The sequence below is a fragment of the Hippocampus guttulatus genome, chromosome 5, assembly GCF_054856545.1.
Source record: "Hippocampus guttulatus isolate MCC_2025c chromosome 5, RoL_Hgut_1.0, whole genome shotgun sequence".
Classification (NCBI taxonomy): domain Eukaryota; kingdom Metazoa; phylum Chordata; class Actinopteri; order Syngnathiformes; family Syngnathidae; genus Hippocampus; species Hippocampus guttulatus.
Genome location: NC_141265.1, coordinates 7,630,144 through 7,746,120, shown reverse-complemented (window position 1 = coordinate 7,746,120; position 115,977 = coordinate 7,630,144). Strand labels below are relative to the sequence as shown.

The 115,977-nt window shown below is 41.8% G+C and overlaps 6 protein-coding genes across 13 annotated transcripts; 4 read left to right on the top strand and 2 right to left on the bottom strand.

Moving 5' to 3' along the window:
* Nucleotides 1-1,443: 1,443 nt before the first annotated feature.
* On the bottom strand, nt 1,444-21,235 carry antxr1a (ANTXR cell adhesion molecule 1a). The gene is made up of 18 exons (XM_086111973.1): nt 20,810-21,235; nt 18,852-18,923; nt 18,703-18,774; nt 17,068-17,149; nt 16,913-16,946; nt 16,530-16,609; nt 16,054-16,122; nt 15,086-15,166; nt 14,392-14,452; nt 14,179-14,277; nt 12,376-12,445; nt 12,214-12,292; nt 11,252-11,347; nt 10,525-10,566; nt 9,466-9,561; nt 9,227-9,394; nt 8,408-8,488; nt 1,444-2,640 (listed from the first exon to the last, which is right to left on the bottom strand). Exons 1-18 carry the CDS (start codon nt 20,962-20,964, stop codon nt 2,230-2,232), a joined length of 1,848 nt encoding a protein of 615 aa, XP_085968099.1. The 5' UTR covers nt 20,965-21,235; the 3' UTR covers nt 1,444-2,229.
* A 1,935-nt stretch (nt 21,236-23,170) lies between these two features.
* LOC147204875 (MOB kinase activator 1A) lies at nt 23,171-28,667 on the top strand. Of its 2 annotated transcripts, none has more exons than XM_086111948.1 (6): nt 23,171-23,336; nt 24,384-24,547; nt 25,155-25,248; nt 26,024-26,157; nt 26,672-26,835; nt 27,093-28,667. In XM_086111948.1, exons 1-6 carry the CDS (start codon nt 23,323-23,325, stop codon nt 27,168-27,170), a joined length of 648 nt encoding a protein of 215 aa, XP_085968074.1. In that variant the 5' UTR covers nt 23,171-23,322; the 3' UTR covers nt 27,171-28,667. The 2 variants fall into 2 exon arrangements, with proteins under 2 accessions (XP_085968074.1, XP_085968073.1); XM_086111947.1 differs by having other exon boundaries at nt 24,381-24,547.
* Nucleotides 28,668-30,115: 1,448 nt separating this feature from the next.
* Nucleotides 30,116-38,214, top strand: trafd1 (TRAF-type zinc finger domain containing 1). Of its 2 annotated transcripts, none has more exons than XM_086112157.1 (12): nt 30,116-30,535; nt 30,798-30,835; nt 30,916-31,051; nt 31,200-31,253; nt 33,329-33,761; nt 34,454-34,720; nt 34,802-34,866; nt 36,014-36,265; nt 36,426-36,558; nt 36,852-37,068; nt 37,173-37,230; nt 37,467-38,214. In XM_086112157.1, the coding sequence occupies exons 2-12, from the start codon at nt 30,801-30,803 to the stop codon at nt 37,503-37,505; spliced, it is 1,689 nt and encodes a 562-aa protein (XP_085968283.1). In that variant the 5' UTR covers nt 30,116-30,535; nt 30,798-30,800; the 3' UTR covers nt 37,506-38,214. The 2 variants fall into 2 exon arrangements, with proteins under 2 accessions (XP_085968283.1, XP_085968282.1); XM_086112156.1 differs by having other exon boundaries at nt 30,788-30,835.
* Nucleotides 38,215-40,047: 1,833 nt separating this feature from the next.
* Nucleotides 40,048-89,858, top strand: smtnb (smoothelin b). Of its 5 annotated transcripts, XM_086110990.1 has the most exons (21): nt 40,049-40,393; nt 55,792-55,949; nt 57,183-57,261; nt 57,837-57,915; nt 58,723-58,802; nt 66,719-66,815; nt 70,446-71,134; nt 72,122-72,164; nt 73,137-73,712; nt 75,109-75,185; nt 82,530-82,700; nt 82,953-83,028; nt 83,172-83,204; nt 83,761-83,940; nt 84,056-84,118; nt 84,232-84,304; nt 85,091-85,267; nt 85,346-85,472; nt 85,637-85,788; nt 87,532-87,710; nt 89,024-89,084. In XM_086110990.1, exons 1-20 carry the CDS (start codon nt 40,334-40,336, stop codon nt 87,677-87,679), a joined length of 3,138 nt encoding a protein of 1,045 aa, XP_085967116.1. In that variant the 5' UTR covers nt 40,049-40,333; the 3' UTR covers nt 87,680-87,710; nt 89,024-89,084. The 5 variants fall into 5 exon arrangements, with proteins under 5 accessions (XP_085967115.1, XP_085967117.1, XP_085967116.1 ...); XM_086110989.1 differs by lacking the exon at nt 87,532-87,710 and having other exon boundaries at nt 40,048-40,393; nt 89,024-89,858; XM_086110992.1 differs by lacking the exon at nt 83,172-83,204 and having other exon boundaries at nt 40,050-40,393.
* A 713-nt stretch (nt 89,859-90,571) lies between these two features.
* On the bottom strand, nt 90,572-93,550 carry selenom (selenoprotein M). The gene is made up of 5 exons (XM_086112435.1): nt 93,341-93,550; nt 91,814-91,849; nt 91,700-91,734; nt 91,273-91,351; nt 90,572-91,106 (listed from the first exon to the last, which is right to left on the bottom strand). The coding sequence occupies exons 1-5, from the start codon at nt 93,431-93,433 to the stop codon at nt 90,903-90,905; spliced, it is 447 nt and encodes a 148-aa protein (XP_085968561.1). The 5' UTR covers nt 93,434-93,550; the 3' UTR covers nt 90,572-90,902.
* Nucleotides 93,551-94,851: 1,301 nt separating this feature from the next.
* Nucleotides 94,852-113,546, top strand: inpp5jb (inositol polyphosphate-5-phosphatase Jb). Of its 2 annotated transcripts, none has more exons than XM_086111489.1 (13): nt 94,852-94,915; nt 101,797-102,302; nt 103,328-103,435; nt 103,626-103,734; nt 106,885-107,001; nt 108,253-108,428; nt 108,598-108,709; nt 109,618-109,727; nt 110,102-110,300; nt 110,607-110,744; nt 110,821-110,904; nt 110,986-111,090; nt 111,182-113,546. In XM_086111489.1, exons 1-13 carry the CDS (start codon nt 94,862-94,864, stop codon nt 111,500-111,502), a joined length of 2,139 nt encoding a protein of 712 aa, XP_085967615.1. In that variant the 5' UTR covers nt 94,852-94,861; the 3' UTR covers nt 111,503-113,546. The 2 variants fall into 2 exon arrangements, with proteins under 2 accessions (XP_085967615.1, XP_085967616.1); XM_086111490.1 differs by lacking the exon at nt 94,852-94,915 and adding an exon at nt 95,221-95,841.
* Nucleotides 113,547-115,977: the final 2,431 nt, after the last annotated feature.

Genomic DNA, 115,977 nt, shown 5'->3' with positions numbered 1-115,977 from the left:
TCAGACGTGTTAGCTCAACTCTGGCCCAAAACCTACATGTTGTTCATCTTCCTTACAGGTAGCAAAAATAGACTACTCCACACCCAAAAAATAAATAAATAAAATGCTGGGTACTTTTCCTAATCCACTCACTGGGTATCTGTGGATTATGAGCAATTGAAACTTGGATTTGGGTGGGCTAATGTGTTTTAAATGTGTATTAAAAGTTATATTCTTTTTAACACACAAAAAAAGTAACAACGACAAAATATAGTTAGATTAGAAAAATTGGTTTTGGTTTAAAACATGTGAGTGCATTGAATTAAGGGGTTAACCACAGCTATACTGATAACGTGGTGTAACACATTTCTTGGCAGCTTTAACTCATCAGTTACTACCCCTCTTTGGATCAAAATCTTGACCCGACAGGTTGGGTCAAATAAATAACCCACCACTGACATGGTACTTTTTGGACCAGCTTCTGACCCAGTGGTTTAAAGAGGGCACAGCATTGTACTTAAATGTAAGCACCGATTCAACTTCTTCACTTAAGTCAAAATAAAAGACAAAAAAAGAAATGGAATGAAATATTTGGACTCGGTGACCTCCTGCCACAAACATGTCTGCAGCCATTCATTGCAGCCGCTCGTGGAGTCACCCACAAAGCCTCATGTGACTTTCTTCATGTGAGAGGTGGCCTTAGCTCTTCATCGCACTCCCCCCAAACCCCCAAAACCCCGCCAGGAGTCATTAGCACCATTTCGCCTTTCCTAAAGCCCGTCCATATTTCCAGAAGATTAGTCGGACTCTGCTATTTTCCGTGATGGCTCACGCACATGTGTGCATAATGCAGCGTGTGAACATCTGGAGCTGCTTAGCCATAATAGAAGTTTGATTTTTTTTTCCTCCCCCACTTCACAGTCTCCACTGCGTGGGCTGCCCTGCCGAGTGACAGTGTGTGAACCTGGTGATCCGAGTCACCGTGTCACTGTGCACGCAACTAGCTCAGTAATCAATAGTGGGGTTTGTCACAGCCATTAATAGTTCACTAGAATGGAAGCCATATGAGAGTATAAACATAGAGGGTTAAAAAAAAGATTGGGATCAAGAATGGACATTGCAAAAATTACGAGAAAAGAAAAAAAAATCCAGAAATGCAAAGTTAATTTAAAGTATGAAAAGGTTTACTGTACTTTGCTTTTGAAAGAAACACCCGTCCATCATGTAATTTTTCATTCTTACATTTAGACATTTAGATTGACAACCGACTGTAACATTCTGGCACCATCATGGTAAAATAAAAAAAAAATAAAAAATCTGAAATGTAGTCTCCGAAAGGGACCATTAGGCTCAAAGTTTGAGAACCCCCTGATCTATAGCAGGTCAGCTGTTTACATCAGAACATCATTGGTGAACATTATGTGATTTATCAATGCTGGAGTTCATCTATTAGCACAATAGGAGTGATTGTTTTAACACTTTTATTAAAACAACAGCTTCATACAAACAAGTTACCGGTACGAGTAGTATAAAACAAGTTCTCCAATCGCAGACATGCTCTGGTCGGAGCGCGATCGGTGCGTAAACGACCATTCGGAATCTGGTTTATCAAGGAATAAGAACTGTACAAAGATTATGACATACAATTGTTCAACTGACTCTAATATTTGCAGCGGTGTCATAATGTGAGTGTGAATGATTTTTCGTGCCCAGCGATTGGCTCCCCTTAGAAAAATACTTTTCTTTTTCTTCCAATGAAACGAGCCAAACAGTCCAGCATCCGAGTCAGTCTAATGCCCACCTAAGACCGCCACTCCGCCAAAGTCTACTGGCATAGATTCCAACTCACCCTTGACCCCAAGAAGTACAAACGCTATTGAAAATGGATAGATGAAACTGCTCAGGTTTCATAGATATCAAAACGCAAGGCTGTGTCGGATTCTCCATGATGCAGTTGGAGTCATTTTATCGTTATAGGATCGTGCTCCCATGTGCGAGTCTATCATCTCTCAGCTGGACAGGGAGTGGACACTTAAATCTCTCTGCGGGAGAATGAATATGATTCAATGTCAGCGATTCAAGCATCCGTTGGGCTAGTTGTGTCCAAAAGTCAGTGTAGACAAATAGCGGAAAGCAGCTCCACGTTGTCCTCTGCACAAGGCAGGTGGGCCACAGCCTGCTGGGCTTTGCTCTCCTGCAGACACAATCAAACATGGTCACGAATTCTTGCTGGGATTCTCACTTTCCCAGCTACAGGCCGGGGCGTGGCGGTGGGCGGGCCGGCGGCGGGGCTCGTCCTGGGGCGGGGCCTTGAGGTAGCGGGGGCAAGGTGCCGGAGGGCGAGAGGGGCGGCGGCGGGGTGAGCGGCAGCTCGGGCGCGGCGAGCGTGTGCAAGGAGGTGGGAGGGAGGGCCCGTTTGGGAGGCGGGGTGTAATAAGGAGGAGTGGATGGAGGGGAGGGGGATGCGTCGGAGGGCGTCGAAGGCAGTAAGGGCAGGGTAGTGGAGAACAGGGGCGATGACGCTGGGCCACAGGGGGTTGGCGGGAGAGTGCCCTGTGGTGCAGGTGGGCTCCTGCTGGGAGGGGTGTAGATGGGCGGCGGGTTATAGTGGGGGTAGTGAGGAGTGGCCGACTTCATACGAATTAAGTTCATGCATCGGCCCTGAAATGACAAAGCGGACCAGATGTTACTTTTTACGGTGCAGCTCAGTGACTTTTAGTGTCTATTCAACAGGCCTATAAAAGCAGAAATGTTCAATTATTTTTTTATATATTTGAGTAAATGAGTTGAATATGTACTTCTATTTGACTACTGACTACTTGAAGCATTCATTTTCACAGCATATTATTAATGTTTGTGAAGATCTAAAAGGAAGGCACTGTCATTGTTTTGGAGTGCGTCAGTGCAAGAGTTTGCGCACGTGTCCAAAGCTCAGCTTGGAGCAGGCCCAATGATTCTCATATCGCTGGAAAATGCAGGACTGTAAGTCCAATTCAAACACGATTGACTGCTTCGCTTTCTAAATGCTCACGAGAAACCACCCTGCAAGAAAGGCCAACGAGGTCATGTACATTTGTTTTTTGTTTAACCATTTGATCGAAAAATGCAAATACTATAATTGCGATTAATCACAGAAAATTGATTCTTTTTTTTTTTTTTACAAAATAATAATTGCTTGACAACACTAGTAAAACTTTTTATCTTTTACTGTAAATCAACTCAGCATATCAATCCTTCCCTCCATTTAAGTGAACGCTTATAATGCTCGAGCACATCATGTAAATATAATATTTACAATCAGTAATTCGGATGCTATGAGAAAGTAACAGTGATTTTAGCTTGGCCTCATCCGTTCATGATATCATCAAAAGTCATTGTGTCACGGTTGATTTGTTTGGGACCAACAGGTGGCTCTGTTGGGCTCCTCCTACAGCGGCACACCTGCTGGTCATCATGTAATTAGTCAGTTTCCTGTCAAAAGGACTCCCGGCCCGACCACTTAGTATCGGGTCATTGTTTCTGTTGTTCCTTTCTGTTTTTGCTGTCACTGCTTTTGTTAGTGTTTGTGCCTTCCTGCTATGGATTATTTATTTATTTTAGTATTGCTTTCTCTTTGTTTTTGCGTCTGCCATGGGTTTTGGTTTGTTACTTTGGATCCTTGTTTTTTTCAGGAGTTTGTTCTGAATTTAGTTTTCTCAGTGTTTTAATACAGTTTGTCAAGTTCCCCCTGTTCCTTCCTCCCCGCGGCCTGCCTTTTGGGGGTCCTCCACCACACCGTTCGTGACACATTGGAAGTCAAAAGGTAGGACAAATTGTCCTCGTCCTCGTTTGTAATGCATTTTTACGTGTGCACTTTTTATTTTAACCCTTTCAGAGACAGTGGATGGCTTATTATGTTATCAGGTTACAGGGTGCATGAAAAGGTTAATCATACTGTGAAGTCTTGTCTGGGTGAAATCACACCCGATGGCCTTAGTGAAGATGTACTGTACGTATAAGGAGTTTGCTTTTGTTTTTTGTTTTTTTGTTTTTTTTTCCTTACATGTTGGGTGTTAAGTCGAGGTTTTCCTCTTCAGGGCAACATATATCTTGTGTGTGTTGCATTTAATGGTGTGTTGACGAGAAGCAGAAATCTGCTTTCAATTACAGTACCTTGGTTTATTTGTCTCCTTCAGTGTGTACAATTTCCTGCCAACACTTCTTGATTTAGCCAGGTTTCATTTAATAGGAAGAACCGTTTCCAATGATATTTCCACTAAATTACCATTCCGCACATTGATGAGACAGTGACAATCATATCTCGATTCAAATGCAATGTGTATGCAGGGTTCAAAAGTTGAAAAGTGCATCAAGTTTAAAGGCGAACCGAGCCAGTATTCTAACTCCAGTTTTTCCGTCCATGTGAATGCTTAAGCCTTGGTGGAGGTCTGTGTTCTCTGGGTACTCGTGTTGTTTACACAACAACTGCAAATCTGTCTTTAAGTGTGCTAACAAACTAAAAAAATGTGGCCCGCGAAGTTGGAAACAAATGGGCACGCAATTACTTCTCTCCACGAGAAGAGACAAAGTATGAAATGTACACGACTCGATACAAAAAACACACAGTTGATCTTTTCAGGCCCGGTAGGAGACGTCGTGTTACAGGAACCTGACATTGCGTTTGTCATGGATGGATCTTGTTAGTCCCACCGCGGCATTCATTTCGGGCAAGTTATAAAAGCGAGGATCCTAATTGCAACCAGAGCAGCCTGTTTACTGCAAGTCCTCAAGGAGGCTTTATTCTTTTTATTATTATTTTTTCAGTGCCCCCAAAGAACGCTTTACAGGAGAGACTCACTCAAGCTCATGAAGTTGGCCATTGGTTTCATTCAATCAACAAAAGTTCCTGAGGTTGTACAATTTGGTATTCCACAAATATTTCAAACAGAAATGAGTAATTTCAAACACTTCATACATGTCATATGAGACAGTAGCATACTTAGTAAGACCTTATTTTAGAAAGCATCAACGGATTGTTTTGTTTTTCTGGCGGGGACAGACCCGTGCAAATGGTTGTAAAGGATTCGAAAAAGGGCGTTTTGTGCCATTGTGGGCGTGAACACCGCCACTTTGATTCACAGCTAGTCGAAGAGAGTATCCTCATTGCCATGAATTGTACTGCATGAGAGGCACACTGATAGCCCATGACATGGCAGAAAAATACACCGATTTGCTTGTCATGCCGCAGGTTGAGTGCAGAGATCATCTAATAGTTAGATGTGATTCCAGAAGGCGGCAAAGGTTAGTCTACTCTCAGCCACCAAACTCTGGCGCATGTCAAAAGAAGCACCCTCGGTACACTGGAATGCCCAGCGTAGCGCAGAAAGTTGAACCAAATCCACAATCTAGCGCATTGAGGCTTGCGTTAGCATGAAAAACAGACTCTGCCAGTTTTCACGGTTGATCGGAACTGCGCTATTTATGGATATGGATATGGACCCCAAAGAGTTGTTTGCCATATACTATTTAACATACATTTAAAGTTTATACTATTAACATAGGCAGTGAAGCAATTTTGGGGGTGGAGTCTTTTCTTACAAATGTTCACTCGTTACGGCAAGCCTTGGTCTCTAAATCCTGCAAAGAGTAACAACTTACTCCAAATTTATAGAAGTCATCAAATCCAAGGGCTTGTGTGGGTATTTTTTTAATATCTATACTTGGAAAAAATGACATAAATACAATTAAAGTGGAACTTTGCTGGGGAAAAAAAACTTGACACCTCTAAGTTAATGTTCAACACCTGTTTGCCTTTCTTTTTTTTCTTGATGACCTCACTCAGTCAGTGGATTTGAGGACTGTGTGTATGTGAGAGAGAGAGTGATCTTTGTAACACACTGTACTGCCCCATATGTCTTACAGGAACTAAAATTTTCAAGCTCTCTGAATAAAGTGTTCAAAATCAAATTATGACAGGGTTGCCCAATATAGTAGTCAACAATCCTCCACATAAGCACTTGGACAAAATGTTACCAACAGATCTTCGACTCATAACAGATTAATCAAATGATTTTATGATAAGTGGAATGTTGGAGTCGGTTGCATAATTTGGCCTCTTTTAGGGAATTGCCATCGTACGTTGACTTTGCTCAACAACATCTGCACACATGGATGTGATCATTTCAAGGATGTTGTTTTCGTGTAATATTTTCAAGTAGGCAGAGATGAGCACTTTAGCCTATTTTGCCAGTCAGTCCTCCGTCTGCGACATGGGTACCTTTGTCATCGTCCCTCCATCCTTATTCATATAATAATCATCGTCCATTGAAAGCGCTTCCGTCCCAGTCCATTCCCACCCTTGTTAGTGAAATGGGTGTCTGTAGGCACTTTGTTCTCTGACCTTACAATAGGTGGTAGCGTTCCTATAAAAATTCTATTCAGATGCAATCGCCTGTTAAGAAAATCCATTGTTTGGCTACACTCTAGCCTTATTTTGCCTCCCGACACCACATACTTAACCCAGTTAGGGACGATTAAATTAATTTGTCCTTTAAAAAAGAAAATTCTCGGCGTCCGTCCAAGACTGACGGATGGACCGTTCCGTCCTGTGGACGGAATGCCTATCTCTGCAAATTGGTTTTGCACTTAGTTTGGCCATGTCTCTGCATGCGTTTTCAGAAAATTGTTTGACATACTCCTACTTGGATATAAGCGTATACCCATGCTGCCCGTAACTACAATGAACAACAAAGAAAAAAATGTACCCCTCAAAGTTGGCCGTGCCATTCCCTCTGCTATCCTTGTGTGTTAAATGAGAAACACTTGTGACGAAGCAATGACTCACATTGTTCCATACTCCCGGTCAGACTTGAGTATAAACACAGCTGTGTGCCACCTGACACAGTTTTGTGAAAATAAACAAGCGGCTGGTATACATCGCGTTCGTATGTGTATGTAAAGACCTTTGTACAGGTATAGCACAGCCTGGGTTGTACAGCTGACTGAATGTCACACAAGAGTTGGATCTCAAATGTGAAAATTATTGCTCTGAATATCACGATTACATTACCTTACTAGCTTATCCAATGCAAGTACTATTTTGATTGCCATTAGCAAGATCTTGCAAAAAAACAACACACAACTGATTTCTATCAACTCTATGAGGAGGTGGCGAATGTGCAAATCCCGGTAAAAATTTTGAGAAAGCATTTTTACTTTTTTTTTTTAAATGTAAGTCTCGAAGGAGTTTACATCCATCTCAAGTCTGGCTGCAGCACCGATTGATGCAGTGAAAAGATTTCTGGTCAAGTCATCACTGGAGAATGCCAAATATTGCTTCTCAATGAACTGTTGTGCGAGGTGGATAACCTTGCATGTTACTGTTAACCATAAACATGCATCTTGGCAAGTGGAATCTGCACAAATTTTTGAAAGAATACAAAAAAAAACAATGCGAGAGTAAAAATGGTGTGGTAGTCGGCAAACACAAATGCTAGTATGGCGAACCGTACATTAATTTCACTTTTCTGGGGGACACAATCTCACCTCAACAGAGGTTGTTAAATGTGATTTCATAATTTAATGTTGCTCATGTTGTTGTATTGTGCCAATCACATCCCTCGACACTGCATGTTGACTGCCAACAGTCGAGTGAACCGTTATCGCCTTGATTACGCAGCTCGCCATCGGGAAATCACATTTGCCTTTTTCCTGCGATGACTTCAACAGACATCTCTTCCCTGCATGAATTCGCACTGCAGCCAGCCAGACGCCAGACGAAGGTTAACTCCCAATTTACAGTCACTTCACCCGTGGGGCTCTCTTTATGCAACGGTTCTCAAATTGGGGTCAGTGGTTCCTTGGGGTCCAGAAAAGTGTTTGCAATGTAGTAAATGATCACATTGTTTATCTTGCTAAAATAATGGCCTATGTCATATATAAAAAAATATGACATTATTTCAGCAAGATATACAGTATATATATCACTTACACATCTCCGCATGCTGGCCACCTGTGCTTATATTGCCGACGTCCTCAGTTGAACAGCTGATACAAAATTAGCATTATTAATTATTGTTAAATATAATATATTCAGTATTTGGGCCTGTTTTTAGGGTTTTCTAGAAAGAAAAAAAATATGCATATTAACTTTGTCCAAATAAACAGGCCAAGATTTCAGACTAAGTCATTTTGTGAGTAAACTGAAACAAGTTAAGTATGCGTAATTTTGGCAACATTTTGGTTTGGCGGTGTGCCGTAAGATTTTTCTCAAGCAAAATGGGTGACATGGCTCAATAATATTTGGGGAAACACTGCGATCTACAGCGCTCGCAGCTTCAGCACTTTCTCTGCAATTAGCGGTACAAAAGGGGTCTCCTTATTGAGCAAATTTCATGCAATCTCACACACACACTGATTGACATTATCTGTCACTTTGTGGTAATCTTACCTTATCACCTGGATGAGGTCTCATAACAGACACGCGGTTGTAGGCTTTCCTTAAAAGGGCCCACAATGCATCCAGCTTGTTCTATAGAAACAAAGCCGTTAAAATGCTCATCTTAATGACACAGATGTTGTAGTGCAATATCCTGGTTTCTGCCCTTCTTCCCGATATACAGTAGAATATATCAAGGCCTCGTCTTCATCCATCTATGAATCTTCTCTTCATAGTTTCAAACAAAGCAGCTATGCTGATGATAAAGGGAGGGCAATACAGCTGAGGTTGTCCCCCCCCCCCCCTTCACAAAAATGCTAGTCGCGCAGCCCCGTTCCCTGGAGGTCAGTCCAACAGGAGCCTGGTTTCTATTAACAATCTCCTTTCAATGGGAATGAAGTGTCACTCCTCTAAGCCAGCGCTGGAAGAGCAGCGTCAAATCAGCCGTGTTACTTCAAAATATTTCGTGTCACATTCATAAACAGATCTCAGCAATGTTTCTACTTACATGGCCCGCAGCTGATTAACATTGATCCTTTGTAATAGATGTGCATTATCAACGCACCAACATGCAAACGGTTGCTTTCAAGGGCCTTTATAAGTGGGAACTGGCAAATATGAGTCCATCTGGCTCTGATCACAACTGGCCTTTGGTCTGGCAGCAATTTATCATATTCAGATCTTTTGTCACATTTCATTAGATCAGATTGCATATGTTTATGTATAATGCAGAAACAGACATTTATCTGCCTGGCCTGAAATGTACAAGAACTTCTGAATCCGGTTGAAGTTTCTCCATCTCAGCAATTATCAGAGCATTCATTCATGTACCTGTATGGGAGAGTACCACTTGTGCGGTCCAAGCGGTTTCTGCATGCCATTGTTGAGAACACGCGTGGGGGACTGCACAAACTCCTGCTCAGGCATCTTCACTTTGGCATTTTTGGCCTTCTCCAGCTTTGCTCCTTCTTCTGTGGAGCCTTTCTCACCCCAGCGAACCTAACAAAGACCACTTTGCTATAGGTGGATTTCAAGTCCGAAGGTGGAGTCATTCGACACTCTATTCTCACCTCCATCCTTTTGATTCCCCCGACTCCCCGTCCTCCATAGTAGGAAGCATCTACAGTGGGCCATTTCTTCTTTGGCGTATCATCGTCTTCATCATCCTGTTGGGTTGTGACAACGAAGCTCAATGGTGCGGGGATTTGAATAAACCACTTCACTGGCTCCATGTACTGAAATGATGCCTATCAAAATGGCTTTGTTGCTATGGTTACAGTTGGATGATTTGTAGAAATCCAATGCATCAAACTAAGTGTTGAGTAAAATATTTGGATGACCTTTTTGGATAAACTGGACATAAAAGGGTCAAAATATTACAATCGACACCTCTGCAAACAATAACCACAATATTTCTACTTCTCCAACATGTCAATAAAAATGATGCCAGATTAATTTTTTAAGGGCAGAATCTTGGAAACAGACATTCTATTGTTCAGGTGTACCCAATGTTGTGGCTAGCGACCAGAACACAACCTGCAAATATCCTCTTACATCGTACCCACGCATAGTTTTTTTTTTTAAGAATTTCTTCTGTCATTCTCCACTCTTACTTCCATCCTTGGGTTTTCTCTGTCTGTCTGTCTGTCAGTAGTGGTTGACACATCCAAGGAAATAACACAGAAGCCCAAAAGGCAAAATTGTCATGACGTTTCATCCTTGTAATATATTGTCCATCTGACTAATAATCTTTCATCTTGTCAAGTCGACAAAGTCCTGACAAGCACGCAAAGGCGATCAGTTTCAGGAATCAACAGTATAATTACTGTAAACAAACGCAATGGGATACTAGTGAATTATTGGCCGGCTATACTTCCAAACAGAATGCGGGGAAGATTGACTTGAGGCTATAAATTAAAAACAGCCACAAAACTGGGATGGGTAAAGATGGAAAATATCAAAAGTCTGAATTTCATTGTTAATATTGGAGGGCGTCAACTCGCAACACATTTGAGAGATTGTTCAAGACTCAGAGAGAATGAGAGCGCTTGGTCATTGAGGTTTAAGATGTCAGAATAAACTAAACACTGGCAGGGAATCGTTCGAGTCTAAAAGAGTGGCGCTCCTACCGAACTCTCCTCCGCAATAGGTGGCGGCGGCTCATGGATGATCTGAGAAGGAATAAACACGGAGAGAGAGAAGATCAGTCCACATCAGATAAAGTCACGAAAGCATGTCGAAAACACGGTTGTCTCCGCCCATGGCTGAGGAAATGCTTCGTCCACTTAGATGAGCAATGCGCTGACCTAGAAATCTGCCGTCCACATTTTTTGGGGGCAAAATTGAGCTCCCAAAAATGCGACATTTATTTAACTATTTATTTGTGGAGCAATATCCTCTCTGTGTAATATAGTCATCCTTTTCCTCGTAGTTTCAGATGTGCATTGTTTGAGATTGCCGCAAGGCTGAAGCGTTACCAGCATATGTGATCACATATTGCACGTACAGTTTAGTCTGTCTGGCACAGGCCGCACGCGCCTCTCGTGTGTGGTTCTGTGTCATTTTTACCATCTACAGATGAGCTGTCAGGTTGATTCTAAACTAAATAAAGACAGCAAATTAAATGCGTGACCCTGATTTTTCTTATTTGTGATTTTCCTCCATCCTTCTCCAAATCCTGGCGCAAGAATGACTCTCCATGGTAACCCGGCATCATTTTCCCAAACAGACACGCATGGACTTGAAATGCCATGAAATACACGAGAACAGAGAGCGTAAAGGTAGCCGTGTTGTAAAAAGATTTCAGTATGAAAGGGGATGACTTATATTTTAATTTATATGAGAAAGTGGACTCACCACAGTGCAGCAGAGGGGCCAGAACCACCATAGGAGAGCCAAGATGAGCAGCAGCATCAGGATGAGCAGAGTAATGGCCAAAATGGTCCCATCAGACTGTGACATATAAACGGGAGCATCACTCTATGTAGAATTATACTGTACAAAGATGGTGCCCTTTTATTTCTTGCTCCTTTGGTCGATCAAGTTGTTTTGTTTCTAATTTACCACCATGTCATTTATTTGTCACGAGAGACGGAAATAAACAATGTGAAGCACTGAATGGCATTCTTACTTGCTTTTCAGAATCAGAATCATCTTTATTGGCCAAGTATGTAGAACGCACAAGGAATTTGTCTCCGGTAGTACAGGATACACTAGTATCATCATAAACAAGGATATGACAAATAAGGATCCATTACCACAAGCTTAAAGGCAAGATTCTTTGGTAGTGGCAAAGTTTGTGAGCCTGCACAACCACGCATGTGGTTGATTGAGGTGCAGTTGCTCCTCACTTTGGGTCAAATCGAAGGAGACGAAGCAGCAATACACACAGTTCATCTATGATTGTGTCTGTGGGGCATATGTTCACCCAGTCGGAGGCGCTGAGGTAAATTGGAGCTCGCAGTTAGTTATTTGGCGTCGGATTGTCACGTTTGTAGTGAGCCATGGTTTCAATATTTGCGGAGCAATTCCAAATATTGACAACATATAAATATTACATATTATGCAGTTTATATTGACTCATGTCATTAGAGAACTGGGTATTACATCTCTTTGAGCTTCAAATATACAATATGTACGGAATGCAATAAACAGCGCTAACTTAATTTACAATTGTATGTCAGTTAAGAATAGGAGCGAAAAATGTGGAAAGTTACAATTAATAAAAGTTATGATGGCAGTTTTGACACTGGAATGAATGTGTGTGTGTTTAGTTTTACAATGTTAGAGGACTCCTTTTTGAGTCACATTGTACTCACACAGCTCACAGTTGTAATGGTGACGGAACTGGAGATGAAACTGAGCCCTTCGTTCATACTGACGTAAAGATTTGCTGCCCTGGAAAAGAAATGAGAAAATGAGTGAACCGTCATACTGGCGGCACCGTGGAAAAACAAACGGGGGTGCGACGGTGAACTGACATTCCCTCATCCTGGAGCACAGGTGCCTGGCAGAGAAGATATGTATCCTCCACTATCAAAGGTTTGACCACTAGAGACAAAGATGGAAACGTTTCAATACAAATGCATGAGCCAAACATTCCAGTCGTCTCGTATCCACTCCTGTAAAAGACTGCTGAAAGGTCAAAAAAACTGTTTTTCTGAAATCGATTTGTTGTTCACAACAAGTTGAATGATTATTGGGCAAGAGGAGAGGGAACTCCAGGAACATGTTCACGGAAACATAGTGACTTTCGCAAGAAGTCGCTTCAGAAATTTCTAAGAAGCGCGTTCCCTTAAAATCAAAACAAGTGTTTTCAGTACCAAGGGAACAAAGTCTCTTGTAGAAAACACCTCAGCAAAACAGCTAGGTTTTGTTTTTGAGGCAAATCTAGGTCTTGTCCATTTCCAGCTGGCTTTTTGGAAAGCAGCTCCAACAAGCACCATGACCAGGCCACTGTGTTTATTCTGGCTGGGGGAGAGCATACCCCAGAAGTGAGGAAATCAACACGAGACACACATGGGCCGTGGCTGATCCACTCTTGAAACTCCATGCAGGATGGAGGGATAAGCAAATGATGTGGCCAGAAACAAGCTCAACAGGAACTGTGCCAGATCATATATGATCTCGCTCCACTTTGTCATCCATTAAAGAGAGAGATAAATTGGACTCGGGGGGGCTTCTTGAGAGGTCACTGATGGTGTAGTGGTACGCTCGCCTGACTTGTGTGCGGGCAGCGACGGATCGGTTCTCACTCGGTGACGGTGTGCATGTGGGTGTTAATGGCTGTTTGTCTCTTGATGTGCCCTGCGACTGACTGGCGAACATTTCAGACTGTAGTCTGTCTTCCGCTCGAATTCATCTGGGATAGGCGGGATAGGCTCCGGCGAGCCCCCCGGCACTCTGTTCAGGATAAGCGGTGTTGAAAATGGATGGATGGAAGGATGGCTTCTCAAAAACAACTCCACAAATCCAGTGAACAGCACATTCACATCTAAGGTCAAGTGAGATGCTTCAAGTAACCTAATCTGGGGATAATCCACGCAAGGATAGGAAGAACATACAAACGCCACAAAGTAAGGCAATAGCCTGCGTTCAAACCACAGAATTGACTGATAAATGAAAATATTTTGCTCTGTAATATCTCTCCATGCAATATTTATCGATATCGTGCAACCAGTCATCATGTCGACATGACATAAACTAGCTTTCGAAAACAGCGGACCTCTATCAGTTTGCCTGACAGAGCATAAGTGTTTGATCTTTCTTTGTAAATTAAACCAACGCTTCCCGCTGAGCAGTGGTGTGCACAGTGGGAAGCGATTTCCACAACCATTAAAGTACTCCAGCCACAAAGACTGTGGAGAAATTGTTTGTTAGCCTAAAGGCAATTTAAACATTTTGTTTCATGTGTGGCACTGGTTGCCGTTTTCACATAAAATAGCAGAAGCGGTAAACTTGGCACCTGCCTTTGATCACACAGGATCCCAGCTGCGCACAGTACATTTAATTTAAACTTCACCTAGATATGATAATGAGATCCAAGATAAGAGTCAAACATTCTCCCTTTACAAAGATATTAATGCTCAATCATGATTGACACTATCGGAGAGGTGTTGGTGGTGTGTAACAATAAAGGATATTTGTATTGACACAGTTAGCTACATCTTAACTATAGTGAGAGGTATTTGTAATATTCTCATATAAAAACAATGTCAGCATAAACTACACCCGGAAAAAATAAACGTATTGGTCATTTGGATTTTAAGATCTGTTTCACTCACTTTTAGTAACGGTGTCATTAATGCGAAAGCTGCACAGGACCTTATCAACATTGCGAGCATGAAGGAATCCATTTCCTCTCACTACAACCTGGAATGACTCTGGCGGAGGAGAAATGAAAACACAAAATGTCACCTCAACATTTGGTAATGACCCCAAAATCTTCAGTGCCAAGTTTATGATTCTCAGCATGCAGGGAAACGTTGCTTCCTCACCTCCTGCACAGATACTGGAAGGTTCAGCTGCCAGAATCTCAATGCAAGACTTTTTCAGGATCTGAGGAAATGAGGGAGCGTGGGGGGAAACATCAATATGGAAGCCTTATAACAGGAATAACTTGGCATTCTCCTCAATATTTTTACAGCATCAGTGTTTCCTTATGCTAATCTCTTGCTTCCCGTCCCACAGCATCCACTTGTGGCATTGCTGTGCTTCTTGACATGATATTGCTACTTCAACTGTTTTGAACTGTTCCTGGCATCTACAACAACATACTTGCTTCCTTGAAATTCAAATGCGCTGCAGATGAGAAGGCTAACCTATCGAGAGGCAACCCTGTTGTCACGACACACTGCTTTTTATTTCCTGACAATGGTGAGGTCACAAGAGATCCAGTAATCTATTTGATCCTGTTCGGCCAAACGTGGTCCTCACTGATCAAGAACAGCAAAGTCACAGTCACAGCAACATTTTTTTTTCTGGGATTGTGTCCCAGGCAGAGTTTCATGGATGCAAGCGTTTAAAGGAAGCTTACGGTCCTTTAAGTCTGGTATGCATTCTAACGAGTCTAACTAGAAGATCATAGAGTGCAGGAGGTATTATATTTCAAGGTGATTTCCTGTGGGCCGACAATGCCATGTCGCTTATTTCCATACCGGTGTTGCTTGTGTGGACCAGAGTGATACTTACAGAATCAATGACCCCTTGCAAAGCCTCAAATCCATCATTGACCGGGAATACATGGTCCTTACTGTCAGCAATCTTCGCCAGCTGAAGGTGAGCAATTAAAAACACCAGTGAGCCAGATGTTGACATGTTGACAAATTTACCCACATTCATGCTGTATTGCTGTCTTTCCACCGTGCATATTATACTAAATACAAAACAGCATTCAATTATGAAAACAATACCCTTTTTACTTTCATCATGATCCTTGAAATGTTATTTTAGGGTGATTTGCTTGCTGACTTTTTGTTCCTGTCTGTCCAGATAACCAAATCTAGGGGACTCCAATTCCGGTCCCTGAGGGCCTCCATCCTGCATGTATGAGATGTTTCCCTCACTTCAACACAACTAATTCAAATGTTCAGGACCATTATTAGGATTCCGTAGAGATTGCTTGAGCTGACCATTTGAATCAGGTGTGTTGAAGTAGGCAGACGTATGAAAGACACAGGACAGTGGCCGTCGAGGACCGGAGTTGGTGACTCCTGCGTGTGGCATACTTTATGCTGGCACATGATGATTTTTTTTTTAATTTAATTTATTTTTTTAGTTGGACGCAGGTTCTGTGGCCGCTGAAAATGTGTGATATAATCAGAAGGAACATTGCTGTTGAAAAAGACAGCACGAGAGTATGCTGTTTTGCTGTACAGTGTGTTTTTTGCCCCTGAAATTTTTTCATTTAAAAAAATGTCCGTGATTTTTAAAAATTCTGTGATGTTAATATTTGCATATAACGATAGTCTATTTATTGCCATTGTCAAGTAAAATATTTGGCAGCTTGACCATTAAAATATTGCATTACAAAAATCTGTAACCCCTTTATTACACTACACTATGAGAGAGTCGTGACTTAGGTTTCATTCCACGACAAATAAATGTGGAATGTTTTTCATGTTTGAGACATATGGACTAAAGGGAATGCAAACAGGCACCTGAGTCTCATTGAAGTCCTTCACCCCAACGCAGTAAACGGTGGCCCCCAGGCTCCGGGAGCGATTGGCCTGTCAGGTTGGCAAAGATTGAGAACACAAATAAAACAAAATTCCATGCAGCACATGGATTCAGTTACATCTTAGCATTGTACAAAACACAACTACACCGCTTTGAAATTTGTCATCCAGCGACATGTTTTACAAGACATGCAACAAGCAGGACTATTTTGAAAAATAAATCATTGCTTTTTGATGAAGGACTATTATTACCCTGGCTAGCTACATGTGTTTGAACACACACAACAAAGTCCAACACAGCTCACCTGCACTGGGCTCTTACAGAAGCTTTGACTTAGAGCAGTAAACAGCAGGATTTTCAAAGCGCTGATGTGGCGCCATTTAATGGGGGTTAGTGGTGCAAACAGAAATGTTTCACCTGCTTGCAATTAGTGTAGAAGCCTATTTGTCTCTCTGACCTCTCTCTCGGCATAGTAGAAGAGATCCTCGTGCAGCTCTCCATCTGTCAGAGCTATAATCACACTGGCGGTGCGATAACCTGCGGATGTAAATCATATGGTCAAATCCTTTGAGAATAAATGTATTATCTGTGCTTATCGAGAAAAATGTGTCAGATTTCAAGCGTAAACCCCATTTATGAGCATGGAGAAACAGCTAATGGAGATAAAGCAAAGCTCTTTCACTTACACTTAGAACATTTTAACATTTTTTTAATGATTCCTCACATTAAAAAGGCTTAAAAGCTTCAGAGACCCCCTGACTCTTCAGTCTTTAATATGAGGATGGTTTTACTGGTAAGACTTTGACATGAAAAAGGAAGGTACAATCTTGTACGACAAACCTTCTATGTTTCCATAGTATATCTGCTCACTGGCCTGTGGAGCAAAAACAAGGACAATGAGCTGTCAAACAACCACACCCTGCAGAAAGGCAACATCTGTTTAGTGGGTTCTGTGTGTGCTGTTCATGTTGTGAGAGAGAAATGCCGCAGCTCACCCTCAGGATGCCCTCGTGCATGAAGGTGTCCCCTCCTGGATGAACTCCCTGGAGCTCCTCCAGACCTTTGCGGATACGCTCTCTGAGGTGGCATACGCAAAACAAGCCCATCTCATATAATGCAATGTATTTACAGTATTTATTAAAATTAGGAGTGGTTGACAAAATCCAGGGTTCAGTTCGTATCTCGGCTTTGTTGACTGTTCGGAAACTCAATTGTGTCTTGTATAGTTAGGTTAAAAGATAAAGTATATGTTCACAGCAGTATTATTAATAATTATTATTGTATTATTATTATCCCCGCGACCCGACCCCAGATAAGCGGTGGAAAATGGATGGATGGATGGATATTATTATTATTTCAATTATTATTATTTTGTTCTTCTAACTATGCCAGCGGCGTATTAAATAAACGCTCTTTAAGTGACTGAGCTGAACTCATGCACACCTGTAACTTCATATCTTCACTCATGGGCATGACAGAATTCTTAGCTTTTTTAGCTCTAAATACCACCACAGTGGCTTTGAAATTAAACAACAAAGGTGAGCTTTCACTGCAGACTTTAAGTTTTAACTTGAAGGCATTTATATCCAAATCAGGTAGAGCAGTTATTACAAGTCGTGTATAGTAAGGCCCCGGGGGCCAGCTAGCTGCATGCTAGCATTGCATATCCTTGGGTTAAGCCACCTTTCTGTGATAATCAAAACACCTAAGTCCCAAACGTAGTGTTTTCCAGCTATTTGTCATTTCAAATCTTTGGTTTTATGTACCAGAGCTTGATTATGTATCATTATGAATCCAACTGGAGAAGTCTATGAGGCGCCCCAATGCAATATGACTGGCTGCGGTGTCGCTGGAAGGATATGACCCACATATTGTCCACTGCTTGTGTACTCTTTAGCGTGAATCATGACATGCCACCATGCATGCCGTCATCTTGGCTTAGCACTCTGAGGGAAATGCAGACGAACCAGTCTGAAATTGCCAAACGGAACAGTTTGACCAGTTTAAAAAAAAACGTTCAGTCCCTAATCAAGATTATTTTATACTTTTCTTTTGATATTTGTATGTTTAATGTGTTTCTTTGTTGCCTCTCTTCACCTACCGGTAAAAGTATATTGTGATGTAGTATTGCGTAGTCATTGCATGTTTATTTAATTAGAGTGATATTTGCCAAACTATCACAATTGTTAAAGGAAGTTACGTCATTGCTCTCGCCTCAACCGCATAGAGTGATCCAGATGGATGAAGTAGTACAGGAGTATTACAATATTTTAGTGCATCATCTTAGGGGAACAAATTAGATGCAGACCAGGCATGTGCACGGATATTTTGGAGGTCAAGTGCTCAAGCCCCAAAAAAGAGCACCCAACACCAGAATTATTCTTACAATTGAGATAAAACAGTCTTATTGATTACCTTATTTATTTATGTCTGTTAACATAATCAACACAGTCAATAATACAACTTTTAGCAAAGGAGGTGAAACGAAACCACAGCGGATATAAAGTCTACACACCCCTGTTCAAATGGCAGGGGTTTATAGTATAGTATAGCATAGCGGAGTACTTGTATAGTATAGTACAGTTTAGCATTAAAAAAAAAAAATCCCAAAATAGGTCAAATGTACCCACCTGTCCTCTGTCAGGCTCATTAAAATCTTCCCTTCAGTCGAGAACACGATAAATGACATCCGTAATTGTGGACTAAAGAATAGTAGAATGAAATTGTGTTAGATCAGTTTCTTGAAAGGTTCTGAATTCCAAAACACTGATTAGTTTACCTTATGAATTTATGAGCTAAATGCTCAACAAAATGGTAGATTTCAGTCCAGTGGTCCATCACACTCCCAGATCTACCAAAAACATCACATGGTTAGTTACATCAAAGAAAAGAGAGCTGATTTTTTAATTGAGTGGTGTTGAGTGTTTCCACAGAAGCAAATCAGCAACAGTTTGGAGGCGCTTTCCCCTGAGGGAGAACGCTCTTTTAGCTCTGCTCAAGTTACCGCTAACATTCTTCTAATACACCCACAATTAATTATTCCAATCTGCGAAATGACCGCACATTAAGTCACAGTGTATACCACTCTGTGATCACAACAAGTTCAGTGTTGATGCTAATCCATTTTGTTCTCTTTTGTACCGCCTCATAGTGAAGCTGAGCTGTTGGTATTCATTGCTTTCCTTCATGTTTTTATTGTGTTGAAGCGCAACTGCCACAAAGACCTCTACATCCTGTGCAATTTTTTTAACACGGCACCATTACAGAGCGAAAGGAAGTCATTCACCTTTCAGGATACTAACAAATATCTTTTATTGCATGATATGAAATAAAGACAAACGTGTGCTTGTACCTCCGAATCACTTTTGATGTCCTTGTTTAAACTCTGCTTTTATAAACTCAGATTCCCCACCCCCCTCCTCCTCCTCCTCCATACCAAACACCTATTTTTCCATTGTTGCTATGACATAAATTCCAGTGCGAAAAAGCAAGACAGCAGGCTGAAACATTAAAACATCTGGAGCCAATGAAAGATAGCCTGGGAAGACAGCAAGAGATGATGAGGCTAATACTGGGTGGGGGCAGGTAGAGGGCATGGTTGCTACAGGTTCACTATATCCAAAATAAAATACAATGCAAAAACAACAAAAGGAGGCAGCGATATCATGCCTTCTGTTCACACATGGAATGGCATGTAGATGTGCATCAACTTTGACACATGCACGATTCCCACACGGAGAATCTACATTTACTCGGACAATGCATCGGCATGACTGGCGATGAGTACACACACTCAAGTTACACATCCAACCTTCCACGCATTAATACGCCGAAGTACTGTGCTTGATGGCCTAAGTACTAAAAGGATTAATACATGGAAATGTATGAAAGTGGAGAGTCTACTACTTTAACTTTGAAGACAGACTGATGTTCTTGCCACAGATGTCCCAGATGTGGCAACTCAGTTTTCCGGCAAAGATCTCTTCAACGTGTCTCAATGAAGGCTGCCAGTCTAATTTCTGGATTACCGATTCACCAAAACTATTTCGATTAGTACCAGGTGGTACACTGTCCATTATGAAGCACCTCTCACTTTGGCTTTGTATCACTGTAAACCACAATATAGTGAGTGTTTTTCAAATGAATCCTCCTCTGACAGCGTCTGTCACATCTGAGTACTATTATCATTCTAAAGGTAGAATTTTTGGCACTACTGAATCACATTAGAGTGTGCAGGTCTACCTAATGAACTGTCCAATATGAGTTTAGTGCATGTGAAACCCTCCCTAAACCATTGCCTTATATTTGAGTGTATGCGCAATATTGCCCATTTATTATTTATTTTGGGTTAAAAGTCCCCCATCTGGTCTGTGTTATGTTGATGAGAACAAACACAAGGTGTTACAAGAGTAATGGTTAACAAATGTGGATTTACAGTGTGCTATGCTAAAATGTAGTTTAGACCCTGTGATACCATTGCAATACCAATCCATCTACACTGCTGACATGGCAGCAGTGTGCATACTGATCACATTTCAACTGAATCATCACAACAAGCACAAAAAGGATCAAGAATGTCTCACTAATATGCTTCAAATTCAATGGCTCTGCATATTGGACTGTATGTTTGTATTTGTCAACTGTTTGCAGGATGAATTCATGCGTTGCACAAAAAAAAAAAACTTTTTGTCACAAATCGATTCTCTCCTCACTATTGTACAACAGAGTTCAACTCACTTGTCCAAGACAAAATAGAGGTCAAAGCCTCCATAGCATGAGGACGAGCCCGCCAGCCTTCTGTCGTGGTCGGATCCGGTGTGAACAAAAGGAACAACCAGAATGGCAGCAAACAAAACTGGAATCCACGATCTTCTACTCCAACATGTAGACATTATTCCATCTGAAAATCCCACACAGGTAAGGTGAAAAATAAGAGCACCTTTTTCAAAGTGTCAATAAAGATGGAGCCAAGACAGTTGCCCTTGATGACCCCTGTGTCAGTCCTTCACAGTCATCGGCGGGATCCAAAATAAATAATCATCCAAAGCAGAAGTGTAATTCAAGTGGTGAAGTTGAGGAGAGGGAGAAGTGAGCGCTCTCTCATAAGAGTGGGGCCAACAAAGATGATGCAAAGGCCTTCTAGAATCGCAACCTCCCACTTGAGCTTTTTTGTTCACCAAATGACCTTGCCAAATAGCGACCCTCTAACTTGTTAACTCTCACCATTAACATGTTTTGTACCCCCGCGCTGCCTTAAAGTGAAGAAAGCAGGACAATGGGCGCTCTACCACCAATTAGTAGATTCTGCCCCCTAGAGGTGGTACATGATAGAAAGTGATGTGACGTTAGGCCATACTGATGCAGGTCTGTTATTTTACTCATTGTATGTTGCAGTATTTGATTGTTGACTAGTGGTAAGAGTAAGCATTTATGTATGCCGTAGATGGTTTTTTTTACATACTTTATACATACTTCATATTTGCATCACCATTCCAACTCCTCTAAAAGAAGGGCTCTTTCAGTTTTCAAAATCCAAAGACTACTCTTTTCTCAGATACAGGACAACCTACTAAGTCAACCCCTTTAAAAACTCATATAAATGAGAGTTCAACAACAAAAAATAAATAATTAAACTTGATCATGCAACAAATATTATAGGACTCTCAAGCATGTTAATGCTTTGTGGGTTGGATTCAAGAAAAGAGTGGGCTGAATGCGGGCCTTACTTTGCTAGCTCCTCCCGTATAGGATGCATTTTCATAGCTTATGCATTGGCAATGAGTAAACATCGGGTCTATCTATTCAGGGTGTCAACAACCAAAAATCTAAATCAACGATCAAAATTAATCAAAATCTAATTAAATATTGTCCTCAAAATGACTAAGTGCATTGCTTTGACCAGCGAGAGGCCTTCAATAAAACTGACATAAAGGGATGCCTTATAAATGTATGCCATTTGCAGCAGTAAAAAACAAATCCAAAGAAAAAAAAACCAAGAAAAAACAAAAAACACGTGCATGGTCAATGCTGTAATTAACTCATTCACTCCCAAATACGTTTTTAAACGTCTTTTCAGTCTCTGTCTAGAATTGGCTGGTACTGAATGAGTTAATATGCCCTACTGCCTTACTTTACCCGCATGGAGGTCAGAGTGCTGTTTTAGTCTGGGGTCTCAGCGGCTTCATTTAGAGTGCAGACTCCATTCTCATTATGGACATAACGCCCACAAGGCCCCCTGCACCCACCAGGGATTCCAAAAGGTTGAGACAAAGCAGATCCTCTCTCGTGCAGTTAAGCTGATCTTCCACTTCTTGCTTGTTAAAAATACTCGGCATGGTGTTTGTTTTTAATGTCACCTGTGTGATATTTCTCCTGTCCGCTCTAAATCACTCCCTGTTGCGGAAATGTTTACTATACGCGCCCACACACATGCTTGTTTTTATGCAGTTATGCACACAAGGGCTCCACAAAACTTGCGTAAGTACACTCTTTGTAAAAATTGTGGAATAACATGCCCGTGTGCATGTGGTTTGGTGTTTCTGGTTGACCCTTTGCAAATTTGTGCCATGTATTATGGCACTGTTTTTCTTTTTGTTCTTTTTATTGTCCAATGTTTGTCCATTGTTCAGCAGTGAATTTGCACGTTACGTCTCGTTGGACCCAACAAGGATGTGTGTTGATAATGTTGCCATAAAACTGAAAATTATCAATACATTTGTGTGTTGCAGCTCCTATGCATATTTTCAAGCTGAACATGTAAAATTCATTGTAAGTAGGGCAGTCAAGAAAACATTCCGAAATGAAAAAAATTGATTGTTGGGAATAAATGAACACAGTTCCATGGAACAAGTATTCCAATTTAGGTTGCAAATGTAGGCCAGTGATTCTGCTTATATTCAAGCCAGCAGAGCCTTGCTGGCTCACCACTGGTGATTATTTTGGTGATGTTCTGGCTTTGGTGCTTAATATTCGTTATGTTGATATTTACTGAAGGAGGAGAAAAGCTGTCTTAGGTCAGGCGGAAAACACATTTCATCAGACGTCAGTGCTTCCAAGTGTACGCAATAGGGGGCGACAGTGTGGCCCTCTTGTCGCCAGAGGAAGAACCTCAGTGAGTGCAGTTGATGATAGCTGTTAGCGTACAGCACGTACAAGACGTTTGAGTGGTCCCTTGTCAAAGTAACAATCGCCATCGACTAACCGAGAGCGAGGGGGTTTAATCGAGGCACGCCGACGACGCCTTTGCCAAGATGAGCTTTCTATTGTAAGTACATTTGACAAACATTCTTACTCGTGATCTCGTTTTGTCATGGTCGCTTGCGGTTAACGTTAGCTAAAGTTCCAGCAGAGGAAGTAACTAAAAGCAAGAAGACTCCGTTGCGAAAAATTGCTTACCGCCGTTGCGATGATGGCTTGACCAGAGTTACTTTGTAGTAAAAGGGTATTTTCATTCAACGAAATACATGGAATGTGAATATTTGAACTATTTAATCAACTCTCATTTAATTCGAACTTACATGCTAGCTAGAACGCAAATGCTAGCACCGAGTTGGGGAGTTCCTTTCGTCTGACGTGTAGATATTGTGAACATTTATTACAGTGTATATCCTCTTGTGTTAATTGCTGTTTGTGTAATTCTAATTTTATACAGCGATCCCTACTCAGTTGCTTCAGGGAGCCATTTCGGCAATACGCTACTTTTATCACTGGCTGTGGCGACACGTCTCATGCACAATTCACTTGTACATTTACGTGTCATACATGAAGACTAAACGGAGTCTTTTCACGATCTGAGCTGTATCATAACTTCTGCCTTTACAAAAAAATGATCGTGCTCAGTTTTGATGGACACGGTCACAACAGGCTTCTGAACATCTAACAATGTCTACTGATGTGGTTTTAGTTTATTAGAGGTGTACAACTACAACAAGATAAGATAACCTTTATTTGTCCCACACTGGGGAAATTTGCAGTCTTCGGCAGCAAAATTGGGGGTGGGGGGGGGGGTGAAAAAATGTAATGTATCAATTGAATGTAAGGTCCAATATCAAAAATAACTTGTGATCAGCTCCTTTATGGGATCGCAATAAACAGTGAGTCATCCAGTGAACGTTTACAGCATTAATAGGATGGGTATCCATCATCTCTTTACAATGTAACACATGTATTGGAAAGGCCAATGAATAGACGAATCATTGGACGGTATTGTGAAATGGGGAGTTGATATTGCAATTGTTTGCCTCATCTGTATGATACAAGATTTCATAGCATCGGACAGCTGTTCAGCTCTGCCTGTGTTTCCCTCCAGTAGTAGTCGCTCATCCAAGACCTTCAAGCCCAAGAAAAACATCCCAGAGGGCTCCCATCAGTATGAACTGTTGAAACATGCTGAGGCTACCCTGGGCAGTGGGAACCTGAGGCAGGCGGTCATGCTGCCAGAGGGAGAAGATCTCAATGAGTGGATTGCCGTCAACAGTAAGTGCAGAAATAAGAAAACGCGCATTGAATATCAGACATTGTTTTAACTGATCCAATGAACTCCTGCGTAATACCTTTCCAAAAATAAACTGGTGAATATTCACGGTATTTAGACCATGGGAAAACCATTTTAGGCTTTAAACACATTTACATTGATTAAAACAACATTTACAGTGAAATTCATAAAGTATTCCTGAGCACATCCTCTCAATCTCGCTTGCCCATTACTTCAGATGAGAGACAAAGTGCTGTTTTATTGGTGACTCTAAGTTGGAATTTACTGTGAAACACACACATACAACAGAAGAGAATTCAACATTGTATAGTTAAACACCAAAACGTTAAAACAAACCAATGCCAGTTGGCCACCACCCAAAAAGGCCTAATGTTGGACAGTGTATACAAACCCATACAAATCACCGCTTAAAATTTTATGATGTAGTGGGGGTGTGAATGCTGACCCGCCATACATAGGGGCAACGCTGCATTTCGCATCCCTGTTTTTAGTTCTATAAATTAAGAAATAATTCACATTGCATACAAGGTTATTTTTTAAACTTATTGTAACAACATAAGACACGGACTGCATTTTTCTCTATTTCAGCGGTGGATTTCTTCAACCAGATCAACATGTTGTACGGCACCATTACAGAGTTCTGTACTGAGGCTAGCTGTTCGGTCATGTCTGCTGGGCCCAGGTAAGGCAGTAAAGCACACTGATTCATAGAAATAAATGTACGTCAGTTTGCCACACATAAATTAAGTATTTTGACAGATGAAGGGCTCCTCTGGGGAAAAAGAAAATTCAAAATTTGATTTAATAACATTATATGACATTATTGTCTCTTAAACAGGTCATGAACATTTAGGTTGAAAAAATACTCCTATGGTACTTAGGGGTATGTTGTAGTTGTTTAATTGGCATTAGGTTTATGAGAGGTTCCTTGGAAAAATCCTATGAGGGATCCCTTGACCCAGTACGTTCAAGAACATGTAAATGTTGCTTTTACAAACAAATGCCTGCACCGAATTTCTCAGTTGTTGTCTTGGGATTTGAAATGGTAAATGGTTGTAATAGTCAATTAAGTGATAGCATGAAAATCGCTTGAATAAAGTGGTCTTAAATGTGGCTTACACTCCCTTCAGACGCTTGCCGTTTGTTGCTCAAATCTCAATCTGGCATTTCCTCTTTCCTCTCTTGCCATGACGGTCAGCGTTTAAGAGGAAGGGACCAGGGCTCGCTTCCTGCTCGCTTCCTGCTCACAGAGCAGCTATCAGAAATATACACATGCAGAAGAGATACTGCTCCATTTCCCGTTCTTGTGCATATTTTTAGTTTATCTCCCGCCAAGCAAAGTTGGCATGAACTAAGTTGATATGTCGAGCTTTTAAGCTGTTCTGATCTTCTGCCGCACCTCAGCTATATCACTGTTACCTTGTTTGCTCAGTTTAACTTGGTCACTTTTTTTGCAGATACGAGTACCACTGGGCTGACGGCACCAATATTAAAAAGCCTATCAAATGCTCTGCGCCCAAGTACATAGATTATCTGATGACTTGGGTCCAAGACCAGCTCGATGACGAGACTCTTTTTCCCTCCAAGATTGGTAAGATTTGATTTTAACCAGGAAGGTGTTTCATTTTCAGATAAATGACAGCCTGATGATTTTTAGATGATCTTCACCCTCATCTGAACTACCAATGGAGAACTCATCGAATTGATCAGTGTTCTGTGTTAACAGCTAAGCCAAAGTCAGGAACTAAACATGTTTTTTCCCCCCATGTTTTAATAAATAAAACAAAGGTACGGTTGTGCTGTATTTAGATGGAAGAATGAATCAGTTGACTGGTGTGCAGCCTGAGGACAGTTTCTTAGCACAAATGACTAATCTTGTGACTTCAATTATATGGAATAATCTGATGACGTAATGTGTTTAAAACACTCCTAAGACTCATCAGCCCAGTGAAGATGGCACCAGCTGATTGACGAAAGTCAGTCAAACTGCACGGAAAACAAGGAACAAAAAAAAAAAAATTGCAACAACAAAAACAATTAGACATCATCGGGTTTTAGAGATGTCATTACATTGCATACGGAGTTAAGTCTATTTTCCATCACAGGGGTTCCGTTTCCCAAGAACTTCATGTCTGTGGCCAAAACCATCCTGAAGCGCCTTTTCAGAGTTTATGCACACATCTACCATCAGCATTTCGACTCAGTGATGCAGCTGCAGGAGGAGGCTCACCTCAACACCTCCTTCAAGCACTTCATATTCTTTGTCCAGGTGAGTTACTGTACCACTTGCAATTTGTCATCTTCGACATACTGAGATGGGGCAGCAAAAGTGTTCTTCTGCAGCTATCTCCTTGTCGCTCAACCATTTACTGGGAGTGAAAACCAAAATGTGAAAGCTGTTGGCAGACAGCTGAAATGTATGGCACAGCAAACCAGTGAAGTTTTAAAATGGAGTGGATGTGATTTTACTCCGTTTGCTTTCCAAAAACACAGCTCAAAATGGTTTATTTATGTTCTTCCCTGCAGGAATTCAACCTTATCGACCGGCGAGAGCTTGCTCCCCTGCAGGATTTGATCGAGAAGCTTGGTTCCAAGGACAGATAGACATTGTATCACACTCCTCCCCTTACTTTTATGCTTTTGCACACTTTCTTTTTCATCCCTCTTCTTGGCCTCTGCTACCTCCGTGACTTCAGGTCTCAACTCAGTGTGTGCCTTCTTGTCATTCCTTTCAGCCGAGCATTTGGATTGTACCATTTCTTGTGATCCGTTTGCTGTCTTTCACTACTGCCTGAACCTCCACGCATAACCTACTCCCTTTATTTTGTCCTTTTGGCTTTGAGTTAGCATTGTGTATTAAATGTATTCTTTGCAGGACTGGGTAATAAGAAAAAAAACATGTTTTGTTTACTTTTTAACTGGACCAAGAACATTTGGAAGTGGAATTGAGTTGTTTCCTCTTTTAAAAGCTGGTTAATGCTGTTTTTTTCATATTCATTGTTGAACTGTTTTCACTGAACAAATATCCAGTTCTTACATTTAAGTCAGGTCCTCCTATATCATTTGAGTAAAGCAAAACATTTTTAGAAGTTAGTAGGTGAACCAAACAACACAACATGTTTTCAGTCCCAAATCAAGACGTTTGATGTAGTGGAAGGCAATACAATGCATTGACAGGTGATTGTGAGAAGCCTTTTTCACATATATGACTGCATTTCTTGTCCGTTTTCCAGGTTTTTTCATGAATATAGATAGAAGATACAGTATAGGGCCTCCAGTAAACGGTGTATAGTGAAAATACAATTTATAGAAAGACTTGGAATGTAGATTTGTAGTTAAAATCGATATTTTTGTGAGGTTATTTGTATGGTGCCGATCGTTTGTGGAACTGTGGATAGTTGTGTGTTTCCTCAGTGTTGGTACTTATTTCCCTAGAGGTTAACATTTGTTGCCTCTGCGCCAAGAGGGCAAAAATAATGTAAATATAACAGCCATGATCCTGTCTTGAACTCAGGCTACAGCAGCTGGGCTGTGTGTACTGCCATCTTTTTACTAACCAATTGCAGCTGGGATTCTAATGGATGTTTTGGATTTGGCAACATTGACTGCAAATGGACCTTAATTCCTGACATAAGGGGTGTTCACACGGCAACGTTTACTCCGGTGTAGCACCTTTTGAACATCAGGAACCAGCAGCTGCCATCTGCTGTAGTAATGTTTCAGTAATTACAAGTAGACATTCCTTCTCTTTCTTTTTTAATTTACTTCCTCCAAAAAATCCCTTCTTGTTTATTTTAATATTACAGCAAGCATGTCAAATCGAGTCCTGTGTGTATTCCAGCCACATTTCATATTTTTATACATGTAGGATCAGAAAGAACAAGGGCTTGTGAATCACCCGAGGATTCTACGAAATCCCTTGGTGGTCACTTTGACTGGTAGGGGATGCACAAATGTACAAGTATGTAATGTGTCCAAACATTTGCTGTAAATAGATCAGCGTTTTTATCTGATAAAGCTGTGCCTTTACATTGTTGAAATGTCTTGATATGACTGTATTGGCAGATTTAAAGCTCAATAAAAACAATAACATCAGGACAATGCTTTGATTTTATTTTATGGATACTTCAAGAGCAGGATCGTGACTTGATCACCCAGACACCTTTGTGTTTCCATTATTTTTCCAATTTTATTTAGTCCCAACAAACATGGTTATTATTGCTTGTTCTTGTAATATAAAAAAAAATCACTTAAATGTGTGCTCATTCACTGATTTCAAGTCGTCCTGTTGCTCATTTAATAAATAAATACAAACGATAAATTAAGTTTTCGACCAATCAAATTCCGAGGACCACCCATTGACCCTAAATGAGTCTAAATAGGTTTGCATTTGCTCAATTATACGCCAATATAAAATGAATTTAAGTAAGAAGGACTATATGTCCAGCCATTTCACTTTCTTGACAGATTCAAAAATATGAACTATCATTGCGGTAGGGTCCTACAGTCTCATCATTTTATTCTACGTGAACTGCCTATGAGTCAACACTGTGGGCAAAGCAATTAGTGATGGGAATTCCGGCTCCTTTTAGAGAGCCGGCTCTTTTGGCTCGGCTCCCTAAAAAGAGCCGGCTCTTCCGGCTCCCAAATGGCTCCTCGGTTTTTTTGTTGCTTAAATAGATTTACTATCAAAAATAACGTTATATTATGTGTAAAATGAATTACTAATGCGGCCCGGTAGTCCAGTGGTTAGCACGTCGGCTTCACAGTGCAGAGGTACCGGGTTCGATTCCAGCTCCGGCCTCCCTGTGTGGAGTTTGCATGTTCTCCCCGGGCCTGCGTGGGTTTTCTCCGGGTGCTCCGGTTTCCTCCCCCATTCCAAAAAAAACGTGCATGTCAGGCTGATTGGACGCTCAAAATTGTCCCTAGGTGTGAGTGTGGGCGTGGATGGTTGTTCGTCTCTGTGTGCCCTGCGATTGGCTGGCAACTGATTCAGGGTGTCCCCCGCCTACTGCCCGGAGATGGCTGGGATAGGCTCCAGCACCCACCGCGACCCTAGTGAGGATCAAGCGGTTCGGAAAATGGATGGATGGGTGGATGAATTACTAATGCAAAAAATAGACAGTATATCAAATATTTATTATTTATATGGCTTTATTTATATTCTTCTGAACATACTCAACATGGAGTACAACATGGAGTGCTACAAAAATAAAAACAAAGTACAAAGACCCATCTCAAAACAAGGTCAACAAAAAGTTCCAATCTCTGAATGTGTATATTTATAAGCATTTAACTATTTACTGTAAAACAACATAAGTAAGATTTGAATACCACACAACAAATTATAAATTAAAATTTGTAAAACCGGATCTTGACCAATCACGTGCGGCTTTAACCGAAGGGGGGGGGGGGGGGGAACAGGAGAAAAAAAAAGTCAGCTCCTATTCGGACCGGCTCCCAATGAGGACCCGGCTCCCATCGTTCACTTCAAAGAGCCGGCTCTAAGAGCCGGCTCGTTCGCGAACGACACATCACTAAAAGCAATCGCATTTACATAGCAGAGAAGAAATTGGATGATCGTGCTCGAGATACGATTAGCCTGCGTCTGAGAATTTCTCATTTGTTCTGTGCTCTTATTTCGAAGGCAATTACCATCATGATTGCCTTCAGTAGGATTGTCATGTCACTTCTTAGACCTGTTCCGGCTGATAGAAATCTGATGATGCGATAGCTTTTTGGGTCCGTTAGCCAGGCGAGTTGGCTAGCAGCAAGTTAAAGCTAGCACTAGCTCAGGCAAAGCTACACTGGGACGGTTGCTAAGCTACATAGCCGGGCTGCAGGCGTCACTTGCAACGCCATTTATATTTTATGTGTGGTTAAAACACTCCCGCCGGCATAAGGTGAAGATGCTTATTGTTCCTCGTTACTGAAGACCGCCACTGTGTCTGCTAACGTTAGCTAGTCGGGTAAGCAAAAGTGAAAGCCACTGTTATTTTCTTATGTAAATGCTGTACATGACTGTCGTCTCTTAATCATTGTTATTATTATGGTTATTCGCTGGGTAAAACAAAACGGTGTACGCAGCAAATTAGGATCTCCATACTTATCAGTTTAATTACAGACCGTCTTTTTTATTACATTCTTTTGCTTTAAAACTGATGTGGTTTAATTCCCCTTCAAGTAAAGGCCTTGTGTAAAACAGTTGTATTTAAATCCAGGCTTGGTAAGACGATGGCAGACGAAAATACTCAGTTCTGCGGCAACTGGTAAGTACCTGCCAAATTAATCAAGGATTCACATTTTGTGGTGAGTAATATTTAATTGTTAATTTTACTTGTATTTTGAGCAAACATGACATTCCGGAAGCAAATTTCACTACCCATGAGATCCACTGCCGAAGAAACATTGCACTTTGTGATGTCTGCCAGGAGCCGGTGCCACGCTCAGATCTGCAGGAGCATAAGCAGCAGGAACACAGCCAGGTAATACATTTTAAGAAGCCTCCATATGTAGGCAACATTGCATATGATGATTCAGTGCTGCAGTCTTTTTTTCCTCAAGTCGAAACACAAATAATAGCACTAATCTGAATAATCGTCCATTCTAATTTTCCATCTCCTTTCATTACAGATTACATGCAAGTGTGGACTCAAGATAAATAAGAATCAAATTGAAGTTCACCAGGTATTTATGAATTCTTTGTTGTTGTTAGGGACTCATGAGAGAAATTTTAAGGCTTGTATAAAAAAAATCCCTTCGACCAAAGATTGGATGGAGCTCATGGACATCAAGAAAATTTGAGCTTTTTTTCCTCTAGCTATGCTTTTCACAATTTTCACTGCAGCTACCTTCATTTTGGCCATTTGCCTTCAGGTTTTGAAAAGCTTGTGCTGTTGAGGCATCAGGTTACTGATGTAACGCTAGAAGAATATTCAATTTATTTGGCTTCAACAAGTATTGATTTGCTTTCACAGTATGTTTAGGGTCATTATTCGTTTGCGATACCAGTTTTAGTGTTTTATTATATTTACTGTCTTTGTATTGTATAATTTATTGTTTTCATTGTTTTTACATTTCAGATTTTTACTTTATGTACAGCACGTTGCTGCTATGGTTTTGTGCTCTAAAAATAAAGTTGAGTTGAGGTCTATCACAAATGCCAATATGAACAGAGTAGGATCCTATACACCTCACAATCTACGTTGGGAACCCTTTATATTGACATTAATGAAGGTCCCTTTAGATTTTCATCCACCTCCAGATTTTTCTTTCTTGACTTGATGCTATACGAAAGTTTTTTTTCTTCACGAGGAAAAAGAAAAGTCAGACTGTGGGGTTACTGTCTAAAGCACGCATCTACCATTTTCTACTACAATTACTACTTGGGGTCACTTGGAACCTTGCCCAGCTGACTTTATGAGATGCAGATTCAGGGTACACCCTGGAATGATCGCCTGTTATGCACAGAGCAAATATAGACAAACAACTCTTTATACTCACACTCGCATTCACACCTATGGACAATTTAAGCAATTGTCTAAAGCAATTGTTGTCAGACTTTTTACACCAAGTACCGCCCACAAATATACTGAGCACTCCAAATATCATCATAATACCAACATTAAATACAGTGGAGTAGGTCTAAGCATACATGAAAACCATATTTTAAGTGAACATTAAAACTACGCCGAAATATTGGAAAATTGTGCTTAAAAGTTGCAGCTGACCTATGCTTGGTCAGCGATTAAAGTGAGGCTGAGCACCACTAGTGGTACGAGTGCCACACTTTGAGAATAATTGATCCAGAGCAGGTGTCACCCACATGGTGCCCGTAGGCAACAGGTAGCCCTCAAGGACCATTTGAGTAGTTCCCGCGTCCAAGTTTCTAGCAATGCTGTATAAGTGATCATTTGAAAATCTGAACCTTGGCAGAGATGTATAAAAATATAGTGTTGGCTATTCATATTTCTGTTTCCAAATTATTTTAAGAAATGATTACCATGATCAGTGTCTTATCATAAATGAATATCATTAATTATGAATAATAACAGAAGGCAATTGGAGCAAGTTTGTTATTTCCTAAGTGCGTGTTATGAAACTGGTCATTTGCCTTCAGATTCACATGAATCAGTACCCAAGAATCAGTACCCAAGAATTAGCTCTTAGTTTGAAAATGGTTGGTGACCACTGATCTAGAGTCTTAATTTAGCCCAAACATGGATATTTTGGGAACAAAGAGCACAGTGAGAACACAGAAACCTCCGGGCCAAGAGTTAAGAATCAGAACCTTCTACTATGAGCCAGACATGCTTTCTGCACAAAAGCACATTCACACTATAAAGACAATGAAATTGAATAGTCTTCAAATGACCTGATCTCAAACCACTTGGACATTTCACTGACTGACGACAAAAGGTGAATGCCTGGCAAAGTTTTTGCATTCAGTGATGCAAAACCATTTTTTTGAAGTAGTGAAAAGAATAGTTAGAGACTAACAGTATCTCATATTACCCCTAAAAATGTAGGTAGTCCAAATAAATGGCTGTAATTCCTAAATGGTAAACGCCTTGCTTTTGTGAAACCTCTTGGAGCTGAAAATTCACACTTGAAACTCCTCTTGGTGGTTTAATTTCAAACACAGTGTGTATGTGTAAAGATAAAATTACGAGAGCCCTCATAATTATCTTAATAATCCAAATACAAGCGACCCTAATTGTAAATTGAGTAATCATGCATTTTCACAACCTTTCCTCCTGCAGAACTCTGACTGCACTCAGAGGCTGGTGGCATGCCAGTACTGTGAATTGGAGATTGCCTACAGTCAAGCCAGAGAGCATGAAGATTACTGTGGAGCTCGCACTGAGCCCTGCCCACACTGCAAGTGCAATATCATGTTGAGGGAAAAAGCCCTGCATCCAATGCTATGTGGTAGTCCCACACTGCTCCAAGAGAGGAACAACAGCTACTCCAGTCGCAGTCCGGCAGACCTGCAGCCTCCGGGGTCCTGGTTTGACGGCCACTCCATCCGAAACACCCTAAGAACCGAAGAGCGAGGACCCAAGGAAAATAACCTCAGTGCAGCAAAACGTCAGGTCTTTCCCCGCGCTTTTGAGTCCACTTTTTATAACGCTTCAAGACAAGGCAGCGCAGACTGGAAGAATATCGCCCCAAGGAATATGACATCCAGCCGATGTGAGTTGATGATTCAGCTAAAACTTTTGTTTGTTTGTTTTTTGGGGATACATACTTTTATTCATGTGAAATTGGAACAAATGAATCTAACGTAAAGGTGTCCAAATAAAGTTTAAATTGCAGTGAAACACTCATTTATCACAGACCCCTAACCTCATCATGTGAAAATCGGCGATATTAATAATTATAGATACTGTTTTTTTTTGGGGGGGGGGTAGTTTTACCTCCTCACACAAATGTAATGTTTTCATAATACTGTATTTTTCAGACCATTGGTTGCACCGTATTGTTAGGCGTAATATCAATAAATGGGTCTAGTTAAAAATATTTTCATACATGAGGCAATCCAGGTTATAAGGTGCTTAATTTTTGTGAACTATTATACTGTATGTTAAATAGTTTGTTGTTATTGTAACGTAAATATTTATTTGACAGATTTAGCACTATTATGCTAGGATTAGGACTGAACACATCTTGTTATAGGCTAAATGTTAAAGCTGAACCCATATTTCATTTAAAAAAAAAAAAGTTCCATCCTTTCCATTGTTTCATCAGGCAAAATTAAGAACGTTCTTTCAATCTTTGCAATTCTGTTGTGGTGCCAAATATAACAAAGGAGAGCGATACAAATAATGCTCTTCTGTTGCACATTGTTTGGATGAACTGTTGTTTTTTTGTTTTGTTTTTTATAGTAGCTGAACAGAGCGACATCCTGAGTCGCAGCAGTGCATGGCCAATTCAAGATGAGGATTCATCAGGCCTCGACTACATGCTCGCCCTCAGCTTGCAAACAGACGGAGAGTCCATGACTGGTGGTGGAGAGGCCAGTCTGTGGAGTGACATCTGGGACCACACAAAGACGTCCAACAGCTCCGTCGGCTGTCAACTTCCTACATCCAACAACAATTACCCAAACTTCCCCTCTCGCACAAGTGCCCTTCTCGACCGTGATCAAACAGGTACTTAAAAAACATCCGTGTCCTTTTCATTCTAACAGCAGGTGGTCTGCAGTTGACAGGAATGTAAATGATTTCTTACAGACATCATGCTTCCCTGTGAGTTTTGTGAAGAGCTGTTTCCTGAAGAGGACCTCATTTTGCATCAGGTTTGGTGTCATTTTATTAACACGACCCACAATCCTCGCACAGGTCAAAAAGCTAACTAATATATAACAATGGTACGGTGGGGTTGTATTGAAGTTTCACCGTACTGGACAAATCAGGAGAGAATTGTCGACTTCCCTTCGATCGCACAGGTTCTTTGGTATTATCTATTGTTTGTGTATCATTCAATGTAATGTAACTAATAGCGTTATCTTGTCAGATATCATGTAGGAGCCTTCTCTTTATCTTTACACCTTTGTTTATCGGCAGACTTTGCGTGTGTGATGTCATGATGTCTGCTGTTTCCCTCTTTAAAGGGGAAGTAAAAAAATGTAAAGAATATGTGCTATATTCCCCATTAATCGAAACACAGCATTCTTATTAATACTGCATTTGCGGAATATGAATTACTGGTAAGTGGCAAAATCCAGCCGTTTTTATCCAAAATGGGAAGGCCATTTTGCCACTTGCTGTTAAAAAAAAAAGAAAAGAAAAAAAAGACATCACAGTTGCTCAGGTAGCAACCAACTACAGCTCAAGTGTTTTCTGAGTTTTGATCATATGATGTTCCCAAATTGAGCGGTGATCATTACCTGAGCCTTGAGCAATTGTGACTCCCATTTTCAGTCGACAGCAAGAGACAAAATGGCCACACTTTGAGATAGGTAAAAACGGCTGCATTATGCTGCTTGATTCATATTCCACAATCACATTATCGATCGGAATGATGTGCTCAAAACTAGTGGAGGCACACAAGAACCTATTATACAGACAATTTTCGACCTGACTTCCCTTTTTAACATGGTACACACATACCAATTTTTAACATGTGAGAAACCCTACATATGACAATGCAGGTCGCTTCCTAATTGGCTGATGTTCAGTTTCACGTCACAGCCATGGAGTCCATGGCTCACACGCAAAATGATTTGAGATTGTAAATATTGAACATATTTAACAGTTTTGACTGACCCATTTCGGAATATATCGGGGAGGGAAAATCACTCTGAACACACCCCATAGCATAATCCTTCAGGATAATCTTTTAGTGACGTCGGCCTATGATTTTATCACAAAAGAGGAAAAATGCTCCAAAAAGTCCCAATCGTGTATGTGTATACCCCACTTTACTTGTCGGTTGTCTTTCAGACTGGCTGCAGCCCCGCATCCGCTTTTGCGTCCTTCAGCAAGCAGCCACCGTCCCCCCCTAAAGAGGCCAGGAATCCAGCAGGAATGATGCGCAGCCTCCCTAACACGCTAGCCTCCAACATCCCCACCTTCCCAGGCTCCGTCTCGCCAGTTTCTTACAGTCCACCAGCCAGTCCACTAGAGGGCGACGTTGTGATTCCATGTGAATTTTGTGGCGTTGCACTGGAGGAGGCTGTTGTCTTTCATCATCAGGTATGACACTCCTCAGGGTGGTTAGACAACTCGTGACAAATGCCAGTGTCCTATTTTTACATCAGCTTCAGGTCTTCTGCAGATTGTAAAGATAATCTTGGAACGTGTTTTCGATTAACAACAATAGTGTAACGTTGTTTCTGTGTCTTTTCCCATGCAGGACAAATGCGATATGCGTCCTCAGACTGCCTTTCCACTGAACAATATAACAAAAGCATCTTTCAAAAAAAATCCTGCAAAGGACGCGTTTGGACGAACCTCTCCAGATTTTCACAGGAGAATAAAGCACCAAGGTAGTGTGTACTGATGTTTTCCACAGTATTCAAATGGGTGGATCATAAGGGAAGGATTAAATTGCATACCATTAAAAAAAAAAAAAAAAAACATTTCATCTAATTCTGCCACTATGATAGTGTTACGATAAATGTCAAAAGTATCGTACAATTCCAAGCTCTGGAAACCAGATGGATAAATAGATAGATATGTAGAAAGAGAGAGAGAGGTTTGTTTCACATATAGATGATTTCTTGGTCGGTTGGGTGGTTGATTAAATTGAATGTTTGAGAGATGTTTGTTTCGCATACAGGTGATTTCTTGGACGAAGATCTTGGATTGGTTGGAGACGCACCGCCAGGACAAAACCAAAGGGAGTGGCAGAGAGGCTACATTGGGCGGCCAAGTCAGCGAAAAACATCCAACTGTGAGGTTTCGGCACAGACGAGAGCTCAGCATGGCAGAGAATTGGAAGGGGAGCTGTCGTCTTTCTCGGACTCTGACAAGCCAGGTTCTGATTATCTAAAGGGGTACGTCCACAAGAAACATAATCATCATTATTGTGAGTGAGCTGAACTTTTTGTGCTGAAACACAATAAGAAGTGATGTCATTATTTGCATGTGTCTCCATCAGACTACATTTAGCAGAGAACAAAGAGGGGCGAGGAACCAGAAGGAATGTGTTTACAAAGGTACCATTAAAATTTAAGCTCCATCAATTCCCTTTGTTTGTTTGAGAGTGCCATGCGAACAAGCTAATGCGAAACATACAACCAGACATTTCACATTGGAAGCTGCCTGTTAAATGAGGGGGGTAGGGGTAAATTGTGTTAAAAATCGTTTGAAGGGTGAATTTTCCCCTTTAGAGCCCAGGCAATTTTATTTGGCACTCATTTTTGTTTTTTATTGACCTTTCTCCTATTCATAGCTCCCTAAGAAGCAGAATGAAGATCAGCAGGAGGAATGAGAGCTGCAACTTGTGGCGAGAAAGATGTTTATTCGCTTTCTGCTTTTTATTTCTGTCCATGTTTAAAAATCTTAAATATATCTGATAAGTGCCTGTGTCATCAGCAACACAACTCTACATTTAACTGTCAAAGGTGATTTGATTTTGCGATGAATATTATACATTTGTCTCGGCTGATCGTAACATTGTTTTGTTGTAAGCATTTTTTAAATTCACCGTCCCTAATTTGAATATTTCTTCTTGTAACCTTAATATACTCTTCAATTAGTGTGTTTTTCTACTGTTGAATATTCTTTAGTACTTTAGCTAATAGTTGATGGATTTCATTGTATCCTTAGAAGTGTCACGTTGCGGTTACTTTTTCAGCTGTCTTCTGTTTCGTCTTTATTTACGTATGCGTCATTTTCAGCCAAACAATGATTTAAAAATAAGGTTTTATATCAAAGAAATGCAATTACAGGATACAATGTGCCACAAATGTCTGAAGATCTGCAGCAAATCATTTTTTAATAGAAAAGATTAATTCTGATTAAAATGTATGAGTGTTATTCATACCAGAGAGGACCAAGTGAATGGTGAAATCTCCTGGTTTGGTGTTTCTTCATGCATGTTGATGATCATTATCTGTACTGTACTGCAACCATGTCAATGCTCTCAACTCTGTGACTCTCTTTGGGTGTTTTGTAATGTCAATAAATGTTCGCGGCTACGGTTTGTATTCTCTTTTTACTATGCAGCATCTTCACTATAACCATTGGTGTAATGTGATTTTAATGAATAAAGAACTATGATTTATCAGCATCAGCAAGATAAGCAGAAATCACCAACAAATAATGGAAATCTGGTGTGTGTTGATCCCCAATTCGTTGCACACAAACTCACTTGCATAAAGGAAGAAACCATGATCTGTGGCTGTGATTTGCCTCAATCAATTGTGGGGAAGAAACACCTGTGGCATGGGGGAAGAATTCTAATTGGTGCAAAAATGCAATTCACTGAAAAAGCTCCAGATTTTAGTGATTCACTTAAAATACAAGCGACCCTAACTATAAATTGAGTCATCGTGTATTTTCACAACCTTAAGCAACCACATAACTTTGCCTCAAGGTCCGCTGCCTTAATGTTCACACATAATGGGGAAATGCCTCAGACGGGCTAATGAAAAAGAATCTATATGGCGGTGTTAATTAAATGCTTCAAGGATTGGATATTTGAAGGCTGTAAATTTCCCCAGTGTGGGACAAATAAAGGATATCTTATCTTGAAAAAAGGGTGCAGCCAGCAACATATGTAGACAGACAATATAACAATGCACATAGGTATACATCCTCTGTAAAAAAGAAAAAAAAGATGACTCCTGATTAGAGTACTAAATGATGTGTGGTGTTATCCACAACTATTGTTTGTCTGAATTAATTTATTATACTGCCCCTTGATGCCCAGACTATTTAATTATTTACAATAAAACACGTTGCAAAAGTATTTTTTTCAGGGTAAATTTGAGCAGATTAATGGACCTTCCATTCATTTCTATGGGGAAAAATGATTTTAACCATTTTGATTTAGGAGCATGGTAACTGAACCAATGAAATTTGTTTGTCAAGGCACCACTGTACTTTTCATTTTCCTGCATAAATGACAATGTTGTAAAAAACAAACAGACAAACAAACAAAAACATTTACAATTTTACAATTACAACATAATACATAATATGGCCAAAAGTACACAAATATACAGTATGGACTACAAACAAAAGTAAAATAATTTATTTATTTTGCTTGCTTTATAGAATGTTGGTACTTGAGTAGGGTTGAAAATTTTTCTTTTTAAGGGCTTATGATTTAAAGAGTGATAATCCAGTAAAACAATGACTTTTTAGTTTATCTGTCTTTCGCTTAAAAAAAACATATCCCCTCTAATGGTGGTCTTATAGTAGTTTAAGCAGAGGCTAAATGGGATTTAGGGCGCTAATCATCTCGCATGCCCAACTCAGAGTTGTCATTTATGCAATGTCCTACTATTACCTCTTATGTTTTGAAGAAATGTCACTATTTAGGCAGAGTCGTACAAGAGATTACTAGTTGTTCTCCTGGTGTGCCCTGGACGTTCTAAGAGTGCAGAAATGTTACACAGTAGTGGAAGGCAGAAGGCAGTAAGTAGTGGAAATAAATACATTTTTTGTCACCTGTAAGGTATAGTCGTTCCACTACTCACTAGTGCCCATTAGTTACCCTTTGTCATTCTACTAGTGCACAGAAATATAGTGGAAGGCATGCACGAAATTCCTTAGTTGTTCTGGTGCTTGGTGTCAATCAATGGGAACAAATAGCGTACTATATGGATAATTCAGCCCACAAGTATGACATCAAATAAATGCTCAACACGGTAACCAATTGGAGCTTTCCTTTGTTTTTTTACGATTATACTGCACGCTAAGTGGCATAATTTAAATACGCGCCGGGAGCAGCAGCAGGCACCGGAGAGGGGCGGGGCCTACACCGTCCTCTCTGATTGTGCAGTTCAAAAAGCGGCCAACGTTTCCCGGTGAGTAAACTTGTGGCGGTTTCCTACTTTGACTCAGGACGCTGACCTGCAAAATGCTCGTTGAAAACCTTCACGGTTAAAAAAAAAACAATATATATATATATATAGTTAAAAACTAAAACTGCCCTCGCGTTAAAAAAAAGCGAGGAAGAAAAGAGATAAAAGACACTTGATCTAAGTCTGCGAGGGAAGTTGAGCAGGTGGAACGTCGACGTCGGGAGTCAATAAGTCTCACTGAAGCCCGAGAGTGTCGCTTGTTACCAGAGTGTGATAACAAGACAACATGTCCAAAATGACCCAGGAAAGTTACGCTGCCCTGGACGAGTCCTCCCTCCGTGCTTTGGTGAGTACAGTACACACGAGAGTACAGTATTCCCTCGCTGCCAATGAACGTTGATGCCCATGTTTATCGCAGCTTCAGCTTTCGAACCTCGCCGCCACCTCAGTTGGAGACGTTGTGTTGTGAGCCAACCTTGTATCGCGGCACCTGTTTTCGATCAGAAAAATGTCACATCGAACAAAAAAAAGTCACAAAAAATGGATATACAAATTAATTGCAATATTGTGGAGGAGCATTGAATTAGTCTGTCTGTCACCATACGTCGCTAGAATGGATAGAGGAACAAAGATGCTTTATTTGTAGTAAATAAATAATCTGACCAATTAAATACAATAAGAATTCCTTGTGGCAGACTCGATGAGCTCTTCAAGCTAGACAGTGTGCCACAGTCTTTGGGAATTAGTGATCTAAGTGTCACAAATTCCACTAAACTTAACATCATGGGTTGTTTTATTGTATTTGTTTTCATGTCGTCAAATATAAACTTTACTGTGAGCAATTTATTGGAAGTGAGCCAATGGAGCAATGTGAGTTTACTGTTTGCCAATAGTCAGACAAAATCATTCCAGTCACTCACCAATGTCAACCAAGAATGAACAAAATAGATTTTTGATTGTTATTATATGAATATTGTTACAGCCTTATTTATAATACTTCTCCCCAACAGTTTTAACTGTCTTTTATAGCTGTAATTTGGATACAGCCTAAAGAGGAGATTAAACTTTGTAAAATACACATCCATTCATTTTCATGTTTGTGTTTCCTAATTAGTGCTGTGGATCAATTGGAGAATATCTGCTGATTTTGGCCTTGACCAAGTCTACAACCTGGACTTGTAGCCAGTCAGTTGCATGCCACGTATAGACAACTAATGAACAATTTAGAGTCAGAAGTTTATCTCAGATACATGTTTTTGGGAGCTGTTGTACGTGTAGAAAACCCACACAAGAACATGCAAACTCCACACAGAGAGACTGTACCAAAGATTCAACCCCAAACCTCAGAACAGTCAGGCAGACGTGCCAACCGGCAGGCACCATGCTGCATTTGTACACTGTGTTCATGTATTTGGTCTAGAACAGTAGGAGTCATATCGATTAGTCATGTGAAATCTTGGCATGCCTACATTCTTCAGTTTGCGCGTTGTGTGCAATGGTTGAGTAATCATATTCTGATTAATCGACATAAGTACAATAAGTTCTCAGCTGTTGTGTGACTCCACGCTGTTGCTGCTCAGACGCGATGTCACTAGTCAGTATGTATGAAGTGTCTTTGGGTGTTGCCATGTCCTGCTTAATTGACATTAGTCATATTTTCAAGCAGAAGAGGGTGCAACATGAGACTGTTTTGTCTTTTTTCCAAATGACACCTGGAGGACGTGCCAGATATTTACGACGCAGCTTGACTCATTTGCCTCCAATACACTTTGTCGTTGAGTAACATTTGCAAATTAAGCGTCTTGGAACCAATCCGCTTCCTCGAACTTTTTTCTTTTTTAACACTGTACTGATAACATCCACCAACCACATTTTGGCATACCTCCACAATAGAATTCGATCCATGACACAATCTTAAATTTAAGTTCTATCTTTACAAAGATTACAATGCTCACCTTTGACTGGCACTGGGCAGAGGTATACAGTACACCCAACAATGCAGTTGAATGCCCGAGGTTGAAACACAATATGTTCCAGGATGATTGCCGACCTGTGATCTGTTTAGATTTTGCCTTAGGACCTAATGGATATGTCACAATGATCTGCTCCAGGGTCAAACTGTCACTCTAATAAATTCTTTATTAACTATTGAGGCATGCTTTTGTAAAATATAACATTTGTGACTGTCGTACGTACACCTGTGAAAATAATTTAACTGCTCTTAAAAATCCTTTTTTTTTTTTTTTTTTTGTATGTTACCGCTCCTCCTACTGGGGGGGATGCCCGAAAATCACTTCCGTCTGCACTTTCTACATGTTAGTGCATCAGTTTCAAATTTACCGTCTTCGTTGGTCCTCAGGCGAAAGCGAGAGTCCCTCAATGACCGACCTGCCCTCAGTTCTGACGGACAGGTGTAAATACACACCTTTGATAGAAACGGTAAACACAAAAATGTCAAATTTTATGCTGAGTCAAAGGGGCTGAACAATGCTGTTTAAAACAATTGCATTTTTGTATTGAAAATTTTATTTTCGGATATTGTTTACATACAGAAGTGGTTCTTATGGCAAGTTTTATGCTAAGATAAAGCATGAGTAAACTTGAAAGGTGGTTTATCTATTTTAGTTAAAGCTGTGAGATGCGTCAAAATGAATCGATTAGATGAGAGTCCCAATTGTATGTGACTTTAGGACTTTTGAATTTTGTGGGTACGCTTTGTGTTTGAGATGGCGTTGGTTTTTAGTAGAGTGCAAAACTCGACTTTATTTCTAAAATTGTTCTGCTTCATGCGCGCTACTGACCTGCTACCCTCTCATGTTGCAAAAATTAGGAAACAAAATTGGATTTAGAAAAAATACACTGCTACAACCACATGAGTGTGTTTTTGAATTAATATCGCTCTGAACTGAGCATTATCTTTTTACAGGCGGACAGTCAAGGGACAGCTGCGTGTGTGTGTGTGTTCACCTCTAAAAAGACTTTGCTCTCACAAGCCTGCTTTCCCAAGAATGACTTAAAAAGCAAAAACACCTCCCGTTTTGATTTGTCTGTTTAGGTCTCACTAAGTAAGACGAGAAAAGACTTGTTTACTCTGGAACAAAGAAAAAAAAAGTTCTCTTGACCTTCCTGACTATCGTGTTACTTTTCCCAACTGTAATCATCTTGCCGAGTTGCTCATAAATCAGTGAATGGACAATCTTTACCATATTTTTCCCCCTTTTTAGCGTAATAGCTGTATTTAAAGTCCTGGGTGCTTTGATCAGTTTATTTATGAGTTTATTTAAAAAGGCAAATGGCAGAGCTGAGGGAGTAATGAGGATTAAGTTTGATTTTCTCACCAGAGAATTTAGCATGGAGGGTCGGGTTTATAGTCCCTGATGATGCAGTGGTTTAATTGCGTGACTTCTCTGCAGGAATTATGGGTTCAGTTCCCACTCAGTGACTCTATGAATGCGACTGGAAATGGCCATCTGTTTGTGTATGTGCTCTGCGAATGACTGGCGGCCAGCCCATGGTGTCGTCTGGTTTTCACCTGAAGTCAGCGGGGATAAGCGGTGCAGCAAATGAATGGGGACTGAATGCTGGATTTAGTCCAGAGAGAGCTCTGCATTCATCAGAGGAATCAAATTTTTCTGAATCCTCCCTGATACCATTGTTGAAGTCTGTAAGAGTGGCACATAAGTCCAGAGTGAGAGCAAAACAATGAAATCGGGTAGATGCTGGAATCCTTGACGTTTGTCAACGTGTGATGCTGAGCTAAGCACGGACATATTTCCTTAGAGAGCGAAGTCTTTCGTCGTGTTCCGCTTTGTCAAATGTGACCGGCAAGATCCCACATTCTCATTGAACATGTTTGTGGCGACAGAGGAGTCCGTATTTTCCACTCACGGGTCTCGGTGGGACTGTTGGTCAGTTTCAACACGGCTCATGCTACAGTCACATGACATTGCCATAGTAGAAACGTACAAACAGTGTGATCAAAGCGGTCTTTGTTAATGAGGACCTGCAAAAAATTAGCAAGACACCAAGTGAAGCATTTTTCAATTTCACTCTCATCCTGGTTTGGATGCATTTTGGGACTCTCAATTAAGTTCTCGGTGGAGGAGCTATTAATGAGAACACGCTTCCGTCCTGTGTTGTACTTGATGAACTAAGCGGTCACAAGGTCATATGGCGGCCTCTCTAAAGCCGCTAATCCCATCGCCACTCATCTATTCAGAGAACTGGCTGCCTTTTATTTGCGCATCTAATCCCCTCCATGGCAACCAACATTTTTCTTCTCGCTCGGCCACAATTATTTGAATATCCACCAAAAAAAATAACCTGTTGGTATCCCAGTCTGTGCGGCAATTGCACAGCATGTGTGTGGTCATCCATCTGGATGGCAGAATTACAGCTGGAGCGCAACCTAAATCACCTGCTTAAAGGACTGTGTACTCACCCACTTGAGCAGTTTTAAGTGGTTTTTTTCCCCCTCCACTCTGGAAATAAAAATTGATGCCCCTGCTAGTAGCTTCAAATGTAAAATAAATAACTGCACGAATAGAGACACAGTGGCGGGCTGTCAAGCGCATTCCAAAGCAACAGGGGGCACTCTAATATTAAATTAATCGCCTCAATATTTGGGATTTGACATCAAGCGTATCCTTATAAAGCGACATTAGGCTTGAGCGCTCACCCAAGGAGAGGAAGACGGTAATCCGCATAAAAAGCAAAATACTGTGGCGATTTTGTTGATATATGGTGACTCTTGTGACAAATCAATGCCGAAGCTGAAAATTGATTGCTTTGGAAACCCGTTTCCAGAAAAAGGACTCATAAAAATGTTTATTTTTTATTTTTTATTTTTTTAAATATAATAAAATGGCAGCATGGGAATAATATCCATCCAGACACAGGAAAAGTTGACAGGCAAGAAACATCTAATGTAATCTATGTTAACAGAGTAATAACAGATCAAACTCTGAGAATTGCCAGAATGACTGTTGTGGGAGTTCTACTATTAACAAATGGCGCCCTTGTGGAGTTGACGGCTGTATTATTACATCAGTCGGAAAAATATGCAGGGAACACACTTTGCTGCTTTCTGTAACCATAAATATATCCTTGCAAATGTCAACAACCCACTGCCTCCGCTGTTCATCAAAGCGGAGTTACCCCATGAACAACCTGTGCATCAGGGCAGTCACACAGCAGTGAGAGCTCGATTTACTGTCCTCTCGCCTCTTCTTTGATGTCTTGACGAATACGCGCAACCACACACATCAAAACAACCCGAAAAAATATCCCAGAACAGTGACTATTAATGGAAATTTCTTTTATTAAAACCACTTCAAATCAAAGGTGCCCGTCTTTACCCTAAAGGGCAAGGCCTGATAAGATTTTACCAGAAATACATCAAACTACTCTGTACATATATTCCCTGTTGTTATTATTATTATTTATTATTATTATTTTAATTATTTTTTTAAATTCCACTGGCACAGGCGGCTCGGGAGTTAGCGTGTCGACCTCATAGTGCAGAGGTCGTGGGTTCGATCCCGCCTCTGGCCTTCCTCTGTGGAATTTGCATGTTCTCCCCGTGCCTGTTCGGGTTTTCTCCGGGTACTCTGGTTTCCTCCCACATTCCAAAAACATGCATGGCAGGCTGATTGAACACTCAAAATCGTCCCCAGGGGTGAGTGCGAACGTCGATGGTTGTTCGTCTCTGTGTGCCCTGCGATTGGCTAGCAACCGGTTCAGGGTGTCCACCGCCTACTGCCCGAAGACTGCTGGGATAGGCTCCAGCACCCCCCGCGACCATTGTGAGGATAAAGCGGTTCAGAAAATGGAGATGACACATGATATGTATATATACTTTCGTGCTGGGAAGTTTTGGGGGGGCCTTTTAACAGTTCTCCAAAGAGTCAGTGACCTAAAATTTGGAACCCATATTTGTATGTTGACAAAATACCTAAACATAAAGAAAAAAAATAATAATAAAATGGTTTGTGTTCTGTACCTTGGAGAACGGAGACAATCAATATGTACGCACTTTTTTAAAAGTATGCATTAAGTCAAACCTGTAGGACGAGCAGGTGTTTACAGTGTGTGGAATCCGTCAGTGGCTCCGTTCGCCCTCTCATTACCTCTTCAAACCTGCCTTACGACACCAAAGGAATGAGGAATGATTTTCCTCTTCCTGCTTGTTATTAATGCAGTCAATTTTTGGAAGAAACATGGCCGCCATAGGGGGTCTTTCTGTTCATGGCGCCTGCCCAGTTGATCTCCCACGCTGGATTGTCTGGCACATTGATTTGTAATTATTCCTACCAGCCGTGTGAGCGTCCCTTCTCCCTGGTGATCTGGAAGCATCCGTGTGTTTAAGATGTCGCAGCTTTGCGCTGTGATCATGATATACAGGACCCCTCCAGCATTTATTTTATGACCCTCTGGACTTTTGTGCTTTTCAGCGGTTGCAGTGAGAGTGGAAGAATAAGTTTGCTTGTCAGCTCTCTGTAGTCTCCACCCCCTGCCCCCAAGAGACGTATTGAAAACTCTCAGCTTCATCAGCAGGGAGCAATAAATCAACCAAATTGTGAAGTTTTATGTTACATGCCATGTCAACATGGAAACAACAATAACAAACTTTATCTTTGCTTCGATAAATGTGTTTATTTATACTCTCTGATATTTTTAACCTTCTGTGTTGTGCTTCCGTACCAAAATCGTCCGACAGATTTTTAGAAACATGCCAAGGCAACAGATGTCAAACATGTTACATTAAACCATCAGAGCAGTTTAGTGAATATGACGCCTGAAGAAAGTCATTTGTAAAAAAAAAATTAAAAAAATTAATTATTATTTTTTTAAATTACAGAAGGAGCACTTCCTGCTCAAGGAAAAGGAGAATCACACATTTGGTCCGATGGTGGAGGCGGGTTACTCCTGAATATTGTATCACAGAGATGTCAGACTCAAGGCCCGGGACCCAGATCCGGCCTGGCACCTCATTTGTTGTGGCCCGCGAAAGCAAATCATTCGCGTCAACTTGCATGATCCTTGCTAATATATAAAATCATCTGTAATGGGAACAAGTTATCTTCACTTCTGCAGTGACAGTCCAAAACAAAAATGGTTGACATTTCTTATCCAAATACACAGCACTGAGATAAGAAGTCAGTTTTTTGCAGTGGGATTAAACAGGAAACCTCTTTTTGTGAATACAACTATAAATGGTCACATTTAGATGCCGTCCTGTAAGCCTCAAAGTCTATATTTAGTTTTGGACTTTGAGTTTATTGCACTCAAACAATGCAAACCCCCACCCCCACCCCCATCTACACTTTTAGCAAATGTTTCCTCTCAGTCTGAGGTTGAATTTAAGTTCAGTTAATTTTCCACCATTCAAGAGGACATTTGTTTAGTCATTCCCAAAAGCTGCGCTTTAATATGAGGTGCTGTGTTTTTTTTATAACAGTATCATTGTTCCATAATGGAATAATGTGGCAATTACACACATAGTTAACCAAATAAATATTCCGGAGATGGACATTGGTTGTTGGTAATGCGATTACATTCTTTCAGTAATTGAATTACAGGTCTGCCCAACCGCACACATTGCTGCTTTTTGTCTATAAGGTCTTGCAATGTTGTCCTGCAATCCTTCCTTATACGTTGTGATGCACATATCTTGAGTCATCGTGCTATGGTGAACTCTGGAGTTTCTGTTCAATATTTTCAGTTAGAAGTGACAAAATGTAATCAATGATCAAATTAACTACTGTATTTCAATAATTGAGTAATCATTTCGAGCCATTGTTCAAATCCTCAGTTTATTACTGGCCAGACATGGGGCTTTGTGTTGCGGACGCACGCGTCTCAGGCAGCCAAAGAGCTTGCGTCGCGGGTGCCCTCTTACCGAACCTTTACGCCGGCCGTTCATGCGGCCGAAGCAGGGCGAACGCCAATTCTTTCCGGCCAGAGAATCAGCTCAGCGTCGGAGTGCAAGTGGCCCTTTCCCGTGCATCAAATGCAGATATGCAGCTGTGCGACAAGCCCGAGAGGTCAGCTTGGTGAAATTTCAAAGTTGCACCTTAAAAAATTCAGCACATACATTGAAATGTAATAAACAATAACTTATGAACAATTCACCTTACGAAAAGCCTCTTGGAAAGTATTGTGTTCATATCTTGGGGACTTATCAAAGAAAGCAAATCTGGCATGAAAGAGAATGCATGTAAGCTGCTTATTTCCTCATTCTCTTAAATCAGCAATGGAGAGTCTCATCCTTGTGATATTTTTAGGGTTTGGAGTGGGCATAAGTTGAGCTAAATTTTGGTGCCGATTAATCGCCATTTGTGGACATTATTAGCAAGGTATATACAATGATTTTGAATGGACAAATATTGTCCGGGTCCTCTCATCACTTCGAAACAAGACTTGGGGAAGTGGGCGTGGCTATATTGCTGATTAGAAAAAGGGGCGTTCTGAGAGTAGTTCTTATTTCTCCAAAAACAAATAAAAGTGAAAATGCAAGGTAATTTTCCTGATTTAAAAAACAAAACCTAAATTCATCTGTGAATGAAAAATGGATCATTCTGGCTAGGTGATCCCTTTTTGACTATTGACTAAAATTGTTTATGCAAAACAACTCAGACATGTGGACCACAGGCATGTTGTTGTTCCTGCGTCCAGCTGAGCCGCATTACTTGCATACGTCAAATTCTGTACTCGGAGATATGACCATAGTTTCAGGTAAGACCATTGACGACAAGCAATCGGCATGATTGCGTCATATTTCTATACAAAGGAACATCCTGAACAACAGGCCTGGCATGCGTCTTGTTTATTAAAGGCCCGTGTCAACAGGGATTGTTTTAACACGGCTCTTGTCTGTAATCATTTTTTTCCATGAAAATTAGAGAATGCAATTCCATTTTTACTTGGTTGTCACATAGAAGTAGAATAATTCTGGGGTGTGTTAATTGTGGTATACATCAACATTGAGCCAGGTTGGGAGATGACTCGAAAGTAAAATAGAGAGAGAGAGGCACAGATGAATGTTGGTTCTAGATTAAATCCCTGAGGAAAGAGTCATTTCCTCACATCTTGCAGGAGTCATTAGGAGGATGTTGATGTTTGGCCCTTCAGCTCACTGTTGTGAATACATTACTTTAATGCTGCGAGTTTCTGGAGATGCATCGTACATAGCTCATCTGCGCAGTGGCACAAGTTTCACTGCTCTTATTCAAGTTGAGTCAGCTTGCATCTGTTTGGGCTCAGAATTTATGCTCTTCTTGCTGATGGATAAACACATTCAGCAGGAACTGGCATGCAACCCCCCCCCCCCCCCACCCCCTCACTCCAGCAGTGTCCTCACTATTTCCCATATGCTGACCACTCAGGAAAATGGTGTCTTGTGTGGAAATATTTCACAGTATCCATCAGAGTCTTCTGCTTGGTGTCTAATGAGAGAAGCAAGACTCCTAACTTGGCAAACAATCCCTAAACCATTTTAAAGTACAGCATTAAAAATAAATTGATACATGCATCCACTGAAACGGCTCCAGGGTTCGTAATACAATATTATGAGTTGATCAATTTGAAAATGAACAAAATATTTTGTGTGAGTGTGGGTGCATGCGTGTGTTCAGCCTCTTGTTTCACAGGACTCAATAAATGAGTTTTTATTGATGCAAAATGTAATGGACCGTTTGGGAACACAGGAATATGTTTCTTTTTCGGCCAAACCCATTTTGGAGCACATTGTTTATCCAAATATAGTAAATTTTTCGCATGGCTTGTACCTCCAGGGACTCTATTGTACCCCAGTTTTAACCACGTTAACACAAAACCTTGTTTCACATGTGATGAAATAGTCTTTTCAGTGCGTTAATCTTTTGTGCTCAATAGTATGTCAGTCGTGCCCTATATCCCCCCCCCCCCCCCACCCCCAACACACACACTCTTTGTTTCTGCTCTGTGGACTGGAAAGGGGGGCAGTGTTTTTCCCATGTCTCTGTCTTTCCTATCATTTAGTTGTGCTTGGAAGTTGAGCTTCCCTGCACATGTAGATTCAGTCAAGGCGAGCACGTTGCCACATGTATATTAATCTTTCTTCTTTTCAGGTTAAAGTCATTGCCAGTTCGTGTTCAGTCTTGTTCCCACACAACGCAGGCCCAGTGGGCCCTGCGCTAGAATGTAGTTCAACCTTGAATCAAGTTCATTTCTTTGTTGGTCTTCCAGCTGTGAAGTGACCGAAACTCCCTCTTCATAGAAACAGATTGCCTTGCGAGGCTCTCTTGTATCCTGACGACTTTCCCATTTTTCACAGGGTGTGCTTACCTTCTGTCTACGCTCGTTGTTTTACAAAAAAGGAAATGTACTCTGGGGTTGAATTTGACCTCGCTTTGAGAGAATTTGTATGATATTTATGGCCTTTTATTTTTATTTATTCTTGAAAGAGCTCTTCTAAGTGTTTCCATTTGAACAGCATCAGCAGTAGCTGGTAACTCACTTCAGCATTGCCACAAGGAGTATCCTCTGTCCTTATAAGGCAAAACTCAGAGTCTTGACACCAGATAGCGAAAAGCGCTCTGATCCCATCTGCTGCCTGGATGCTCTCTAACCTCAATGTGTTCTGGAAATGATTATCCCAGGGCTCAATTCCAGCCTATACAGCATACCCACGATACTCAAGCACCTGTATGCTGGCATGCCGAATGCACGTGCGTATCTGTGTGGTCTTTAATGCGTCCTATTTCACAAATCAGTGAGTGATAGTGGTGCTGCAAACACAACGGGAACCTCACACTGTATGTGCACAAACTAGGAGCCAAACAGTCTAGAGTCGGCCTTAGGGGTCATATTGTTCTTCCTGGGAGTTTTCTCTGACAAATAGACTGTGAGTGTTTAAGTCATCAGCTGCAAGTACCTTCTCCTCCTTGTGGTGAAGCAAATTATACTGCAAGAGACCAAGACGTTGTGATACCCACTTATTGCGGGGACGGGGCTCCCAGGGGGGGTTACATTAAATTGAAATTGTGCGGTCGCTGTACTGACAGAATATAGCCAGCTTTCTTTCATTACTTTCCATTCTTCTTCTCCTCTTATTATTTTCTAATTGCTGTTGACTCAGACAACGCTGAGCACTAAGGACAGATTATGTACCTCTCTCTTACCACTTATTTAGGGTTCTTTCGTCATCATTTTAGACATTTCTAACAAATACCATTCTTTGGTGGCGTGACAGATTAACCACACAAAAATGACGAAAAATAAGCAGGCAGCACAAGTTAATTGGTAAGATATTTTTGTGCAAAATACAATTGTACACTTTAGGGGCCATCTAACCTTTCATACACAGTTTAATTTAACACTGTCGTTTTCATCTAGATATTTTTGTTCTCTTTTTGCTGACAGCCCATCATCACAACCGTGTACACTAAAGTTGAGGTCCAGCCTACACCTTTCCACCAAATTTAGTCAAACTTCTGCCTGTAGATTTTGCATGTATCTCACAAACAGACACACAAAGCTACAGCGGTAGTAGCATAATCTCCATTTAGCAGAGGCAGGTCAAGGGATAATGAAAGGTGTAGACATGAGGGATGTGCTTTTGGCAAAGCTCAACTGTTAAACCACTTGCTGTGTATTTGTACAGTAACTGAGCTGAGTGCTCAGTTTTTCCTGCAGTTCTTTCCAGCTTTGTGGCGGCAGGTGGTCATTAAAATGTATACCGTAGACCTACAAAATTGTACCTTTCTGGTATTTTGCCCACCTGAGATATTTAAAGCATAGGCCACGTTTGACCATGTTTGACTGTTCACACAGTAAGCTAAACTGACCTCGCAGGTGTTGGAATTCCGTTCATTTAGTGGCCTGTAGTGTAGATGATGAGTACAAAGGTTGGAGCACAGGAGCATTTAGTCAGATGGGCGAGATTAAAGTAAACCACCAACGGTCCTTAATTGACCGTGATTGATTGAGCCGTTCAGTCGGACATTCGGAGGTGTTACACTGTGGCAGGCTATCATTAGAACATTAATTAGACTAGTATCTTGGCCTGCCACGTCACATCCTGCCTTTCTGGTTTATTCTAAGAGTCATGCAAGAATCTGAAGCAGACACTGTTACTAGTTTGTAATATCATCTGCAATTACCTAGCCAGTTTCCTGTGAGTCATACACCTCCACTGTCCTGTTTGCCAACATCCTACTATCTGGGCAGGTGACTTCCACTATAAGGCTGGTAGGTGTGTCCGTTTTTTTAAGAGTTGACAGATAGCTCAGAGACTGTTAGAAGATCAGATCTACTGGTAACGTGTGTGTGTGTGTGTGTGTGTGTGTGTGTGTGTGTGTGTGTGTGTGTGTGTGTGTGTGTGTGTGTGTGTGTGTGTGTGTGTGTGTGTGTGTGTGTGTGTGTGTGTGTGTGTGTGTGTGTGTGTGTGTGTGTGTGTGTGCGCGCTCTGACTCACACGTCTGCTGACAAACAGCGTGGTGTGAAAAGCAGTTCTGTATGTGAGTAACGGCTACTCTCTGGTTCATACAATGAATGTTTTCGATGCATACAGACAGTATTATGGTGTCTTTTGAAATATGCTTTCAGGCTTGGTCGTTGGCCGAAAGGTGTTGCTGCCATGTAACCAGACTTTTCCTCTCATATTTCCTGTGACACACTGCAGTCCTTCACTGTGTGAAGGCCACTGTGCGTGGACTCTGTGCCTTCACTCATTTCACCCTCTGTTTCTTTAACGGCTACTTTTTATTTTTGTTGGCACATGCTCTGTCTGAGGTGTTTTATTTGCTGTCGTCATGGTCACTCATTATGTTACAGTGCTGGGAGAGTATTTATTTTATTCCACCCACCCCCACCCCCTTGCGCTCTTTCAAATACTCAGCGGAAGAACGTTGCAGCTGCTGGCTTTGTGCCAAACCAATATTGTCAAATTTAAATGCTGCAACCAATCCAGGTGCATTCAACCCAATGTCTGTCTCCTTATTGGCTCATTTTAAACATCAACCAGACCTTAGCTGCTGCTGTTTGAATTTGTGTGTTAAAGTCCTGATGTGTCCTGATATGAAAACCATAATCATGACCAGCCAATAGTTCCTAATCAAAAGTGTTTATTTCTTCAACTCACATCGTTAATAGCAGCTGTATTTTCTTGTCAAGAAACATTTGCAGTGGAGCAATTTCCAACAAAAATTAGAATGAATTTCTAGATGTTTTTTGTGGTCCTTCTGCAAAGCTAAATTGCTTTAAAACAAATCTATGCAAAGTCGAACATTTGTTGAGCAGATCAAGTCAAAATCAAATATCAGGATTTTTATTGTGAAAGCAAACAAGGAACATTAGTCATATAAATATTCTGCTTACTGAATTTAAGGTGCTACAATTTTGTGCCTGTACTCTATTAGACTAAAAGTGTGACAGAAACAAGCATGTGTAGTCATACCTCGTCTCCTCTCACCATTTCCCTGCTAAAAAAAAATCAACCTGACCCCAATTCCTGTCTCCACTACCATCTCTTTCCTTGTGAGTCAGCAGGAATGTGAGGAATGACCTGTCCCCTTTCCCACCCAGCTCTGCTCTGCCCATTTTTAGACAAAGACGATCCCAGCTTCATTCTCCCTTTTATCCCCCTTATCATCGTACCTCTATGCTGTTAACCGTTTCCACTCTTATCCTTCTCCTCCCTCCTCTGATCTTTGCTTTTTCCGAGCACGTTCACTTCAGAACTTGAAATTTCCACAAATGACAGCGCAAGAGCGACGCTTAGCTGCTGCATATCTTCGTCAAACCACAGCGAGACCTCAAAAACCACTCGCCATCCTCGGTGAGACCCCGCCTCCTCTGACTGCAACACGTGGAGGAGGCATTTGGAGAGGCAACACGTCAACCCCAAGTTTGAGACGTCATAGCGTGTGGCTTGGCCTAACCACTACATCCAATAAGCAAGCTAGTTTGAATACAGAAGTCCGGTGCCATATTGGACCGAAGCAGCAGGAAACCTTAAAAAGTGCAGCTGAGCGTGAGGAGGATCAACCTTTTTTGCATCACTCACCTCTGCAATACTCTGTATTACGCACGTGTATTTAATGTTGTGGTCACTTCGATTTTGACTCCATTTTGTCTGATGGCTGGGAAAATACGTCTTGTTTCATATTATTCTGTTTTCGGCTGGGCGATATCTCGTTATTGAATTGGATACAACTTTATTGTCAAATACAGCACAGATTAAATATCTTCCCTCTCAAGACAACATAAAACAAGATCGTATCAAAATATGAACATTAAAGATATTAACATTGAAATGAGGATATCAGTCATGTGACCGTGCCAAGCTTATGTTGCATGTAAAGCGCAGTCCAACCAATCACATTCCTCCTTTGACGTTTGCCGTTGATCGACAGCTAAAGCCGGCAAATGACAATCATCTTGCGGAGGGAGGGAGCGAAAGAGAGAAAGGGAGAGTCCCTCTCGGGTTTTTCTGGGGTCCCTCAAGTTCGCCTTGTCTACAGAGGGCAGGTTGTTATTTTAAATTTTTTTATTCATATCGACACTTTGCTCGTGATTATCGCCCACGTGCTATATAAGCGGGTCTTCCTTGACTGCCAGAATCTTTTTGTGGACAAAAAAAAAACGGTCGTATACAGTGAAACTCCTCTACAACGAAATCATGTTTGCAGCAATGATTTTTTCACAACGGGGCTTTTCACTGTAGCAAATTTTATCTCAGATGTAAATCCAAACGAAGCAGTAGAGGTCGCTGTGGCATGCTGAGGTTGGATTAGACTTTTGCGGAAGGCTTGTTTTCCTTGTAGTGAATCTCATTGCGAGGCAAGAGCAGAGACAAATATTTCGTATAACGGAACAGGGGGACTTTTCATCGTAGGGGGAGCAGAAAAGTGGGAATGGCTTTCGTGCATGAAAACCTTTTCACACTAGGGAGTATGTTCGCCCCTGTAGGTTTCGTTGTAGAGGAGTTTCACTGTAATGCAACACTGTATTGCTTGTTCACATCCATTGTCATGTGCAAGGGTGAGGGGTTGACTTTTTCTCCCTCCATCCATTTTCTGAAAGGCTTATCCCTACGAGGGTCGTGCATGGACAAATTGGTACAGAACACACATTGATGCGGTTAACGCATGCAAACTCAACAAACACTTCTGTTATAGCATAACATAATTATAATTAAAGCATAGTTACAGTGCAATGTGAATTAAGTTTTTTTATGTTAAAAGCTGTCAGTAAGTTCTGAAGGGAAAAAAAACTACACTTGTCACATCTTTTTGATATTTTGTTTTTTCTTGAAAAAAGGTTTGTTTTCACTGAACTCATAGTAATATATTTATCATATCAAGCGTGAGATATCTGGCAAAAATATGGAAATATTCAATTTAGGCCATATCGCACTATTCATCAACCATGTTGGCACAATGCAACAAAAGTCATTTCACATTTAGCTCCTCTGTGGTTCCTGTAAAGTTCTGATTTTGGACTATTGGCTGCAACTTCTTTCCCTAGCGTTAATCCCTGCAGCATAAACAGCATTGCAGTTTATCCTTGCTTACAGTCTGCTGTTTGATGACGTCGTTGAACAATTCTTTGTCACACTCCTGCCACTGTCAGGCTATGGCATGCACACCAGTGTTTGCATGTGTAGTATGAGTTCCATTTTGACAGTGTGACACCTTGTTATTGCATCTGCACCTCAATCGTTCAACTCCCTCTGTTTGTCTTTTTGCGGTGGACATGCAGCTGGATGGAACCGTGGATCTGGACGAGAGACGCATCATCCGTTCAGCGATCCGCGAGTTGAGGAGGAGAGAAATCGAAGACATGGAGGCCGCACTGGCCAGCAAGAGGTTTCGCCACACACGTCTCAATCAGCAAGAGGACAAAGAAAACCACCACAGGTGAGCCCACATACATAAACATGCTGAACCGGAATGTCCTAATTACAAAGTAGTCCAGGCAAAATGGATATGAAATGGTGAAATGGAAACCAGCATTTCTCAACACACCAGTAGGAAAAGTCTGGAAATGTGAAGTGGGTAAATGGCAGCTACAGTAGACTTTCCATTTTCCATTTTGGTTGCACTTTTCACAATAAACAGGCCCATTTGGTCCATCGTCTTCATATCGAGTTACCAGTCAGCATTTTAACTGTGAGTCAGAAAGAAAGCTGTTAGAAGTATTCTTCACGCATTTGTCTAGGGCCCGTCCCTCAATTCTTAAACTGAGCCATGTGGAAGGAAATCCCTTGCTTAAATTCTTGTTAGTTGATGGTTTTCCCACCAAAATCTAAGTAGATAGAATTAAGGTTTTAAAAGTCAGCCCAAAGATTGCTCATGTTTTTAAAGAAGATCAGAGGATAGCTGCATCTAATCACTTGACTTATCTTTTAACAAAAAAAACCCCAATAAAATATTTATGTTGCATGAAAGAAGAGAAAAGAAAACTAACGTTCATCAAAGACATCACTTGGCTGTACTCTCCCTCAATTGACAAATCCTAGGAATCTCTTGAGTCAGGCCAAATTGAGTCGGTAAGAATTAGAACCACAAAATCCATGTTTGGCAAGTTCGACCTTAAAGAGATGAGAAAAACTGTTTCCTTCAACTAATTGGACTGCAAGTTTAAAAACTCCTTTGGGAAAAAAACTGAAAAGTGATTTGATGTTAGAGGATGAAGCACCAGTCATATGCACTCTTCTTACTAATATTTTGCAAAAGTTCCAAACACTAAATATTATTACATCATCTTTCATCGTATATGATGTGAACAATTATCCAGCCATCCATTTTCACACAGTAGTGCTTGTCCTGACTGGGTGAGCGGTTGCCAGTGAATGACTTTGCTAGCAATTAAAGGAAACTCAAATAGTGTAAGAGTAATAGTAAGCAAACCGGAGAAATGATTCCAAAAATAAAAAGGATGAGATGTCTTTTTCAAACCATCAGTTTCTCCGATGCCACATTTCTTCTGCTGCAGTATCATTATTTCCAGTTATGGAATATGGTTTGCAAAGCTAAGAAAATTCTGTGTCCTGCTGCCTCTTCATATAAATCAGTGAAGCCACAATTTGTATTGTGAAGTTACGGGCCAGTGATGATGACCATGTTCGAACCACTCTCTTGCCCTCTCAGGTCCGATTCCAGCACGGCTTTGGATGTCCTGTCACACAAACTAAAAGCAATCAGAGATGTCGACGAACTCACCAAGATGGTCAGTATCAGCGAAGGGATGTAGTTTTAATTATGGTGTTTGATTTTTCGGCACCTGAGTGTAAGAAGAGCATCTTACAACATTGATGGGCGCAAGATGCTCTCTGTATTTATTTTGTAGAATACATTCAGCTTAAAACAAGATTTTTTTTTTCATTTGTTCCTAATTTATTAGCAGTGACATGCGGTGCGGTTCATGATTGGTGAGACACTGACTTTTCTGGAGTCAGATATAAATATATTAATCCAAAATGGAAGATTAGCCGACTCTACATTTCAATTTTGATTGAAATTGAAACATCCATGACAATCAAGCTCACAATTGCAAGAAAAAAACAAAACAACCGTGGTTTTCCAGATATTTAAAAATATATATATCACGGGTCACATTGACAACACACCGCCGGTTGTGTTGTCAATGATGTTGATTAGATACATTGTAAGCATCACAACGGTGAGGTAACTGACGGCATGCCCGAGTAAAACTAAGCTCACGGTCCAGTGTACAAAATATGAAGTCATATAATGGTTAGTGAATGAGTCTGAGCACAGCCTAATTCTTGGGTGTGCTTGTAGCTCCGTGCTGCCAGCGAGTACGAGGAGAGGAAGATGATTCGAGCAGCCATTCGACAAATCAGAGATGAACAGCAGCACGGTGAGTTTGATGACATTGCGCGGTGCCTGATCCTTAATTATGACATATGTACAAGGGCTACATTGTTGGAAAAACCTGCGATATGGGTGTTCAATAATGTTATGGCAGGATTATTGCCATTATTTAACACAAACCTAAAGAAATGACATTTTTATTATTGAATGAAAAATGTTTTTTCCTGCAGAATAAAAAATGATTCTTATCTCATTAAGTTAGTGTGAGTAATGTCTCTAGACACTGCTCTCCTATTGGATGGCAATGTGCATTTAAGGTTGCATCTAATTGGTCAAAGTCAAATGAAAGTATACAATTCAATGTGAATTAATCACATGCTTTTGCAATACGCATGTGCCGTTATCCCGATGGCAATGCTTTTTTTTTTGTTTTTTTTTTAATTGTGCAGCCTTAATATTTACCACACTATAACTGTTTATCAAATCATGTTTTATGTAATATAATAAAGAATTTGATTTTTACAGCCCTGTAACTATGGCGGGACAGCACATGCGATACCCTATCAGATAGCAGATTCCTGCCATTCTTTTATGCTGTCTACTGTGCGCAATGCTTATGCCATTTTGTATTGCTGTGATAATTGGACTACGTGCTGTAAACACACACACACAAATGCACATTCTGTCCTCATCCTACCCTGTCTCTGTCTCGCTTTCTATGAGGATACTGTAAACAATTCAGTCATCTCAGTGCTCATCTCAAGGTTGTTTGTATCCTACCTCATGTCATAAGTGATGCAGATGATGGTGTAAGTTGACAAGGGTTGTGCCACTGTTGAAACTTGTCTTTTAGGACCAGTGGAAAGAGTTAAAGCCCCCGGTCGTAGCCTGGAGACAGAAAGTCTGGAGTCCCAGAGCATCAAGGGCACTATGGTGAGTACAGTTAAAGAGAAAATCAGATTTTTTTTTTCTTCATTTAAACGTTCGAGTCTTAAACCGAATTAAATAACATGAATTAGGTGTCTCATGACAGACTGCGTTTGCAAATCTGAACTGAGCATTGGCTTATTTGTGGGTGTGGAGATTGTTTGCAGGGCTCTAGTGGCCACTGCCGTTTCTCTGCTGCCACAATTAAGTATCCGGCACAACAAAGAGTGTGTGACTTGAGTCACAGGCACCCTGTCATATAGCGATGCTAAATGCAGTCCTCAACAGATGGTTAAACTCGGGCTTGTACTTTTTTGTTTAGTTTTTAATCATAGACTTTTTGTGCACCTCCATGGACATGTTGGCGTATTTTCCTGTGGATGCTTTTTTCTTTTTTAAGTTGAAGATGCTAATTCTCGCTGCTGACCAGCCCTCTTGTGGACAGCAATAGGTGTGTTTACAATAAATAAAACCAACGATTCCGTGATTGATATGATTGTTCCAGTGGATAATGTGACAGCCTCCCCGGTGCCAGATCTTATCTTATCCACTGCATTTGATCAACTTATTTTGCTCTGTTTCCGCTGGAAGTCTGAATAACTCTTAGAGTAGGTGGCCACTGTTGTGCTGTACTCAGAATAGGAAGCTATGACGGCAAGCTGACGTCATAGGATGCCGCAGCATTCAAGGATTGTTTTTTTTTTTTTGGTCTCACTTCTTGTAAGACAGCTGAGCGCTGTACACTGGGGAGGTCATGAGTCACAGGAGTTGTGGACGTGTGGTTCTGAGGAGAGATGTGGGACAGGGAAAAGCAGACTGATAAACACACAGGCAGCCCACCAGCTGTGCTCCAGTGGCCTGAAGTCGCCCCTGGAACATGTACGTGTCCAAAACCAACACAAGCAAAAGCAGCAGGGCTCCTTCCAGTCACATCACAGTAGCGGATCTCTTTGAGCTGCATGCAATTGTACCGTGACAGATGAATGTCTCAGATAGGCCCCCCTCAGCAGCCACACACAAACACACACACACACACACACACACACCCTCTCCAAAATGCATGCCACAAGTATCAAACTATCACCGACTTGTGAAACTTCACATGGAAAATATGTGGGCTCACTTAGTGGATTATTGCGTGAGCATAGTGTTGCCAAAACCGATTTGACATTGACAGTTTTAAATGGCACGTCTGAGTTACAGTAAAAGATTCCTTTCGCTCTTGCAGAAACCACTGCGTGATAGCATATTAAAATTTAATTATACGTTTGTAGCGCTAAGAAATTGGAGCAAAAGGCACATAAGTCAGCACAGCACTCTAGAGCGTGTGTTTAAAAAAAAAAAATATTGTCCTATGTTTGATTCAAATCAAGCCAACCAAAAGATGTACAGTACTACCCCACATATTCATGGTTTATTGTTCATAAATTCTCCTATTTGCATTATCTGTGGAACATTTCCCCAGCTATTCCCTCAAAAATTCACTTATTGGCAGTTTTCACACAAGGTGAATATTTCCTTTCAAAATGCTTGAGAAGGTCTGCATTTTGTTGATGTTCAAATTGATTGGTAGTGTACATTTTGACAACCTTTCTGTATTTGATATGTAGTCCATGTAACCTGGTCTATTTAGAGTTTTACATTTTCTGATTTTACGTGAATGTGGCATTTTGGTGGAAAAGCAAGGTCAAAATGAAGGCCGAATGTCAGAAGTTAATGTGTCAACCGGGCGAGCCATTAACTTGTGCTTTTGTGTGTGTGTGTGCGTTGGGTTCAGATCCCTGTGGAGACAGAAGGGGAGGTAGAGGAAATCGAGGGAGTGGCTTGTTTGTGGGGTGTGTATGTTTGTGCACATGGCGTATGTGTGTAATGAGTTAGCGGACGTCCTGACTCCAGAGGGTTAAATGCGAGAGAGCAAGAGCAAGAGAGGGGGCGGTCGCTCTTGTTAAGAGGTAAATGTCAGTCTTCTTTTCCTCCAGATGTGTGTCCTACACCAAGTGCTACACTTGTCCCTTTGGCACAGAAAAAGCCATCTAGACAACTTTTCAATGACATTTTTTATTACATGACTGAAGAATGGAACAGTCCTGCCCCGCTGGTTACGTTTCAGGTTTGTGAACAAGTTTCTTCAGCTTAACTGGCAGCTTTCCTCTCATGATGTAAATGATCACCTTGATGCATGCACTCCAATTTCGTTCAGGGAGACACTTTTGGTGATTCTAAACTTGCAATCATTTTGTGACACTGGTCCTGCTTGTGGCTTTGTATGCCATAGAAGACAGGTGACCTTAACTGGAGGTCCGTACATAAGGGAAAAAAGTGAAGTTTATAGATTTGAGTGAAAGTGCAAGCTTATTTTTTAAATGTGTGTCTTTTAGCTTGACATTACACAGGGAATAGCAAAGACTTTAAGATGTGTTGATATGTCATTTTTTTTGACATGACAGGATCTCTCTTAGAGAATGGTAGATTTTGTTTCACATAACTTTTTGCATTTCTTTTGTGTGTGTGTGTGCGTGTGTGACATGTTCAGCTTTAAGGTGTCCACTTTAATTTTGATACAAATTCACTTTAGCTCATATTTGGGCCAAGGTGTAAATAATTGTAGTCGGAGTACGAGATTAGTATATTGTATGTTGCGTTCAAGTTGTGATGGTGTCTGTGTATTTTCCCTTGAAGATGGTTGTAGTTCGTTCTTAAAGTTGTAAAAATGCCTTTCTGAACCTAAGAAGGCATGTAAAACATGTTTTGAAAAACTTGACCAAAAACAAAAAAAAAAACCAACACCGCAAAAATGATTCCTTGCGAAGCTCTAGAAATGGATGCCCATGTGATGAGGAGCAGAAAGTACTGCGAATGAATTTCCTTTGTGGGTTCCATCATCCCAGACTGCAATGCAGACTTGATTGCTACTGTAGCTTTGACTTTGGAGATGGGCCGACCGTGTAGAGGCAGTAATGGAAAAGCCGGCAGGTTTCATCTCCCTTCCACATGATGGCATCATGGAACACTGAACCTCACATTATTAATCCATATGTCTGAAGCGCATGGTCCAGAAGGAGCAGGCCTCCGTTTTAGCACTTCTTAATCTGCACTGTTGTTAGCTGGTGCCTTTGGCGGTTCAGAAGAGTACAGATGGCCTACGCCTTGCTGTGGTCACACGAGAGGACAGTCCCCATATTTTTGGTCATCGCTATGAGCATTTGTAATTACAGCCTTAACATAAACATGCTCCTGTGGCCAAGTTGGGGTGAGTTTTTCAACGAAGCAGGGCATCGGACCGGTGTCACTGTTGACCCTTTAAGGTCTCAGCTGTCTGGACCAGTGGGAAGCCACTAATGACAGCATGGCAACTAGCAGCAGGTTTGCATGTCCGTCTACTCCTCTTTTTTTTTTTCTTTTTTTCCTCTGAAAAACATGTTCCCGGTGCTTAAGTGGAAGCTGTGAACTGATGGCCGTCACTGCTTCTGGAAGCAAAAGGCAGGTGCAGAAAGGCTCTTTCTCTCTAATTGTGTTTATAGCTCAAACACAATGATCCCACCCGCGGCTCCGGTGTCGGTCCACTTGCACTTGTCTTTAGTCTGTTGTGCTAAATAGGGAAAAATAACCCTATTTGTATTCTTCCGAGTTAATCAAGCACTTCACTAACTCATGAAGGAAACATTACAAAGAATTTAAGCTTTTTGGTGTAGTCGACTCCGTTTGATTTGTGAGCATTGGCCATTGTGATTAGAATTTGAAGGATTTTTTTTTTTTTTTTTAAGTGAGGCAATATTCTTGGTTCTTAAGATTTTTGTTCCACAAGCGGAGAAAGTGAAATGGAAACGATGGGATGCGAGCATCTTGGTTCTTCATTTACTTGGCCACGAAATTCCAGTTCATTTCTTTCTGAAGTCTTGCACACGGTGATCTCAACTAGATTTCAAAATGTAAAGCCTGAACCGGTAAACACATTATTGCTTTTGACACTGCTAATAATGTGGTATGATTGTTGATTACCCTAAGAGAGAAACACCTTTCCTGTTGACATTTTTTCCGATTGGAATTATTGCTATGCTCCACAACCTACGAAAGGCGGGGAACTCAACAGTCAACACGATAGAATGCATCTCACTTGTACCGGCAGTTGAAAATATTGTGGATTTTGTCTGTGTCTCCAGCCAACCCAGCTTTGCTTAGTCTCTAATCACAGTGACTTCATTGAAAGGCCTTTGAGATGGTTTGTCTTGGCTGTTTTCACACTGATTGTGTGAGCGTTCGTTCGAGTTTTGTAGTGTGTTTTCAGGGGCTTGTTATGTTATGGTTGCTTTAGGGTCAGCCCAAACCTTTGACTGGATTGAAGACAACATCTTCAAATGTGATAGCATTTACATGCCTACGCTTGTGAACATACAGTTGTGTTCAAAATAGCAGCGTGTCTGAAAACGTAAGTAAAGCTCCTACTCTTCGTAACACTAGCCAAGAGCAAATTTTAACCAGATATGGCTCTTTGTTATCCTAAACATATTTTTGATGCTGATTAAAAAAAAAAAAAAACCTTTTTTCCCAAACACAGTTTTTAAGAGTTTGACCTACAAGATAAACGTTTCTGCAGGATTTTACCATGCATTGTAATTTATAGCTTTGAAATTTTAGGAAAAAAATTACACCTGTTGCTGAATCCAACCGTCCATCTCATCCTAGTCGTCTTCAGGCAATAGTAAACCCAGAACTGGTTGCCAGCCAATCGCAGCTGAACCTAACCCTTAACCCAAAAATATTACTAAATATAATGCTATATTATGTACTATTATTCTCTAATTAAAGGAAATCAATAAATGTGTTTACCTGTGTAATTAAAAATTCAATTTATTTTAAAGAAAATGAAGCATTAACAGATGGAAATATTTACCATATACTGAATTGAACACTCTAAGAGTTAGCATTCCTGTGAATCACTAATTCAGTTCTTTAGCCACTGTTTTATGGAGACCTGCTTCACATCTGTATTGCATTGATTTGACTGGATTTGAAGTTCTTGCACCCGTGAATTAGTATTGCTACCCAGGATGGTTTGACAAAATGTCATTCCCCTCCATATCTTGATTTTGCCTCAGAAACATAATTTTTATGTCACACAAGTTTGGGTATGTGGTTGGGCTGACTGTTGCATAACCTTTTAATTTGGTCTGGAACATAGATGCTGCTCATTTACGGATGTGTTTGACATCATTGGTGAAACCGTAATTTTAAGGGCATTTCTGAAACATGATGCCTTCTCGTAGTTTGATACATGCAAAGTGAGCTGTGATCCCTGATATGCGATAAATATGACTGACGTCGTCGGAAGAGAAACATTTCCATATTATGTTTGCACCACCATGCTTCACTGTCTTGACAGTGTACTGTGGCTTAAATTCGGTGCTCGGGGTCATCTGACAAATCGTCTGCTGCCCTTGAACCAAAAAAGAACTTGAATCTGTCCACAAAATGTTTCTCTAATTCTCTTGTTCTTTTCCACCAGGCAAGCATGTTGCACAGCAGAGCAGTTGACCTCTAACAAGAAATCTCTGTTGACCTTAGAAATTAAGTTAATGGTTTTATCATCGCAGTTCGATGATCGACTTTGTAGTTGTATCATCGGATTTGCGGCCGCATGTTCTGGACACTCGGGTGAAGAGAGGGGCGGAGCTGTCAACTGATCACCACCTGGTGGTGAGTAGGCTCCGATGGTGGGGGAAGATGCCGGTCCGTCCTGGCAGACCCAAACGTATTGTGAGGGTTTGTTGGGAGCGTCTGGCGGAATCCCCTGTCAGAAGGAGTTTCAACTCCCACCTCCGACAGAGCTTTTCCCATTTTCCGGGGGAGGCGGGGGACATTGAGCCCGAGTGGACCATGTTCCGTGCCTCTATTGTTGAGGCGGCCAATCTGAGTTGTGGCCGTAAGGTGGTTGGTGCCTGTCGTGGCGGCAACCCCCGTACTCGCTGGTGGACACCAGCAGTAAGGGATGCCGTCAAGCTGAAGAAGGAGTCCTATCGAGCCTTTATGGCCTGTGGGACCCCAGAGGCAGCTGACGGGTATCGACTGGCCAAGCGGAACGCAGCTTCGGTGGTCGCCGAGGCAAAAACCAGAGCGTGGGAGGAGTTCGGTGAGGCCATGGAAGCCGACTTCCGAACGGCTTCGAGGAAATTCTGGTCCACCATCCGACGTCTCAGGAGGGGGAAGCAGTGCACCACTAACACTGTGTACAGTGAGGATGGGGCGCTGCTGACTTCGACTCGGGACGTTGTGAACCGGTGGGCAGAGTACTTCGAAGACCTCCTCAACTCCACCAACACGCCTTCCTTGGAGGAAGCAGAGCCTGGGGACTCTGAGGTGGGCTCTCCTATCTCTGTGGTTGAAGTCACCGATGTGGTTAAAAAGCTCCTCGGTGGCAAGGCCCCAGGGGTGGATGAGATCCGCCCGGAGTTCCTTAAGGCTCTGGATGTTGTGGGGCTGTCCTGGTTGACACGCCTCTGCAACATCGCGTGGTCAACAGGGAGAGTGCCTCTGGATTGGCAGACCGGGGTGGTAGTCCCTCTTTTTAAAAAGGGGGACCGGAGGGTGTGTTCCAACTACAGAGGGATCACACTCCTCAGCCTCCCTGGTAAGGTCTATTCAGGGGTGCTGGAGAGGAGGGTCCGTCAGGAAGTCGAGCCTCAGATTGAGGAGGAGCAGTGTGGTTTTCGTCCCGGCCGTGGAACAGTGGACCAGCTCTACACCCTTAGCAGGGTCCTCGAGGGTATGTGGGAATTCGCCCAACCAGTCTACATGCGTTTTGTGGACTTGGAGAAGGCGTTTGACCTCGGGGAGTTCTGTGGGGGGTGCTTTGTCGGTATGGGCTACCGAGCCCCCTGATACGGGCGGTTCGGTCACTATACCACCGATGTCAGAGTTTGGTCCGCATTGCCGGCAGTAAGTCGGAATCGTTTCCAGTGGGGGTAGGACTCCGCCAAGGCTGCCCTTTGTCGCCGATTCTGTTCATAACCTTTATGGACAGAATTTCTAGGCGCAGCCGAAGCGTTGAGGGGGTCCGTTTTGGGGGCCTCAGTATTGCATCCCTGCTTTTTGCAGATGATGTGGTGCTGTTGGCTCCTTCAAACAGGGCTCTCCAACTCTCACTGGAGCGTTTCGCAGCCGAGTGTGAAGCGGCTGGGATGAAGATCAGCACCTCCAAATCTGAAACCATGGTCCTCAGTCGGAAAAGGGTGGAGTGCCTCCTCCGGGTCGGGGAGGAGATCTTGCCCCAAGTGGAGGAGTTCAAGTATCTTGGGGTCTTGTTCACGAGTGGGGGCAGGAGGGAGCGAGAGATCGACAGGCGGATCGGTGCAGCGTCTGCTGTGATGCGGACGTTGTATCGGTGTGTCGTGGTGAAGAAGGAGCTGAGCCAAAGGGCGAAGCTCTCAATTTACCTGTCGATCTACGTTCCAACCCTCATCTATGGTCACGAGCTATGGGTCGTGACCGAAAGAACGAGATCCCGGTTACAAGCGGCCGAAATGAGTTTTCTCCGCAGGGTGTCCAGGCTCTTCCTTAGAGATAAGGTGAGAAGCTCGGTCATCCGGGAGGGGCTCAGAGTCGAGCCGCTTCTCCTCCACATCGAGAGGAGCCAGATGAGGTGGCTTGGGCATCTGATTCGGATGCCTCCTGAGCGCCTCCCTGGTGAGGTGTTCCGGGCATGTCCCACCGGGAGGAGACCCCGAGGAAGACCAAGGACACGCTGGAGAGACTGTCACCCAGCTGGCCTGGGAACGTCTCGGGATCCCCCGGGGAGAGCTGGAAGAAGTAGCTAGGGAGAGGGAAGTCTGGGCTTCCCTGCTAAAGCTGTTGCCCCCGCGACCCGGCCCCGGATAAGCGGTAGATGATGGATGGATGGGTTTTATCATCTTTGTCATTTTTTTCAGCGGCGAGAGCAGGACTGTGAACAAGACCACATCAAATCTCAGATCCGAGAGTTGCGTGGCCAGCAGACGAACCAAAGTCGAGAGCTGCACAGACTAGGTGAGAACTACTTCTCTATAAATAGGGCACACCCTCACACTTGGATCCATTTTCCACATCCCACACATCTGTGATTGTTGCTATACAAAACCTTGTATAGGCTGTAAACATTCACCTGAAGGTCAAATTTTGATAACTTGCAGGAAAACACTGACCATGTGTGTGCAGTGAACTCGTGGCTACATTAAGGCAGTTAAATACAACTTCCTCTCAAACGCTTGTTAAAACAGCCAGCTAAAAGAGTGTTTCTTCTCAGGTGGCAGTCAAAGAGTCATATTAGCTTTGAATCTTTAAAACCTTTCATCTAGCTTTATTAACTGTGCAGAGGCGTTTAAGCCATCGGCTTAAATTTTTTTGGACTCTTTAGTGTGAAGAAATTTCTGTAAACGGTTGAGGCCATTTAAAAAACGGCATAAATACAGGCCTTCAGAGCAGACTGAATAGATTTTTTTTTAAATTATACCTGATCATTGATATCTTAGTTATACTGTATTTACAGTATTTACATCTAAAGCTTCTTTTATCACTGTCCTTATTAAACATTGTAATTTACTGCGTAATCATCCTTGAGTCGTGACACAAGTGCTATTCGTGTACAATTAACTCCCTACTCTACAACCATAATACAATTCTATTTGTCCTCATCCATGAGTCCTTCTCATGGATCTGGATTTTGGCTCTGGGTTTTAGGAACCAACAGTGGGAAACCCAGCAGCCACAACTCGAAAAAAATAAAGTTGATACCAGAACAGCACCCATGTTTTCTTGATGTGGCACAGCAAATATCCTCATGTTCCTGATTTATTCCCGCCTTCTAATTTAAGACAGGGTGAAACTAGTGTCAACAACAAAAAAAGACCACCAGTGAAAAGCACTTCTCAACAAAGACGGAGAAACAGAGAACATTATGTGGTTGGGGCAGGAGTGAGTAGGCAGTGTGAGCCGGTGGTTTTCCGAGTGGCTAGTTGCCCCCCCCCCCCCTCCCCCGGGCAAAAGTATGTGAAAATGAGAGATGAGCCTGTAAAAAGCACATTCTTTGAAATTGTAAACAATATAAAAACACATTCCCATGCTTCTCAGACAAAAAAAGCTTCGACAGTATTTACAAGCTTTAAATATACATCCATGTGATCAGCCATATTGTGCTCTATAGTAACTTTTACTGCCAGGGCTATGATTTAGAAAATGAAATGTTTGTATAGACTCAGCGGGAGCCATTATATCCTTGTCTGGCATGACCACTTGATATTCTGCCCACCATGGATGCCTGTGAATACAGTCGTACCACTTAGTTATAAATATAACTGAAAACAATGAAAGCCCCTCATATATCCACGCTCTGTGTTATTTCTCAGCCATTTCATATTATTATATTCTTATAATGTAGTGACCATAGAAATCCACTTCTTCCTTGACAACTGTGCTATTTTGTTTGTGGTTTGTAAGATCGCTTTCCCACTACCCGCTCCCCCCGCCCCCTATGCAGCAAATTGGTATGTGTATAAGTGTCAATTACCAGATGTACATCTGTGAGTATGTGACTAGTTTGTACACGAGTGTCCAATTCAGTCGGCCGTGGTGCACATTGTGCGCTCGTCTCAGGGTAACCAACATGCTTGGCTTCTCGCTACCTTTAATTCATTGAGGAAATTAGTCGATTAGATACAGTATCACTGCTGATATCTAATGTAAAGTATTCGAAGTGCCACAAATGTGAACCGGACAATCAGTGGGAGATAGAATTCTAGCTAAATTGTACGGGATTGACAACGTATTCCAGTGTCATGTGTTTTTTTGTTGTTGTTGTTTTTTTGGGCACGGTACTTTGTCAATCAATTTAATGAATTAAACAACTCTAATAATAGGAGACTGCTAATGTAATGTGAATGCGTTAAAAAAAGAGCCTTTTTCTTGCGAGGTTAATGGAAGGGGGAATCGTAGGACTGCATCTCCACTTACCTAACAACCAAGCAAAAACAAACAAATGGCTATAGAAAGCATACATATTACTTCTTCGTAGGGGTAAAGTCAGCTGCTTGATAACTCGAGTCTGATCTGGTTTCTCCATCTCAGGAATGTGCCCAGCCACAGATATTTCCCCCATTAAACCTACTGTTGTGTGTTTAGAGGAAGAAAGGATGTGGGCGCCGCTGTGTTGTTTGGAGTGTGGTTTCCTGAGGAGAGAGGGAACGGTGAAGGAGCTCAGACGGAGGGGAATGAAAGCTCTTGTCTCTATTTCACTTCCTCCTTGACGTTGGCCTACCTTTTAGCAGCACTGCCTGCTTCATCGCTCCACTTCCTCCTCTTTTATGCGCAACACAATCTGACAAATCTATCTCTGGAACAGAGGCTAGTCAGGAGGAAATGCTGACATCCCGTCGTGTCTCCACGTGTCAACTCTCTGATCCTGGGTGATATTTTCTTTCCCAGTGTCTCTTTGATCTGTGTGTATCCGGAAGTATGTCATTTCCCCCCTTTTTCAGTCACTTCAATACTACCTGTTACTTCTCGTAATATCCAGTGAAACAAAGAGGAAATATTGAATACTCAAAGGTGTAGTCAAATAATTAAAAAAAAAAAATCTTTACACTAATATGTTCTATGAACCACCACTTGTCTAAACACTGTATATTGTGCTTGTGGAATATGAATTAAGTAGCAAAATATATTTTTATCTATCTCAGGGAGTGGTCATTTTGGAACTTATCAACTGAAAATGACATCGCTAAGGTAACGACCGATCACGACTCAACTTGCAAACGTCACATGACAAATTTATAAAACAGGTGAGCCTTGAATGGTTACCTGAGCCCTGAGCAACTGTGATGTCATTTTCAGTCAACAGCAAGTGGCAAAATGGCTGCCTCCTGAAATGGGGAAAAAAACAGATGGATTTTGCTGCTTAAATCATATTCCACCAACACATTATTAATCAGGAATGCAATGTTTAGACTAGTGGGGGCACATAGAACATATTAAAACAGACTTGTTTTTTTCAACCCGTTACAATTTTCACTATTTAGAGTAACAACTTATTCATGCCTTTTGAACATCTCGCTGTATTTTATTTTCTTTTTTTGTTTTTGTTTTTTCTTTCTTCTACGTTCTTCACGCACATTTCACTTAAATGTAGCCTGTAGCGTCAGACATTTCAGTTCTAAAATAAAACTGTAGCAGGACAACTGAAGGGAGAGATGCGTGATCATACAATCGCTTTTTTCCCCAAAAGAGATGTGTGTGCGTGTGTGTGTGTGTGTGTTAATGAAGAGCATTGTGGAGTGGCTCTAGAATTATGAGTAGTTCATAGATTCACGATGCTGGTGAAACATTTTGCAATTTGGAAAAAACATAAGAATTTGAGGCAGCAAGTGAAACTCAGTATTCACTTGACAGCTGGCCACCACATTTTGTGGGGTGGCCACAAACTGTCGCTACCCATTGCCATCCTCTTATTGTGTTGTTATCAGTGTTTACGTTTAGATATCGTCACATGGCTTCTCGCCGGTAAGGTATGTCAGGCTGGTGAAATGTTATCTGTGTCGTTGTATGGAAGCATTTTCCGATTACAAACGACAGCATTGACATCCCTGCGCTAAACCCACTTTGCACTCTTCATCTTCTGCGTTGCAGGCTCCAACTCCGGCATGGTACTCGTTCTTGACCATTTGGCGAAAGAGGATGGCTCTGCACCTCTGCTGATCCAGCCACAGAGAGAAGCAGTGGTCACAGAGCCTGACCTGGTTCTGTCTCACCGTCAGAGGTCTGATTCTGCAGCTTCAGACTGCAGCATGACCTCTTTACTTTCCAGATCCAATATGGATTCTGTGACGACAGAAGAGAGCCTTAACTCAACCTACAGAGCACGTTCAGATTCTGGAGCCTCAGAAAGAAGCCAGCGCTCCTCTCAGCGCAGCAGACAAGACTCTGGGACGTCAGAGCATAGTATCGAATCCCAATCATGCATCAATCAGACAGTCGCGACAGGTGGCTCCGATTCTTGTGTCGGGCTCCCTCTTGGTTCTGGAGGTTTTGACAGCATTGATTTGTCAAGAAACCGCACTGACTCTGGAACATCAGATCACAGTGTGAGTATGTTCTCTGAAGAGAAGTGTCCAGAAGATAAAGAGGAGGTGGACACAAGTGTTTCAGCTCACAGTACCGACTCGGAAAGTGAGAACAGAAGCCTCCACATTATTTCCAGCCATGACCACCTCGTCAACCAGGATCTTACAGATGGATCGGCCCTGTCTCGCAAACCCCCTGAAACTTCCCCGGTCAATGGTATTGAAGAGGAAAAGCACGACATCCTGAGACAAAAGGTAAATGACATTCTATATTGTCAGCTCTGGTGGTCATTTGGTAATAATGTTCAATGGAGACACAAATAACAGCCTCAAATGCTAACTCAAAACATATCACGTCTCTTCAAGAGACTATAAACTGTCACAACTTTCTAAAAGAAATGAAAGGCTTTGATCTGAAATAAGAGCGTTCTCGGAGTAGTTCGTTCACGTACAGTAAAATTGTAATTTTACTCACTAAGACCTTTTGTGTGTGAGTGAAAAAGTGATTTTTTTTCCCCTGTCGAGTCATTGACAGTAACTGTCAAAATCAGACCGCCAGAGGGCGCTATTTGGTCACAAAGCATGCGTTTATGAGCTGTCACTTTCTTTCCCCCTGACACCCACTCGGCACTTCGGTAACACCCAGGTTACATTGGCACCCATAGGCGCACTGTGCTGAAATCCAGTTCTGGCCTGTTTATCCCTTTGTTGCTCAGCTACACAATCAAACACATCTGCATCTGAGTAGCTCTGCTTCCTGTCAGCAGTTGTTTGTGAACCTCACCTGTTGTTTGAGAGGAGAAGGCATTGTTCTGTCTCTCTTCACCCAAAAGCACAGAAGACACAATCATCAGTGTTAAATGTTACTTCTCGTGTAGGATTTCTTCTTCAAATGTGTTTACCCAAGCCTAGCCTCAACTGTCCATTTCGATTTAGGCTGATGCTCCGAAGGCTGAATGTAATGTCAACACTCTGGGGCCCTGGAGCCAAAAAAAGAACCGATCCCCGCAACTTCACTCAAAATACAAGTGTTATGTAATAAAAACTCCAGCAGTCAATTTTGTACTTTATGTTAGATAATGTGTACCGGTAACTTGAACAACAGCCATCCATAACAACTTAAAAGCCTCTTCAATCCACAATAGAGCACTGTGTGTTTATTAATCTATTGCAATTTAACTTCAACTCTCTGCACCCTTCTCCACTGATGGCTCTGTTCTGTTTTTGGTTTCCTTCATATAGATGAGAGCATGTGATCAAACCCTCACTCATGGCAAGAATGCTGGTAAGGAAAGAAAAATGAACTAATTGCTCATTATGCATGGGTGGCTTGTGATAAGTGTAACCCGACTTCAGGGTTTAAAAAAAATATATATATATATATATATATATATATAAGACTACCGGTAATTATTTATTTACTTTGACTTTCAAGGAAAAATTTGAGACACGCATGTTGTTTGGCAGTGAACTCAACTCAGCTCACTTTACAAAAAGCAGTTTGACAAAGAGTGTCAGAAAAAATCAAAAAGAGGTTGAAGTTAGCTAGTTTAATGCCGACACATATTGGTTTACTACATAAATAGCATTTATATGGCAGTGTTACAGCAGATATTTGAACACCAAATGGTACAGCACCACAAGTAGAAAAACAATATTTTCTTTATCGAAAAACAACTCGTTACTGCAGACGTACTGTATCATTTGCAATAATTGATTGAAACACCTTTGCATAGCTGCGTGACTGCATTACACTGCTGCCCGGTGGCCAATTCACACACGCCAGAAGGATCAACAACGAATTATGATGCACAAACAGCTTAGTTCTTTGCATTGTTTTTTTTTTTGGGGGGGGGGCGCTGGAACAGATTGACATTTCAATGGGGAAAGATTTGAAATACAACAGACCTAAGTTACGAGTGTGGTCATATAATGAATTAAACTCACATCCCAATGCAGCATTGTACAGTATGTGATAGTTTAATTCCATGCAGTGATGGATATCAGCCAAGAGAATGATAGGTTTTTTGTTTTTTGTCTCATGCCACAATAGTAATCGATGAGAATTTATAATATGTGGTTAATGATGACACCATTTTATACTCTCACTTCGCGTAATACTCTTCATGTCGAGGCTAGACCATAAAACAAACATACAGCGACAATATTATGACCACGTTCTAAGATATCAGAATGACAGTCAATGTGGTGCATTCAGATGAAAGAATTACAGCTTCACTCCTGTTTAAATTCACAGCACCTGAGAAGAAAGATCTTCCGCTGGATCAGTCCAAGCGCACCAACTCCGTTCGGGATCGGATGCGCAAGTTCAATGAGGCCAGTCAGAACATAATTTCCCCAGCTTTGAAGAAGGCTCCCTTAAGCAGCAGTGGCCAGACAAACTTCTCCAGAGCTGCGGAGCTGTTGACTCCCACTGCAACATCCCTCATCACTTCTGGCAACAGGCCAGCATGGGCGCGCGCAGACACCGCAGCGAACACCTCTGCTGCATCCAAGAGTCAGGCCACACCTCAACTCAGAGGTGTGGCTAACAAACCTCTGCCTTCAACCGACCAATCCCAGCAGGCCATGGGTGGTACGACGCACCCGGCCGAGAAGAGTGAGCTCGTCTTGAGGGAGTCAAAGGAAGACCAGACCCCAGGGAGAGGAGCTGGGCAGCAGAACACCCAAGAAGCAGACCCAGACATGAAGACATTCCTCACCATTGAGATCAAGGATGGTCGTACGACATCTTCGTCCCAGAGGGGCAACATTGTCCCCATCAGCAACATGTCCCCACGCGTCACTGCTAATGCACTGGGGCAGAGAACAGGTAGGGCATGTTAGCAACAGGAAACACTTTGATTCCAGTTTAGGTAGCATTTTGATAATTAAAGCATTGTTGTTTGGCAGCAGCTGTTATTTACTCTTTTGCACATCAGAAGCAGGCCTCCAACTCCCCGAGCTGTGGAAAGTGACAAGCACCAGTTACAAGTCACACGTGGGGTGATGACAAAGCGTTTCGTCATACTACTGAATATGAAGAAGCACGCTCGTTCTAAAGGGTGCTTGTTATAGAGGGGCCTTGTTGAGTGGGTGAGGTCAGAGGTTGACCACAGAAAGTATATCAGCACAAGGGACAGAAAAACTGTCCCTCTCCAACCAGACTGAGTAGTAGGATAGAACAGACTTTGTAAACCAACACAATGCGCTGCTTTGTGTGCTGTGTGATTCGCTTTCAAAGTCGAGAAGTCTGAGGGGTGAATTGGAGGTTTCCTTTAAGCTATTTACAGTCCATTGCACCTTATAGAATTTATTCCATCTATTACTTACAAGATATATTTACCTAAAACATTATAGGATGCACTCTTTCGGTTTTAGGCTCTGATTTTCATTTCCAATCTCATCTTTTCTGTGTGCTCGAACAGGATACACTATAGAGTTGTTTTTGGAAAATGTTCATGTAAATTTGCATTCATCGAACAACCATGCTGTCATGTTTTAACTGCCACCGAACATGTTGTAGTTAGTATACAGTGTAGAGGCCTTTTTAAATCTCATTTTTGGTGTTTGTAATTTGATTTAGGGGCTTAATTTGTCATTAGGATCTTAGTAGTGATAAAAGCAGTCTGTATGTTAAGAGCAATGTTTAAGATGCACAGTGATTGTCAGCTGGGAGGAATGTATGCGTTTCTTTCAGATGCAAAATTGACGTGATATCTTTTAACAGTACATCCAAACAACAAGGCATTGTAAGTTTTACTTTAACCTGTCAGCCATGATCACCAGCCCAAACAATTCATTTCAGTCGGTCAGGCAGGACCTGTGCATTTATTGTGCACCCTCGACTTCCTTTAGGATGTATTCGGTGCCCTTACTATGCTGCTTGCTTGTTTGCCCCCCACCCGCAAACTCTTATTTACTTCAATTTGTGTCTCCTGTTCTCCCACCCAAACATTCTTCAAGTCTTGGGTACATCGTGATCAAACGTCTCTTGATTGGTTGGGGGAGGAGGGGTGTGATGCATATGAACACTCAAAAATTTATATATGTGAAAATTAGTGTCATGTACATATTTCTTTCATGCGTCATGTACGATGAGGGTCTTATTTTTATCACGGTCTGGCATCTTATGTAACAGACTAATGGCGAGCCCAGAGCATGCATAAATATATAGCAGGGCCTTCCTTATGTCCAAACCCTAAAATGTGAATCTCTGTCTACATCAGAGCTGACTCTTGGCCTCAGACCCGCACCATTCAAGATCACCACATCTGCCAGCATCTCTTCTGGATCCTCGATTAAGGTACTGGCTTTGGGAATTAATTGTAAGTCATCACTGAGGCTCTACAGGGCTGATCAAAATATGCAAAGCACTTTCTCCGTTGGGGTTATTTTGTTCAAATGAATCTGCAGAGTTTCTCTGCAACAGAAATCCCCTATAAAGGAAGCAGGCATGTCTGTTCTGTGAAAACCAGACAGAGTAAGGGAAGCAGAGGGAAGAGCGGTGTTTATCAAATACAGCGAGGGTAGCCAGTCACATCTTTCCTTCTAGGGTATGTTAAGGAGAGCAAAGGAGGAGGTGGTGCTCAGGGCATTCCTCCTTTTCTCACACCAAGGAAATGCCCACTGAGATCTATCGAGGAAGTGCTAGTTAAGTCACATCTGACTATCATCCATCACACCGAAAGACAAGTTGTTCCATTTCGTCTTTATTTGGCCACGCATAAGATGCATCTCTTTTGGGAAGCATCTGGAGATGACTGCTGATGGAGGAGAGTGACTGGTGTTCGACGGTTATCGCTGTTCAGTGTGGGGTTAAAATCCAATTTGTTGCCTTCGTAACCTTCACTGCCCTCCAAGAAAGGAAGTGTTTTGATGAACTGAGGGGAGGGAGGTGGGTCTTGCCTACTCTTTAATGGCACTGGTGAGGGCAGACATAATGTCTTGGGATCAGGGAGTTGGTTAATTGTGGCTAGGAGGAGCCTCTATGGGGCTCCAGGCTTGATATAAGGTGTTGGGAATGAGAGCATGCCCATCAGTTAGAGCCTCACTGAGACAGGTATGAACTAAGACACTTCATCGGTGTTTCAGAAGAAAGTAGCATTTTGTTGGGAATGAGACTGAGATACCTGAGCACATCAACCTAACATGCAGGTAACCTCTTACTTTTTTTTTTTAAGGATATGTGCAATTTAGGTAAGTGTTACCAAATATTTAAACCACCTACAACATCACGACGTATATCCAGCAACCTATAGGTCACTCCTCAATCAGTATTTTGGCCGAAATTATTGCTTTGGTTGCAAGTTTGTTTCACCCCAGGTTCCTTTGAACCACTGACATTACCGATGGCCAGAAAGTGTCGCGCACCACGGATGACTGCATGCATGTACCACGACGCACCCGTTTATAAGTGACGAGTCACAACAGTGCCATCATTGTTGTATCAGTTGAACATGGATGTCAAGAAGTCCGTTTTTGTCATTTGGTTTAACGCAGGCATCTTAAAACAGTTTAATTTTGTGTTTGCCAATTTATTTTCATTTTAAAAACACTACGTTCAATACGGATCATCCAATACAGAGCTGTAGGAAATTTTTTACCGTCACATAATTTTGGCTGACTCTTAACACGGAGTTGATGATTTAACAATATTTTTGTTTTTATACCGCAATTGTACTAAATCTCTTTAGACTGTGCAGGTAAAGGTGCCAAAATTAATCAATCAAATTATTCGATTAATTATTATGAGTCTTAAGTTAAAATTGGCCAAATCCTTTCATATTTCATCGTCTCAACAGTAAATATTCTCTGATTTCTGTAGTCCTTCATGAAAGCAGACCAGTTGTGTAATCAAAATACAGTAAGACATTTGCTTTTATTTTGGAAAATGATGATTAACATTTTTACCAATTTTCTGACAGATTACAAACCAGACTCGTAACTGAATCAGAATCAATGTATGACCTCAGAAGTGTACAATTAACTTTGTTACAAAATGATTCATATCCGATTGTTTGATTGAATCAGCTATTCTAAAACTATACAATAGTGAAAGCCTTACGTGTAGGTGTACTGAAGTAGCTCTGTGTGAATATCCCTGATGCATCAGAAAATATGAGAGAGAGAAAAAAATATCAGTCTATTTTATTTTTGTTACTTTTTAAGCAGTATGCTACATCTTAGCAAGGATTTACAGATGAGTTGTCTAATTTTTATCGCTGGCCACATCACCGTATAGTCTCACTCTTTGATCTGTTTGTGTGGTCTTGGCTTCTCCTCGGTGGTCCACTGACAAAAACCTCCACTATTTCCTCCGTTGTATTTTTATTGCTCTTATATTGGTGACAGCTGTGGCCAGAGGCAGCGTTGCCTCTTTGCTTTCTCTAACATATGGACGTCTGCCCATCTCAAGAAAATTTGGATGAAAATAATTCTTACACTGTTTAGATTATTGTGCTTGATAATATTATATTGTAATTGCCCAATTGCCGGCGCTATTTAGCCACACAAATTTTCTTCTTAAAATCAATGTCCTATGTCCATAAAAGTTACATCGCAACCTACTGTAGATAAATATTGTGTAAAAATTAGAACTGCGAGAGAATGCGTTTCCAGAGCCCAGAATTTCAGAAAGTTTCAAAAGCAACAAACCTTGCACTTGCTGCACGCAGCTTTGGAGTTGCCCTCATTATAGATAATACAATATTACAAATAATATAAGATTAATAGGGATGAGGTCAAAATGGCCACGGGACCATTCAATCAGGCGTTTTCCGATGCTGGATATTAATTCCTTACAGTCTGTCGTCACAGCTGTTCCTGCTCCTCCCCCTGCACTCGTCCTTGAGCACCAATATAATAGAAGCAGAGTGATGACAGCCCAGTCACAGTCTGTGTCATCGTCACAGAGATAACTGTTGAGTCCCAGCTCATAAGCGTAACTTGCTGCTTGCACCCCAGTGGCCCACAGTCAGTGATGGATTGTCGTAGATTTGCAGTGTGATGATGACACCATTGTTAAAATACCGCCGAGCCATGTCACACTGTGTTTGACCAACTGCTTCACATAGTGTACATTGCAGATGATGGTCTGCTTTGCAGAGTGGGGGCTAACTGCAAACTTTTATACCCCTACTTGCCCTCAGGCATTGTGATTTCCTTCCGTTTTATACTTGCTCTGGTTTAATATTTCTTTGTTCACTGCATGCCTTTATTTCTGTGCTTTATGGGGTGCTATAGTACACGGCATTATTTTTAGGAATACAGCAGTCAGCGTTTATACAGGGTCAGGCAAAATGATCTGACACATTTGTTGGTTAAATAAAAGGCAAATCAAGTAAAGAAACAAAAAAGTGTTTTTATTTTTTAAAAGTACATCTAATGCCATTCTGTTTCGTTATGTTTTAAAAATCAAGCCGAGTTCTGGCCGTGCGAGGTCGGCCGGTAGATTTTCGTTTCAATGCGGATCCAGTAGCTTTGAAGTTGGTAATCAATAACAAAATTGTCTTTCGAGCTGGTCATGTCTACCAAGATTGAAGTGCAAACTGAACGCTCGTTGTGTTGCAGTTACAGATTCGTTTGTTTTGATAAATGTTTCCACAATGAAAGTGTGATGTTGCTGCCATGAATTGGACTGGTGAGCACCAGTCCAGTTCATGGCAGCAATTGAAAAAGAAACGAAAACAATGGCATTATAAAGAAACAAAGCAACATGAAGGAGAGAAGATCAAATTCAAGATTACGAGTTCACTCAAAATATTCCGCATTTAAAGTGTAAGAGCGTGGCAATTTTCTAATCTCATTTTTGTGACGAAATGTACTGTAATTTCAGTCATATCATTTTGGTTACAGATAGCTAGATAGATATCATGCTGATGTTCCACTTGTCACGTGCAAATGGACTAACATAATCCAGAAACATTTAATGGATAAACAACTCTCTCGCAAACCCACAATGCACTGGACTCTGTAAATGTGAACATACTCAAGAATACGAGGCAGCATGTGTGCAGTATCTCGACCTGTGTTGCTTGTGTTCAAATGTTAAACAAAACATTCTTGGAAAAAATGTAATAAGAGATCAAGTTCAAGCTAACATTCAGTGGACCGCCAGTCTTTTAGTCCAAAAAGCGCTTTGTTACAGCTGCAGCTCTTGTGAAAGCGATCTATAAATAAAGATGCATTGTCTTGTAAAAACAACCACGCGGATGTTCCTTAACCACAGTCAAACAAGCAATCTCAAGGAGACTAAAAGACTTGTGTAACTCACAATGAACTATCTTCAGCCAAATCATGTCTGTCTTCCAATGGAAGCGTGAAGCCTTGTGCTGTTTTTTGTTTGTTTGTTTTTGAAATTGATATATGATTGCGCCCTCTGAAGTATCCACCATTGCCCCGCAGCTGACTGGCGCAATGGAATCATGTACGAGCCAGAGATAAAGAGACATGTCTGTGGCACCTGGAAAAAGGGGATGGAACGCCTGTTGCCTTGGCAGTGGGATTCCTTGCATGCTCATTGGTTGGCACGGTTTGGGTCAGTAAAGAGGGGTGGCGTGTGGGGTGTATAAAGAGCACGTGTTGTTTGACAGGTCCTAGAAAAGGACTGCAAGAGAGAACACTTGTTGGCTGATTTAATTTTATTAAAACTAGTAGCTGCATGACGTTTTAATTTGAGAACAGAGTTTAAAATTCATGAAGAGCTGAACATTGGGGTATTCGTACATCTTTGCAGCCAGTTACGCCAATTGTGACAATGCCCGGTGTTAATTTGGATTTCCTACCAGCCCCAGAGGGTCCAGAGGCACTAGGCAGCCCAGATAGTGCTTGTTCTGCATCTGGCCTAGAGGAGGTCATTGGAGATCTGCTTTCACAACAGGAGGATGAAGAAGAGCAGTTCAGTCAGGGGAATTTTGAATTGGCGCTGAGATGTGTGGTGGAGGAGATCCACGGTGACCTCAAGTCATTTCAAAAGCAAGTGGATTCACAGCTGGCGCAGGCAGGAATTCAGATGATGCCTCTGGCCCAGGCGCTGTCTAGTTTGCAAGAGGAGAACTTGAGGCTGAGGAGTCAACAGGAGAGGTTGGTGATGCAAGTAGAGACACTTTGCAAAGCGATGGGGCTTCCTGATGCTTTAGCGCAAGTCATCTCAGACAACCCATCCAATTCTCCATTGAGCGATTCCCATGCTTGCACAACACCAAATGCAACGCTTCATACAACCCATGAGGAAAACTTTGATAATTCAACTGGGGACGCTCCACCTGTTGAACCCCAGGAAAGGAAATCAACAACCCAGGACCTGGGCTCGGCTTCAGAATGCACAGAGGCACAACCAACTTTGGAACTTGAGCCAGCGCCAGTCTCTCACCCTCCAGCCTTTGCGTCTTGCCGCTCTCTCTCTGCTCCCGCCCTAATGGGAAACATTTCATGGAACAGCAGCATGGTAGTACACGTATTATGGTTCTGATTATGACCTCTTTTTAATATGTTGGTTTAAAGGGGAAGTCAACCCAAAAATATTCTTGACAGTAATATGTTTTATGCGCCTCCACTAGCCCAAACATGGCATTCAGATTAATGTTGCATTTCTGGAATTTGAGTTAAGCAGTGAAATCCACCTGTTTTAGCCATCTCAGGGGGCCGCCATTTTGCCACTTTCTGTCAATTGCAAATTACGTAACAGTTGTTCTGAGCTCAGGTAACGACCAAGCACGGCTCTCTTCTTTTCTAAAGCCAAGCCATGATTGATTGCTACTGGAGTCCTGAGCAACTGTGATGTAATTTTCAGTGAACAGCAAATGACAAAATATCCACCCTCTGAGATGGACAAAAACGTCTGGATTTGACTGCTTAACTTGTATTCCACAAACACAACATTAATCTGAATGCCGTGTTTGGACTCGTGGGGGCACAAAGAGTTTCTGATTGTAAAGAAATCTTTTGGGTTGGCTTCCACTTTAATGAGTGTTGTTTTGTTCTTGTGTGGATAATGGGTGAAGATGACAGGTGGGACTTCTACCCAAGGCCTGAAATTGGACTTAACCCTGCAGAATGGTTTTGTTCCACCCCAAAGCTAGTTCAAATTCTAAATGCCATAGATATTTGATTATCATGGACTGTTTGTCTTTTACGGGGAGTGAGCTAACACTGTCATATCCCTCAAATGACCCATTGTGACCGGTGTGTTTGGCTATACACGGTATAATTGGTGGATCTGATTGATGCTACCGAATACATAATTGATGGTCCTGGACAGATGATGGCCTTAGAGAGAACTGATTTAAAAATTAACCATTAATCTGATCAATTGGCCTCAACTCTTTCTCCACAACAACACCAAAAACCTTAGACACTGAGTTTGCAAATTGTCTTAAACATGACTTATGCACAAAGGCTCTTAGATTTTTTTTTCTCCCACCCCCCGCAGGCCCACACACATTCTGTCTTTGCGAAACTCAGAGGCCTTGTTTGGCCGTGCTGCAACTCCAAACATTCTTTGTCAGTCAAGTGACTTTTTTTCCACCCAGTCCCAGGGGCCACAAGTTCACGAAGATTTGCTCAACAGTGATCATGTAATACAGGCTTGTCTTGCCTTCGTCCCCCTCTGGGGAGACCTGGTCAGGCCGAGGTCTTCCTAGAAGAGTGGTGGACCGGGATGGAGACAGCTGTCTGAGCTATATCTGGACCTGGACCTGATTATGGCAAAAGCACAGTGGCCGCAGCTACAGTGGTCTTCCACAGGAATTCAGCGCCATGTGAACATTTTGAGAGGTGTTTTGTTTAGGATTCATGGTCGCTGGAGATATTTTGGTATACCCCTAAGGCGTTTCCCTCTCTAAACAACTGCGTGAAAGTACTTTCATCATCTCAAATGCTTCCCACAATGTTCCAACTTCCAAAAAGTACACAATTTATTGTACATAAAACTTCATCAGGTTAATTTAGAGGTACATTTACTTTAGTCACCAATGACTGGTGTATTTAGTTGTTGTACTTGCATGTATGGTAGGGTAAGGTGTAATTTTGTCATATTACGACTATGACTTTTTTTTGTGATCTGCTTTTAAATTATTTGTTTGGTGGACAGAATGTTTTTTTCATCATGATTTTTACTTTATTAGTACAACCTTTCAATCTTCCATAAAATTGGCGCATGTTCTCCAGTGTCTAATGGTGTGACATAAACAGTCGGTTCCCGGCTGCTCAGTCACATTTAACAAAGCCAATGTCAGTCACACTTAATGAACAAGTGACTATTACCTCTCTTTCTGCCATGGCCCGATGGAGCAGGGGGTGGAAGGAATAATGAGCTATGTGGAGTGGGCAGTCTTTGTCCGAGAAGAGAAGATTATTAGGAGGGAAAGATGTGGGCTTTGAAACCAAGTTCCCTGATTCAGGCCTATTATGGTGTTCACCTAAATCCTTCTGTGCCTATTACTTCGTAAATGTCAACAAACTTTGAATGTGTTTTCTTAACATCACCCTGGTCTCATAATGCTGAAACTTAGTCTGTGATTCAGACTTGGAGATTCGCATTGTATCCAACTATGGTCACAGTTTAGCAATCTCACGATAAATAACAAACACCCCTTATTCTGCATGTTTTTGTTCTCGCTCTTATTGCCTTTTATTTTGTCTGGTGTAGATGGAGACCGAGCCCGTCGCTGCCTCAGAGCCGGTGTTTTCATCCGGGCCGTCGGTCCAAGTGCACATCCCAAATGGTTCCACAATCCAGGCCAATGCTGAGGAGTCTCCCGGAAAACTGACTGCTGACCAGTTGGCTGCTATAGAGGATGAAGAGCTCCTCGACAAAATGGTACTTCACACCCAAGTTATGATTCTAAATGATTTATACAACCACTTGGTGACCAATACAACAGCTACAGACATGCGCAGAGTTCGCGTATGTGCAGTAAATCTTGTCAGCTGGTTATATTTGGAAAATTCACAGCCTGTTGCTGCGTGTTGGCACTTTATTATCATCGGAACAGCATGCGTAAACAGTTGTGACCCCGATTGTGTGGAAGGACTAGCCTCTCATTGTTACTCTTTGTAACTCTTCCAACAGCTTGATGAGTCCAAAGATTTTGAGGAAAGGAAAATGATCCGTGCAGCCATGAGGGACCTTCGCAAAAAAAAGAGAGGTAACAAAAGCAAAACTAATCTATGATATCTATCATAGCCGAGTAGACAATGCCTCTAAAATGCAAACCTCTAAAAGTCACAAAGGCACGAATGGGTTGTTCATTGTAAACAAGTTCTATATTTCCACTCACTCTGCTCTCAGAGGCCATGCTGGGGTGCACTCAAGAGGAAATAGGTAGGACAGGTTGGCTTGCAGTGCGGTTTATTAGCTCATATGCTTGCATTTTCCATTTTGCGTGTGTTTGCACTATAGCACCGTTGTCCAACACTTGGAATGGAATACATCTGTGTGTTGGCAAAGGCAAGACGATAGTTTGATGCATGTTTTTATATTTTTGTTTGAGAACAGTGTTTGGCAATCATCACAACAGGTGTTCTAAAAATTCACGCGTCAACTTCATTCATGCAGCTGAGTTAACTGATCTATAAAATTGTAAGTGCATGATGCACTCATTCTTAATAGTCATAACTGTAAAAGTTGGAAGGTCTAAATCATTTGGTACTTCAAAATAGATTTGTTCTCGTTCTTTGGTCACTGTTTGTTTTTACATTGCACTCGACAGAAGTCTTCATGCACTTTCCCTCGGAAGCCTATTTATCCTTAATTGTGGAAGTAACAGGTTTTTCATATGCATCGTGTCTCCCTCTCTTTTTGTCCATTGATGACACTGCATCTCCTCTCTCCATCTCCCCCCACCCCCTTTGTTCCATCTATTCCCCTTCTTATCCAGATCAGAGAGAAAAAGAACGTGAGACCCGTCTGCAGGAGCTCCGGCAGCAGCGAGACGAGCGTTCTAACAAAAGTCGCACTGGAGTCGGAGCGGGAGAAGTGGTGATGAGGAAGGTGGAGAAGTCTGCAGATGGCTCCACACTTAGTCAAGTTACCAAGACAGACCGCTTTGCTCAGTCCGGTATTTTTGTCATTTTGCTTTTTCCAAACCTCCCGAAAATAAGGCATTTTATTCAGCCTGTTGAGAATATACGAGCTGCCGATGCCAACTATCTAATATCAATGTGTGTGCTTAGATGACGGCAGCAGGTCATCTCGCAGCACTGTGTTTGAGGCCAGTTATGTGCAGAAAACAGACAGTGAGTTGTTGCTTCTTTCCCACCTTCTAATCAATTCCACCCATCATTACCTGTACTCTACACTGCATGTTTTGCTTGAGTGTTCTACTAACATGCTTCTCTCTACATTTTAGGAGGGACGGTCCAGTCTAAGTCATACAGCTATACGTCTTCATCCTCCTCTAATACAAGCAAAAAAGTAGGCAGGTGAGTTGTTTAAGCCTTTTGCACAATATTATCTCACCAGTGGTTACATGGAATTCGTGGTTTTAGTTTCCCAAAATACACTTTATTTTTACATGTGCAAATTTGGGTACCGGTACTTGAGATTGGAACATGGGCCAAAAAGACATTCAATTTAAATTAGGTTGTGACATTTTTTTCTCTCAAAGATTTCACATCATTCAAAACAGTTTGATCTATTGCAACCTCATTTTTATATGACTGACAAAATTATTTATATCCACAATAAATGGCTCATGTGAATTTTTATTTCTTGACTGGGTATCCTTCACAAGTAATTGTCACAAGTGCCACAGTAAGTTAAGTGAAGGTACTTTAATGAAATTAGTTTTGAATTATTGACAAAAACTCTGACCAGACATATCTCCACCGTTAATTAAGGCATATCCAATACTGCAAGCAGATAGGGAATACTTGATTAGAATGCAGTAGATACTGACAGAAATTAACTTGTCCCTTTAGAATGGTTAAAATTCTAATAATTGTTTGGTGAAAATTGTGTGATAAGATCTGCTACTGAATAATTTCCTAATTGTAAAAAATAATCATCATCATTTTCATCCAAAAGGCCACTCAGCAGTTTGAAATTAACTTGCCCAAGCTATGAGTACTTTTGCGCATAACTGCATATACAGTAAAAACTATTTGGGGATGCCCACGGGGCTACAATGCGGTTGTCAGTCACCATGCGTTTTTACAAACACTTTGTGTTCTTTTCCGACTGAAGTGTTATGCATTTGATAATTTCAGTGTGTTTGATCGCGAGGACGAGTCGTCGTCGTCGTCTCGCAGTGGCGGGTTGGCCGCGGTGGAGCGAAGGCAGGCCGAGAGACGCAAGGAGCTGATGAGGGCGCAGACTTTGCCCAAGACCTCGGCCATGCAGGCCCGCAAAGCCATGATAGAGAAGCTGGAGAAGGAGGGAGGCGGGTGAGCATAAACACTGAGATGGACTAACCAAAAAAAGGAAAGAACAAGCAAGTATTGACATCAACTCTCCTCTTTAAGCCCGGGACATCAGGTGGTCTCCAAAGTAAACAAGGTTCAGCGTTCCACCAGCTTTGGTGTACCCAACGCTAACTCCATCAAGCAGATGCTGCTCGACTGGTGCCGTGCCAAGACTCGCTCATATGAGGTGCGCATCCCAGCCACGTGCTCACCACTCTGCTTTCATGCCACCCATTAAAAGTTGATCTGAACCTGCTAATGCGCCCTCGGCCGGGATAATATCTAACTAGCCAGGGAATGTTTCCATCACTTAACTCGCTTTTTTTTTTTTGTTTTCCTCTCCCCGATCAGCATGTGGATATACAAAACTTTTCATCGAGCTGGAGCAACGGCATGGCATTCTGCGCCCTGGTACACAACTTCTTTCCAGAGGCCTTCGACTACAGCTCCCTGAGTCCCAGCAACCGCAGGCATAACTTTGAGGTGGCCTTCAGCAATGCAGAGTAAGTTCAAACATGTGACTAGGTTGACTCAGTCGCTGGTGATTCACCACTTCAGCGCTTTTGAACTTTCTGACATGGATAGACCATGTACAGTATGCTCACCCAATTCAGCCTTATGGACAGCAGAACTTGGATCTACAACTAATATATGCACTCATGGGCCATGAGATCAGTTACATCTGCACAGTCTGATAAGCTAATGCAAGAGCGATATTAATTACAATCAGAGATATAGTCATTTAACATGTCTAGGTTTGCGACTTGCAGTGGTATAGAACTGCTCTGCATTCAATTGAGAGATGCGTTTTACCTTATTTAGCTACGCAAGCGAGGGACCTAGAAACAAACGTTTCAGACAATGTTTTGATATTTTGAAATTGAATGGAAAATGCATTAAAATGCCAATGCAGTGCAATGCCCTTTTTACGCATTTGAATAGAATTCCTTTTTCATACACGGTGTCCTCAGTTTACGACAGTCCCGTCATGGCATTCCAAGGCTACGAACTGTCACATGGAATGAGAAAGGACACTCGAGTACGGCTTTTTTCATTTGATTGTTTTATATTTATGACTAAGTGTTTTTAAGCCACGAAGTGGTTTGAGTCATTACAATTATGACCTTTTGGGGTTATGAATGGCGTACGAGCTAGTTTGCACAGCTGCAGCCAAATACATCAGTACATGTCTTAAGAAGGCATGCTTCTAACTTATTGTTTTGTTTGCTTGTTCTGACTTTATTGCATTAGCACATGGTCCTACGACTACAGCACAGTATGACTTCTGTACAAATTTGTGTTACATTGCTGTTGCAGGGACTGAACTTGGTCATAAACAACGGACTCATACAGAAGCAAGTTATAAAATAACTCAAAATGGGTATAATTGAAATAATCAAATAAAAAATATTAAATGATATTAACCCTTTCAGGGACAGCGGTTACTACAGTGGACAGCTTATCAGTTTATCAGCTTACAGCGTGCATGAAAGGGTTAATATAAGACTGATTACCACGGCTCTTGTACTCTCATCTCCTTTCTAAACCACAGATCTGTAGGCAACCCCCCCCCCCCCAAAAAAAAATTGGTCCCCCCCCATCAGCCATGCAATATCGTCTCCCTTCTTTTTTCTCCTCTACCCACGCTCATTTTAATTTCTCCTGTCATCATACTATACCTGTGATGTCACCCAAGTGCACCATGCCCACACTGGTTCGTGGTTTATGGACCGTCACCTGACCACAGTCACCACCTGTGTGCTTGTGTGTGAATGTGCACTCTTCACATGCACTGAGCCCACTTGTTTTTTTGTGGTTATTTGGAGTCACACACACGCACACTTCGCACATACACGTGTTTCACCTTACTATGAATAGTCGGATTGTTCTAATGAAAAAAAAAAGGCTAAATGAGCATCGCCTGACGCTCATTTGACAGTTTTGTTGTATGTCTCTTGTGTATCCTATGCCACATATGTATGATGTATCATGATGTTTAAGAAGCATGTCAACACATTGCCACTTGTGTGAACACTGCCAATGTAATGTTTGTTTGTTTGTCTCTCTGCTGTCTCTGTCCACTGAATCTGTATTATGGCTGCTCACTGCATTATTTGCGTTATCTCCTTCATGTCTTTCCCACCTGTTGTTGTCCTCTTCTTTCATCTCATTTTCTCTCCATTCCTTCTATTGTTTGCCTCCTCCTCTTTGTCTGTGTCCTCCTTCCCGATTCTTTCCGGGCGCAGGAAACTAGTGGACTGTCCGCAGCTGCTGGATGTGGATGACATGGTGAAGATGCGCGAGCCTGATTGGAAGTGTGTGTACACATACCTGCAGGAGTTCTACAGAGGTCTGGTGACCAAGGGCCTGGTTAAAACCAAAAACTCATCCTAAAGGCTCATCCGAGCCTAAAAGCGAACCCATGGTGAGAGAGGGAAAAGGAAGCCTCACTGTGGTTCTTCTCGACCAAGGGTTGGTAAGTCCGGTCCGAGAGTGCCGCTTTCCTGCCCGTTTTGGAAGTGTCTCTCCTCAACACAACTGATCAGCTCATCAGCAAGCTCTGTAGAAGCTTGATAACGAACCTGATCATTTGAATCACATGATCGAAGGAGTGAAACCTCTAAAACAGGCAGGACAGCCGCGCTCTAGGACTGGATTTGCCTCCAGCCAGTGAGAGCATGTGCCGTTCAATGTTTGTGAGGAAATTACAATAACATGTTTTATGCGCCTCTACGCTTTTAGACACAGCATTCTGATTGTGTTTCTGAATTTGAGTTAAGCAACAAAATCCGCCCATTTTTGGTCATTTCAGTCACGGCTCACCTGTTATCTGAAGCTGAGCCATGATTGATTGTTACCTGAGCCGTGAGCAACTGTGATGTCATTTTCAGTTGACAGAAAATGGCAAAATGGCCGCCCACTGAAATGGACACAAACGGGAGAATTTTACTGCTTAACTTGCATTCCACAAACACAATATTAATCTGAATGCGGTGTTTAGACTAGTGGGGCTGCATAGAATATATTAATGTAAAGAAAATTTGAGGGGTTGACTTCCCTTGAAGAAAAGAACCAAACATGGTATGCTTGTGTCTCTTTGTGCATATTATCCAGACTTGATACTGTATAGGCATCCGGCCAGGTCGACCTGCTCTTAAACACTCTAAAAGGAGTAAATGTATCACATTGTTTCAAACAGACAGCTCTGGAGACAAAACAGAAAGGGGGAAAAATAATCATCTGCAAGTTTGTGTTGTAGCCTGTGGTTTCTTTTAATTCAGTGATAGTTTACATGTGTTTATGCATTAGACTATCAAACACTTTTTAAGATGCTATTAAAGAACGAATGGTTGACTGCAGCCCCTAAAATAGGAAATGACTTATTTTACAAAGTTGTTTCTTCTCATGCAGTAGGGCAGACTGTATGTCTTGGCCATTTTTGATTGGCTGCATTGTGAAGAATGCTGAGATACAAGTACAGTACTGCATTATGTTTGCATACTGGCACCATGTGGTCAAAATGTGTAGTGCTCACACATGAAGCACACATGAAGTAGTCGGCAACAAGATTCGTTTTCCAATGTGTGGCCTGCAAGTAAATTTGGTCGATTTCAGCCCATTCCTCCTTCAAATCGAAAGACTGTTGTAGTTCTCGCGTGTTCATCACAAGTCTAGCTAGTCGTCATCCCATGCATGCCGCTCATGCTGTGTGTCTTTGAATGCTTCCCCCCCCCGCAGAACATACGCCAACTGCATGCCTTTGCTGGAAGTGGAGGACATGATGATCATGGGAAACAAACCCGACTCCAAATGCGTGTTCACCTACGTGCAGTCTCTGGTCAACCACCTGCGCAGGCACGAGATGGCCATGGGTCGGCCCTCCGACCTTTTGACGTAGGTTTGGTGACAAACGTTGAGCTTCGGTGTGCCTGGTCGCATGTTCGCTAACGAACAAAGGCAGGGTGGATTGTGTGTGAGTTTGTTCAATAATTCCGTCAGCAGTGTTGGTGTTGTCCTCTCCTGGATAAAATCACATATATAGTTTCCAACAAGATCCTGTTGAAGGAACTAACTTTAAACTTGACATTTTCAAAACAGTCACCCTTTTTGCTACTTTTTAAATTTTTCAATTCATTCATATGTATACGAGTGACACGCAGCAAGAGAGGCAATGATATACACTACTTCTCTTTTTAACTTATTTATACATCTATTTTGTATTGTAAATTCTGTGTCATCGTTCCCACTAAACAAGAATTCTTATGATGCGTTATTGGCATTTAATGTTGGTACTTTGACATTTTGGACCCAACTCCTTTATTCACTTTATTATTTAAAGTTATTTTCCTTCTGGTGTCACTTAACATATTACTATTTAATGCATTCGCACTGGGTTGTTTATTGTAGTACATATACATCTGTATTCATATCGATGTAAACTAAGCTGTCTGGTCTGCAGTGCTCCTGAAAACAAGCATCAGGTTTGGACAAAACTTATGTACTGTGTGTGTCACAATGACAAATGATCAGTGATCTTGCCGCCACCATCACGCTTGTTTATTCTTAATGGGGGGGGGGGGGGGGGGACTATTCCTAATGGATTTGATTTTTTTTAATGGGGGGGGGGGGCTGATGAGCACCAGCTCTCAGTTTAAACAAAACACCAAACATGAGTGCATGTGTATATTTTACAGCTAAAAGAATTTTCAAATGTTTTTTTTAATGTCTACAATGAGCAGTGTTTTAAGATCTTGGTTGGATAAAACTAAATGTATTCACTCTATTCTGTAGCTCTTGACATAAGTGAAATGCGATCCCAGTGCTACCAACTAAGAAACAAACTCCACACACAAGGCAGGGAGTGATGTACATAAGATGTTTCTGTGCACCGCACCTCAATGTGAATTCATTAAAGCAGGCAAACCAATTTTTTTGGTGTTGGATTATTTCTCAAGGGGGGGGGGGTTAAACATGGTATTCTGCAACCGGTGCAGTGGTGTAAGGGCATCATTCAGGAAAACTCGCATTTTCTCCACGACTGAAGGGAAGTTTTAGATATTTTTGTGGAGCTTTTTAAGTGAAAATATGGAATTGGACTAATTAGTTGCAAATGTATTCTCAAAAAACTACAAAGAAAACACCTATTTTTCAACGTAGCGTCTCTGAACTAATTATTTCATGAGGTAATCCTGTATTGTTCCTGGCTCCTCAAACGATGGTGGGCCAATTTATAAACATGCCTATACTCAGCCCAATTGTAATCAACTTTCCCCTGTAAAGTCATAATGCATTTGTTGTAAACATTTTATTCTTTTACAGTGGTGACACTTGAATCTTGTGTGTAGCAGCCAACCCACCAGTACATGTAGCATCAGCCTCAGACCAATCAGCAGATTTTTAGTCTGTGGCTTCATTAGGTAGCTCAGTGAGTCGGAAGCAGACACAAGAGGACACAAGTGAGGCGACCTCAAGATAGCCAACACATAACCAAGAATGACAAATGATATGCTATGAGCCAATCAGTGCAGAAGAAAAAAAAATAGTGAAGCAAAGAGTTTGTCCTTCCTCTTTTCCAGAATCTGATGGCCTTGTCTAGCAGTCCCATAGTGTAACATTGTTATAGGTCAAGGTGCTTGGCCTCGGGTTCAGGCTCTGAGGTGGCGGGCTTGTACTCTGGCTCATTTTTAAATGGGCTGTCTTTGGCGGGAGCAAACCGGAACTCTTCTGGCACTTCGTCATCTGCTTGGAGCTTCTTGTAGAAGCCCAGTTTGCCCAGAAGCTCGTTGATCTCCAAGCGTGTCATATCAGACAAGGCGATGCGCTGAGGAAACGATACGACACCAAGGCTTAGATCTCCTCATTTGCTAAATAAACCAAAATATTACAATACAGTGCATGTTGCGCAAAACAAAACTGCAATCGCAGGAATTAACATTTTACTCTCCGCGCTTGTGCGTATGTCATCGCAATCTTAAAATGGATTTTACCTCCAGCTCCTCATAGTAATGGTTCAGGAGGACAAGCTCAGGGTCGGCCCCAGGAATGTGCTTCATCACCAGGTTATGGCTGAGGGAGCGCAGGTCAAGGATCGATAGATGTCCACTGATGATTACATACAGTTCTGTGCAAAAGGCTACTATGGTACATTAATGTCATTACATCACTAGATTGTCTCAGTAGAGCACAAATTGTACATAGACAAAGCCAAGATGCTAAAAATATGACAGGCCATTTTAGTTTTTTGTACCAATATTTATTAGTTGGCAGGCTACATTTTAATTGGATTAAACGTATAACATCTCAAAGGGGAAATTCAGGATTATGGACAGATAGGAGATGGCATTAGTCCGTAGATTTCATTTAACAAAGTTGAATCTCATTCAGTTGTGAAGGTGTCATTTTTCAAAAGGATACTAAAGAGGAATGTCCTGGACCACAAAGGCCTTGACCTGCACACAAAAGTGGACAATCGCTGACATATCTGCCAGAGATGATTGACAACATTTGTGTTATTCAAACACAATTTACCTCTCTGAGTCTATTCAACTGTCATCCACCGCAAGTCTGCAAAGAGATATTCGAAACACATATTTTGTTATGTTTATGTCATCAGATTTGTGCAGTAATGCACTACATTTACTACAGAACCATTAACAACGAAATGACAGCAAAGCCCATTAGGAAACAACGCGTTGCAAAATGTCAACCTACGATCTGTAAATCACGATTCACAATCTTTAGATAATATATTCTGAATGGTCTAGTGCACGCTTAGTTGTCGGAGGTGGGAAAAATCCAACTTCCCACCTTCCTCAAAGACAGCATTAGTCCTGTTCTGCATCAACATATTATAAAGCAAGGTTGCTCAAGTAGGCCTGTTTTTGAGCTATGCCAAAATTCACAGGCTTCGTCCTTTGAGGGCCGCATGACAGCACAACTCGACTTCAGCGCACGTGGATTCAAAATTCATATTAATCCTCTCCGAATTAGCCAGTTTATCCGATCCATGGTGGCTACATGAGGAGGAGCCTTTGAAGCCACCGAAGGACCCTGCCTGCAAATTTAGAGACCACATGAGGTTGAGTTGCGCTGAAAGTGGCGTCATTTGGCTTTCGGAGGACACAGCGCATGTATCTCCCAAGATCTTCCAACCCACCAGACTCAAATGATCAGCCGCTGATCATTTGAACCAGGTGTGCTGATTCACCGGCCCAGTTGGATGCCCTTGGGCATGATGGTGACCCTCTTAGTGTGGGTGGTAGGCCGAAACTGATGATTTTTCATGATTTCACAGGGGACTCAAGAATCAAAGCAGTTGACAACGTAAATGACCAAAGTATCATAACAAACATGTTGCCCATGATGTAAAAGTGGACAGGTCAAATTAAGTTCACCCAATAGTGCATTTTAGGTTAATTCCAAAATTTCACCCAAAACCTCAACATTTTGTGAGTCGTGTAGAATTTGTATTAATTTCTTTCCATGCTCTGTGGGAAAGATGCTCAACCTGTTTTATAGAAACGAGAGACTTGGGTTTCAAGTTGCAGGCATTTCTGTCCCAACAATGGTTATAGCACGCTTTTGTTAAACTGTGGAGGCCAGCCAGGTATTCTCCTGAGGAAGTGCATCATGTATTTCAATGATGCACTACTTCCTCACACCTCTGCTTATGCACGTCGTGTCCTGTTAACGCATTTTCTGTACTTTAAAACGTCCTACAGTGTCAATGTGATGTTGGTCCTATATTGCCAACACGTTCTCTTTGCTTCGCACACCGGCATCCATTCACTTATCAAAGGACAAAAACATAAATAACTGAGCGGTCGTCGTTTACGAGTGAGGTTCCGTACTTACGTCGGAACGCGTCTGAGTCTGCGAGTCAGTAACCTATGCTAACGTAGTCGTCAAATCAAAATTGCATTTGTGTCTAAAGCCATAAATATACAACAATGTAAACGTATTTTTGCGTAGTTTGTAATATATGTGTCGTAAACAGAGAAGCTCCTCGTACACCGCTCTTTTTCGATCAGTGTCGAGTATTGTCCTGTACAGTACCTCCACCCTGGCTCGAGCCAGCCCCTCCAGCTTGTCGGCGTCCACTTCAAATGAGGACGCACAGGAAAGCAGACTGAAAAGTAGCAGCCACATAGTTCCGAAACACAACTCACGACTATCCTCAAGGGATGTGGGCGCCGCACACACCTGAAGAGGATGCACAACAGAAGTGAGGATGAGGAGGGGCGGGGGGAGGATCAGGGTCGTGCTTGTGGATGTCACATCCGCATGGTGCCACGTCAAAGGTTTTCCACGTGAGAGTGGGCGTGGTAAAAAGCCCTGAGATTGCCATTTCCGATACATTTTATTAAATTAAAGCACATAAAGACAAATATATTTTGTAATTGTTTTCAGTGGTGGTAGAAGTACCCACTCTCTAAAGTAAAAGCACAAATGCAGTACTAGTGTAACAAAGTAAAGATTTAACGCCTGTATTTGAATCAAAATATGTATTTTTAAATATACATTTATTTATTTTAATAATAAATAATTGTCCCGTACTTCAATACAAAAGTACATTTTTTACCGTTTGTCATGTACTAGAATACTTGTTTTGATAAGTTGGCACTACTACCAACAAAGCCCCCCCCCCCCCCCGCCACCCAAAAAAACGGTTTTCCCTTTTCATGAACAAATAATGATAACCTGCATCAGGATTTTTTTTCTCAAGTGTTTTTATTACTCTTGAGGCAAGAAAAAAAATCACCTTCATTGTTTTCAAAACATTTTCCAAGGAAAGCTGCACTGTGATCTACTGGTTCACATGTCCAGAGATCCAGGGTTCGATTCCGGCTGCGGCCTTCCTGTGTGGAGTTTGCATGTTCTCCCCGTGCCTGTGTGGGTTTTCTCCGAGTGCTCCGATTACCCCCCACGTTCTAAAAACATGCATGGCAAGTTGATGGAACACTAAATTGTCCTTCAGTGTGAGTGCAAATAGTTGGTCGTCTATGTGTGCCCTGCGATTGGCTCGCAACCATATCAGGGTGTAGCCCAACAATTCACAACATTCAAAAGCAAAGTAGCTTTCCAAAATTACTAAGGGAATGTACTGTACATTGACAATTCACATTTAAACACATTAACATAAAACTTTAAAAACGTTTAAAAGTAAATAAAAAGAAGTAGGTTTCTAAAATTACAAAAAGAAAAAATGATTTTTCAAATGCTTAGAAGGTATGGTTAAAAAAAGTGTTCAACCTGGATTTGAAAGTATTTTCAGTAAGGGCTGAGTCACTTCTGTGCAACTCAACTCAGTGCAGCTTTGCCTCGAGTCTGACACCACTGCCCCAAATGTCTCATAAAAGCTGGTTACATTTTTATTTGGTTTCAAGCAACAGCAAAAAAAATATGTATGTTAACTCACCAACATAAAAAAACATCCAAATCGAATCCATTATGATTGTTTAATTGCTCTCCCCTCCCTTCTCATTAATGGAACTATTCCATTCTCTGCTGCACATGTGCAGACTTGATCCAGGAAGACAGTAACAAAACAAACCTACTGGCGCGATTGTGAGCAAAATGAAGCGGCGTTACTCCAGGGTCACGGGGCCAAAGAAGAGGAGATGGCAAGAGGTAATGAAACATGTTTTAATCAAAACTGCTGTTTCAAGCTTTTTCAAAGTGACACTGAATATGCAGTACCGACAATAACAAGACACTCTTGCGAGTTGCGGGAGCACAGCTGTCAGTGTCTGCAGAGGAGGATAAAGTAGAGATGAGACTAAAACTTCGGCTATGGGGAGTCCCATGAGCGGGTTAGTCTCGCGCCACCAAAATGACTAAATAAATACGTCCCTGTTCTTGCGTGTCTGTTGAACCAGCTTGTGCTCTTCCTGATTGTGCACTTCTCCATTGTGACCATCGAGGGGCGGTATGGCTTGAATTCCCCGCCGAATAAGGGCACGCTGCAGCCAATTTAGTTCTTCTTATCTCGATCCAATCATGTCTCGGCAGCCGGCGTTTGGTCCAGTCACAAAACAGAAGCCGTCGGTGTGGTTGTGGATGTGGGGGTCGTTCCAGACTCGTACAAGTAGTCGGTGTCACGTTGCCGTCCAGTCAATACTCGCCTCGAATCGTCAAGTGTCCTTCACCGGCGGTTTCCGGAAGCGTTGTACTCCTAAGGGCTGGTTTGAAGGACACTTGGTGGCAACAAGGCGGTGCTTGTCTCTGTTTAACGCGCGCCGAGTGAAGGAGGAGGAGAAGGAAGGAGGAGGTGGGGGGAGAGTAGGTGCTTGTGGTTGTGTCCAAGAGATGTAGCCTCTGCAAGCCTGCTGCTTGCCTGCCTGCCTGCCCGCCCGCTGCCTTGGCCGTGTGTCTTCAACGTCCAGCCCACCTCCTGCGCTCCCTCTGGCCAAGGACGACAGGCAGGCGCTGGGATGCCGATGCTGTCACCAACCTTGTCTTTTACTGTCAACCTAAGAGAGTCTTTTTTGTTTTTCTTTTTTGTTCTATGGTAACGTCTGAAGAACTATCATCTTTTTAAAATCAGCACAAAACAGGTGAGTGACGAATATAAACATCCGCAAGCGTGCTTACGTCATCTTTGTATATATGCTGTGAAAGTGTCTCGTTTGTGTGCATGACAATTGCACGGATGTGCTGCTTTTCTTGGCGTTCACATCGAAATGCAGGCTTCCAAAGAAGGACCTCATTAAAAACCTCTCCAGTCGGTTTAAAAAAAACGTTATTTAGATGTTAATTTATGGAAGCCTGTTTGAGCATTCATTCAATGTTGTATTGTATTCAAGGAGGAGTTTCCACTGACACCCCCACACCCGCAGAAGATGATTTGATGATAAATATGACCTGTGGGAAAACAAATCAACCATTTCTGGCACCATCTTGTGCCTCAAATGTGTGATACAAAAAAATCACTTCACCCAAGAAAAAATAAACACCCAGCACCCTTCCAAAAACACAACTTCAAACCAAAATTTGGTGTTATAGTGATATTCCATTACAAATAACATGCTTTTCTGAGGGTAACAACTCGATTATTTATCATCTACTATTTTCAAGTCATGACTATTTTAAGTAATACAAGAAAACCTTTTTTGTTCTTGAAATTGTTGAAGATTGCAAGCTCCCCTTTTACGTTTCATGTACAACTACACACTCTGTTGTGCTCACTAGTAAGTCGGTGTAAGTTAATCACGTTAAATTCTGAAAAACACACCTATTTGCTGTTTTTGTGCACCATTTGTGCACTATATGGTGCCATTTGGTGTCAGTCAAATATATTTCCGTTGAGGGGTCTCATTTTGAGGAAAGTAGTGTTTTGCGGCCTATTTGTGGCATCACCAGACAGTTAGGAACATTTGGGGGGCTTAAAATAGTCACTGATTTTCACGATTCGCAGTGTTCATTGCACTTGTGGCACTTTTGGCCTACTATACACTACATCTTTATTTATATAGTGCTTTCACAACCGCTACAGCTGTAACAAAGTGCTTTCCCGAACACTTAACATAAAATAACAATAATACAACATAAAACTATTTCACAATTAAACCTTACTAGTAAACTACTGTGCTGAACTAGTACCACTACTCAGCCCTACTAGGAGGCATGTGTCATGCACTAGTATGGTAGCCTTCTGGATACTAGCACCAAAATGCCAACTAGTAGTTTTTCCTTGTCACTATTATGTGGATGGTGATGTCCGACTAGTATCAGTTGTAAGACACAGTCGTTTTACTCGTGCGTTGAATTGCCCTCTGAGCGAAGATAAAAAGTCTTCTCGTACATGGACCTCAAGCTGAATTTATCAAATAAATGCTCAAACAGTCTTCCATATTGATTGTAACAGTAGTTCTGATAAACTCTTGCCATCAACCTGTCAAGCTCTCTTTTTGTCCATATATACTGTAGATATAGAAATACTTATATAGATATAAATGTAGATAGATATACATATAGATATATAAAACATGCAGACACTCAACAAGCATCGTGACGGAACGACGGGGAATCATATGACCCTCATCCTCTTTGTCCAATCACTCAAATGTCCTAGAAGCCATTGTGTAATTAGGCCGCATGAATACGCACCCGCCAGAGATGTCATTTCTTTTGCGATATGCAAATGAGCTCTGACCCAGGGTCACACTGTGGCTATAGCTAAATAACAAACCGACAGGACACATTTGCATTATGTACAGTATGTCAAGTGTTCGAGCTACATTGTGGTGTGCTACTGTGTCATGCAAACATGCATTTTTGTATTGTACTAGTTGATCATGTAAGGGCGGCCCGGTAGTCCAGTGGTTAGCACGTCGGCTTCACAGTGCAGAGGTACCGGGTTCGATTCCAGCTCCGGCCTCCCTGTGTGGAGTTTGCATGTTCTCCCCGGGCCTGCGTGGGTTTTCTCCGGGTGCTCCGGTTTCCTCCCACATTCCAAAAACATGCATGGCAGGCTCATTGGATGCTCTAAATTGTCCCTAGGTGTGAGTGTGGGCGTGGATGGCTGTTCGTCTCTGTGTGCCCTGCGATTGGCTGGCAACTGATTCAGGGTGTCCCCCGCCTACTGCCCGGAGACGGCTGGGATAGGCTCCAGCACCCCCCTCAAGCGGTTCGGAAAATGGATGGATGGATGGATAGTTGATAATGTGTGTGCCTGCTTCATTTCATTTGAGTTGAATTAGCCTTAATATCGCTCACTCACTTCCTCTTGAGAAGTCAATGGTATGAAGATGTGCTACTTGTGCAACGCTTTTGCTCGGGTCTTGACAGGAAGGAACACGTAAGCAGTGAAGTGACTCCTTTGTGGTTGTTCAGCCCTTTGCAGTCATCAGCGTGCACACATTAGACTCCAATAGTTGAAGTTTCAGTCCACCTGTGCTGTGGGTTTTAGTTCCTCTAACCAGCTGTGTGTCAGTTACACTTATCAGGTTCCCCAACTGGCACATGATACGGGTCTCAATAAGTCATTCATTGTCTGTGAATGTTGTCAAATCTAACAAGGATTTGACTTTTCTGATCATATCTACATGAGATGTTAATTGAAGCTGCCCAAAGGTGTGAATGTAGGAGTGAAAGTTAATTTTGTCTTTAAGTGTCAGATAGGCTCCAGCTGAACAGCGACCGAAGTGAGGAAAAGTTGCGTTACAAAATGGATGGATGGACATTTATTATGGACTATTAACAAAATAGTTTTGACATCCCGTCACTGAAGCTTTGGCTGATCAGGAACATGACGCGCCACGCTGAGCAGAACGTTGCGGAGTGTTAGGCACTAGGACCTGGAAGAAACATTTCCAGCTGTGGTAGCATGTCATTAGCGTGAAGGTCATCATGGGTGTCCCACCCCCCCTTACTGGGACATAAGGCCCTGGAGGCCCTAAATGACAACACTCTCTTTTGGCTGCAATGTCAAAATGAAACAACAGGCAATGTGGACCAAACATGATAGGTACTAAGCTCGGAGGGTGCAAATGACAGTGTGACTCTGCTGTATACATTCACTGGACCTTCATGAATAATTTAATGCAGGGGTTTGCAAACCTTTTTATCTCAGGGACCTCCACACAAAGGAGACGTTTTTCTCAAGACCCCCTGATAATCCGAACACATGTTGACGCCAATAACTTCTGATTGAGGAATAATTTCACAAAATGTGTATTAGACTAAATCAGGGATGGGCAAGTTAAACAATGGAAGGGGCCACAATTTGTCATCAATTCTACTAGGGAGGGCCACATAGAACGATGTACTTCCTCACCAGATGTGTGACAAAACCCCTTGGCCGCGAGTTACCCATCCGTGGTCTAAATTTAGTTTGCAGTGTTGTAGAACTCAAATGCACTTGTGCACAAGAAACCCAAAACAGCTCGCAATGCGCGTTATCAGACTGTACACATGTCTTTTCATGAACTCCTAACTAACTCAAAAATAAAACCATCAGTAGCTATTCAGAGCTATCAATATTGTCAGAAATCAACCTGGGGGTCTACATAGGACTACATGAAGCTCGTTCCTTGACTTCCCCTTCATCCACTCCACTTGCATCTCTCTCGCCCTCAGGAGGGTGCATGTAAACACCATGACACATTTGCTATTATCAAATTGTTCCACTCTCTCCTCTGCGGACGTGAGCAGAATAGGAAATGCTAATCTGTCCTGAATGTTCCTGGCGTTGAAAATCATTTTTGCTCTTGCTGTACCATACATTGCAAAAGGAGAAAAAAAAGGGAAGATCAGCTGCACTGAATGTTTATTTGAATGTGTGCGGCTTAGCTTCCACCTGACCTCAAGATGTTCTTCTGATCTGTTGGTGTTTGTTTTTGTCATTTTGCCCTTCATTGCGGGTACAGTGAAAATGCGTGTCACTTTCAAGTGCAATTGACAGCATGTACTGTATGTCGACACCAGAGCCTTTTTGTTGGTCCTGTCTATGGCGTCTTGATTTGACTTCCTTTCGTGAGATGACATGAGTGGAAAGATTATCGTAGAGATGAAAGTAAAGTAAAACAGCAACTTGATAAAGGCAATTAGTCAGAAGATTGAATGCATGGAAGTTAGGTCAAGTGGAGCTCCAGAGTGAGGATTAGAGACCGTAAAAGAGAGAGGGGCGAGCGGGGGATTAAATAGACAGTACCCCAAGGAAGTGTTTTGTACTGCAAAGATTCCATGCGTTGCCACTAAAATGGGATATCTCTCTCAACTGTCCATCTATCTTTCGTTTTATCATTTCGGACCCACACGCTGGCCACATTGACCTTCATTATACAGCCCTCCCCTGCTAAGAGCGTCCACAGACCATGCCAACACATAACTGCCAGGCAAAGATAAGAGCAAGTATGGCCTTGTGAAGCCCTTTGCCACAAGTCACGGTTGCCCCTTCCTTAAGGTCATGTGTAGTCACCACACAGCACAGTGGGCATTGCATCAATTGTTGCATTGTGTGCTTGGACACGCAAGAGCATAAAGTGACCCTTCCTTTTCCAAAAAAAAAATCTTCATGCAAACTTACACCGGTCATTCTGCACACGGACTAATGGATCTGGCTCAGGTTTTTACAGCGTTCTTATTTGAAGTCTCACGCACAAGAAGAAATCCACGTATTATTTTTCGTCATCATTGGTGAAGGGAATATAACGAGCGAGAGATTGGATTGCATTTTAACGTGACCGTTTTGAATAGTCTAAATGGAATATCATGTTGTTTTTATCAGGATCATCATATTATTAGATGTATTGTAACTCACACTTGGTTTTGATTAAAATCTCTTTTGTGTCTTGGCATTCTCATCTCTCAGAATGGAATAGAGTTATTATTCAAGGATTAAATACTTTGTAGCTTTTTTGCTTGACTAAATGGGCTTTAAATTGCTCCTTTTTTGCCACGCTGGCTCCAGCTACCGTGTCTTGTGCTGCTGACTTGTGCCGTGTTGTGGCTCATGCAGCTCCTCCTTGTGTTTGGTGTGTTCATGTTTGTCAGGTGCTCTGAGTTGATATGAAGTGACCGAGCATCTCCCTGGTTACTGCAGAAAAGGTAGACACATTCGGCGAGACGGGACAGTGTGCACTGGTCTTCTATTTTCTGACACAAAACATACATACTGTATACAGTATATCGTTGTTGTTTATGTGTTTGTTTTATGCTGCTGCAAGAATGGATTTCCAAGGTTTTAAAAGAGCAGGAAATAGACCTGGCAGGGGAGAGTCTCAATGATTAACTAAGACATCTTGCTGGGTCAACAGAGTTAGCTCAACTGACTCCTCATACAGTACATGGAAAAAGGCAGAGAATGAAACAAGAATACAACAGCAAACCTTTGTTACCATCGCACCGTATGCAGCAAAATTGCAAATACTGTTGAGTGGAGCCCCCCCCCCCCCAAACACGAAAAAACAATCTATTCCGTGTAATGCTTGTTGTATTTTCTGTCAAATGTTATTCCGGCATAGCAAGTGATCAAAACATTTGCGCATGTCATCTTTTCAATGCTCATCGATTCCCACAACATTAGCTGATGTCTTACGCAGCATCACTCATGATGATGTTTGACCACCGATATTTTTTGCAAAGATTTTATGCAATCTTTGAAGCATATCTGTCTGGCGAATTTTGGTGGTACTCCTAATTGTATGTCCTAAAAGCATTTGCGTTAATATTTTGTGTAGCCTTTTAAATGATAGTATACACTCAGCAGCCTTTAACATGAGGTATTTTTGCATAATCCAGTGATCTGCAGTACATCTGATTTGCTGTGATCGGCTCCAGCACCCCCCGCAACCCATGTGAGGGTAAAGCGGAACAGAAAATGGATGGATGGATATTTATTTCATTGTAATGTACAGGTCTACCTAATGAAGTAGCAAATGGATGTAAATGAGATAATGATGGCAAGTCCAATCCTCTTTTGAATGCCCCTTTCATGGCAGATGTGTTGTGCTTCAGTAAAATTCTTCAAATGCAAACGTTGTTTGATTTGTGTCCTCTTTGTGTGACAGAGACCACGAGAAATGGACCAAGACGACCCTCCCCAAAGCCAGATGCCAAAAGACAACTTGAGTGAAGCAGCAGACACAGTAACATCTCAAACTACTCCTCCGCATCCTTCAGATCCAACATGTGAACCCACCGCTGGGCTGCCCACTGTTACTGCCAGGCCTCGGCGGCCCCAGAGAAGTGCCAGAGTCGAAGGGTCCGTTGACGTATGCGAAGCCAAAGCTGAGCCCACACGAGGCGATAACCAGGGTGAATGCGATCCAGATGGCGCCGTGGCAAGTCGTGCAAAAGCCGCTTCCAGCCCACCCGCCAGGCCCTCGGGGGACCGGCCCGGTACCCACTTCAAAGCCGGCCCAAAAGGTCCGGGGCACCACGCGGTCCGGGCTGCCTCAGTGCCCTACCCGCCTTTAAGCGAGGCTGTACCCCCTCACCTGAACCCTCACGCCCAGAGAGCTCTGTCTGTTGCAGGCACAGCCGACACTCAGGCCCAGACTGTAGAAGATTTCAGGCAAGTTCCCTGCCTCATGTGCGAACATGCCTCCCCTCAGCTTCTCAATACAAGTTTGGTTTGACAGCCAACAAAGGCACGGTAGCGCCTCAATGCTCTGTACGAGCATTTTAACTTCCCATTATTGCCATAAATATACAGCACACCGACCGATTCATTATGGTTATATGTTGGTATGGTTCTATTGTGCTTGAGAACTGCACTGCACACTGTATGTTAGTTTGTATCATGACAGCAGGGCAAATTTATAGTTTAAAAAAAGAAATGTCAATGTTATGTATCGCCCAGATACAAATACTGTAATGTATGATTCAATATGAAACGACACCATTGAAACAACCTTTTAGCTATTTAGCAGACACCACTGACACAATCGCCCATCCCACAGACAGAATTTCCTGAAGCGCGGTCATTTTGTGGGCTCAAATGACGCGCTTCAGGAAATTTTGTCTGTGGGATGGGCGATTGTGTCAGTGGTGTCTGCTAAAGCCCAATGGCAAAGTTGGCACATGGGCCAAGCCCACTTCATTCTCCTGATGCACTGTTAGCGTTGATGGTGCTTTGACAAAAATACAAAAGTTTCTTTCTGTGTATTAATTTTAACTCACTTCTCTATAAGTAATCTAAAATAATGTTTAAATAAAAGAAAGAGAACACAATTGTTCAGACCACTGCAGAAGAGGTCCAGAATATGGTGATAGATGTCAAATAATTTTCTTGAAAATCCCTCAATTTAAAATTACATTGTGCAAGTTTTCTTTCAGCCCCCAGTTAAATATAAAATACAGAAAGTATAAAGTGAATATCTGTCCCCAAAATATTTAGCCAGAAATGCCACTGCATTGCAAAGGCACAACACGAACTTAACACTCACGTCAAACAATTCAGTCCTACCCAGAAGGAAAGTAAAATAACTCGACCACCTAGAAGCTATATCTAAGGTTGCAATCATTTTCATTAGATCCCGCTATGGGCTGGAAATAAGTGAGCCAGAGCAGAATGTTAATAAAGGTCTCTGCCAACAGGGTGCACATCATCACTTGGAACGTGGGGTCAGCCACGCCCCCTGATGACATCACCTCCTTGCTGGGCTTGAATATAGGTGATGGGAACACAGACATGTACATCATTGGGTGAGTGTATTCTGTCGCAGCATTACGTAGTTTGCCCATAAACAGTTGCTGTGGCCTGACATCCAGTTGTAACTCATCCGCAGTAGCACTACACTCATTGTTCCTGTCGTAAATGCTAATCCATGAGACGATCAAAGGCTCTTCTGCTTGCTCCGGCTGACCCATGTGCATTGTGTCATGCGTCTCCAAGGCTGCAGGAAGTCAACTCTATGATTAACAAGCGGCTGAAAGATGTCCTCTTCACGGACCAGTGGAGCGAGGTCTGCATGGAGAGACTCAGCCCCTTTGGATACGTGCTGGTCAGTAATGGTTTCTGGTTAGGAACATGTGCTCGCTGATTAAAAATGCACTTCAGCTTCCATTCATATGCATTATGTGAGTGATGATGAGGTCTGTCCTCATAGCCTTTTTCTTCCATGTTGCTGCTGCTGCCTCCTCTAATTTTGTTCCCAGAGCAACAAATAGAGTGATGATTTATAACAAGCGTGCCATGTTAGCGTGCCCGCTATCTCCCTCTCTCTACCAAGGCTCATTGGGCACAGTCAAGTTGTCGTTGTCTCATGGTCTTCCTGTGTGCCCATTTTCCCTTTTTGGTTGCTCCATGTTACAGCTCAATTGTTGTACAGTATACCCAATTTCTTTAAGAGTTTGAGACATTGATTCCTTTTATTAAAATATTGTATGAAGTGATGCCTTGTAGTACAACACAAGACCAATGAATTTTTCAAAAATGTTTGCTTTGACTTGCGAACATTCAAGATATCAGCAAATAGAGACGATGGACATTGAACGCAGCTCGACTTATGTAGTTTGGTAGCGACGGTGACCCCCCCAAAAATCTTCAAGAAGATGCTTCAAGGAACTTGATTGTGCTCTTGAGTAACTTGTATGGTACATATACGTGACATGAAAGGCGCTTATAAATAAAATGTATTGTTGTTATTATATATTGTAATATTGTAAAGACTTGGAGGATGCCCAGTAGAAATGTTTGTGGTCATCTACGCTCATGCTTTTCCACACGTTGACAAACAAATCCATCAACTTGGAGTATTTTAAGTTACGAGCTGTTGCTCGGTCAATTTTTAGGGTGTGTTTGGAATGGGGCCCCAACCAATTATTCGGCCGGATGATATAATTGGAAGATATTTTGCTGATTTAAAAAAATATATTTTTAAACACATGAACACATTACAACATAAGAGAAAAATAATTCAAATCACCCCCCATTGATAAAACTATAAACAGTATCCAGTACCACCACTAGGCAAAATATTGTTATCTGTTATTTTGCATATTGGAATGCATAAGCAAAATCAGATGATATCCATCAAACACACAAAATATTGTGTGTCAATATTTTCTGTAGCTGGCGAGCTAACAGGACATACCATCGCAAGCAGCCGGTTTCCCTGTATCCTGTTGTGATAGGATGTTTAGTGGTGCTGTTGGCATGCTATGTGGTGCAATCATCTTTGTGAGCGTAAATCAGCTGTCGGGCCGAAAATGTGAGACAAACGTCTCCCGGGGTGCCGTTTTATTTTGGGAGCAGAATGTTGTCAGTGTTGATGGGCCTCTGGCAACAATGCGGACGTGTGATGGTCCGTTCCATGACTTGAAGCCTCTGTGAAATCATTTTAGTGTGTACTCTGTGTGGGTGTTTAACAATAAGTTAGGCCTTTTATGGTAGCCAAGTGCTATTTATAGGAGTCTGTGGAGTAGGTGGTACGGTGACATTAGTCATGTAACTTAACCACGGTGGTGGTTTCTGGCATGTGCATTATGTGCGGCTGCACAGGGCATCATTGCTGGAGTGAAATATTTTTTTTAAGGCCTGAAATGTGCCTTAAAAAACGAAGAGGTGCAAAAACAATCTAATCATCAACATAAAATAAAGCACGTTTGCTTGTTAACAAAGATGAAATTATTGAAATAACATCCTCAAAATGCCCCCCACCCCTCCATTTGTACAATGTGAGATTTGTAGGTTCCCTTAATTCTAGTTAACCTTTGTTCTGAGTGTCGTTGATGATTCAAGATGGGTGAATGAAAACGTAAGGTTCCTTTCAGTGTGTTTTTTTTTTCTTTTCTGTGAATGTGTGTGTGCTGGGACCGCCACTGCCCAACCTCATATGAGCAAATCTAATCTCCAAGTTTTATGTCAACACTTCTGGGCATCAGCCAACTTCCCACAATAGCTGTCTGTGACCGTTATCAACAACAGCACACAAGAGACCTAATCTCTATTTCACAATGGAGCAGCAATGGAAAATATGGGTAAGTGAGCCATTCTGTTTAGAGGGCAAATGCATTTACCGGTATTCTAATATTGTATTAACGTTCCACTTGATTTAATGATAATAACAGGGTTGTTATCTGCAGCAAGTTTGTTTATTGTTGTGGTTGTAGTTTGCGGTGGTATATAATCGTAATGCGTCCTAATGCGAGGAACTGAGAAATGGTTATATTTTGTCTGTCTCACTTGCTAAATGAAAAAAATGAATCAACATATCAATAGTTTTCATCATGATGCAGCGCGGTTCCTCACCGCTAATGCCACAAATGCATTGACCTTTTAACTGCGTTAATCACAGTTATCTTTTTTTTTTTTGTACAATCCATCATTGCATTGCATATGACCAAATGATTGGTAGGCACTGTTAAGGTTGGTCTCCGAACAATCGGCATAAAAAAGATGGTCCACCTCACAGTTCAGTAGAAGTCATTATGCAACAAAGGCGTACATCTCGCCAGTGACAACACAAGCAAGAGCGTCTTCAGTCACGTGGAGATGTGCGCATCCATTACTGACCACGGGGCATTTCAGGCACAGCATGATTATGCTTCATTGGCCTGCAGTTGGCATGAGTGGACTAGTGAAGGAGAATGGAAGGGGTGGGGAGATTCACAGCCGAAATCCATTGGAGAGCTTGGCAAAGCATGCAAATACTTTATCTTGTCCTACTTGAACGAATGCACATGCTTTCTTCAGGCAGCTGCATTGTGAATCGTGCACGTGCTGCTCAAAAATGTCAAAATATGCATAACATCATGGAAAAGCAAGGTGGAGAGAACGAAAACTGAAAAATGACCTTCAGACAAGCGACATTTGCCGGTACTCTGAAAACCAGGCTTCTTCCTCCTTGAGGCCTGACGGCGAGCAGCAGCCCGGTTGGTGTGTGTGTGTGTGTGTGTGTGTGTGTGTGTGTGTGTGTGTGTGTGTGTGGGTGTGTGTGTGTGGGTGTGTGTGTGTGTGTGTTCTTGGAAAGTAGTGGTTGAGCTCAGCCGAGGTTCGGGACCATCACCAAGTTGGCTTTGAGATCATACAATTGATTTATTGAAATGGAAGCGCTGTCTGACTCACACAACTACATTTTGTTTCACTTTGGAAGATGTAACTTGCCTCTTTTCAGAATAATGCATCATGTCTGATGCCCTCTTGTCCTTAGGTGACCTCCCAGAGGATGCAGGGCGTGTTGCTGCTGGTTTTTGCCAAGTACTACCATCTGCCATTCCTCCGTGGAGTCCAGACGGAGACCACCCGCACTGGCCTGGGGGGTTACTGGGTGACACAACCACTCACGCAGTACTCTCTTTAGCACTTGCATATGAAAGCATTACGCTGTAAAAGAGACATACATCCCTGACGCTAAAATCAACAGAGCATACACTCACCGGCCACAACATTAGGTACATAATTTAATGGGGTCCAATACAAGAGAGCTACAATGAATGCTTTGATTGACGCTGTCAGAGAGTGATCAAACTGACAAAATGATTATAATTGGCGGTTTATTAGAGGTGTGCGCTATGAGCCGTATATGCGCTAGATGGCATGAATTTGGTTGCATCAACAATGTTATTTGCCTTTGTTTGCACTATTTTGCACCACACAGCGTTGAGTCTTTGTTTTGAATTTTGAGATCTGCACAATAAATGGTCTCAAAATTACATTCTAGCTATGTTTTTGTTTGTTTGTTGTTATTAATTATTATTAGTAATATTTTTTGATTAATTTAGCTTTGCTAATGGACTATATAACTTCCGTTGTACTCCGTGTGTAAACTCATGTGTTCATTATTTTGTGTCTTTCTATTCCTAACGTTTGGATAGACAAGCAAACCAAAAATAACCAAACGGCAAACTACAATCCGACATAATGCTACTTATGTCAAGTCTTACAATGTTTCAAACAAATTGTACACATTTTGGATCATCCGTCTTACCGAAGTAATGTATGTTTTCTTTTAGAGTTGCATTTAATGGGGGGAAAAAAATAGTTGTTGCAGCACATCCCAATCATGCAATCACATGCAAATAATTTGGCCGCATTATCTTCATTGCTGAGGGCTTGACTGAATAACTGCCCAAAGAGTTATGCAACCCTGACTTGTAAGTTAAATCCCGCTGTTGTCCAGAGTGCATGACAGGCGTCAGCACATTCTACACGTTTTACGCACTGAAGCGTCTTTGGCGATTCAATGAGGCAGAACATTGGAGAGAACAGTAGGAGAAAAGCCGCACGCTCGTCTTTCCACCCCCTGCTATGCGTGTACAGTTTTTGTTTGCCCAAAAGGTTCTCTAACTCGCAATTAATACATTTACTGTTGCATAGCAGTAATGACATATAGACACAACTAGTTCACCCATTTCAAATGACTAGTTCCTCGCTGTTTTGATTGTATTGATTTAATTATTTTTGTCGTAAATCATTCACTGCCATTGACGGCTGCAGAAGTCGAAGGTCCATTGTTTTTTACCTGGGCTGGCGTTGAACGAGTTTAAGTCATGTATTCCTCGCCTTCTGTGCGCAACAGGGAAACAAAGGTGGAGTCAGCGCCCGCATGTCAGTGTTCGGTCACACTATCTGCTTCCTCAACTGCCACCTGCCGGCTCACATGGAAAACTCGGATCAGCGTATGGAGGACTTTGAGAGCATCCTTCAACAACAGCAGTTTGAGGGCCAGGCGGCCTCTGGTGTCCTTGACCACGAGTAGGTCACAAGCACACGCACTCGCACAGTGACAGCACACATCTATGTATGTTCATATTTTCAGGTAAGGAGGTGAAGTACACAGTATAAAAAAATTAATAATTATCTTTCATTGTTGTCAGATTTGATAATCAACTGATAAATGGTGACCTTTTAAATTGTATTACAGTGTGGTGTTCTGGCTCGGGGATCTCAATTTCCGCATTGATGACCTGGAAATGCAAGTGGTAAAAACGGCAATTGACAATAACAAGCTGTCCAGCTTGTGGGAAAAAGATCAGGTAAGCACAAAAGTTCTGTATGTTCCATAGGAGAATTGATTGAAATTGACAGGTTGTACTTTGTAGGAGAATATTGTACTGTATATATGTATGTACAGGTGTATGTGTCTATGAATGTATTATTATTATTATTATTATTACCGTATTTAATTGAAGTTTACTGAGCAATACTAAAATATTAACACTTGATGGGTTAAGGCAGGGGTCCCCAACCTTTTTTGCCCCACGGACCGGTTTATGTCAGACAATATTTTCAGGGACCGGCATTTAAGGTGTGGCGGAAATAATACAACAAAATAATACGGTATGAGCTGCATGAAAACTGTGGTGTTTGCGATCTCCAGCAGTTTTTTTACTCATTTTGCGAGCTCCGGCGTTTTGTTTTTAGCGCAATCGGTCACGTGACGGAGAAGCGTGGCTTGACGTGTGTCAAGCGAGATACAGACGGATGTAATGGAGAATCCGGTAATTTTTCAAAATAAAACATCTTTCGTATTCCGAAATAAATAAAAGGGAATTAAGTCAAGTTCTTTCTGTGCGGCCCGGTACCAAATGCCCTGCGGACCGGTACCGGTCCGTGGACCGGCGGTTGGGGACCCCTGGGTTAAGGTACACCCCCACTACGTCTGACTATAACTGAAATGAGATACAAGAGAAGTAAATTATTTACAAAGTCCACCAAAATAATACACTCACAGTCAGCTATTGTCTCTCTGACTGTATCATTGAGCATTGTTATCTGTATTTTATTATTATATCTCATATAGTACTGATACAGCTCTCGTTCAGGGTCGTATCCATCTGCGTCGAGTTACTTAATGTTGTGTCGGTCTGATTATGGTTGGAGCCACAAAGGGGTGGAAGAGAGGAAATCACTCACTATTGTAAAGCTTTGATTATTATTTCAGTTAAACATGGCAAAGGATAGTGAGACGGTGCTGGAGGGATTCCAAGAGGGGCCCCTGAAGTTCCCCCCCACTTACAAGTTCGATGTTGGGACAAACATTTACGACACAAGGTTGGTGATGCTAGTAAAGCAGCTACAGTATCAGCGTCAGAGCACATCTAACCAGGGAGCATTAGGTCAACCACGGAAGGGAGAGAGGTTTATTCTTCCCTCAATAAATGTTTAAGAAGATTAGTTTTCTGTCATTATGTATCCAGATTTTTAAAAAAATTCTGAAGTTTGGCACAAGGCTGCACTATAGGAAGGGAGCTCATGGGGGCACCGATAACTCATTTGGTTGGCATGACGCAGACATTGCATAGCTGTCAATTCTTAGCCAGTAATCACATTGCTCTGGACTGCCCTCATAAGCTTTGATTTAATCACTACCTTTCAATCACTTTATTTGAGATGTTCTTTCTCTTCGCTCCGTGTCCTCCTCCAAGTGGAAAGAAACGTAAACCAGCTTGGACCGACCGTATCCTCTGGCGCCTGAGAGCCACGGTACCTGCTGCCAGCAGCGGGAAGCGTGGTTCTGTTTCAGGTCTAACCAGCGGCACCAAAGTAACGCAGCATTGCTACAGAAGTCACATGGAATACGACGTCAGCGACCACAAGCCGGTCTCTTCCATCTTTACCTTGCAGGTGAGGGTACCGGACGGTCATCGGGACGTACCCACATTTAGAAGCTTTTCAACTTGAACTATTTCAGGGACAGCGGTTACTAGAGTGGACAGCTTGTCATGTCAGGTTACAGGGTGCATGAAAGGGTTAAACATAAAAAAATGAAATTAGTGACAATGCTGGAATGTAGTGGCAGTCTAATAAATGCGTTACTCTAAGTCGCAAGCATATTACAGTACCTGTGTTATGCAGAACCGCCTACATCTTGCTTAATCAAATAGTTGTGATTCAGAGGTGCACTTCCGTTCATAATCCTTTCTTCTGCAGTTCCCATACAAGTTGGATGTTCCCCTGGTCATGGTCTTGGTAGAGGATGAGTGGAATAGCATTGCTGATGCTATAGCCAAGTTCAAACTGGCACCCAACTATTCTCGCAGCTCCTGGGACTGGATCGGACTATATAAGGTAGAAAATAGAACGTTCACTGTGCGCATCAAACTTGTTTTGCCAGCCATTAGTGACTTTGCCTGTGCTGTCTCAGGTGGGTTTCAAACACCACAAAGACTATGTGGGATATGTGTGGGCCAAACAGGAAGAAGCAGATTATCATAGACAAGAACATCAGGTAAGCGGTGCGGATGCTGTGACCTCTTTTCAAGACAGCTTCCTCTCATATTAAATGAATATCTTACAAATTGTTTTGCAGGTAGCCTTTACAGAAGAGGAACTGCCCAAAGGCGCGGGAGATTTTATTTTGGGTTACTATAGCAACAACATGAGTACCATTGTGGGCGTAACGGAGCCATTTCAGGTAATCGCCAACCGTTTGTATGATTTTCCCTATCCGCCTTTCTTGTCCTCAAAGTTCCTACTCTTACCCCTCTCCGTTCTTGCATCCGTAGATCCAGCTTCCCACATCCGGCAATGATATCAGCTCTTCAGACAGCTCTGACTTCAGCTCCGAGGAGGACAGCGCTGTCGTCCTCATGAAGTCGAGGTCCCGCAGTCCCAGTCCCCACAAAGCCAAGCACCACCGCCGTCGCAGCGGCAGCCACAGCCGCTCCGGAAGTCCCTCGCAGGACAAAAATAAGGAGCTCACTGCCGCTGACAAAGCACCGTCTGTGACCACATCAGACACAGAGTCTGTAAAATGCCCAGCAGAGGGCAACCAACCACCTGCTTCTGAGGAGGACAACAAACAGAGAGAGGAGACTGGAGTGTGATGTTTTCTCACGGCTGAAAAGTGAAAAGTGTGAGTCATTTATTTGATAGTAACCACATTGGAAGTGTGTTTTCATGAAACTGTGCAGTTTGGGACGCAATCCTTCTCAGGAACAAATGTCAAGTTCCTCAAGAGGTTTTGTTTTGCCTTGAGGTTTTATTCCAAAATATTTCACTCTGTCCTGCATTTTCTCAGTTTTGCTTCATCCTTTGGTGTGGGCCACACATAATTGTAGTTTTTCAAAAATTACATATCTTACGGGCATTTTCTCACCTTGTGTAGGTCAAGGTCTTTTGCTCGCCACTTTGTCGGGCAATGAATGCATTTAGGTGTGGATGATGATGACCATGCGGAGGATGTTATCTGGCTCAGGTTGCGTAAAGCGTTTTCATTTGTTGGGTATAACACAGCATGCATACTGTAGCATAATCGAGTATTATGAGAAAGACCCATGCAGCTCACCCACTGTCATTTGTCCCTTGACGCCAATTAATCTTACGTGGGGAAAAATGTCACCAAGCGGTCATGGCAGCCAGATCAGATCTACTCTGAATACAAACAATCTCAGAAACTAAAACAAAATTGTTGTATGGTGGGCTTTAGGAGGCCTCTCCTACTCGCCATATCAGTAACGTTGCACATGTTAGTGCAGAGGGTGAACGTGAGCATTAAGGGCCTTTAAATAGAACCCCCAATTGAGTGCAGTGAGATGTGTGGCGTCCTGTGGGAGGATCACTGTCAGCTGACACAGCACAGCTGTCCTGCATGAACTGCTTTTTATTGGCTGCAGGGCAGCTGATATTGTCAAGTTAATTAGGATGACTGTAACAACAGCAAAAATCGGATTCCCGTCGTTGGAACAAATTAGCAAAAAACAAATCAGCAGGAATACTTTTCCTTTGATACCATTATCAATTCGGAACAGTCGCATGACTTCTGGAAATGAAACAGATAACTCTACCATGTAGAGCGGCTACAGGGTTTTGCATTTGCAACGTGAACCACAATGTCACACATGATCATAAAACATCTCAAATTCCCCTGTGATATTTCATAAAAATACATGCTTGGTCCAGTTTCATTTCAATTCCAGTATCTTTAGTTTTATCTCCAGTGACTGCGTTCACTGACCTTAGTAATTGATTAATTGACAGTTGTCGTGTGACATTGTTAGCGTGTGACCTCCGATAACCTGTCTAGCACACTTTGACCCTTTTGAACTCTTAGAGTAGGACGGTATTGTGTAGCTGTTACCTCAGTGTGTATGTCTAAGATTCGGTGTGTGTGTGTGTGTGTGTGTGTGCGTGTGTGTGTGTGTGTGCGTGCGCGTGCATGTTTCTGAATGCTGTTTGCTATGCCTCCGTTTGCATGTGGACATACTGTACATTCCGGTACTGTGATTTTTGTGCCGTCAAGTGCTGTTTTGGACTCTTTGTCATTTGTGAAAGTCGTTAGAAAATTAGAAAAGATCTGACAGTTGAAAATGTATCTACCGTGTAAGTGTTAGGTGAAGAAAACTACAAGGATAGGTACGCCTGCCTAATTGTGAAGCCTTTGAATGACTTCAAAGTGTAACAATGTATTAATTTATGTGAAAATAAAGTGAGTATAGCATAATGGACCTTTGTTTATAGTAAGATGTAAAACTTTAAGAATAAGAATGTGAGATGAATTTAGAACAATATTTTCCGTCATGATCAGTGACTCGTGAAAAATGTCTATCTGCAGAATGTCATTGTTTTACTATGTGTCCGAAATAGAGTAATATGTATACGAATGATCAAAATGAAGTATGATATAAAAATAGCTGACAATCTATGCCACAAAGTTTATTTTTCTTTAAATTATTTATTTATTTTCGTATTTGGAAATGCTATATGTGTAACCATTATTGTCACCTGACTTCTGCTGGCCAGTGAGGGAGTACTATTTCAGTCGGGTGCAGGGGAGATCCTTGAAAACTGTTTTTCTTTTATGTTATGAGGTTGATTTCTCAAGTTGCTTTTAAAAAAAAATAAATATCAAAAAAGTTTTCTTTGATTGTATGATGTGTAGATTATTGAGTTTTTTTGTGTGGTGTGTGTCGTATAACTGAAAACACAATACTGGTTTGTGACATTTTCTTTCTCATTGAGGCCACTTTTATCCTGTCTGGAGCAAATCAAGACCTGGATGGCATTACATTTCTTGAATTTCAATGTAAAGAAGACAGAAGTGATGGTGGTTGGTCCCAGTGGCCCTTGTACATCTCATCCTGCGGACTTGGGCCCCCTGGCTTTTTATCTTAAGCCAACAGTCTCGATCTTGGGTCTTAAACTGGACAAAAATTAAATTTAAATTTAATCCAAATTTAAATTGGACCGGCAAATTGGTGCCTTCTTTCATCTTAGGCAGACTCTCCTTTCGAAACAGTAACTCATGTCTTTGTCACATCCCTGCTGGACTAATGTAATGCACTTTACTTTGGAGTCAGCCAATCCTCCATTAAGCGTCTCCAGTTGGTCCAGAATGCTGCTGCTCACCTCTTGGCTGGTACTCGTAAGAGGGAGCGATGTGCTCCAACTCTGGTATCCCTTCACTGGCTCCATATACATTTTAGAGTTCTTTTTAAGATCCCATTATTTGTTTTCAAATCTTGAAACGGCTTCGCCCCACCTTACCCCGTTATTGTTTATTGTCTGCATTATTTTTGCTCCACTTTGTATACAGCGGTGGTTGTTTTATATTAAAGTGCTCTATAAATACAGTTAAGTTGAGAAAATTGGCTTGGTTTATCTGGCATGTGAGGTCAAAAGGATCCCTAAGGAGTAAAATGTCACAGTGCTCTTCTCCCGCCTTTTTTATTTTTATTTTATCACTGTGTAAAATGCCTGCTTCAGTTTCACAAATAGGAATACTGTAATATGGGTCATTTCAGTGAAGACCATGATGACGTGATGCTGTTGTTTAATGAAACTGAACTGGTCGTGATTCAAATTCAATAATGACCAATGCAGAGAGAAAAAAAATTGGAGACCCCCTATTTGCAAACGAGCCACTCTAAAAGGTAACAGTGTACCGTATTATTTGCATTTAGTATGAGGGAAAGAACCTCACTCATGAACTAAATGAGTGTGTGGAAAGGTGTTGTGTTGAATACATTGCTAAACCAGGTACCTCAACAAAGAACTGCTCACCAACACAGATTTAAACACGTTTTTGAACACTATTTGAGAGAAACAGACCTTTTGTCTATATAGAAAAAGTCTTAGCTCTTTTGAATTCAACTCATGAGAAATGGGAGCAAAAGTGTCACACAAGTGTCTCTTTTTAGCAGTACTAAACTAGGCTTTCACTTGTTTTGGCTGTTATGCTTACATATATTTTATCCTTTGCACTAAAGGATCCCAATTCTCTTCTTTTTTTTTATTCCATTCTATTTTATTTCATACCTAGGTCTCTTTTGGGTACTTATTGGGATGAATCTGACACCTCTGGTACAAATTGAATTTCACCACATGTACATGTATAAATGTGGGATGACAAAGTTCCCTGAATCCTATAGCTCAATCCGCCTCTGATAATGGTGATGCTGTTTTCTCGATGAAAGTATGGTATTGGAAAAAAATATCATCCTACATCCTGCAGAGCAATAGCAGGTGCATCTTGCATCATGCGCTTCCCCTCCGAAACAAAAGTGTTCTGCAAATTCATGCTGACTCATTTGCACTGATGCAACACCAGCCTAGGATTGTACCACTTTGCTGTTATGGAAATGGGACCTTCACAAATATAAGTCGGATGGATGGAATACAGAATGTGCACTATTTTGTTTTTTGTGCTATTTTCAGTCTGATTTGATTAGATATGAACAAAGATTGATACGCTAGCCTCACTTGGCTGGTTTTTTTTGAACAGTGAAGGTCAGCTTTGCCTTGTCATCCATTAGTTTCAGGAGGAAAGTTAGTTTGGTAATGATTGTTTAACAGATATTCATGATGATGTGGAGAAATATTGTATTGAAGAGAATTTGAGCTTCAGATAAACAATAAAGTGTACACTGTACAAGCTTTGGGACTTGTTTCAAACCCCTGCTAAGCCAGACCCTGACAAGTAATTTGGTATATTTTACCGACCAGACAGGTACAACATGTTCAAGAGAGATCAACACAGTCTAATCATATTACATAGCAGTCCACGGCGCCTGAAGCTAAATGGAGGTTAGGAACCTTTTTCCATGAAAAATAATGAAGTTAAAATGAAAGACATCGCTATACTCTGCTCTGCTCACTGCTGTCTGCTGTTCATGATTTCCCCACAATAATGATCAAAAATGATTTTAACAAAATAGGAAATAGACCCATAAGCAACATTTTATTTCTATAAAACTCTGTAAATTTTTACATTTTTAAATGATCACTGAGATACAATTCCAAGGAAATCACAATGTCCCTTTACTGTTGAGTTATTATTAGAAAAGGCCCATGTGGTCTTGGG

Bases quoted from the DNA above. Each gene is read 5' to 3' on its own strand.
- LOC147204875 (XM_086111947.1), top strand. The intron at 26,158-26,671 runs GTAAGATTTGAT...TTTCCATCACAG, and splicing joins TCTTTTTCCCTCCAAGATTG to GGGTTCCGTTTCCCAAGAAC. The intron at 26,836-27,092 runs GTGAGTTACTGT...TCTTCCCTGCAG, and splicing joins ACTTCATATTCTTTGTCCAG to GAATTCAACCTTATCGACCG.
- antxr1a (XM_086111973.1), bottom strand. From the start codon at position 20,964: ATGTCTACATGTTGGAGTAGAAGATCGTGGATTCCAGTTTTGTTTGCT. The intron at 17,150-18,702 runs GTGGGTACATTT...ATGCCACCTCAG, and splicing joins ATGAGCCTGACAGAGGACAG to AGAGCGTATCCGCAAAGGTC. The intron at 12,293-12,375 runs GTCAGTTCACCG...TTTCTTTTCCAG, and splicing joins GTGCTCCAGGATGAGGGAAT to GGCAGCAAATCTTTACGTCA.
- inpp5jb (XM_086111489.1), top strand. From the start codon at position 94,862: ATGAAGCGGCGTTACTCCAGGGTCACGGGGCCAAAGAAGAGGAGATGG. The intron at 109,728-110,101 runs GTTGGTGATGCT...TCCTCCTCCAAG, and splicing joins ACAAACATTTACGACACAAG to TGGAAAGAAACGTAAACCAG. The intron at 110,905-110,985 runs GTAAGCGGTGCG...ATTGTTTTGCAG, and splicing joins ATCATAGACAAGAACATCAG to GTAGCCTTTACAGAAGAGGA.
- trafd1 (XM_086112157.1), top strand. From the start codon at position 30,801: ATGGCAGACGAAAATACTCAGTTCTGCGGCAACTG. The intron at 31,052-31,199 runs GTAATACATTTT...CTTTCATTACAG, and splicing joins AGCAGCAGGAACACAGCCAG to ATTACATGCAAGTGTGGACT. The intron at 37,069-37,172 runs GTACGTCCACAA...TGTCTCCATCAG, and splicing joins GGTTCTGATTATCTAAAGGG to ACTACATTTAGCAGAGAACA.
- smtnb (XM_086110989.1), top strand. From the start codon at position 40,334: ATGTCCAAAATGACCCAGGAAAGTTACGCTGCCCTGGACGAGTCCTCC. The intron at 71,135-72,121 runs GTAAATGACATT...TCCTTCATATAG, and splicing joins ACGACATCCTGAGACAAAAG to ATGAGAGCATGTGATCAAAC. The intron at 84,305-85,090 runs GTGAGTTGTTTA...TGATAATTTCAG, and splicing joins ACAAGCAAAAAAGTAGGCAG to TGTGTTTGATCGCGAGGACG.